Source organism: Chenopodium album, chromosome 9 (assembly GCF_948465745.1).
Source record: "Chenopodium album chromosome 9, dcCheAlbu1.1, whole genome shotgun sequence".
In the NCBI taxonomy this organism is placed as follows: Eukaryota; Viridiplantae; Streptophyta; class Magnoliopsida; order Caryophyllales; family Amaranthaceae; genus Chenopodium; species Chenopodium album.
In genome coordinates this window covers 71,206,307-71,347,983 of record NC_137842.1, presented here as the reverse complement: position 1 = coordinate 71,347,983, position 141,677 = coordinate 71,206,307, and the positions used below count along the sequence as shown (strand labels likewise).

Below are 141,677 nucleotides of genomic sequence, written 5' to 3'. Positions count from 1 at the left end.
AATGTTTTATAAAAAGTATATATTCTTGTCAATAAAGTTTCTTCCCACTATATTTTGACTTGCTTATCATACGGAAAAGAAACGACGCATGCATTCACATTTTTTCTATCTTATTATTGGTTGCAAACTTGCATTCACATTTTTTACGCAATCATTAATGCTTACATATTCGTACCATTGCTAAATCATTTTGATAAACCATATATTATAAGTTTATAGCTAAGGGTTGGGGGGGGGGGGGGATTTAGATAGATTATAACACTACCTATAGTTAAACGCATGATCATATCGTCTAGTAATACAATTTATACAAATGCTCTTAGTTCGGTGAAATCAAGGGTGCGTGTTTACATTTCCCTTTAAAAAATTTAAAAGTTTAGATAACATCTATTTAGAATTTTAGGTCTAATATCTTCCAATAAGTTTCAATTATGTAAATGTTTATTATCTTGCAATTTGGTAAATTTCAGTCATGGTCAATAATCAGGTTTAAGAATTTCAAAAGATTCACTGAAGATAGATAATGTGCCCCAATATCTCACTCTATGGTCGTTTGATATCATACACACCTGCTATGATAATAGATTAATAACTTGTGTATAGTTTAAAATAAAAAATAATAATAATAAAAAAAAAAGGTTAAGGTGTCCGTGGATTAAAATTTTATTACGTAGTAACTTTATAACTTGATAAGATTTCACAAATTTTAGTTTTAAAGAGGACTCGTAAATTATTCATTAATTTTAGACAATGTGAAGACGATGATAAGTAGACAACCATGAGACAGTAGTGCAAGTTAGGTGTTAGTGATTTCATTCGTTTGGTGCTTTCAATTCAAACATGACTTTGGTAAGAGTAGTCTTCAATCACTCAAATTACATGCAATTTGAACATCATGTCAAAGCACCGTACGTTTCAAAAATGAATTTGCATTGGTTTAATTAATGCGTTTTAGCGCTAAAGACCTCAAACATAGAGTTTCAAATAAAACATTATACTATAAATAAGGTACATATAAGGTTTGCTTACGAATTCATGCAATTTCATGTTCACCAATTTCAAGTTTCAACGTTAAGTTTGAAAGTGATTCTGCTCTTTAAATAATAAGGCTATTTTATTTCGCCTTGGTATATTTTACACTAGTCATAAACATATTTAGAAAATTAATACTACGTACATAGATAATGTTAAACTTTTTTATGAATCCGTATATAGATAATATTAGACATTACTATATTATCAAAGTGAGGAATAACTCAAGTGGATAGAACTTTCCTCCCAATTCAACCATTTCGACACGTTTACAGACCACATAGAAAAGAAAAACCACTAAAAACTAGTAGCTCTACTATACGTCTCTACCAACCCATGATATTCTCTGTCAAACGTTCCCATTTAACTTTGGGTAGTGGAGATAAAATGTTGGGACTCATTTCTTTTGCATGAAAGCATAGCACGACAAGTGGCATTCATTTTTACTCGTTGATTTTATATATATTTTCTTGGGTTAATTTTTAAATGTGGGTTGACCTTACCATATATTGATAGCACGCTTGCTATCCAAAAAACGATCATATCATTGGGACTTCTATCACTTCATGGACACACTACCTAGCTACCATACAATTCACTATCAAAATTAAATAATAAATAAATTATTTAATTAATTAATTGATAAATAAATAATGCCTCCAATAAAACACATGCGCAACATCTCAACATCTTAATTAATTTTTTGATCATAATGCTTTTCCTTCTCTCCTTAATGAGGGGATTGAACTATAACAATTACTATCCACTATAATTTTCCTAGCTATTTACACATGTCTAATGCGTGTATTAATTTATACGCGTAATACTCTTGAAATTATCCATTTTTTATTATTGATTTGAATTATTGTTTAGCACGTAAGTAAATTTTATAATCATTTATGTGTCATACGAGTACGTGCATATTTGATAGGTTTGTATATGCTGTGAGTGTATGAATATTCAGGTCATTTTATCTAACCCGTGGCTTGTGTGTAACGTTGTAGGTATGTAGCTATCATTTTTTTTTTTTTTGACCGGTAAACTACGGGGAAGGGGCCCCATCCTATCACAGGAATGGGGCTGTGAGGAGTCGAACCCCCATCACATGGGGGGGGGGGGGGGGGGAGAGATGGAGGGACTAACCATCCCTCCATCCCCTCACTCCTCCGTATGTAGCTATCAATTGGACATATCTTGAGATGCCCTAAATTCCAATTCTATTTGCTTTCAACAGAAAAACTATTGGGACCTCCTGATGGCCATGGCTAATTAGAAGAATTTACATATAAAATGTGTATGAAATTGGCCTGTTTTAGTACTAACAGTTAGACTTGTAGCTACTAGATTTAACAGCACGAAAAGTGTCAGGATTAAACTCTCAGACGTGCTGAGAGAAAGAGAGGTAACAAGGCTTAAATAAAGATGTTGAAACTCTTGAAAGTGCGGCTCTGTTTCAATAATACTGTAAATATGATACATACAAATTGTTGATTTTTGGAATTTACACTAGGAAAAGGAATCAGGGTTTGCCAATTTACACTAGGAAAAGAAGACCAAAGTCATATACAGTACATAAGAAGATGATAAAAATATTAATACAAGAACCAAAATTCGCTGTCCCACTCTTGTGCGGTAATCTGCATCACATTCAACTGCCGCTGGTTTGAATACAATATCAGTATAAATTTACAGCTTCACAGTGATCTTCTGGGGCAAAGAATGAGCTAGGTACCAGATTGAAACCTCATATTCTACAATTCGCAGCTGTCATAGGGGAAAAAAATGAGATGAAGATGTTTTAACAGCTTTTTATTTATAAAATGGAACATTTATCCAACAGATGTTACGCTAGCTTGCACTCTTCATTACTCCATATATTACTTGCAGGAAAACTGGAGGAATTGGAGGAGATAGATGATAGGGACTAGGGAGGTAATAAAGCATGCAATGGAAAGTACGGCAAAAATAATTTCCTCAATCAGGAAAGCCATACTCAGTCTAGAAAAATTCTCTCATGAAAAAACCAAACACAAAGTCACAAACTAAGAGAAGCTAGAGTGGCATAGTTTCTCAGTATGACCTAAGAAGAAATGGAAAGCATGTTTATTTGAGGAGTTCAAGAGGACAATAGGAAATTCCACAATTTAGAACCATGAAATTAGAGCATGAAATTATCCTGAAGATAAACTACTTCCGTGAATTGTTGATAGTTGTAATTTGAATATGATTTAAAAAAAAGAAAGAAAGAAAGAAAAGCGAGCATATGTTCACTGTATCATATCATAAGTTTTCAAACTCTCATGGTCCAATATTCCAGCGGTTTTTAGTCTCCCAGTTTTATGCTTAATCTCACAGTATGCAATAGGTTGATACAAAAGAAAATGGAACAACATAGAACCAAACAATATGAAAGGCAAAAGGATATAAAAAAAGAATACTCACTGCAGTAAATAAATTGGTTCATATCAAGAGTCACCCTGCCTTGCTTATTTGTATCAAAGGAGTTAAAAAGATTGCTGAAACACCAAATTAGAACCAGTTACTATATTGTTATAAGGAAAAAACAATTGCAATTCAATGAGCCACATGCCAATGCCAAGAAGCCACAAGTAGAAAAGCCTTGATGGTCAGCCTAGCTGAATCAAAGAGACTTGCATGCAATATCACTTACCGAGCGGATTGTAGAAATATACACAAAGATATAAAAGCATCCAGCAGGAATATCCCATTTTTCTTTTGATCAAAGCTCTGGAAAAGTTGGCAGAGAAACAGAACGTCAACAGAGAAGACACATATATCTATCTATCAATCTATTTAAACAACTATAAAGATTACATTTTTACATTTTACAAGAAATCACATGAAAAATTGCTCAGCTGATTACGCAAGTCTGATTATGAAATCTACAGGTACTTAGTGTCCGATCAGTTATTTGAGTACAAGTTAAGGAAGCCTAAGGGTACATAGTGAGCATTATTTTATTTGTATTTGAACCTATTCTTGAAAAGGGTGAAGTGGACATGATTTATGTTTACTCACATACAGAAAAGGATAAAGAGAAGGAAGCATGATAAGGATAAAAGGCAATGAATTAGAAGAATTACCTCACATGCAGTGTAAAAGGCAGGAGAATCAAGTGAGAACCCAAGCTTCACTAATGCCTGGAAAATAAAATAAAAAAATAAATTAAAATTAAATTAAATAAAAATCAAGCACCAAGGAACATAGTTACAAAACTTAATCCTCATTAGGACCAACAACCATTTGTAGTGATTGGAAGGCTACCTTATGAACCTCGTCATGGAGAAGAAATCCACGGCCCCTGTGATATATGATTTCATCAGAAGAAGGTTGCTAAGATAATTAATAGATAGAAGCCTGATATATGATAAGCAAGCAATGACCAAAGCAGCATATCATTCTAGTTCGATCTAAAATTTCACAACACTGGTTCACTAACAATTCCAGCATACAAGAAAAAGAAACATAGAAATGAGAGCAAATAAACTGCAGAAAGTTCTTCACAGAAGGTTTTTCTGATAAATATCCATGCTACGGTTTCATGCTCATATTCGAGATCCTAGCCCAAATGAAAATGGTCAATCCATAAAATTTACATGCTAGAAATCCTATTCAAACATATATAGATAGCCCATATACCAATATAGAAAAATAAAGAAGATAACCTTTTCAAAGAAAAGATGGGTGAATGCTTAAATTTGATAAGACAAGATGCCAGTTAACAAGAGCTACAAACTCTTAATGGTCCACATTTATCGTCAAAAAATAAAAGGAGAGGTAAGATGTAGCCAAGTAGAAATGCAATGGCTTGACAAAACATGAGAAATCTATTCAATATTCTTAAAAGTAGTAAAATATCATGGAAAACCTTGGGAGGATTCAAGGAACATACAAGCCAAACATCAAGTCAAATTTAAAGAAGAGAAAGCTAATTCATCTCTATTGTTCTAATCCTAGTTCCTTTTTTGACAAAGGAAGAACGCAGCATTAATAGCGCAAAAAGACCAAGCAAGCCAAACTATTGCACGCCATTTGAAAAATAATACTCCTAACATGGCCCTTGCAAATTTCGTAATGCAGCAATAAACACTCCTAGACACGGGCCGACTAGATACAAAATACAGTCAGAAAAGTATAACTGACTGACATCTACTCCAGCAATCAGATCATACATAATTTCACTTAGGCAATGACTATCAAGTATCAATATACAATCACAGAGAATAACAATGTAAGAATTTAACTACCTTTCTAAGTCTGAGAAAGCTTGTTGAACCTGCAGAGATTACATTAAAAGCAAGAACAAAACCAATTAATCCCCAGTACAAAAAGGTAAACATCAACAATCATGATTCAAAATACTCGATACTCAAATGCCTTCTTTACAGCAATTTTTATGGGCTAGAAGATCATTATTACACCATAACTAATGTACTAACACCGGAGGCGTTTATACATATTATCGTTGGTAAGGAGAAGGACCCTACTGAACCGAAACAGTGAAACCCGAAAAAATTGTCCATAGTTGAAGTCATCATATACAAAATTATATGCTAGGATTTAGGAACTTGAAAGCTATATACTAACCTTTAAAAGATATTGGTTAAGGGCAACAAATTCTGCAATTAGACAAACTTAATCATATCAATAAAAAAATATACGAGTAATAATCATCAAATTATACAATTATATGAATACAAAAAAAATTAAACTAAAGAATTATAATCAAAATACCTTCAAAACTCATAGTTCCATTTTTATCAAAATCATACATCCTGAAACGAATTCAACAAAGTATAATTCAAGTAATTGAAATTAGATAGTAGAGAATCATAATTGGGCAAATTACTGGAAAAATAGAAAAACCTGATCATTTGTTGAACAACAGAAAGTGGGAGATCGAGATTTCCGACAGCAAGTGCATTCTAAACATGAATTCAATCAAAAGAACAAAGGTATTAAATTTAAATTTAAAGTTGGAAAATTGAAAAATTAAAGGTTGAGAATTTAAAGAGGAAATGAAGAACCTTGAGTTGAGATGCTGTAATGTTACCGGTTTGAGACGAGTCAACTCGGTCGAACCACTCTCTGAGAATCGCCAAGTCCATTATTCCTTAATTTGGTAGGAAAAGAGAGAGAAAAAACAGCAACAAAACTAGGAAGAATAGAAAAGAGTTTTGTCAAGTTGGTCCAAAAAAAAAAAAAAAACCACATTTAAAAAAAAATATATCAGTACAATGACAAAATGACATGAAATTCGGGTTACTCCTCCGTTGATTTTTAGGAGTAATCGTGGTAAATAAATTTTTTATTTCTCACAAATAATAAATATACTAGCTCTGCTTCGCATTACTCGCAACAAACGAATATTTTCCTTTGGGCTTGAAATGTGGATGTAGCACAAGTCATCTCATACCCGGCGCGAATTAATTCCACTTTGAAGGAGGGGCGGATGAGATTCGAACCCGTGATCTTTGTGTCACGCTGGCTCTGATACCATGTTAGAGGACCAAGTCAACCAAAAGCTTAAACTGATGGTTGAGGCCCAGGAATATATTTTATACTCTATCAGTTTAATTGTGTCATGTGTAGTTTCAGGGCGGGTAAAATAAGGAATTTTTTGAGAATAAATGGTTTCGGGTAGATTTCATTTCGAGTTAGATCGAATTCAGATCTTCAATTATCGGGTTTTATTGTTTCAGATAAACAATGAGTTAATACCAAGTTGGGTATGAATCGTAAATTTCCAAGTAAAGTCAATTTTGAGATAACTTTAGATTGATTCTAGATCGGAATTGGATAAAAAAAAATTCTCAAGTCCAATCTGTTTAAAAATAGTTCTAAACTTTTTGAGTTGCGTAAATTTTTTACACCTTGTAAGTGTCAAAATGCAGCATTCTTAACATTATAAACCAAATGGATTGGATTAGTTATCCTGCGTTGTGTGAGAACGGTTTCATGCCCCTTTAATCTTTTATCCATTATAAAGTATTTTCATAAGTATTATTTTAGGTTGCGAATCGATTACATTTGGATACTAGATTTATAATACAATGTATATTTTGAACCATTATAGGAGTAAATATTTTGAAATTAATAATTCGATTTGTGTTTTATGAATTTGGATTATTCGTGTCATGTCAAAGTAGGAACAAGGTACTAATAAAATCTATTAGAAACTCGGAACAATTATGCAAAGCTCAAGAAGATTTTTTTTGGCAACGATTTAAAAAGGAGGCTAGATCCCAACTGACTCAATACTACAAACAGAATACTATGAAAATAGGTGAAGGCAAATGAAGGATTATCGTGCACATGTTGACATGTATGAATATTATGTCTCCTGTGAAAGCAATATCATACATCATTTGTTTCCAACCACAAACTGGAGGGGGTCAAAGGCGGGTTAGGGGTGGGTTTGGAGAAGAAGAGGGTATAGCTATAGCTTAATTCTTCAAAGTTATGGTAAAAATAAGTTTGATGAGAAACCTAACATTAAAAAAAAAAAAAAAAAAAATCAAATTAAGAAGAATATCCTATTAACATAGGATTCTACGTAGGTCAACCCTATCTATCGGGTTAGAAACTTTAAGGAAAAGAGGATTGGGAAGGAGTAAAGAGAATCCCACGCTCAAATTGGTATTCAAGATCTCCAAAATTGGGAGGTACAATCTTTATTATTAGACCAAACTTAGTTTGATATCTAGCATATAAAACACGTGAAACTAATAAATTACGGAGTAACATTCACACAAGATGTGACTGTTGTATGCCTATATTGTTTGGATTTGTTCCCAAGTTACCATTTTGTACCTTTAGGGGGAAAAATGAAATCGTTCCAGCTTGCAAGAACAAAACATGAAATTAAAGGCATATAATATAAACCAAAATAAATGATAAGAAAACTATAGCAAAACTTCATAAGATGGGCATTTCATCATGAAATGTGTATCTTAGTATAATGTTTTTACATTCACGTAAACCCACCCTTTGCCCGAATTTTTAGTGTAATGTTTTTATGTAAAATACATATAAGAAAACTATGGTAATATTACATACTCCAAAAAACTTACTAAAACATTCAAATAAATATTACATAGTACTATATGTAACCTAACGTCTTTCCATGCAGGGCTTTACGCTAGATAGCACATGCAACTTTCACCCCTTTTGTTTTTGGTTCTTCAGAGGAAAGGTAAGGGGGAATGTTTTGCCTAAGAAAAAAGTCCATGATCAGTAACAGGCACAAATCAACATAACCACCCTGCGCATCGGCCTGCCGGATTCGAACCGGCAACCAAAGGGATTTAAGCATGCCTGTGGCCAAGCTGCTTAAACCTCTCGCTCTTCCATTTGAGTTAAGGCCGGTTGATAAAGCAGAAGCATAGATTCGTTGATTTAGTGTTTCTTAAGCAAAAGATATTTTTCATAGCAGCGAATCATCAACCTAATTTTGTACCAAGAATCAGTAGACATGTTGCCTTTACATTATAGTCGCCCCATGTTATAAGAACCTCTAATTGTGGAATATATAGCCTGTAGCATATTTTTTACTTGCACATTAAGACTTCGAATTTCAATATACTACCTCTGGTCCAAATTACTCGCAACTTTGGAGTATTATTTGTGATATAAAATATTTCAAAGTTGCGAGTAATTTGGACCGGAGGTAGTAGGTTAAAATAATTTATTACATTACTCCGATCACTAAACCAAAAACATCTCCGGTACATTTCTATATAACAACCGATTGCACCTTGTGATACAGCCTACATGTGCTTGTACCTTGTAAGCATAGGAGCAAAAATAGGCTTGAATCCCTAGATACCCGAGTGCATGGTAAATATCATGACTCCTTTTATTCTAAATTATTCGTAGTTTAAGATGTGTAAGGTATCAGTGGTGTTAACTCACTACTAATATCAAGATTATTGTACATTTCTTATTAGTCACTAATAAAAAGATGTCTAATGGTAATATTGTAGGAGCAGGCAGTAATTGCCCACAATAGCTTACACTTTCTAAATAATTAGGACAAGATCAACCAAGATATTACTTCATCCCACTATTTATTTTTTGTTGAAAACCTCTAAATTACTAAACCCACTATTTATTTTTGTTGAAAACCTCTAAGTGTGCCTTTATCAGTTTATCTATAGACTTCAACAAAAAGAGAATACCATACCAAGCACAAAAACATGCTTGGGCATTGCAGCTTACACGATCCAACTTAGTTTAACTTTTAAACCAATTTGGTCATACAGCACAAAACTTCGTCAGCGGCACCATCTTCCTCTGAATTGTTTACAATAGGAAGATCTTGCACCACGCCACCACCTAAAAAATAGCTAGCGACTTATCTGTTGAATTTCCCCAGGGACAACTAAACTAGAGTTGTGGACTGTATTATATTCATCTCACCGCCTCACCGGTATGCCGGTAATATAAACTAAACACTAAATCAGAGACAACACCATTCACTATCCGAGATTGGTTGATAGTCTTTATTTATATTTTGGAATGAAAAGGATTGGTTGACAAGTATTGATACCTTCTTATCTATATATTGTGTTATCTTTGTAGAGATAATTTGAGTTTTTGAACTCCCATTAATTCTTAGCTTTGTGTCAAGACAAGCCACTTGTTAAGAGATAAAACTACTGAAAGCTAAACCCCATTGATCAGAAATCTTGGGACCAATTGCTGACCATTTTCGGTAGTTTTTCATAGCTTTTAAAATTAATAAACTACTAAAAAAACCGACCAGGGGGAAAAGAATGGATAGCAAGACGGCAGAAGCTTTGCAATATAAAGGTCCGCGCCCACTTTCTCCGACGGCGCAGATGACTTTGCTGCATCTTATTGATGGAGGCACACTAAAAGATTAAATTGGCAACGTAACTATGATTAAATTAGAAGGCTAAGAGATCACATACCACAAAGATATAACTGGCCCCCGGCAATAGTTAGGTCCATTGGAGATTCAAGTGCTCCTGCACAAGATATATTATATACCAATTATGAGAGAAACCTTGGGGGCCAAATACGTGCATACACAAATATGAGAGAAACCAAAACATTAAGTAGTAAAATTAGGACAGCTACTTTGAGCCAAGATTTTGGCATCAGAAATTAAACAAATTCTACAATTGTTAATTCTACCATAACGTTTCGACATGGATTTTGTTTGTCTGGGCCATTTATGAGTTTATGACTATAGACAAAGCATATTATCTTGCTCAACACGAACATCAAAACATTAGAGCTAAGAAAATCACCCCTGTTCTAAAAAAATAAAAAATAAATCAAAAATTAAGCATTTGAGGAATTTCAAGATCAGTCTCTACCCAAAGTTTATAATAATTAGAATACTGTCTCGAGTGACATTAGTCATTCACACCAACTTATTCCAGCGACAATCAATCAATAAAATCAGCCTCTCAGCACCTTCCATACATATTGACTTACAATATCATCCTGATAACTTTTAATATGCATGGAAATACAACTATACAACCCGAACAGCATACTTGCAAACATTATTTTCTAGGAAGCATGAAGCTGTAGATATTGTCCAAAGGGCAGGAAGATCAACATGTCACAAGGGTGTGAGACAAAAGGCTTTACAAAGCTATTGACAAACTATGATATCAATTGAACAATACAAAAGACCCCACTCGCAACACTTTAGGGTCATTTCCTTAAAATACAACCCAAAATAGAGAAAGATTGCATCCATACATTTCAAATAAGAAAAATATTTTTGGCTACCCTACAATGGATAATTGAAAAATTATTTGCTAAAATCTGTCAAAACTATGTACTCCGTAGGTAGCTTACAAAAACCCACAACACCTGGCCCTTAAGGTTTAAATGCCTGGTCACCCCATGAATATTGTCAAAACAAAATTCCTAGATTATCCCGACACCTGCAACAATATAAGCATAAACTAGCTAATTCCATATGGAAGTTTCCCCAATAAAGGCCAAATCTAGTATAACCTCCCATCTTCCAAACAACGCCAATTACTGACCATTACAAAACACAACCACTTTTTGCACGGTCTACAAACATATTACAAGAACGCAGCAGAACCCATTCTCCAGCTAGCAGGTAAAGTTTTAAAATTCTCAGAAACATAATGTTAGGCTCTGAAAAAAAAATGTATTGGTAAGTCATTGGTACACATGGCCACCACCTACGTTACCAAATGTAATATATGCGTCGTTCAGTTGCATGACACCCTCCCCTCCCCCCCCCCCCCCCTCCTCTCTCTCTCTCTCTCTCTCTCTCTCTCTCTCTCTCTCTCTCTCTCTACAGACTATGCAACATATTCAAGCCATGTCCTCCCCCTCTCTTTTCTCTCTTCTAAAGTATCATATAATTGTACAGAATGCGACATATTAAGCCACGTAATTAGAAATGAGAAAGACCAAAAATGCTATAAAGAAAAATTGGAATTAAACTGGGAGATAGGTATGAATTACTGTTTTTATTATTACCATTTACCGTTTGATATTGAAAGAATTAGGGAGGTATGTACTCTATACAAAAATGATTATAATTTTCCCGAGAATGTCATGTAACTATAAGTGAAGAAAACAATAAAGTGGATAAACTCATTACAGTTTCCAAGGGTAGAAACTCATCTGCAGTTGAGAGACTATCTACAAGAGTGCACATGACTCAGCTCTTAATGTTGGATAAAAATGATATATTAAGTCATATGGCTCTCAATAGGCATTGCAATTCAAATCCTGAAAGAAATATGAAATACGTGTTAACATGAAATTGTTATACAAGGAAGTCACCATATGTTAAATCACATCTCAAATAACAGCACAATATCACAAGGGAACAGGAAATAGAGATCAATCACCTCCAGTAACCCTACAGGTTACAGCCCATAATCCAAAATCCCCCAAACTTATTTTACATCTAAAATAATCCTGAACTTCCAAAAACACAGGTGATATTGTCTTGTAAATATCCCTCATAGCAGTCATGACTCATGAAACTTCATTATTGTTGAAAAAAAAAAAAAAGTCACTTTGAAAATAACCAACAGATGTTTCAAAAAAAAAAAAAAAAAAATAATTAACCAACAGAAATTTCCAGAATTTTATTGTTATCTCCAGCTTTGAGCAACTGTTCTACAAAAATTTTAAATAAGGTATAAGTATTATATGTCAGGAGAAAGAGACAAGCAAAATGCTTTGCAAGTGTTCACTAAATAACCAACTATAAGCACAGTACACAATGAAACAAGAAAGCAGGATGCGACTTTTGCAGAAGACATTTTCTAGCGGTAACTTTAACATCTTTTACCAAATTAGCGACACAATCAAGTGAATTAATAAGGTTAAACATATGCCTAGAACATGGGGTCACAGGACAGATGTGCAAGTAACTTCTATCTAGGCGATATCTTCAAATGATGCTCTATTTAAGTTTTACTGTTTGAAATCATGTTCAGGCTTTAAAAGATATAGGGTGCTTTTCTTTATATTGTAGTTGCTGCATTCCCCCATTATATTCCCTAATGTGCCCTTAATTTGTTTTCTTCATGTTAAGATTACAGATCCCTAATTCATGTCTAACTTTTTCACTAGTTTCTCAAATATTCGTGAAGTATGCAAAAGCTAAAAGGAAACAAAATTCTTACTAATAAATAAGAAAAACAAAGATAACAACCAACCCCAGGTCAGATTGGTCTTAAATTAGCAAACAACAGTATTTCATTGAGAATCATAAATATTGATAGAAGTAGAAGCTTCAAACAAAATAACACAAGAGGAGGATAATGACAACATGAGAGCAGTCATAAACTCACACGACTTTGCAAACACAAACAAGTTGCAATTTACAGTACCTGCAATGCAACATGAGCCTCCAATCCCTTTCTAGTTCATTGAACCACGACACCTGAAAATAGGAGGGAAAATAGGGATCTAGAAATTAGTGTGAGAACCAATGGAAAAGTCACATCTTAAATGTTCGGAATATCTTAAAAATGAGAAAGGAATTCATTTCTCTCATATTGTTGGATATAGAATATTTCAACAAATTAACATGTAATGCCTAATCTGAAAAAATATAGATTTCTCAAATATCAGGTAGGAAAGATATAAACACACCCAAAAGAATATGGAAGATGAACATGATTTTAAAAAGACTCAAAAAAATGTCAGATTACTAGCACCAGACAGATTACCAATATAGAAAATACAATACAAAAAGTAGGGGCTAAGAAAAAGTAGCAATTACCCAATGCAATGTCATGCATTATAAGTAGAATCAATCAACTCAAAAGATAAAAGATGATACATGTTCAAACACTTAAAAGCCCAAATGACAAAATTCAGCAGACTAATTTACACCAATTTTTGTCCACAACTCACCTTTTAGAACCACAATTACAGGGGATTTTTTTGTCCTCAAGAGGAAATTTGTAATTATACGTGATCTCTTCACCAGCAGATATATGTCGTTTTGCATATATAAATATCCTCTTTTGGCTCTCGACGCTTATAATTTTGGTGTAACAATTAGGCTGTAGAAATGAGTAGGTTTCACAATCAGTTAGTAAAAAAATAAAAATTAAATAAAACTTTGGAAAATTATCCAGTGAAGTTCAACTCATCAATGTCTACCTCACATGAATGGTTTATGAATCTAGCAACACCGCCACGTTTAGTAGCATCAACCTGCACACATTTCAGGGACAACAGATCAAGATAAGTGCCTTTGCTTTCCACCACACAACAAAAAATATGTTTAGTACAGAGAACATTCTGTCAAAATATCATTCAAACTTCAAAGTGGAACACCTAACACATAGCCAAAGAGCAAGAAAAGATAATCAGTTGATCATTTGAATTATAATAATAACACATAGTGCTGAATCCAACACTATCTCAAGAATGAACCATAGACATCATAGTTCTAGAATCTTGTTAGAACAACTCGTCTTAATGCCTCACGTCAAAAAGCACTAAGGTAAACAAAATCAAGAACGTCTACACCATAAGTAGTATGTACATACCATTCCATTTCATTAGTTTATTAGATTTCATTTGAAAACACGCATCATAAGCATAGTTCAGCACTCAAGGGTTTAAGAGAAGATGAAGTGGAGAGTGTAGACGTCAAGCTAGTTAGAAAAGAAAAACTTATATTTATACACCAAGCAGAAGGTAAAACAGAGAACACGCAGTCCTGAAAGCAACAAATACAGAGCACAAATTAGCCCAGTCCTGATCAATTTCTAAACTAACTATAAACAGTTCCTGCTGTCTTAGCCCACAAAGATATAAATAAATGGTTCTACCCCACAGCTAATCACTAGTTTAAACAGTGCTTGGGTTTCCTAAGACATAACGCTTCATTCAGAAGTATGCAAACATGAGCACAATTAAGCACCACAATTTTCTGAAACAAGCATAGGTATAAATGGCAAACTAGGCTAGCAAAGGATAATAATTTACAAAGATATGTATGGCAAGGGACTTAATGATCCATCAACAAGATTCATGATGATTGTAGTATTTTACTCTTGGATGCATGGCAAAGCATTGCATTCATAACCTCAATCAATTTTGAGTAATTTGATAAATCATACAAATCATATTAGATTGGCTACATAATGTAAGCACATGCTGGAAGATAAAGTCACAAAACTGTAACTCTAAAATATCAACTCAAGCATGAAAGACAGCAAGTTTGAGTATCAACTGCAATAATAGAAAGATCTAGATAAATGCGTTAAAGAAGCCTCCAACTGAGCCATACTGCATCAGTCAAAAACCAGAACAACATAAAATTCAGGGAGTCCAATGAGAAGGCATTCTATTTAAACATACATGTACATTCTCCATTTAATCTGTAACATCAGCAATTGAGGTCCATTTCTTGAAGTTGATAATAGATAAGCCTGCTTACCATTAAACTAGTGTCTAAAATGCAGCAAAAAGCTTCACATCATTTTTAAAAGCCTATGAAGTAACAGAATCATTCAACTTCAGTTACAAAAGATGAAGTCATCAAAATTTACTCACCACATAGCCATCATCCAATCTGAAAAGATAACTGCTGCCAATACCCATCTTCTCATATTGGCGTTCCCGGATATCAGATATCTGCACAAACAAAACACCAACGCTTAAAAAGGAAAATGACAACCCTGAAAATCAGAGAAGAAATTGCTTCCTACTCTTTCTGGCCAAGATCCGTATCAGCATTGGACAAAATAGAATGAAAAATACAATATCTCAAAGTGCAACAGTGTTATAAATTAAAAGGGAGGGGAGCAGAGCAGAGCAGAGATGGCACATACCCGAGGACGAATTAGTTCCCCAACATATTCAATGACAAAATCATCTGCTTCAATTGGTTCTAGAGCAACAAGACCCCAGTCGTGAATCTTACTCCGCTGGAAACGCAGACGCTTTTTCCTGGCCTGCAATAGGACCTTGCTTTAATAACAAAAGCTAGTAGAAGCAAAACACGGTGAAAATAAAATGCTTTGATGTTACCTTCAATTGAGAAGCCTTTAATAGCTCAGCACCCTCAACTGCTGCAAGTAGGTTCCGCATTTTTACTCTGTTGGTCCTAGCAGAGATCCCCTTTACGCGTGATGGCTTTGAACCACTAATATCAGAAGTACAACGTTGCATGGTGGTTATTTGAATTCCTCTGACACGAGCTCTTTCCGAAGGCCTTGCATGTAAGGACCATTTATGCCATTCCCAGCCATCAATTGAAGATCGAGCACATCCAATAGACACAGGACAGGAACTCAGCACCTTGGACTTGCTCAACTTGGTCTTTTTAGCCATTTTGACGGCCGCTTGCTTTGTGTCAGCATCCTGAACCTTCAGAGCTTTTGATGGAAGCGATGGTAATTCACCAACCACAATCTTTCTCTTCATCTTAGACGATGTTGAAGCTGCACACAAAGAACAGTTGAAAATGATTAAACATCAATTTCATAATAAAGTAATAACAAGATCACAACTTCACAAGACACCATTATACAGGAATATTGTAGTTTTTGCACAAATAACTCAAAGAGAAGGCAATGGTAATATTAAGCTAACTTTTCTATCATCCATTTTGCTAAAAAGGAGTTCAATAACTATGCATAGAGCAGTTGCTGTGACCAGAACTACCTTACACCATGAGCACAAAAAATGACCAATCAAGATGCGCTTTACAAAAATGAACAGGATTGGGGGTAGATATTAATTATCAATGAATTTGAAATGGCACCAAATACTATGAACCAGCTACCTGCTTAGCCATCACTTATCACTCCGAGATGAAATGACAAGAATTTTACCTTCATGTCTGACATTACTACTCATCCCACAAACCTTTGCAACACTTAATATTAACCGTCCAAATCCTCAGCCCACACTCCAACTCTGAGATCTACCTCCAATGAAATTGATGGTGAAATTGTGCTGCAAAATGCTAGGTCCAAGCACCCCCCCCCCCCCCCCAAACCAAATAAACCTTTCTAAAATGTTACAGAAATACCCTGTCCTTCACATATTTCTCCCCAAACTACTACATTTAGATGTCCCATATTGAACTTTATAATTTAATCCTTTGTAAGTTTTCCCCTACTACTCTTTTAATGGGCCTCCACACAAAACCAGCTCTTTGAACCAAAATTCAGCTTATATGTTAACATGTGACTGAATATTAAACAAGAAAATTGCACAATTATCCAACTGCAATATTTAACAAGGAAACTTTTATAAAGAAACCAAAACCTTTGCTTATAACAACACAAAAAAATTCAACAACATTTCACTCACAATTTTTTATCCTTTGGGAATGATCGGCAGATGTATCCTTTTTGGCACTGTCACTGATGCTGCTGCAGCCGCTAAGCTCTTCATTAACATCAAAATCTGCTTCAATGCTTGGAGCCCTTTGAACTTCAAATTTCAGATCATCCACAGCAATAGTGCCTATTGAGAGAATTGGTTAATAATAAACCAGCTGTGTGTGAGGATGTAACATAATACTATTCATAAAAACTGAAAACATACTCAGAGAAGGATCAGGAACACATTGCAGATTAGATAATCCTGTTTTTCTCCGGCCCACTCCTTTAGCCTTCTGCTTCACATTTCCAATGCCTAGAGCTTCTGAGCCAGAAACATTCTTTAAATTTACTGGTTTTCTAAACTTCCTTGGTGATCGATGACGGAGCTTAAAATCCCGTAAAGGTGGAGAGCCTGGCTCAGCTACTGATTTCGCCACTTTCTTTCTCCGTGAATAAGTAAACTCTTCAACAACTGAAACTTCAGATGGGCCTGAACTGTAACAACTCTTTGATCTTTCCATAAGAAGGTCAAGCTCAGGCTCTATGGAAGCAGGCTCGATAATGACTTCCTCCTGCAGCAAATACAAAATGAAAAATCCAGGCAATAAACCAAATCAAATCATTAAAAATATTACACACATGGCCTACAGCAAAAATCATATAAAAGAAACTTATCTTCCCAGCTCAGGGGCCAAGGGATAGCTCACTTAACCTGTGAGTACCTGGGAGCTGCAAAAAAAATTACCTGAACTATATCACGTTGCTTCAGCAGAAGATGCATATCATCGTGAAGAGAGGACATCCATCCTCTTAGCACTTCATCATGCAGCTTTTGCTGGCATAATGCCAAGGCCATGAATTTTTTCTGCATAAGAGTACCCTCACCTAAACCTAATAATTGGGAGTCGGAGATGCTTGATGAAACCACATCTTTGATTTCACACCCTGATCCAGGTAACAGGGGCACATTAGTTCTGTGATCAACCGTACTGCACATAGGCATACCCGATCTCTCAAAAACATTTCCTATAAATTCAGATGGACAAGATCTCATTGCCTCAATAGGAATCTCTGAATTATTGAGCAAGGATTCTTGCAAGTCCTGAACCCCTGACTCCATTTTCAAACCACATATTCCAGGGGCCAGCAGTTCTTCAGTTATACAATCATTGAGTGTAGTGCTAGCAGGTGCACATACACTACTGGAGCCAGTTCCAATAAAATCCGATGAAGAATCCATGTGCGGGTACAAAGCAGGCTGATCTAATGAACCAGTCCCTTGTGAAAGGATCGGAGATTCATCAAGGCAAATGTGTCTAGATTTCAGCCCTTCCATCTTTGAAGCAGCATCTCCAATATCAGTGTCTTTGCACAATTCTCCTGAATCTTCAACAGGAACCTAGAGGACAACAAATTTAAACTTGTCTTAAAAGAAAAGAATACATAATGAAACAAGGGGGTTTTATATTTTTCAGGGGGGGGGGGGGGGGGGGGGGGGGGGGGGAGGGGGGGAGCATGAACGGACATTTTCCATCCAGTTCAACATATCAGTACCTCGTATGTGCCATTATCCTTCAAACACTTATTAACTTTAAACACTTCCTCTTCAACAGTAATCTTCACGAAATCATCGGTGGATGTCTTGGCAAACATAAAAAGTTCCTCTTCTACCCTTGCAATTGTCCTTTCTCTGTCTTCATCCTGATGCTGGATGCTGGGATTGGACAACTTATCTTCTCTTAAACAAGACTGGGAGATGAAATTAGAATCAGGCTCATCTGAAGGTACATCCAAATCTCTCTGCACAGCACAGGTAGCAATAAAATCAATGCTTAACCTAGATTTTGAAAGAAGGAATTTGGACATCTTTGTTTGTCAAACTCAAACAAACTTACTATTTCAGTTTCCACTTCTGAAGTCTTCTGTAAACCAGTCAGTTCTCCGTCAACAGCAGCTGCTCCTTCAGTGCGGTTATGTGACCAGCGCTTGTTTTTTCTCCAAATGTGTGCATAATTTCCTACAGGTTCATAGAAAACAGCATTCCACAAAACCTGCATACTATAGTCAAAAAGCGCTTGGCTAATGGCTTTATTGGCACCTTTAAAATTTTCAATATAGCCAACAGATTTCATGCATTGAGCTTGGGAAGGCTCCTCAGGTATTTTTTTAGCTGAATCAAATGAAGTTGAAGAATCGCCATAACAGAAAGCTGATGGAGCATGTAAAGCAGATCTGTTCCTTTCCCCAACATTAATTTCATTCTGTCAAACCGAAGTCCCACAACAACATTATTAGCAAAAATAGATAAATAAAGAGATTACACAAATAAGACAAATAAATTTCAAAGGAAACTAATGAGGCATAATCATACCCTTTTAGTATCAAGCATGCCAATTTCCAAATCTTCTCTATTGTTCTCATCCTTAAACTGTTTGTGAGCCTTCTTGGTAGCAACATAATCCACAATGACATTGCCAATGATCTCGTCCAAAAAAAATCGACGAGCTGCCTTCATGATTCCATCATGCAATTTTGACCCAATTTTTTCGGATATTCCTGATATATGTTTTAATGAACTGATGGTTTCATTTTCAGATGCAGTCACTGTAGAACTCTTTATTCCCCATGTATTGATCAATGACAAAAGAGTGAAAGGACTACATTTATTATCGGTATGATGTATCTGTACATATGGGAAATGCACAAATTCAGATGATATGTAATGTTGGCAAACTACTAAAAAAATATACAGCGTTAAGCTAACAAGTTTGGGATGATAGTCCTCTTACCATGACAGAGCTGTGTAGATAGCCATATTGATGCCAAAAGTAAATTTCTGAAAGGGAATGTGGCCCGGAGCCTCTCCCATAACCATCCAGGAGTAGCCAACATTTTTCTTCCCAGGAAAGAGACTTTGAAAATAGAAATTAAAGACAATCATGAGATAAATAGTTCAAAGAAAGAAGTTTAAAAAAAATACTTAAAAGGACATCAGTAGGATGCCTACTGAATCACCACTATCCTCAAACTATAATTTGATAGCGAAGTTTTCCATCGAACAAACTTACAATTTTATTATCCATTTCTGCAGTCATCTGGAAACCAGTCAATTCTCTGTCCAAAGCAGCAGCTCCTTCAGCACTAGTATGTGACCAGCGTTTGTTTTTTCTCCAAGTATGTACATAATTTGCTACAGGTTCATAGAAAACAGCATTCCACAGAACCTGCATACAATAGTCTAAAAGCGCTTGGCTAATGGCTTTATTGGCTCCTTGAAAATTTTCAATGCTGCCAACAGATTTCACGCATTGGATGCTGCAAGGCTCCTCAATAATTTCCTTGGCTGAATTTAATGAAGTTGAAGCATCATCATAGCAAGAAGTTGATGCAGCATGTGAAGCAGAATTATTCCTTTCCCCAATATTAGTTTCACCCTATCAAAACAAAGTCCCACAACAAAAATAATTAGCAAAAAAAAAAAAAAAAAAAAAAAAAGCTTACACAAACAAGGCACGTAACTCTCTAAGGAAACTAATGAAGCATGATTTTACCTTATCAAAATCAGGCAAGCGAATTCTCAAATCCTCTCTACTATTCCCATTTTTAAACTGTTTCTGAGCCTTCTTAGTAGCAACGTAATCCACAATGACATTGCCAATGATCTCATCCAAAACAATTCGACGAGTTGCCTTCATAATTCCATCATGCAGTTGTGAACCAATTTCTTCTGATATTCCTGATATAAGCTCCAACGAACTAGTTTCATTTTCAGATGCAGTCACGGTAGAGCTATCTTTTCCCCATGCATTGATCAATGACAGGAGACTGAAAGGACTACATTTATTATCGATATGACGTATCTGTACAATAAAAGAAATGTAAAAAATCAGAAGATATGTCTTGTTGGCAGACTTAAAAAAAAAAAAAAGAGAGAGCATTATGCTCACAAGTTTGCAGTAGTAGTCATCTTACCATAACTGAGCTGTGTAGATAACCATATTGATGCCAATAGTAAAGCTCTGAAAGAGAATGCGGCCCCATATCTCTCCCATAACCGTCCAGGAATAGCCAACATTTTTCTTCCCAAGAAAGAGACTTCAAAACAACAACAAATTTTTTTTTAATAAAATCATTAGACAATCGAAAAAGATTACAGGTTAGAGGACAATGATAAGACACCTACTGAATCACCATCCTTAAACTACAACCCAAGGCCAGGATGGATATACCTGCTGCTGAACCAGCGCAATCCCTGGGGCTAATTTTGAGTCTGAAACTGAGACATCAGAGTTGTGATAGGTCTGTTGGACATGATTCTGGTGATCATAATTAAGCAAAGCTGAACCAGTACTTTTAGGGATATCTTGCCCAGTAGCAACATGGCAATTTGTGGTCATGGACGCATAGGGAGTAGCTCTGCCAAGAAAGGTAAATCCTGTGGCAACATGATCAGGATATAGCTTGAAGAATTTCAATTGCACAGGATTTAGTAATGCACCATTCAGGATTGGGTAAACAGGAAGCTCATCAGGCAAATAACCCGTTGTCAAGCCCTCAAACAATTGCTGCTGTATATAAGGCCCACACATCTGACCCTGCTCATTAAGATACATCCATCCAGACACGAAATTCCCACACCTATCAACGTTCTTGGCGAGGTACGGAATTTCAGCAGCTCCAGATGCAGGAGGGGCGGCATCCTGCTGAACCAATGCAACCCCTGCAGCTAATTTAGAGTCTGAACCTGTCACATCAAAGTCATGCTGCTGGACATGGCTCTGTTGATCATCAGCTGAAGGAGCATCTTGCCCAACAGCAACACGGCAATCTGTTGTCATGGACACATTAGACGTAGCTCTGCCAAGATACGTAAATCCTGTGGCAACATGATCAGGATACTGTTTAAAGAGCTTCAATTGCACAGGATTCAGTAATGTCCCATTCTGAATAGGGTAAATCGAAAGCTCTTCAGGCAAAAAACCCGTTGTCAAGCCCTCAAACAATTGCTGCTGAATATAAGGTCCACACATCTGACCCTGCTCATTAAGATACATCCATCCAGTCACAAATTCTGACAATCCACACATATCATCGTTCTTGGCGGGATACGAAACTCCCGCAGCACCTGATGCAGGAATAGCAGCATCTGTGTTGCCATTCACTTGGCAACTCCTCTCTAAGTTCGAGCTTGACGGAATTTGACCATCTAAATCACAAGAAGATGATAAACTGCAAAAAGATTGATGAATTGATTCAATTACAATAAACTACGGTAACGATTTTAACTGTTTAAAAATCATTAGCTTCATTAACAATACAACGAAAAACAACAAATTACACCAAATTCATACCGATCAGGTGATGCTGAAATTCCACAATTGATAAATTCGTCGTCATAATAATCCGACTCAAAATATGATAAAGAATCAACGCAATCAGAAGCTGAAACTTTTAGCCTCTTCGCAGATAACAAATCAAATTCCGGTTTACGACGATACTTTACTGGATCGAACAAATGCGTAGAAGATACCATTATCTTACCAAAAAAAATCCTCTGATAAACAAAATCAACAACAACAACAAAAAAGATAGAATTAGGTTAAATCGAGCTCAAAGATCCATCGCCTGAAGTTAAATCAACAAGAAAATTGCATAATTATATGCAAATCGACAATGAAGATAATAACCTAATTAACATAAAGTAAGAATTTTGACGAATCGCAGAAATCAGATTCAATTCAATAAGAGGAAACCCTAATTTTAGGAGAGAGAAAAAGAGGTTACCTTGTTGAAGATGAAAGAAGGAACGTGGAAGAAGAAGACTACGACGAAGAAGAGAATCCCTTGTTTTCTGCAGGTTAATGGTCTGAGAATTAGACGACAAAAAAATAAGGAAGATATTTCAGATAAAATGGAATTATTATGGAAATAATATCGATTCTCAGGCGTTGATTTTTGTACAGCTGGTGAAATGGACGGTTAGATTTGCATATCAATCATCTGATGGTGGGAGATTGGTTTTTGTATGTGCTTTTGATTTTATTATTTTTTTTTATTTGGTAATGATGTTATGAATTTTTATGATTATGAGGTATAAGGCCCCATTTACTAACTTAAATTATTTTTTCTGAATCTATAATTTATGTAATTAATTAATACCAAAATAACAATCGCTGACATTATTAAAAAATTTCCCTCCTAAAACCTTTTTTTTTTGTCATTTTTTTTCATAAGAAAATAAATAATAATTTTATCAAGATAATAACTAAGATAAAAAAATTAAAATTTTCACATACATAATCCTATTTCAAATTGATTGAATTTAACCAAAAAAAAAAAAGTTTGTTACATATTCATAATTCCAGTTTTTGACGACTAAGTAACTCAATATACAAATTTTATTTTTCATGTTATGCATAAAAATAATCCAACTATGTATTAATTGAAAAAACCCGAGTATAGCTCGAACATTAACTAGTTAGTTGTAATACGTGTCAAAAAAAAAAAAAAAAAAAAAAAAAAAAAAAAAAAAAAAGTTGTAATATAGGGCTATGAAGCAAGCACTTTCATGATTCATATAATTTTCATTTATGCCTATTATGTGCATATTTTTACTATATAATGTAGAGAATTTGCTAGTGATTAGTTTGGAGTTTATTGAGTTTGAAATTGTTTTTTTTTTTTTGTTTTATTATATTTTTTAACCTTCGGTTATTAATACTGTATCACAAAGTCTTATATGTGGCTGACCACATGGTGTGACCATCCATTATAAGGGTTGCTTCGTTAGTGTTATAAGGTTATTCATTCAGTTTTGCAGGGGTTACTTCGTCAGTGTTATAAGGGTTACTTGGTCAGTATTACAAGGGTTACTGAGTCAGTTTTATAGGGGTTACATTGTTATTTTACAAGTAGCTACATGGTGTGGTCAGCCGCACACAAGACACACTGATTTCCATTAAATATTATTTATAAATAAATAAATAAAAAGTTTCAAAGACAAATAAACATTTAATACTCATCTCCAATCTCCATACATATTTCACCTAAAAGAGTTAGACATTTAAGCTTTATTGAAATTTCGAAAAACGTGTGGAAATTGAAAGCAATAATCTAAGGACATGTATAATGTATTTGACATTAGCCTTGTTTTACATTTTTTTTTTATAGAACTTAATCCACCACATTTCTAGTTGACATAGATAGCCTTGTTCCACACTATTCAAGATAGATTTTATGCACTTATTTTATTTATTTATTTAATTTTTTTTTTTTAAAGAGTACATTTTTTTTTTGGTGAAATGGGATATTGTAAAAATTAGAATAAGGTACAATTAGGAAAGGGGGTGTTATATACCACCATCTAAAATGATCAAAACTGCCAACATTTAGTGTGAATTAACAACCACACCCTTAGTTCTTCACCACTATCTTCCCTCTTGCCACCAATCACTAACACCTTGACACCACCATCCCAATTGATGACTAACACCACCACCACACTGACCGGCGACGACGACCACCACAACAACCATCATGACCGGCGACCTACCACATCCCCCTCAAAGATGACCCACCACCTTCCCTCTTTGGCAGAAAGGTGGTGTTTTTTTTTTTTGACAACCGTACCAACCGGAGCTCAAAACCGGTTACCGAGCACGATAACCGGTTTTGGGCTCCGGTTACCATGGAATCGTTTAAGGTGCACGGTAACCGTAGCCCAAAATCGGTTACCGTGCGTGATAACCGGAACCCAAAACCGGCTACCGCGGTTAATAGTTGGTTCGTGGAGGCGGATGCACGATCCACATGGTGCATCCGCTCCAAAATACAAAAAGGCGGAATGAACATTCAGATATATACTGATGAACATGGTCATAAAAAAGAACATAGTAGTCATTTATAATGTACATGGACATATACATAAAAGAACATAGTGTTCATTTGTAATGTACATCAGTTTTTTATGCAACAATTTTGTATATATATTTTTTTTAAAAGAAATTTTGTATAATGAAATAGATAAATAGTACTATAATTAATTTTTTTTTACCATACATTAATTACAAATCATTTTAAATTTTTTTTACCAAAAGTTCACTTTCTCTCTCCAAACAAAACTTCAAACCCATTTAAATTCCTCAAACAAAATTTCAAGAAATTTGAAATTTTGAGCCCAAAATTGTTCAAGATGACAAATAAAAACGAAAAGTAAGACCAAATCCGACATTTATACTTGTTTATTTGACATTTATACTTGTTTATTTTGAGTTTGAGTGTTTGTTTTTTATATGATTGAAAATTGTAATATTTGATTTTATTGAAAATTAATTGCGATTTTGATATAATTGTGTTGTTGCATTGAGAAATAAAATGAAATTCTTGAAGAAGATCAACCGATTAATATATTTTGGAAGAAGAAAGCAAGCAAATAGACAAATTTAGAAAAAGTTGTAGATCCAAATAATACAATGTACATTAAAATACAGTAAAATGTTCTTTTTTCATATACTTATATGATGCAAATAATACAATGTACATAAAACATGTAACCAACATTATAACATATATGTTCATTAGAATATAATACAATGTACATTATAATACAGTAAAATGTACATTTTCATATACATACATGATCATTTATACCAAATGTACATTATAACAAATGTACATTTACTATATGAATAATGTTCTTTAATATTATCATGTTCTTTACTAATATTACAAATGTTCTTTAGATTTACAAAAAAAATATAAAACTGGATGTTCTTTATAAAATAGATATATGTTTTTTACAAAACAACTATATAATCTTTACTGAATAGCTAAATGTTCATTCCGCCTTTTTTTAAAGAACACTGGATGCACCAAGCATGGTGCATACGCCTCAACAGAAAAAATTTCATACCGCGGTTGCCTGAAATAAAAAAAAATATATATATATATTAAACCACCACCTTCCCGCCGGCGAAAAAAATATATATATATATTAAACCACCACCTTCCCGCCGGCGAGGGAAGGTGGTGGGTTGTCATAGAGGAGGGTATGGTGGGTCGCCGATCAGGGTGGTGGTGGTCATCGCCGATCAGAAGGAATTGTGGGTCGCCGGGAGGATAAGGGGTGGAAGTAATAAGGGTACGATTGTCCATTTATATCGAATGTTGGCGGTGATGATCATTTTTGTAGGCGGTGTTAAGCAATTCACTTGGGAAAAAAGTTTTCACAAAACTCTCCAAAAGTATGGTTCCAAGTCTTCCAACCTCTCTTCTCACCAACCAGTTGATGATGCATTAGCAATTTAGCATATTCAGCACATCCTTGAACTGGGTTTATTGGGGATAAACTTCAAAGCTATAAAACTAATTAAACCCCTTTAATTAATTTGTTTTGAGCATATTTTATTTATTCGCGCCATCATTATCTTTGAAGGACACTCTATCATCGATCCGGTCAACCGCAATCATCGATCTTCACTGTTATTTTCTATCATCTGAATTTCAATTTTCTTCGATTTGGGTAAGTTTATGTCTTACCCTTTTGCTGATTTTTAAACTTATTGCATTGATATTTAATTTTTGATTATTTATTTGTATATCATAGTTCTTTCTGTTCATATTTTACCCTTCAATGTTGTATTTGATTGAACTAATATGGGATGATTTTTTTGGGGTGGGGTTACTTGAAGAGGTTTGAATTTGGTTACTGGGTTGAGAAGATTATGCAGTTTATATGTAAAGATTGGTTCTTTATGGTAAAATCTTTATAGACAAGGTAATTTTCTTCTTTTTTTGTCTGGGGTTGTTTGACAAATTCAGGGTTTATGGTTTTCAATTGATCGTTTGACTGAAATATGCTAGGGAATCTTCCGTGTAATTGTTGACTAGGGGGTTTGGGAAATTGGAATTATGTTGTAGTTGACTGAGAGTTGTGGGAAAGTTTTGGTGCTTAAAGTTTTGATTAGGGTTTGGTAATGTGCTTGGGCAGGGGCGAATCTGTATGGAGTTACATTGATCATTATGCTAGTTTTGTCTGAAATTGCTGAAGTTCTTGCTGCAAGTAAAATATACTGATGAGGACAAATTTTCATACGATTCTACAATTCGATCCAGCATATACTGCTCCTCCATGGGCTGTTCTTATTGCGGGCGCCTTTGTGATTTTGACCCTATGTCTTTCATTATACCTTGTCTTCGAGCACCTTTCTACATATAAGAATCCAGAGGTTTGATCTCAATCTCTTCAATTTGTATCTCCTTATATATTTTACCTTCACATGTTGAAACTAATCCTTTTGTATGGTATTGCATTTAGGAGCAAAAATTTCTGATTGGAGTCATCTTAATGGTACCATGCTATTCTATTGAATCGGTAAGGTCCAACAATGGGTGAACTTTTGTGTGATAAAACTGTCAATGTCTTGATTAATGCTTATTACAAAAAAAAAAAAAAAAAAAAAAAAAACAGTAAACATATGAAACCCCTTTGGCTGATAAAAAAGAACTAATAATTCGAGCTCCAACAGGACCAATACCGATGAGTTCTCTAGTGTTTTTGCATAGGCAGACTGATAAATTTTAGCAGTCATTTGCCTCTTTTTTTTTTTCCTTATTGTGCTTGCCTTATGAGCTCCAACTGGTATGCAATTTTTGCCAGTGATTTATATTGATCATCTGGGTCCTTAGATTCCTATATGTACAAGCTTGGTACTTTACCCCTGAAAATAAAGAGAAAAAGAACAAAAATATATATGTGGCATACTTGGGGGCTGGGGTACCGAATGATATGGGGTGCTGGTTTACAGGTTTCAACTTTGAAGGGATTTTGCTGAGATTCATTATTGAAATTTATAATCTCTCCGAGTTTCTATTACCACTATTCTTCTGACTTGCTCTACATATATTCATGCAGTTTGTTTCATTGATGAAGCCATCAATAAGTGTTGACATTGAGATATTACGTGATTGTTATGAATCTTTTGCGATGTATTGCTTTGGAAGGTACCTCGTGGCATGTTTGGGTAAGTTTTGTTTTATGTGTTAAGTTTTAGAGTAAGTCTGCTGACTTCTTTGACCATTATAGTTTACTATTGCTTTTTCCTTTTGTGTGCTTTACCTTGGAGAAATGTATAACTGGAGGTTGTAGCCAACATCCACTGATTCCATCTGTTGCTGATGGTGGCTCATATATACTGTTTTTCATTTAAAAAACTTATTCAATGTTTTTATGCTGATATTTTTGCCTATTTTAATATGCTTTTCTGAATATACACGCGTGTGATTTCCCTTTGTGCGTATAAGTTAAGCTAGTCTAGTGATAAGTTGGTTACCAGAGATTATGAACGTCTCTAGTTAGAGCTGTTTCTCAGATTCTTGCTAAGCTGGTGTCAACATCTCAAATTTGTGTAGAATTTACTTGTCTGAGTATGTAGGAAGTAAGAAGTGCGAAAATTTTGAAATACATGCATAATTGTTCGTTAGCTCACTAAAGTACTATAATTTTCTGCAGGCGGTGAAGAGAGAACAATTGAATTCTTGGAAAGGGAAGGACGTGGAGCTTCGAAAGTGCCCTTGTTGGAGCATGGTTCCGAAAAGGGAATTGTTAAGCATCATTTTCCTATGAATCTTTTCTTTAAGCCATGGAAACTTGGTCAATGGTTGTACCAAGTGGTTAAGATCGGAATTGTTCAGTATGTATGTTTGAAAACCTCTATTTTCTGCTTGTCATTTGCTTGCTCTGTGTCATCAGGAGAGTGATAACCTTTCCTTTCTTTTTTTTTTTTTTTTTTCTTTGCAGATGATTATTAAATCATTGACTGCTATAATAGCGGTAATTCTTGAAGCCTACGGTGTATATTGTGATGGGGACTTCAAGTTGACTTGTGGGTAAGGAAGATAATAACATGTGTTAGAATGAAATATGTGTGTGTGTTTTTTTTAACCTGCCTTTCTATATCCATTAGGCTTTTGTATGAATGACGTTGTTATATTCTTTGCTTTACATGTTTTTGTAAACCTACATTGTTGCATTAAACTGTATCACCATAATACACTTATATTTTTTCATGTTAATTCATTTCTTTTTCAAGACTGTCTCTTAAATGTCATGTCATTGCTTTTCACTTTTCTTATGCAGCTACTTTGACTGGCTTTCACCTGTAGAAAAGTGCGTATTTGCTGTCTAATGTGATGAAACATGCTGGTACTGCAGCTTTTTTTAGCTTTAGATGAGGGCTGTTGATTCAGTTGTACTGAGGCTAATATTTACAAATATAAAGTTTGCAGCTGCTAATTTGTGTTTTCTCTCATGAAGGGAACCATATTTATTTACCAAAGTTAGCCATGAATTATGCTGATCCAAAGAGTTTGACCAATAAATTTTTGTTGCTAAGCTTTCTGACTTAATATGGTGAAAACTTTTTCTTAAGACAGCTTAAATGATTTTTGGTTAATGAGTGGAAGAGTGGGATCATGGAGAGGTTAAACGAGGTAGAGGGAGACCGAAAATGACTTGGTTGGAAGGAGTTAGGAAGGATATGAAGCATATGGATTTGCATGAGAATAAGGTATTTGATCGTAAGGGGTGGTGGAGGAATAATCACTTTTAATTCATGTAGCCGACCCCACTTATGGGATTAAGGCTTTGATTGATTGGTTGGCACTATAACAATGAGGTTCCCTCTCATGTGGTTATTAACTACTATAATTGCTTACAAGGCTGACAATCTGCTCCACAAATCAGCAAATCTTTATACTGCATGACTAGTTTCCACACTCACACATGCTCTAGGAAACTTCGCATGTGGCCATTTGTTATAAGAATACCCATTAATATGCTTGCTTGACTTTTGAATTTATTAGCACATTTACTTTGCTCTGGATTTTATGGAACCATGAAAAGCAGGATGAGTTGGAGTTTGCTCTTATTTGTTACACTGTCTCTATTCTGTATGCAATACTATGCATGCTCTTTTTTGTATTTTGGAACTGCTTTATATTCTCCCAGTTTTTAGGATCAATACTTTGCTCAAGCTTGCGGTTCTGTGTCTATGTAGGAGTATCTTGTAACAAGCTGCTTAGTGTTAGTTTGTATTAATATTGATTTAAGCAATAAAGGTCAGTTCTTGGGGAAAGTAGGCAGCTCTTTGATTAATTTGAAAGGAAAATAACAAGCATAAGGGTAGCTTTAGGCTACTAATCTCTGGGTTAGCACCTTTAGGGCACCACTCTCTAGTCCTAGGAATTACAATGATCTTGCCTACCTAGTACATCCTACCCTCCCTTTGTTATATACACATAAACTGCCAAAAAGAGAAAACAACAAAAGTTGTTGCAGCTGTCACTGCTCCTCACAAACTGGAGGCTGCCCTGCTGCTAGGTGATTGCCCTGCTGTCCTTGTACTGACATTCCATTTTGCTGACCTCTGCTCCTCCTTCTTGCATAAGTAATCAGCCCATTGCCCTTGATTAATGTATCCGTTACATTCCCTCCCCCTAGAAGACTCACCTTGTCCTCAAGGTGAAAGGAAGGAAAACGTTCCTTGATGAGAGAAGCCTCCTCCCAAGTGGCCTCAAGCCTTGGTAAGTTCTCCCACTTGATCAGCACTTCTGACTCCGTGGGGGAGCTGCTGGATTTCCTGACATCAAGCACCAGCTCAGGTTCTGCCTGGAGCTCTAGCTCTTCTGTCAACTGGGTGGGTATGGTGGGGTTCATCAGTTGGCTGCCAATTGCTCTCTTCAGCTGAGAAACGTGGAAGACAGGGTGCACTCGACATGAATCAGGCAGGTCCAACTTGTAGGCCACCTGTCCCACGCGTTGCACCACCAAAAATGGACCATAAAAACGCGGGGCTAGCTTCTCATTAGGCCTCTTAGTAAGAGATTTTTGCCTATAAGGTTGAAGCTTAAGATAGACATAATCCCCTAATTGGAACTCCTCCTCTCTTCTCCTTAAATCAGCGTTAGCTTTCATCCTTTGCTGAGCACGGAGCAAATTCATTTGCAAATCTTCGAGCACCCAACCTCTCTCTTGTAGCCACACTTCCAAACTGTCAACTGGAGTTTGCCCTTTACCCACCTTAATTAGTCTTGGTGGATCTCTCCCATAGACTACTCGAAAAGGGGTGAACCCGATGGACTCATGGTGAGCGGTGTTGTAAGCATATTCCGCCCAATGTAACCATTTACCCCATGATTTAGGCTGCCCATTCACAAAGCACCTAAGATACGCCTCCAAGGTTTTATTGACAATTTCGGTTTGTCCATCGGTTTGAGGGTGGTATGAGGTGCTTCTCTTCAACTCCGTGCCTTGTAGCTTGAATAACTCTCGCCAAAAAACGCTCATAAAAATGCGATCTCGATCCGATACTATAGAGCTAGGGAACCCGTGAAGTTTGACTACCTCCTTGACAAACGTGGCAGCCACAGTAGCTGCGCTATATGGGTGTTTAAGACCCACAAAATGTGCATATTTGGAGAGCCTATCCACCACAACCAAGATAGAGTCCATCCCTAATGAATTTGGAAGCCCTTCGACGAAGTCCATGGAGATATCCTCCCATATGGCTTCGGGGATCGGTAGGGGTTGTAGAAGACCCGCGGGTTGCAATTGTGAATGCTTTGCTCGTTGGCATATGGGGCAACGTCGCACATGATCTCCAATGTCTTTTCTCATCCCAATCCAATACCATTCTGAGGCGATCCTCAAGTATGTTTTAGTCTCTCCTTGATGCCCCCCAATTGGGCTATCGTGATACTCCCTCAAAAGTTTAGGAATCAATGTGGACGATTTAGGTATGGCCACTCTTCCCTTGAACAAAAGCCTCCCTTCTTCCCATGTATACCCCACATACTTCCCTTCTCCTTCCTTAAGGGCTGCTGCTATTTTTCCCAGCAGTGAATCCGCTTCAATTTCACCTTCCAACTCCTCCCACTTGATACCTTGAGTGAATGTCATGGCAGCCAACTCGTGTTCTATTGCACCTCTCCTAGAGAGTGCATCCGCCACTCTATTACTAGCCCCCGGTTTGAATTGAATTTCGAAGTCAAACCCCAACAACTTGCGCACCCATTTTTGATAGTCCCCTCCCACTTCGCGTTGCTCCATCAAGTACTTCAAACTTTGTTGATCCGTCCTTACCACAAAGTGACGACCCAACAAATAATGTCGCCACTTGACAATGGCAAGACAAATGCCATCAATTCTTTCTCATAGGTGGCTTTTGCTTGTGATTTGGGCCCTAACAACTTGCTGAAAAATGCTATGGGTTTCGAATCTTGCATCAACACCGCACCTAGGCCATAACCCGAGGCATCGGCCTCAACCACGAAGAGCTTGCTGAAATTGGGCATTACAGCTTGCTGAAATTGGGCATTACCAACACGGGGGCAGCCACCATGGCAGCCTTGAGCTGCTCCAAGGCTTTAGTAGCTTCGGGTGTCCACCCAAAACTATCCCTCTTCAATTGCTCGGTCAAGGGTCTTGCTATTTGGGCGTACCCTTTGATGAATTTGCGGTAGTAACCCGTTAGCCCCAAGAATCCTCGCAACTCCTTCAAATTTTTAGGCGTAGGCCATTCAACCATAGCCTTGACTTTCTCCATATCCATTGCTACCCCATTCTTGGACACCACGTGACCCAAGTAAGCTACTTGCGGCTGCCCGAACTCACACTTCTTGAAGTTGACCACCAAACTATGCTCCTTGAGCAAAGCCAAGACTATTCTCATGTGCTCTCGATGACTCTCCAAGTTGGGGCTATAAATCAAGATGTCATCGAAGAAGACTAGCACGAACTTCCGCAAATATGGCCTAAAAACCTCATTCATTAAGGCTTGGAAGGTGGCGGGGGCATTAGTGAGCCCAAAAGGCATCACTAAAAACTCGTAGTGACCCTCATGGGTTCGGAAAGCCGTCTTGTGGGTGTCCTCCTCCCTCACTAAGATTTGGTGATATCCGGATTTGAGGTCGAGTTTAGAGAAAATGGCCGCCCCATGGAGCTCATCTAAAAGCTCGTCTATGATAGGAATGGGATATTTATCGGGAATTGTCTCTCGGTTCAAGGCACGGTAATCAACACAAAAGCGCCACGAACCGTCCTTCTTCCTCACCAACAAGATCGGGCTAGAAAAAGGGCTAACCGATGGTTTAATTATTCCGGCTGCCAACATCTCCCTTATCATCTTCTAAATTTCATCTTTTTGGAATTGAGGGTAACGGTAGGGTCTTACGCTCACCGGATTACTCCCTTCCTTTAAGACGATCGCGTGCTCGTGGCCCCTCTTGGGTGGTAGTCCTTTGGGTTCGGTAAAGACTTCCAGAAACTGCCCTATTACCTCCTCTAACCAACCTGGCAGCAAGGTGGTGGAAGTGTTCTTGTCACTCACACTTGACTTAGCTTCGACTTGGTTGATTTCAACCCAAAGCCCTCCACCTTCATGCTGCAGCGCACGAATCATTGCTCGGAGGGACACCTTAGTGCGCTCCAAGGCGGGGTTACCCACCAATGTCACCTTCTGCCCCGCCACCGAAAAACTCATGACATGGGTTTTCCAGTTATGTGTGACTGTCCCAAGCTTCTCCAACCACTCTATGCCTAAAATCAAATCAGCACTTCCAAGCTTGAGAGGCAGAAAATTATCCACCACCACAAACCCACCCTTAAGGACCACCCTAACCCCCTTACACCGCCCTTTGCCCACGATTACATCACCGTTTCCCAAGGAAACCCCAAATTCCTGTTTACCCTCCACCGGAACCCCCACCTCCACCACTAGGACGTCGGAGATAAAATTATGGGTGGCTCCTGGGTCCACCAAAATCACCACCGGTTTCGGGCCCACCTTGCCCTCCAACTTCATGGTGTGTGGGCTTGATAGACCCACCAGCGAGCAGAAAGTGGCCTCAGCTGCCACCTCCTCGTTACTCGAGTCGAGCTCAGGTGGTTTGGACGGCCCAGCATCCGCGTCTTCGACTTCTCCGAGCAAGAGCACGCTCATCTCCTTGTTTCGGCAGCGGTGGCCGACGCTCCAGCGCTCGTCGCACCTGAAACAAAGCCCCTTGGCTTTGCGTTCTTGGTGTTCAAACTCCGTGAGCCGCCGTGGTTCGCCGAACTTGGCGGTTGAAGATGCGGCGGGTCTGGGAAAATTCACCGATGCCTGGGATCCGTTGGGAGCCTTGGGCCACCCTTTGAAGGTCGATGCTTGCTGAGAGGGTGTTCCATATGTTTGGGCCAAGCCCGTGCTTGTTGGGGGTTTGGATCCCGAGGATCCGGATCCGCTTGCGATTGATTTGCCCGCCCCGAAGTATGTGGGTGCCCGTTTGAGCGCTCCGACCCGATTTCTTTCTTCAACCCGACCCGCGACCTCCATAGCTTGTTCTAGGTTAAAGGGGTTCATTAACCTCACGTCAGCTTTAATCTCCTCCTTAAGCCCATTTATAAAATGAGCTATCATTATAGTTTCGGGTACATCCTCTAGTGGTGCTGAGAGATCGATGAACTTTTTGCGATAGTCCATCACGGTGGTTTCCTGTCGTGCCGCTAGCCATTGCTCGTGGAGGCTACCGGCGTGGGTTGGCCGAAACTGCCGCAAAACACGCGCCTTCATACTCTCCCAGCTGGGTATCGGCCGCCTCCTATTTTCCCACTGAAACCACCGCAGGGCATCCCCCTCTAAGGCTGACACCGCCGCCTGGAGCTTCTGATCTTCCGTGAGGTGGTAGTGAAGAAAATACTTCTCCCCCTTGAGGATCCAGCCGTCGGGGTCCGCTCCTTCAAATAGAGGCATATCCAGCTTGCGCGGCTTCCAATGGTGGTCTCCACCGCCGTTCCGGTCGTTCCAGTTGCGTGAGCCCAGAGTAAACCCCTGCCCCTGTTCCTGGTTCCTCTGATTTACCAAGTTCCTGAGCTCCTCGAAGAACTGGGCCTGCGTAGTCGTGTTCGCCGCCGTTTGGGTCTCTTGCTGCTGCCGGAGTAGCTCAAATTGGTTGTCCATCTTCTGAACGGCCTCCTCCAATGATTTCTTGAGGGTTTCTTCTTGCGTTTTCATAGTCGCTTCCAAGGTGGCTAACTGGTTTTGCACCCCTGCCATTTGTTCATCCAAGGTGTCGCACCTTTGTGATGCTGAGATAACCATTTCTTCTCTTTTTTTTTTTTTTTTTTTTTTTTTTTTTTTTTTTTTTTTTTTTTTGAAACACAGAGAGTGAGGTGGTGGTTTCCGGTACCTACAGGTGCAGGACCGCCGCTCTGATACCACTTGTAACAAGCTGCTTAGTGTTAGTTTGTATTAATATTGATTTAAGCAATAAAGGTCAGTTCTTGGGGAAAGTAGGCAGCTCTTTGATTAATTTGAAAGGAAAATAACAAGCATAAGGGTAGCTTTAGGCTACTAATCTCTGGGTTAGCACCTTTAGGGCACCACTCTCTAGTCCTAGGAATTACAATGATCTTGCCTACCTAGTACATCCTACCCTCCCTTTGTTATATACACATAAACTGCCAAAAAGAGAAAACAACAAAAGTTGTTGCAGCTGTCACTGCTCCTCACAAACTGGAGGCTGCCCTGCTGCTAGGTGATTGCCCTGCTGTCCTTGTACTGACATTCCATTTTGCTGACCTCTGCTCCTCCTTCTTGCATAAGTAATCAGCCCATTGCCCTTGATTAATGTATCCGTTACATATCTTTGCGTGTCTAAGTCAAAATTTGTTGTAAAAGTATAATTTGTAACCAGATAAGATATTGGGCAAGGGTAAATAGTGGATTAAGGCCTTTTAAAGTATTTTCTAGGATAGTTTAAGCTGAGATATTGGCAAGTAAAGAATTTAAGTACAAGCGCCATCTATCAAACATCATAATTCACCTGGATTAGGCTTTATGCATCAGTCTTCTAACTACTTTGTCTCTAGGAATGTCGAGGTAAAAGAATTCTTCATTTGAAGCACTAAACTTACTCAACTAGTACAAACATATAATCTCTCATTACATCGGAATATCTACATGCCACCCTATAAATGATAGAATTACAACCTGTACTGTGATTTGCTTAATTAGCTTCCTTCAGAAAGTTGCTTGTTCTCTGCATCCATATCTCATAGCTTCTGAGAAATACAGTGAAAATTTCCTACAATCTGCTTCTTCCCACTACAGAGTAGTATTTTTTTTGCTTCAACTTCAGGTCAAAAACTGCTACTCCCCTGCAAACTCTCAAAGTATCCAGAATACTGAATTACTGATCCACTCTTCAGGAAAATATGTACATTGAAAGAAAGATGTTCAATGCATACCACTTCAGCTCCACAAAAAAAACATAGATATTCTGCAGGAAACTTCTTAGAGCAAGTCTGTCTTAAGCTGCTTTTCTATGAAATATAGCCAACAAGAAGCTGTTGCTTTTAGGACTAGCTTTGTTGATATACTGCAGCCTCTTTCAAGCAGCAGCAACAATAGGGCTGAGAAAACCTTTTGTACGACTTCTTAACAATAAGCTGAGATGATTTTCAGGGATCAAGGATGATATAGCTTGTCAGGAATATGATCTTTCTATTTTCTTATATTTGTTTGTAAACTAATTCCTGAACGTTTTCTAATCCTATGTTATCGTGGAGGTGTGTGTGTACTTGTTCATTAATTTACTTAAGTTCTTTTACATTGCCGTAAACCTTTCTATCACTTCAGATTCTGCATTGTATTACTGAACTTTTCTTTCACCTTCTTCACTTTACAGTTCAGGTAATCTTCTGTTTTGTAGGTATCCTTACATGGCAGTAGTCCTGAATTTCAGTCAGACATGGGCCTTGTATTGCTTGGTGCAATTCTATACAGTTGCGAAGGATGAATTGGCGCAAATACAACCACTGGCCAAATTTCTGACATTCAAGTCTATTGTATTTCTGACATGGTGGCAAGGGATTGCCATTGCTATTCTCTATGATCTTGGCCTGTTTAAAAGCCCCATAGCTCAAGCATTGCAGTTTAAATCCAGTGTCCAGGACTTTATTATTTGCATAGAGGTACTTGTTGTATTCATTGGAAGTAGCTATTTTGGTTGCTGCATCGTGTTATCAATCCCCATTACAAGCACAATAACCATCTGCTCCTGACCATGTTGTCGCTTTAGTTTCTGATTCAAAATTTATATGGTCGGAGACTCGGAGTCGATTGAAGAATATATCATATCATATCATACCAAACCAATACTCAAATTTGCTCTATCTGAGATTCTGCCTTAGGCAGGGTAAAGTAGCTTGTATTGTGTAGATGTATGTATTAATGTATAAAATTGCAAAGGGGTGCTTTCATTAGACCTTTGATTCTAAAGTGCAAAAGGTTCATGACCAGCCTTGGAATTCATCAGGGATTCTTCTGTGTCACTTTATCGGAATCTAAAGTTCAAATATTGTCGAGACTCCTTAAACATCTTTGAAAGATTTTAAACTTGTGTCCATCTTGCATGATCATGCATTTATCGTGCTTTTAAACTTTGTCCATAAAGTTCATGCTGATAAGTATTTCTTTATATTCTGAAGTTTAATAATTTTAAATGTTCAACCAGTGCAGATGGGTATTGCCTCTGTGGTTCATCTGTATGTGTTTCCAGCAAAACCATATGAATTAATGGGAGACCTTTTTTCTGGGAATGTTGCTGTTCTTGGAGACTACGTCTCAGCTGACTGTCCTGTAGATCCTGATGAGGTTCGGGATAGCGAACGACCCACAAAAGTGCGTCTTCCACAAGCTGACCATTCTAATAAGAGTGGGATGACCCTTGGGCAAAGTGTCCGGGATGTCTTTCTCGGTGGTGGTGGATATGTAAGCATCCTTCATCATATCTTGTGGGATTATAAGTTTTACTGGCTAAACCTTTGAATCTCTGTTTTATACTTTTCGCCTTGTGCACACCAGCATCTAACTTATTGTTTGCTTTTTAGATTGTTAAAGATTTAAAGTTTACTGTTAATCATACCGTGGAACCTATGGAGAAGGGAATCACCAAGTTCAATGAGAAAATACATAAGATCTCTCAGAATATTAAAAAGCGTGACAAAGATAAGAGAAAAACAAAGGATGACAGCTGCATCACTTCTTCACCTCCAAGGAGAGAGATTCGTGGTATTGATGACCCACTTCTAAATGGTAGCATCAGTGACAGTGGAGCCTTAAAGGGAAGAAAGCAGAAGCACCGTAAAAAATCAGGTTATGCAAGTGAAAGTGGTGGTGAGAGCAGTAGTGATCAAAGCTACGGGGGATACATGATTCATGGTCGTAGATGGGTCGTTAAAGAGTAGTTAAGAAAACTTTTGAACTCTGAAGAATGCACAAAAGGATGTTGAGTATCATGTGTAAAACATCGCAAATTTGCACTGTGCTTGATGTCCGTGATTTATGCTCCATTTTGAAGCCTCATTATTTCCATCTTGTTAGCTTAGTCATGGACGAAAACTCAGCGTTGGAGATAAGTCTCTACATGATGGTTTATTCACTACATTCTTGTGTCAGAGCCCTTGGCTAATATATTGCAGTGGTATTACAAGACTGCATGTTATACTGGCTTCTCTTTTTGTTCCCTTCCTTTTGCTGTGTTATGGAGGGGTGTGAAAAGTATATGATGTATAGAGCTTCCATAAACCTTTTGGGTACCGAATCTGGCACTTCTGAGTTTTGAATCACAGTGCCTCAGATACCTGACATTTGACTGTGTATATGATAAATATATTGCCCAATTGTTTGAACTATCTTAGGCAATTTACAGCCAACATGCATGAACTTTTGCCTGTATATAAATTAGCCTTGCTGCGGCTTTTAATAAAAAAAAAAAACTAACCCATGCTGAATTGCTGGGTTTTAACTGATGATTACCGATTTTTGCAAAGTAAATATAATAGGCTTATTTGGATTGGGTTGGATTGCTAATTAACTTGTAATTTATTGGCTTTTAGGTTGGTTCAAGATCAAGCAACTTTATTTTGTTAAGAATTCAGATTTAGGTAACTCAGAGCAATTGATTGTGAGCAATTCTAAAGTCTGTTACGCATGCGCATGCTTTCTTATGACAGCTCTTTTAATAAGCTAATATGCTCAGCACATCACTTTTTTGTTCATAGAAATGAAAAGCCTTCAACGTGAATATATGGAAACGAGTTGCACAAATTGAGGTACACAAAAGTGGGACAGATGTTTCAAATTCCTTTATAAAGTAAACTACCCAAAAACCTTCATCTATGAACATTCAACTATTCAAGACAACATGAAAACACTTTCAGAATGTTGAGAACAAATAAGCTAGACAGTGCCATTCTGAAATCAGATCATTTTCTTACATCTCGGGTTCAGGTGTATACTCAGATACTAAACATAAACTGCAGCCTCAACACCAAAATCCTCATATAATAACACTGGGATGCAGCAATACTCTGAAAGCTCACTAGTTGGACCTGCAATCCGACAGTATTTTTTTACCTCCGCACTGGTGGCACAACTCCCCTGCCAGCGGTACCACGACCAGTAACCTGAGTCTACAAAAGAAAAGATGGGCAGACATGTTAGCCTACGGCCCTACGGAAACATAATCGTGAAAAATAAGAAATCAGCTCAGCTTAGAACATACAACATTACAACACACAGAATGTTTTTTTTTTTTTTTTTTTTTGGGGGGGGGGGGGGGGGTGGGAGGGCAGTAACATTAAAATCTAACCTTTGCCCGCATTGCTACAGCACGACCACGGCCAACACCAAGTGATGTGCTCTTTCCCTGAGAAATTTTACGGAAAATCAATGATGTGATATAATGTTGAAGATTTTTCAAAGAAAAAGGGAGAGTGGCAGACTAGAATTGGCTAAATACCTTGATTCTGGCATCTAGACGTTTAAACATTGGAGCATTCTTCAGCATATCTGGTATTATCATAAACCTGAAAGAATTTCCAGAAAACAATTAGCCTCACAATATAAATACACAACCTCCTGAGGGATAATTGTAAAGGTTAATCACCTGACTCTACTGCCTCGAATGAATACATGCTCAAGTTGGGAGACCTTTCCATCCTGCAGATCATACAAGAATATCAGCAACAGATTGAAGAAATCCCATATATAGCCTTTAGATCCTTCACATGAAATTATGTAAACAATTCAAACAGGACTAATCATACTAAAACAAATGGCATTAGAATGACGTATTTCAGCACCGTTTTTAGCTAAATTAGGCAACCGGAAATCATGAGTAGAGATTGTAACACTGTGTTAATTATTGTATGGGAACTAAATTTGGCAACCAGAACTCATGAGTAGAGATTGTAACACTGTTATTTCATCAAAACTTATGGAATTAATTAACGTATCATGAAACTAATTCCCATCCTTCTGCTATTAAATAATTACAGAACTCCTATTCATACCAGCGCACACATCTATAATTAGTCACCCATTAAATGGCTGTCATAAAAGTCCTAATCACCAAGCTCTCCTTGATAATTTTTAAAGCATCCAAAAATTGGGCATAATCGCATAGACACTTCAGATTTCAGAAACCTCCCCCCCCGGCCGGCTTCTTTAAGTAAGCATCACTCTCCTTTCATCTTTTTTCAAAATTACAAGAGATCCAGCCTAAAAATATACAAGTATTACTTACACGATTGATTGTGAGCCTCTGAAAAAGCCATCCTTCTAACCCTCCCATGGTCCCACCACCCCAAGAACAAGACTTGGAAATTGAACGACCAAAATGGACCAGACTCAACAACCTGAATGCAATCTTTACCAATAACTACTCTACAACTTCAAATGCCGTTTTTTGATCCTCTACTTACTTTGCTATTTAATCAAGCAAACATGTTACCTTTTGAAATTAAGGTTACCATTGGCAATAAGCAAAGCAACTTTCATTCTAAACCTCTAATTCTAGATATATTGACTACCAAAGGAATAATCAATAAAAGTAGTAAACATCAGACATACAGAACTCATATGAGCCATACTAGTAGGTAATTTCATCAGCAGCATCTAAATATCCAAGGTTTTGAAATATGCAACATGTCAACATAGCCTTTTGTGCCACATTTGAAATCTAAAATATAAGTTCATAAGAATCTAAGCCACGATAGGCCGTGGTTTACAAAATGACAAGAAAGTCCATAACCATTTTACATTGCCAATCTTTTCCAAAATCCTTTAACGTACTGGCTACAGCCTACAGCTCAATGTCCTTTGGTTCATCTATGCACCTAATTAAGATAAATTCTCCAAACCTTTTCCCTATCCCTATCTCAATGTCCTTTGACTGTTATGATCCTTCAAATGCCTGACTGTTAAGATCCGTGCATCAATTACAAAGGCCTATCAACCAGATCATGACATATTTTCTTAAACCTACGCATACAAAGTCCTCATCAATGACAGAGATAAAAGGGGGAGTCCTAAAGCAGTTCTTTAATGACCCAGTAACCAATTTCAATTATTAGCAAGTTGCCAAACGTTAGGATCATATTAGTTCCCATAGTATGCCCTCTCAGTTCTGAACAATTCCAAGTTTCCTATTAAGCGTCTTGAATATTAGACTCACAAGTTACAACCATTTCCGACCCATATTCTTTTTTTTTAAAAGAGCTGGTGACATTGACCACTGTCCACCGGATTGATCAATTAGCGAGCTCTTATCCTTAGCAGAGATTACCAGTGTAGAATTCGAGCCACAGTAGACCTCGTTCCACAGAACAATTGACACAGTCATGATTCAGTCTCCAAATTTATTTACTTACCTTTGCATCTGATTAACACCCGATACGGATAACTAGCATACAATACACAAATTTATCAATCAACTCACATTGAAACCATAATGTAAGTACAAAATCTAACCTAATTTCTACAAATTATCAATATTTCTTAAAACTTTAGTACAAACCCTCATCTCTCATGAAAATCAACCAAATTTGAATCATCATCAGGCATAACATTATAAGCAAATTCTAAAACAGTAAAAACATACCAAATTAAAACATCAACGAACCCTAATTTCAAAGACAAAAAAAATTAATGCCGCCAATTATACAAACCAAACCCCAGATTGCAAAAAACCCAGAAAAAGGAAAACCTAAGAGAGAGAAAATGAAGTACCTTGGCAGTAAAAGTAATGCTATCGAGTTGACAGTTCCAGTTATCTTCACACTCAATCATGGTACCTCGATAAAGCTCACCGCTTTTGAGCTCAACAGTAACCACATGACCAGTGGCTTCGTGCATCAACTTCACCGGAATTCCCAAGCTTCTACTCATCTTTCTTCTTCGTCTTCTTCCTCTTTAATCTGCAGAAATTTTCTGGGTTTTCTGACGTGAAAACCCTAAACCCTCTTTTTTCTCAGTCTCACTTGTATAGAACAATTTACAAAAACCCAAGGAAATTTTTTCAAATTTGGAAATTGGGTAGTAAAAGAACCCGGGTTTTAAAGGGTCGTCGTTTTACAGATATGTAAGCCCAGGCCCAAACTTATGTTTTTTTTTTTTTTGGGTTCTACCCGTTTCACCCTTAGGGCTAATCCGAATTCGCAGATCAATTTGGGCGGTTAGGTTTCAGTCCTCTTTCAATTGTTGTTATGGGGATCGAATACAAGTTCTTCCTACCATGTGTAGTCTCAATGTTGTTGAGTCGGGTTATTGTGGATGTCAACTTTTTTAGTTATTCAGGATTAGAATATTTTAAATTGGATAATTGAATATCATAATATTTGACCATGAATTCTCATATATATGCAAAAAGAAGGTATTGTGAGAGTCTGGACTCAAGGTGAAATAGATAAAAGCAACTTGGGTTAAACAATACGGACATAGTATAGGTAGGTAGATGACCTTTTAATATGAGATTTTTAGGTGTTTACATTAAGACTTTAAATGTACTCCGTATTAAATTTTGGAATATAGATATAAGTTTTTTTGAACATTTTACACAGTATATTATTTATTTTTAATAAATTTAATATACTCCTTTGTTCTTGAATATCTAACACCATTTGATTTTTAATACAACTTTCAAATATACTCTTTCCATTCTGGAATGTGTTGCCATGGAAGGAGAAAAAGGTGGTTGATGGAGGAATACAAAGCACCAACATGTTGATTTTGTGCTTTTGAAAATGTATGTATATTTCTGTCTAGGGTATACTCACCCAATACTTTGAGTATTGGTATTGTGTATGCGTATGCGTTTTTCGCATAAAATTCCTACAATTATAATTTATGCCTAGTGCATTTTAGATCTTAGAGTTTAATGTTTTTTTTTTTTTTTTTTTGCGTGTTTGTAAGTTTTAAGTGAATATTAAAATGGGAATAAGTTTGAAGTTAATTTTAAAGTTTGTTTGACATATATAATCAATTCTTTCATAATAATAATGAATTGGTAGATTCAGGTGTTAGTGATCAAAGATTTGGACTAGAAACTATGAATATTCGATAAAACTTGATAATGTAATAGAGACGGTAGCTAGAAAAGACGGAATATTAGTAAATCAATTGATAAACTATAAAAATGACATAACAAATATATAAAAAATTTAATTCACAAAGGCCATACATCAAGCATTGTACAAAAGGAAATAAAAGAAAACGTACATATATATAAGCAGCCATAACTATCTGGCCTAGAGCACACACAATATAATCATTAAAAAATGAGGTTTAATTCATAAACTATGATAAAGGAAATAATATAGTATACAAATGTTCATCCAATGCTAATTATAAGCAAAGATCTTGTATAGGCAGTTATTTAAGGCATTTTGGGCTTCTCTTGCTCTTTTGGAACCTCCGGCTTAGGTAGTTCGGGTACTGTATGTTTGGGAGGCTCTGGAATTGTAGGCTTTGGTACTTCGGGTATCTTTGGCACCTCTGGTTTCGGCACTTCAGGCACTATTGGTTTAGGCAACTCGGGTTTTGGCAATTCAGGCACAGCGGGTTTAGGTAACTCAGGCTTTGGTACTTCAGGCACTATAGGTTTAGGCAACTCGGGTTTTGGTAATTCAGGCACAGCGGGTTTAGGTAACTCAGGCTTTGGTACTTTAGGCACTATAGGTTTAGGCAACTCGGGTTTTGGCACTTCAGGTACAATGGGCTTTGGATGTTCTGGTACTGTAGGCTTAGGTATCTCAGGTGTTGTAAGTTTAGGCATTTCGGGTTTTTTAGGTACCTCAGGCTTTGGCACTTCAGGCACCGGAGGTTTTGGAATTTCAGGTATTGTGGGTTTAGGCAATTCAGGAATTTTTGGCACTTCAGGCACTGTGGGTTTTGGTACTACAGGTTTTGGGAGTTCAGGAACAACTGGTTTAGGTGATTCAGGCATCTTTGGAACCTCAGGCTCCTTCGGAAGCTCTGCAGGAGATGTTTCCAAAAGTCGACGACAAGCAACCAAATTTGCATTGCTACTCAATAAGATGCAAGTAGCAAGCAACAACATTGAAATGAACAAAGAGTGGTGCCGAATCATGGTGTAATATCTCACTAAGTACACCAAAATTTGTATGAATTATGTAGCACAAAAGGCAATACAATGAGACGAAAATGATAATCTTACAAGAGGATTGTTATGGACTTGAGATTTGTAGAGCATTTATATATATAGATGGCAATTTTGAGGAGACTTGTAAAATTCATAAGAGTACAACTAATACAAGTATAGGTTGGTGATATAGGTCGTGGACAGTTTAACACCTTCATCTACATTATTAGAAAAAAATGGCATAGACCATATAACTAAGCCTTGTAAATTAATCTTTTTATTTTGACACACGCCTTTTAAATTAATCAAAATACTATTATGTACGGTCTATATGTTTTCCACCTGTCCTATTAGGCACAAACTAAGAATAATTATATTAAATTTTATGTTAACATTAATATTTGTAAGGAGAAAATAAAGCTAAATTAAAGTTTTAAGTGCAACCACTACGATATTATACATCTTTAATTTGACAAAAAAAACTGAAAAAAAATTAAAAAATGAAATGTATGAATGTCTTTCATTCTACTACGCCACCTCCCTTTTAAAAAACTTACTCGTAAAATTTATGCAATTTTGAAAAATTAATTGCTACACGTTAGTTTTGAGGATGAAGTAGTTATGAAAAATATAGTAACAAGTTAAATGTACTTTTAAAGTACACTTATGAAAATGAACAACGTTATAAATGATGATCTCAAAATTACTTGCTTTGTTGAATGAGCATGCATGCTAATTTGGGTGATTCATTCATTGATAATTTTTCTGTGGTTGCTCAACTACTAGTAAAAAGAAAACAATAACACACTATTGACTACAAAGTACTCTGTATTATCATATTATGTAGTCCCACCGTCTCAGAATATTTAACACTTGTTTTTATTACAAGTGTTTTTTTAACGTATTTCAAAATACTAGTACTTGTATAACACAGTTTTCTACAAAATTCCTTTATCGAAGTTGCACCAAATTTCACGCTCTGATCACAACTATTGCAATTTTATGCAATAGTTTGACTGATCACTAAAGTAATATTGTAAGTTTAATTGCATGTATGTTAAACTATTATATGCATTAAAACGGAGGGAGTATTTAATTTTGACAAGGCTGTAATAGTAAAATCTATCACGAAAATGCTCATTTCGATCGTTTGTGTATGTCCCTTATAGAATCTTCCATGTGAAGAGGAAAACTTTGACAATGATTATTCATATATTGATACATATCGATAGATATAAAAGAAGTAACTATATTCATGGTGAATTTTGTTAGATCAATCTCGTAGTGTAATCTCAAAATACTTTTACTAACTTCTTATAAGTTGTCTTACAATTAAGTATTATACATACATAGACAAAGATTTGAGTAACGTGACAAATTATTTAGCATATACTAGTGAGTTGCTTTCCATTCCTTGGATAAGTAGAGTATATGATCTGAGTATATGCATGCTAACGTGACAAGTTATTCTTGCATGTTTTCCTGCTTAAAAATATGAATAAGTTGTTACTCCGTATTAATTTGTTGCTAGGGCACATGTATTGGATGTGAGCATAGACGAAACTAGAGAAGAAAAAAAAACATAGTATTACAAAGTATTATTATATACGTACTCGAAAGAGAACATAAAATGTAGAGTACAAAATATCGTACGTACCAAGCCAAATAGAAAAACAATGCTTAGTCGAAGTAGATTAAAAGGAAAATGAAAATTAAACACATAATGTTACAGTAGTACAAAATCATAAATATAACTCAAATGAAAAATAAAAATAAAAAATGCAATGCACCTATAATCTTAATCATTTAAATGTAACACATAGATTGTATCCGAGGAAATGGAGGTTGGACTTCAAGGATGGCCTGGGACAGTAGGCATGTGAACCTCTGGAATGGTTGGCTTAGGCAATTCAGGGAATGTGGGTTTTGGAAGTTCGGGCATCTTAGGGATGGGAAGCTCGGGCAAGGTGGGCTTAGGTAGTTCGGGTATTTCTGGTTTTGGCATCTCGTGCAAGGTGGGTTTTGGGAGTTCAGGGATGGTAGGTTTTGGAAGTTCATGTACTTCTGGCTTTGGTACCTCGGGTATGGTGGGTTTTGGAATTTCGTGCACTTCTGGCTTTGGTTGCTCATGTACGATAGGTTTTGGAATTTCATGCACCTCTGGCTTTGGTTGCTCGGGTATGGTGGGTTTTGGGATGTCATGCATTTCTGGTTTTGGTTGCTCGGGTATGGTGGGTTTTGGGATTTCATGCAATTTTGGCTTTGGTAGCTCGGGAATGGTTGGTTTTGGGATTTCATGAACTTCTGGCTTTGGTACTTCAGGTATGGTTGGTTTTGGGATTTCATGCAATTTTGGCTTTGGTAGTTCAGGAATGGTGGGTTTAGGAATTTCGTGCACTTCTGGCTTTGGTAGCTCTGGAATGGTGGTTTTAGGAATTTCGTGCACTTCTGGCTTTGGTAGCTCTGGAATGGTGGGTTTAGGAATTTCGTGCACTTCTGGCTTTGGTAGCTCTGGAATGGTGGGTTTAGGAATTTCGTGCACTTCTGGCTTTGGTAGCTCTGGAATAGTGGGTTTAGGAATTTCGTGCATTTCTGGCTTTGGTAGCTCTGGAATGGTGGGCTTAGGAATTTCGTGAACTTCTGGCTTTGGTAGTTCGGGTATGGTGGGTTTAGGAATTTCATGCACTTCTGGCTTTGGTAGTTCGGGTATGGTGGGTTTAGGAATTTCATGCACTTCTGGCTTTGGCAGCTCAGGAATGGTGGGTTTTGGAATTTCATGTAGTTTTGGTTTTGGTAACTCGGGGATGGTAGGTTTTGGAATTTCATGTACTTCTGGCTTTGGTAGCCCAGGCAATGTGGGTTTTGGGAGCTCGGGAATTGTGGGTTTTGGAAGTTCATGCACTTCCGGTTTTGGTAGCTCAGGCAAGGTAGGTTTTGGAAGTTCGGGTACCTCCAATTTTGGCACCTCTGGTTTAGGAATCTCAGGCACGGATGCTTCAAGAAGGCGGCGTGCTATAACTGGCTTTGTGCTTGTGCACATCATGCAAGCAACAACCATCATAACCAAAACTAACGAGCGAGTACCCATGGTTGAAGCCTAGTTGAAAGAAGCGATCGATTGAACAAGTATAGGAATATAAAAGGGAAAAGGACTTGTACTTGAAATGAAATGTTTTTGTTTTGCTCAAGATATGGTGTATTGATTCTTGCTTAGGGATATTTATAGGTAAGGTTAGGGGTAGAGAACGGTCCAACAACAAGGGTTAGGTACTTAGGTGTAAGAGGTTGAGCATATGTTGTTCAACTTCTCAACTGTTATTACACCAATTTATCAAGAAAAATGTGACTTAGCTGTCTTTTAATGGAATAGTTAGATAATCAGCAATTATTATTGGATAATATCAGATACATGGATTCAATTACTTTTCTAGCTAAACTAATAACAAGAAGGAAAAAAAATGGTGGAATTAAATTATAATTTCACAACCACCAAATCTAGTAAAAAATGGACATTAGAAGAAGTCAATTAATAACAAGATAACTTTTTGATTATAGAATGAATTATAATAATCTAATCGTCCTAATTAACAATATCTTGTGTAAATTTATTATAATCATGTTTGTTTCCTCAAAAAAAAAAAAAAAAAAAAAAAAAAACAGTTAATGGAGAAATATAACTGTGTTTGAAATGATGTCTAGTTGAGAACCCAAAATCTTAATTAAATGTTATGTCCAACTTTGGGGTATTATTTGTAAGATATAAAATATTTCAAAGCTTTTCAGGAAAAGGAGTAGGACTCAATCACTCATTATATTATTCTTTGTCAAAAAAAAAACAAAAAAAAAGCAACAAACTCATTATATTGCCTCTATAATATAAAATAAAAGGGAAATATTTTAATTAACATGAATTATATTCGGACCTATATATCGTGAAGCATATGAGTACTTCATTTAATTTGATCGTCGAACTCAATACTAAATATGAATAGACACTTGTCAAAAAAAAAAAATGAATAGACATGTTAAATACGAAGTATTTTATAATCGGACCCGTATTTTATGAACTTTAGATAAATTATTTTTTTGGAAAGCAACAATGTCATAATTAGCGCTCTAGTGCAACTTTGTCTATTTGTGAAAATTGTTGTGATAATAGAAGGGCCTGGTTTTAACTTGATGTGCATGCATGAGACAAACGGGATAAAAAAAATCCGCATTATTTATTCAAAATTACAACATAAAAAATCAATTTAAGATAACAAAAGTACAAGGTTTAAAATGATAAATTGCAAAGAAAAATTACATTCTTTGAAACCAAAAATAAAAAAAATTAAAGCAACAAATAGATATTAGAGTCCAAATAATATTATACTATTAGGGATACATCATTACGTTAGATACATTCATGGAAACAGTTTGTATCCTTCAACGTTTTCTTGAGATGATGCCGGCCGGCATTGGCAACCTTATTTATGGGATATGAGGAATTGTGGGATTAGGAAGTTCTGTGGGCAAAGGAAGCTTGGGTACTAAGGGGAGTGTAGGCACGAGCGTCGTGGGATTTGGAAGATTGGGCAACGTAGGATTACCAACATTAGGCAAGGGGACTGTAGGCACTCCCAACTTAGGAAGATCTAAGAGTCCGCGACCTGGTATGACTGTTGTGGGATTTGAAAGTTTGGGTAGTGTGGGGTTAGCAAGATCGGGCAAGGTAACTATAGGCACTTCAACCTTAGGAAGATCTAAGAGTCCGCGACCTGGTAAAACTGTTGTGGGAATTATTGGAAGTTTGGGCAAGGTGGGGTTACCAAGATTTGGCAAGGTGACTACAGGCACTTCCAACTTGGGAAGATCTAGGAGGCCGCGACCTGGTAGGAGAGTTGTGGGATTTGGAAGTTTGGGCACAGTGGGATTACCAACATCGGGCAAGGTAACTATAGGCACTTCCAACTTGGGAAGATCTAGGAGGCCGCGTCCTGGTAGGAGAGTTGTGGGATTTGGAAGTTTGGGCACAGTGGGATTACCAACATCGGGCAAGGTAACTATTGGCACTTCCAACTTGGGAAGATCTGAAGGGATTGGAACTTTGGCCACGGTGGGGTTTGAAAGATCGGGCAAGCCAACTTTAGGTACCTCCAACTTAGGAATATCTAGGAGGGCGCGAGCTGATGCCATTATGGCAACATTCATCAACATGCAACTTATGAGCATGAGACATAACGAAATCAAGCGAGAACTCATGGTTCAATCTTTAAAGTGTAAACAAAATAGTTTAGAAATGAGCTAGGAATATAATGATCCTACCTTGTACAAACAAGGAACAATAGAATATAATGAACAAGTAATTTTTACTTGTTGATTTTCTATTATCGGCTAAGGATATGGTGTATTTCTTCCATGTTTGTAGGTGGTTATATATAGCATGATAAGGTAAGAATAAGAACAACATTCGAGGAATGGATTTATTAGGTGGTGGAAGTTGTCCATATAATATAATTCATCTGTATTATCACTGTCATTAAGAATAATATGGGTATTTCATTCACATGGTTATATTTGTATTTTTCCTGATGTGATGCAATTGGGGTATGATCAATTACCGAGAGAGACATAACTAGTACAATAATTTAGGAACTTGTATAATCATTGATCTTTGTACAGTAAATGAAAATGGATTCATGCAGACAAAGCATATGAAAGGAAATCCAAAACAACAGACCCTTATATGATTTGATTCTAGTAGATAATGTTACCTAGACAAACGGACACATAACATCTTGCATATACCCGGGTTTGTACTAAGTAAACTGAATATTTAACCACTTGAATATGACCTATAGTGAATTAAGTTGAATAACTTTAATCCGTGGAACAAATTTTGGATACGTGTAGATGCCAACTAATTTGGTTAAAGTTTTGAGGGTGATATCCAAAACTTGAAATCGAATCTTGTCTACATTATTATCCTTACGTGTTACATCTCTCTTTTTACACCAAAACCAAATCTCTCTTTTTACACCAAAACCAACATTCAAACATTCTTAGCTACCTGGAGATTCTTTGTGCATGGGTTTATTAAATTTAAAGAAGTTTAGGTAAACTAAAAGTTTCACTTAAGAGCTGATGGAGTTATGGAGTTACAGTCCTTGCATCTAGAAATTTGTTCAAGTTCATCGCATTTTATCTTTCATAGCTAATGTAGCAGTAAGATAATAAGAGAGATTTGAAATGCTGCCTCTAGATATGCTCGAATCGAGTTAGCATTGATCGTATACAAGTAATACAACTACTGATTTGATTTCCTTTGATGCTTAGTCCATAAATATAAAAGATTTAACCAAAGTGATCAATGTGCTGCTATAACTTGAATTTCAATGTTGAGCAGTTCACATGTGTTTCTTAAGGTGCTAGCTTAATTTTCAAAAGCATGTAAGCATCAACTTGGTGCATTTGTGAAAGAAAAATTGTTTAGTTCATCTAAATAACGACGTAAAGATTACAAATTACAAAGATCAAACCAAACCAAGAACATAAATCAAAAGGATGTAAATATATATTTCGTAATTTGTTACAGAAAAGAAGGACAAAATGCATTAACATAATAAATTCAATAAACCCCTCACACCACAATACAATACAACACATACACTGATGATACACACACCACAACAATAAAAAAGGGGTGTCAAAATATCAAATGAAAGTATACAAACATCTACTAGTTATATCATTATTATATGCATTCAAGCAGTCCCAAGAAACGAAAACTGATGTATCATTCAAGGTTTGCCAGGGATGGCAGGCTTAGGGATCTCGGGTAATGTCGGCTTGGGCAGTTCAGGGATAGTCAGCTTGGGTATCTCGGGCATTGTGAGTTTGGGCATTTCAGGCATCTTGGGTTTTGGCAACTCAGGCACAACAGGCTTAGTGTTAGAATCCGCCTCTTTAACTATGTATCCCCTTCCCTTTTTATTGTATTTTCCCTTATGTAATGTCTCTTAAGTCTTTCTTTTTACTTTCTAGGCTCTAGGGAGAATTATTGTGTTACTGTCATTCCAACGTTCACTTGTATTTCTCTAGTAATACTATATAAAGCTCTTTAGGGAGCGAATGGTTATTGAATCTAAGCTCCCTACCCCTTTGCCTTGCTTTAAGACTTGTGTTGTTGTTTAAGTCTTTATAGATATTGTGCTTGCCTTGTCTTGAAGCATCCCCCACCAAACTAAGAAACCTTCAAGAGACGCCTTTCCTCGTCGGTTCCGCTTGTGCCCGCTTTGAAGTATCGGCCGTCACAAGCCCCGACTCCGCACCTGTGGTTAACGAGTGCTCCTTGAGATACACTTGGTCCGTGTTGCTGTGTGCTCACGAACCTCTTCCGTTCTAGGCTTGCGTCTTTGTCCTCAATTGACGAGGGCGCGCCGCACGACCCGGTGTCAAAACATCCGGACCGTGACAGTTGGTATCAGAGCCAGGTTGCTCGAAAAATGGCTGACAACGAGACGCGAGAATATTCGTTGGAAGAACGACTTGCATGGCTTGAAGGCAAGTCGGAAGAGTGGGATATGTTGGGAGAAAGATTGCCCAAGCTCGAGGATATTGTGATAAAACAAGCCGAGCAAATAGAGAGGCTTGCTTCGACGGTAGATGGGTTGACGGAGCAGCTTAATTTTGTGCAAAGCCTTGCTGATGAGGCACAAGACAAATGTGCAACCTTGATGCATGCTCAACGAGGACTTGGGGGAGGCGGAAGTGCTAGAATAAAACCTCCCAAACCTCGGACCTTCAATGGCACGAGAGATTCGAAGGAAGTGGATAACTTCATCTTTGACATGGAACAATACTTCCGCATATGCCAGTTAGAGGACGGACTAAAAGTGGATACTGCCACGATGTATTTAGTGGATGACGCCAAACTCTGGTGGCGCACAAAGTACGCCGATATCCAAGCTAAAAGGACGTCGGTAGACACTTGGGAAGATCTAAAGAAAGAATTGATGGCTCAATTCTACCCAGAGAACACTGAGTTCGTGGCTCGCACCAAGCTTGCAACCTTGCAACACAAGACCTCCATTCGAGAATATGTAAAAGAGTATTCGGCGTGCATGTTGGAGATCCATGACATGACGGAGAAAGACCGGTTGTTCAACTTTGTGCGAGGCCTGAAAGATTGGGCCCAAAGGGAGATATGGCGCCAGAAAATTGATACCCTGTCAGGTGCTATAGCGGCAGCTGAAAGGTTGATGGATTACTCATCAGAAAGGGTGCCTACCCAGAAGAAGGGAAACATGGGGTCAGCTTCAAGTACTCCGAAGAGCACTAGTGGGAACTCTCAGGCTAGCTCGAACAGCGTAGGGAACAGATATAGGAGTGGGGGAGAGGACTCACGGAAGAGCGGAGTTGCGGCGTCCACAAACAGAGGTGGGTCCTCCGGCTCATCATCATGGAATAAACCCCTCACTTGCATACTCTGTCGCGGACCACATAAGTGGTTCGAGTGCCAACACAAGGCGGAAATAGACAACCTCCAGAAGAAGCTCTCCTCAATGTCCTCAGAACATACCAAGGGGGATGACAAAGAGGAGGAGGTGGTCAGTGAAGAAGAGCCCTCTAAGTTGGGGGCAGTATACTATATGTGTGCAATGGGAAAAGAAACATCCGAGAACAAGAGCCGAACCACCAGCTTGATGTACGTGGATGTCTTGATAAACGGGAAGAAAGCCCGGGCAATGGTTGATACGGGAGCCACTCACAATTTTGTTACAAAGCAGGAGGCAAACAGATTAGGTCTGAAGGCCGTGTATAGTGGAGGTCGAATGAAGACCGTTAACTCTGAAGCTCAACCAACTTGCGGGGTGGCAAGGAACGTGAACACGAAGATTGGAGAGTGGAGTGGGACTCTAGATTTCACAGTGGCAACAATGGATGATTTTGAGCTGGTTCTAGGGATGGACTTCCTACACACCAGTAAGGCTGTCCCGATGCCCCACCTAGGGTCCTTACTTGTGACAAGCCACCAGCCATGCCTCTTGCGGACACACACTAAAGCTGAAGAAGGAAAAGAGCTTAAAGGTCCCCTCCTCTCTGCGATGCAACTCAAGAAGGGGATTAGGAGGAATGAGCCTACGTTCCTCGCTACTCTCTCAATGAAGGATGTAGAGGAAGAGGGGGACGTCCCCGAGGTCGTGAGAGAGTTACTTGGGGAATACTCCGATATCCTCCCTAAGGAGCTCCCGAAATCTCTCCCCCCTCGAAGGGCCATAGATCACAACATTGAACTGGCGCCTGGTGCCAGACCACCCGCGAGAAGTCCCTATAGGATGGCCCCTCCAGAGCTCGCAGAGTTACGCAGACAATTGGATGGGTTGTTAGAAGCCGGATTTATCAGACCTTCCAAGGCTCCCTATGGTGCGCCGGTCCTTTTCCAGAAGAAGCAGGATGGTAGTTTGAGATTGTGCATCGACTACAGAGCTTTGAACAAGTTGACAGTGAGGAATCACTATCCGATCCCATTGGTGGCAGATTTGTTCGACCAGCTAGGAGACGCTGTGTACTTCACCAAGCTTGATCTAAGGTCTGGCTACCATCAAGTTCGAATTGCTCAAGGGGATGAGCCGAAGACGGCCTGCGTCACCAGGTACGGGGCGTTTGAGTGGTTGGTCATGCCATTCGGGCTAACAAATGCCCCTGCAACCTTCTGTACATTGATGAATCAAGTCTTTCACGACTATCTAGACAAGTTTGTGGTGGTCTACTTAGACGACATTGTCATCTTCAGCAACACCCTCGAAGATCATTTGGAACACTTGAGGAAGGTGTTCGAAAAATTGAGACAGCATCACTTGTTCGTGAAGCGAGAGAAATGTGCTTTTGCAAAGAAGGAAGTAAGCTTTCTTGGACATTTTGTAGGAGGAGGCCGCATAAGGATGGATCCTAAGAAAATCCAAGCCATTAGTGATTGGCAAGCTCCAAAGAACGTTTCTGAGTTAAGGTCGTTCTTGGGGTTAGCTAATTACTACCGCCGATTCATTCAAGGATACTCTGAGATAGCAAGCCCTCTAACGGAGTTGTTGAAGAAAGATAAAAAGTGGGATTGGTTAGAGAAACAACAAGGAGCTTTCATCAAGCTCAAAGAAGCAGTAATGAAGGAGCCGGTTCTAGCGCTCCCTAACATCAACAAGCCGTTTGAAGTTGAGACGGATGCGTCCGATTATGCCTTGGGCGGGGTCCTACTCCAAGATGGACACCCAATTGCGTATGAGAGTCGGAAGTTGAGTGATGCAGAAAGGAGATATGCAGCACAAGAAAAAGAGCTCTTAGCCATCGTTCACTGCTTGAAGGGATGGAGACACTACTTGTTGGGTTCGAAGTTTATTGTTCGCACCGATAACACGGCGGCTAGCTACTTCCTCACCCAACCAAAGTTAACGGGCAAGCAAGCTCGTTGGCAGGAAGCCCTTGCCGACTTTGATGTGGAGTTCACATATAGACCGGGAGCAAGCAACAGAGTCGCTGATGCCTTGAGTAGGCGTGCTGATCTTGCCGCAACTTACAAACTGGCCCCCATGACTGCAAGCAGTATTGCCACGTCGATTAGGGATCAAGTACGAGCTTACCTTCTAGATGATCCGATGACAACAACAATAATGAAGATGATTGAAGAGGGAAAGACCAGGCGTTTTTGGATGGAAGATGGGCTCCTCTTCACCAAAGGTACAAAACTTTTCATCCCGAAAGCCGGCGGGTTAAGGAAGATGTTGTTGAGAGAATGTCACGACACTTTGTGGGCGGGACATCCAGGTTGGCAGCGGACTCTAAGCTTACTCTCCATGGGGTATTATTGGCCTGGGATGAAGGACGATGTCATGAACTACACTCGGACCTGCTTGGTTTGTCAGCAAGACAAGGTGGAACGTCAGAAACCCGGAGGCCTCCTTGATCCCCTCCCAGTGCCGTCTCGTCCGTGGGAAAGCATATCGATGGACTTCATCAGTGGTCTCCCCAAAGTAGATCAATACTCAGCTGTAATGGTGGTGATCGACCGATTCTCAAAATACGCCACCTTTGTTCCCTTGCAGAAGGCCTGTGGTGCTGAAGAGACGGCATCATTGTTCTTCAAACACATTGTGAAGTATTGGGGGCTACCACAAAGCATCGTCAGCGACCGAGACACAAGATTCACGAGCATATTCTGGACTGAATTGTTTAAGCTAATGGGATCAGACCTAAACATGTCTTCGAGCCACCATCCACAATCTGATGGGCAAACAGAGAGATTCAACGGTCTTTTGGAGGAATACTTGAGACATTTTGTCAGCGCCAACCAGAAGGATTGGGTGAAACTCCTTGATGTTGCACAACTTTGCTTCAACGCCCAGAAGAGTACGACATCCAACAGAAGCCCTTTTGAGCTGGTAATGGGCCAACAACCTCTCCTGCCACACACCATAGCAACGTCCGAAGAGGGGAGGAGCCGCGAAGCACGAGAGTTCCAGCGAGAATGGCAACAAAATATGGAAGTTGCTCGTGCCTACTTAGAGCGAGCATCGAAAAGAATGAAGAAGTGGGCCGACCAGAACAGAAGGCCATTGGAATTTAGTGTAGGGGACATGGTGATGGTGAAAATTCTGCCAGAACAACTCAAGTTTCTTCGAGGAAGAGATCGTCGACTGATCAGGAAATATGAGGGTCCCATCCGCATCACCAAACAGATTGGGAACAGTGCTTACAAGGTTGAACCACCTACGTGGATGAGGATACACCCAGTCTTCCACGTTAGTCGTCTCAAACCATATCACCCAGATGCAGAAGATGACAGCCGCAACAACAGCAGTCGCGCCAACATCAGAACCAGGACGAGAACCTCCTCAGCAACCGAAGATTGAAGCTACTATTTCTTTTTCTTTTTGTGTAAGTTTGTTTGTAAGTCGACGAGGTCGTCGACGGCTTAAGTGGGGGAGGATGTTAGAATCCGCCTCTTTAACTATGTATCCCCTTCCCTTTTTATTGTATTTTCCCTTATGTAATGTCTCTTAAGTCTTTCTTTTTACTTTCTAGGCTCTAGGGAGAATTATTGTGTTACTGTCATTCCAACGTTCACTTGTATTTCTCTAGTAATACTATATAAAGCTCTTTAGGGAGCGAATGGTTATTGAATCTAAGCTCCCTACCCCTTTGCCTTGCTTTAAGACTTGTGTTGTTGTTTAAGCCTTTATAGATATTGTGCTTGCCTTGTCTTGAAGCATCCCCCACCAAACTAAGAAACCTTCAAGAGACGTCTTTCCTCGTCGGTTCCGCTTGTGCCCGCTTTGAAGTATCGGCCGTCACAAGCCCCGACTCCGCACCCGTGGTTAACGAGTGCTCCTTGAGATACACTTGGTCCGTGTTGCTGTGTGCTCACGAACCTCTTCCGTTCTAGGCTTGCGTCTTTGTCCTCAATTGACGAGGGCGCGCCGCACGACCCGGTGTCAAAACATCCGGACCGTGACACTTAGGTAGTTCAGGGATAGTTGGCTTGGGTATCTCGGGCACTTCATGTTCGGTGGGCTTAGGAACTTCATCTTCGATGGGCTTGGGAGCTTCATGTTCAGTAGGCTTGGGCACTTCAACCGATTTGTGCTTTGGTTGTTCGGGTAGTGTTGGCTTGGGAACGTCGTGTTCAGTGGGTTTAGGGAGCTCTGGCAAGGTAGGTTTTGGCATTTCAGGCAATGTGGGTTTAGGCATTTCAGGTACAACAGGTTTGGGCATCTCTGGCAATGTAGGCTTGGGCAATTCATGTTCAATGGGCTTGGGCATCTCAGACTTTTTGGGCTTTGGTATTTCAGGCACAATGGGCTTAGGCTCCTCGTGCACAGTGGGCTTAGGGAGCTCTGGCAAGGTGGGCTTTGGAAGCTCAGGCAATGTGGGCTTAGGCAACTCGGGCACCTTTGGGAGTTCAGGCACTGTGGGCTTAGGAAGCTCAGGCACTTCCTCCTTTGGATGCTCCGGCACGGAAGCTTCTAGGAGACGGCGAGCTGAAACTTGCATTGTTCCGGTACTCATTACACAAGCAACGAGCACCATGCCAACTAAAAACAACCGGCAATTCATGGTTTGATGACAGGGGAGAAAACAATGATTCAAAAACAGAATGAAAGGTGAGAAGTTGTACAAAGGAGGGTTTTGTGTTTGTTTAGGATATGATATACTTTTGTGGGATCATGGGTATTTATAGGTTTAATGAATCGTCGAGCTGGATGGATTTAGGTAGGAAAGGTTGTGCATAGTTCAACTTCTCAGCTATATTATCACCTGCACTTAGAAAAATATGATAGGAGATGCATGGGAAATCTATCTGATGTAATACAGTTAAGTAATGATCTAATTCTGAATATGCTGGCATATAAAACATTATAAATTTGATTAAACCTCCTAGATAATCCAACAATATTAGAATTAGGATATCAGATTCAGGGCCCACAATTACCAAAGAAACTAAACAGCATAAATCAAGAGGTCTGAAAGATGCAAAATTAATGGTCAGAAACTAGTTTTTTAGGTACCTACCTCAGAACAACTACATTGACCTATTGAAAGAATTTTTTTTTTTCCCCCTTATATTTTTGTTCTTCTTATTCCGGTTTACAGTACTTTTGTTCCGAAATGGAACATGATCACCTTATTAATGGACAAAACTTGTACTTCACCTTAATTTTTAGAAATTTACTAGGAAATTTCAGTTAAAACCAGAAAGATAAAATGTTTCAGCTTACTCAAGATAACCAGTTTTCGTTTGGCCACAGACTATATTATACCTACACTAGGCCACCATACCATTAACTCATTCATATTTCAAGTGAAAGGTAAAACTCCTGATGAATGACTGAATGGAGCCATTAGTGTAAATTTTGGGCTCATATTATATTGCGATGAGATTCTCCTTGATGCCTCTGATGGTAATTTTCAGAGTAATATTAGCAAATTGTACAAAAACCTCAGTTATGTTCAATAGTCAATTTAGCTTTCATTTTTTATGATAACAGATATCATGCAGTATTGCAGTAGGCTGACTCTTTTATAGAATTTAGATTGAAGAGCAACAAGTAAAAACATTCTTAGGCACAACTACAAGCACAGCACTAATTAAAAAAAATGCTCTAAGTGAATTATTCTAGATACATGAGATGGTGATTTTACGGATTTACCTACATTAAAGATAATCACCCACTCGCCCATGTTTAACCACGTTCAGCTCTACGTTTAGATCATGTTCCATCCACGTTTCTCATGCTGCTACTTGTAACCTGAATGAACTCAAGTTTTTAGTTTTTTTTAGATATATTGATAAATTTTTTAGATGATTGCAGCACTTCAAAATAACTGTAATTCATTTTACGAAAAATAGCTGATATATTTCATTAAAACAAATGGCAGAGACAATATATATAACATTTCAACTGATTGAAATGAGTAATAAAAGAGTACAACTTCTGAAACCAATACAAGAGACTGAAGAGAGACAAAAAGATATCAGACTCAAAGTCCAAAAGATACAATAAATATAACAAAATCAATGTATTCCCAAGAAATGGAAACAGATTTATCCTCCAGATCAATGATTGTTAGATGATGATGGACTCAAGGTCTTGTTGTTTGCAGGTCATCTAAATAACTAATGACTTCTTCATAATCGATGATGAAAAGAGTGCGACTCTAATTTATCATCACTCATCAGCATCCGCAACTGCCACTTTGGGTACCAGGATTGTGGCACACTGGCACTACTCAGCATGCAAGCGATTAGCATCATATAGATTAAAAATACGCGAGTTTGGCCTGGTAACCCATGGTATATAGTGTGGGAGCAAAGACTTACCAGAACTAAAATGACGTGGGGATATAATGATGCTTTGATTACAGATTTGAGGGCTTTGTTTTTGTTAATTATTTGTGCAATCAGAGAATGATACAGCATTTTTTTTTTCGTGTTTAATTAGGAGCACTTATTATAGTATAGCTGTAGTAGAAGATGAACAATCTTGCTGGATGAATTAGATGGAAGAGATTGTCCGATAATCTGATCCAACACACTAACAACAGTCAGACTGTGCTGTACATACAGATTTTGCATTTGTGTGTGCTATATGGAACTCGTATGAGAAAGAATAGAAGTAAAGTTAATCCAAATGAAAATATATAAATTACGAAATATTTAGGACCAAAGAGATGAAATGTTACAAAGTACAATGTTCAAAAAGAACGAAAAGTACAAACATATACTACGTATAAGATATCAAAGGAATCAAATTCCTTCGCCCCCTAAAAAGGGGAAGAAACAAAAACTATCAATAAATAAAACATTTATTTATCATTATCCAATAAATTCACGTAGTCCGAAGATATGCAAGCTACTATATAGTTCAAGGATTGCCTGAGATGGCAGACTTAGGGTGTTCAGGCACAGTGGATTTGGGTAGCTCAGGCACTACAGGCTTGGGTAGCTCAGGCATTGCGGGCTTTGGCAGCTCAGGCATTGTAGGTTTAGGCATCTCAGGCATGGTGGGTTTTGGCATTTCCGGCATCTTGGGTTTTGGCAGCTCATCCAAATGGGGCTTAGGCATTTCAGGTACAACAGGTTTAGGTTGATGTGGCAGTGTAGGCTTGGGTGATTCATGCTCGGTGGGTTTTGGCACCTCAACTGACTTGGGTTTTGGTAGTTCTGGTACTGATGGCTTGGGTAACTCATGCTCAGTGGGTTTAGGGAGCTCAGGTAAGGTGGGTTTTGGCATTTCAGGAACAGAAGGTTTAGGCAACTCTGGCAATGTAGGCTTGGGCAATTCGTGATCGATAGGCTTTGGTGCCTCATCCAATTTGGGCTTTGGAATTTCTGGTAGTTTTGGCTTGGGTGCTTCGTGCACATTGGGTTTAGGGAGCTCTGGTAAGGTAGGTTTTGGAAGTTCAGGCAGAGTAGGCTTAGGAAGCTCGGGCAAGACAGGCTTTGGGAGTTCAGGTACCGTGGGTTTAGGAAGCTCAGGCAAGGTAGGCTTTGGAAGTTCAGGAACTTCTGGCCAGTGGCGGATCTAGCGGGGGTTCAGGGGGTTCAGTTGAACCCCGTTAGATCCGGAAAAAAAATTAAAAGTTATTAAAAAAAAAAAAAAAAAAACAGAAAACCTATAAATAAAATATCTTAAACAAATGTTTAGTACGTTAGGCGCTAGCTCAGTTGGTTTAGTGACTTTCACTTGTACCACCAATCACGGGTTCGAAACCCAGGACATGCAATTTTTATTTTTTTTTTCTTTTTTCTTTTCTCCCTTTTTTCCCCTGTAACTTTCGACTTTTGTTTTTTTTTTACTTCTTTGTTCTATTCACTGCTGCTTGCTAAACCCTAACTTTCTTCTCCATTTTTTCTCACTTCTCAAATCTCAAGACTCAAGAGTCAAGCCGTCGGCCGCCGCACACCACGCCTATCGCTGCTGCTCACCGACGAGGCCACGAGGGTCGAGGGCGACACCGACGATCTACTCGAGGTAACATTCTCTCACTTACTCCCTGTTTTTTCTTTTCAATTTCTGTTTTGAGTTTTTATTTTGAGTTTTGAGTTTCTTAATTGTTAATATCATAATATTTGATTAATTTGCTGTAGTACTAATTAATTTGCAGTAGATGTAGTACTAATTAATTTGTAGTAGATGTAGTACTAATTAATTTGTAGTAGATGTAGTACTAAATTACTAATTAATTTTGAGTTTTGAGTTTTGATCTATGAATTATGAATTAATTTGCAGTAGACGTAGTACTAATTAATTGTTTTAAAATTATTGTAGTGTGACCATGAAAAGTATGAAAACTCGAAGAATGCTTTTGTAATTTGCATTTTTTTTTTATTTAGGTATTTTGACATTTAATTGATGTTATGTATTGTTGTATCGGATCATTTTATTTTGCAATTTTATTGAAATTTGGACTAATTTTGTTGTTTACTTATGTATTGATATTTATTTGAACATTCTATTTTATACTTGTACACCCGATTTATATCCGTGCATTTGGATATCGGGTGTTTGATAAAGTTCGAACCCCCTAGGTCCAATTCCTGGATCCGCCACTGCTTCTGGCTTTGGCACTTCCAGCTTTGGAACTTCTGGCTTTGGCACTTCCGCCTTAGGATGCTCTGGCAAGGAATCTTCAAGAAGGCGACGAGCTACAACTGGCATTGTCCCAGTACTCATCACACAAGCAACGAGCAGCATACCATATATAAACAAGCGAGAACCCATGGTTTCAAGAAGCAAGCGTAAACAAGTGTAGAAATCACTAAATCAGGAGTGAAATAACTTCTTCAAGAGGGATTTTTGTGTTTGTTTAGGATATGATATACTTTGTGGGTTCATGGGTATTTATACGTTATATGAATTGCGTAGCTGGATGGAATTAGCTGAAAAAGGTTGTTCATAGTTCAACTCCTCAGCTAAATTATCAGCTAATTTTAGACAGAGGAAAAAAAAAAAATAAAAAATAAAACTTCTGACATACGATGTAATACAGTTTAATTATGATCTAATACTAAAATTTAGTTCATTTTTTTATTCCTTCTTCCTGTAATAATTATCAAGTCATTACAGAATAAGCTAATTTTATTTTAAACTAGTCCGCATTAATAATTATAGCGCCTACACAAAAATGTTTTAGAGGTTGACGTATACAATTACCTAAATTATGGGAAGCCAAAAGGGTCCGAGGCAACTCTCAGGCTTTCAGCTAAGCCAAAAATAACATCAACTGTTTGAACTTTGCTCTAGGAAAACAGTCAAGGCTGGTTCAAGGACAGAGTTTAGCTATGTCGTAATTCCACACTTTTAAGTGAAAGATTTAGATACCGGTGAACGGTACTCGAAGCATTTATCGGAAAATTTGGGTCATATTAAGTTGCAACAAGAACCTACCCAATACCCATGCTTTCACTTTGTATTACAAAATAATCTGAGTTCAAAAATTTTCTATTCATGTTCAATACTCAGTTTGACTTCATATATTATGGTATTGAAATCATACAGAAAGCTGACTTCCATACAAAAACTGGATAAACAGCTAAAATAGCACATATCAAGTCACCATATACAACTTATTAGAAAGACTAAATCATGATGTTTCCCTTTTCCAATAGGGTATTCAAAGGGAAAATGATAGCCAGATAAATATTGCAAGAAATACACCAAGAGGTTCTGCAGCAAGAATACGAATGGTCCAAAGTATATCAACATACCCCTACATGATTGAGGAGATGTAGTTTCAAACCACGGATCGCAGCTCACCGGTTTCCAGGGCAAATTTCCGATGCTGTGACAAGACAGATGGAACTTTAACAGCTTCTAATCTTGCCAAATAACTACTGCAGCTGGATTCTTTATATTCCTTAGCAGCATTGAGTATTGTCTGCAACATTTGGAGGGGATCACCATGGCTGACTATCAATATTGCACACCTGTAAAAATTCTGAGACTATTAGTTTCATATATTTGTAAAACCCTGAAGTATACAGAGTGACTAATTATATCATATACGAAGTATAAGAAATTGAGTTCAGCACTCTAAGATACTATATTCAAGCAGATAATACTCAATTAGATGAAGACCAGAGATTAATGTCAGTAATAAAAGAACATTTAAAAAAATTTATATTTAGTAAATAGGAAGTACTCAAACAAAGAGAAGATAACACAGATGATTTGGTGAAATTACCCTTCAAACATAGCCTCCATTTCTCCAATGGCCTTCAATAGACGTGATACAACATCAGCAGCACATTCTCCACCTTCTGGACGCTGGAATGGATCTTTCTCATCAAGCGCCCATATCTCTGGATACTAGTAGGAATATAAATTTAAGAATCAGGAATCCAGAAATTTAAAAAAAGAAGACCTAGAAAATTTTAAATCACACTCTTAAGAACTGAAACCAGACTTGTTCACTGATTAATGTATACCAGCGTTAACCCCATTTGGTGCATGTGATAGAAATTGTAAAGGCAGAAACCCTATGAGGTACACAATCGAGGGTAGCCATACCAGATTCCTTAAGCCCCATCATGATTTAATTCTCCAGAAGTCTTAATACAACTTTAGATATTTATTTATGGTGTAAAAATTAGAAAGGTTTTACATCAGCAGCATTTTTATCATCCCTGGTGTGAACGTTAGAAAGGTTTACATCAGCAGCATTTTTATCATCCCTGGTAATCAAAAGGATATTTATGGTGTAAGCTTCTCTTTTGCAACAAAAATCTCTTTCTCATATATAGTTAATGTATAGAATTCCCATATAGGTTATTAGGTTACTTTGTCTTAGACAAAATTAGTTGATAAGGAAGTTTTAAAAAAAAAAATGGGAAATTCTCTCTAGTAATCACAAATTTTTTTTAGCCTGAAACTTTTTATTATCAATGGTAATCACGAATTAATAAAACTAAGCTAATGGTAACATTAATAATATTAAAACATCATTAAACAATTAACCAGGGTTAATCTTAGGTTAAGTAACAATAGATTTACATTAATATCCTTCAATTTTTTTATTTTTTTTTAAATAAAAACAAATAATACAAACCCCTCCCCAACCACCAGCCCTCCTTTCCTTGCCGGAGCTCAGCTTGGTGCGGCGGACGACGTCTCAACCCTCTACCCCGCCGGAGACCCTCACCACCAACACCCCAATACCAAAACGAGCACCCCTCCCTTGTTCCCGACCCACCCTCTCTCTTCTTTCATAACCACCAAATTAAAACCGCTTGTCGGAACGCCGAAATCAGCCATCCTCCCTAGCCGGAATCAACCACCCTCCTCCCTTCCCCGATTTCTTCTCATCTCCCAAATTTGGGTTGAAATTTCTAGGAGTTTTGGTGATTTTGGGGTCAAATTTGTAGACTTTAGGGGGTCGAATTTATCGAAAATGCTAATTTTTGGGGTCGAATTTGTTGGTTTTGGGTTCGAATTTGTTGGTTTTGGGGGTAGAATTGCTACTTTAAGGGTCGAATTTGTTAATTTTTGGAGTCAAATTGGTTAAATATGTTGATGTGGGGTCGAATTAGTGGTCGGAGCTAGGTTTCACAGGTTTGATACGTGTGGAGGTGGTGGTTAGGGTGGTTTTCGAGGAGGGGGAAATGGGTAGGATCGGGTTGGTGTCGATGCGCGAGGTGGTTATGCGCTGGGGTGTTATTGGGGAGAGGGAAGAGGGAGAGGTGGTGGTGCCGCCGCTTTTGGTGCTGCCGTTGCACTTCCTTTCCGACCTTAACAGCAGTTTAACAATGGTGGTGGTGGCTCTAATGGAAGAAGATGGAGGAGGAAAGAGTAAGGAAGAAGATGGAGGAGGAAAGACATAAGGGTATTTATGTCTTTTTACTGTCTAATAGCTAAACCATGTTAAAGATTTTAACAAATTATTTAACTTAAGTTACCATTAGCTTAATAATATTAATATGTGATTACCATTGATAATCAAAAGTTTTAGGCTTTACCACTGAGAAAAAAAAAAGTTTGTGATTACCAGAGAGAATTTCCCAAAAAAAATTGACAATTTATCTCCAACCATACACAGTAGTAGTGTGCAAAAAAAAAATAAAAAAATAAAAAAATAAAAAATAAAAAACTGTATGGCTGTATGAAGAACCAGAGATGCAAAACTTACCCGGTCATGTGATGAAAGCTCATATGAAGGGCCAAAGTAACGTTCCCGAAGATCTTCAAACACCTATTAAAATATTGTAAAGTTAACAGCTAGAAAAAGGAAGGGCAGCAGAAGTGCAAAGTTAAAACAGAGATCTGCAACTCAAAAAGTGAAATTAACCAGAAAAAATACATAATCAGCCTCAGATATAAATGTGCACCATATCAGTTATTATTCAGGTATTTTTTGTTTGGATAAATTATTTTACACAACAGCATACAGAATTTACAAATTTATTTGTTTGCCAAGTTTTAAAATCCTTCGATGTAAATGAGTGTCACATTAAACTTCCACAATCTTGAATGAAGCAGTATTTTATTTGTTGAAGTTACAAAGGGTGTACCTTGCATTGACTACCTTCAAATGGAAGATTCAAGACAGATGCAACCACTTTAGCAGTATGAGCTGTTCTAGCAAACGGAGAGTAACAAATGCGAACGTTTTCCAATGGAATATTAGCATCCTTCAAGTCCTGCACTTATGGACCAGTTTATTTGAGATTAATGCATAATGGTTAAGGAAGTACATAAATTCCATAAAATATCAAAGCAAAAAAATCACCTTAAGGAATCATGTTTCCAATAGAGATCCACAAACAATTAAAGTGAAGGCTCCCAGACAGAAATTTTGCACAGCATGAGGTTCAATTTGCGGTATCTTAATTTCTTAATTAATTACAGTACATGATTATGTCATTATGTGTGGGACACGAGTCAGCAATCTCGACTCAATAAGCTTTGAAGTAAACCTAAAAATACAGCACAAACAGAAATGACTAAGATATACTTGTATTATGGTTATAAGGTGGAATTGCAGTATTACTGTGTAAGATATTAATAATCCACCAATAAATCGGAGCAAATTAGTTGCGTTCCAACTAAAATATCCACCGATGTTGATCACAATGTCTTCATTGCTTACTGCCTCACTCTAGTCTCTACTCTTTAGAACTTTTCATCATCCTCTAAACTAACACAAATGCAGAGCAATCATGCTTATTTTCGACAGAAAGTTGCAATCAGATTTCTCTAAAAACAAACGCATGAATCCCATAAGTGAATTAATAGCTTCTCAGAGAACCTCTTCGGTAAATGTGAAGCATTTGCTATCCTAATGGAATATATTTCCCATAAGTTGGTGAATTCTTTATCTATCTGTTTGGATTAAAAGTTGGAATTACAACGACTACAAATTCAAATGATACAACAATGATTAACGAGACGATACGCACTCCTATTGATTACACAGCAATGAAATTGGAGTAAAACTACCTTTTGGAATTGCTCCCCAGCCAATTGGGCTTGTTTAACACCCAACTCTGCTAACTGATACTCTGGAAGTACCCCATTTTCCTGTGTGTTAATCAATCATCAGCCAAATCATAAATAAGCCATTAACAGTTTAATGCTACCATAACAAGCAGAATTAAAGCAAAAATCAAGAATTTTTTTTCGAGAATCCATGAAATAGATGATAAACTTTATAACCCTAAATCCCTAATATCAAAACATGATTAACCAATCAACAGTCAAATTAAATAAATTAAGAAGAACCCATCTACAATTACATCTCAATGTATAAGTTTAATAAATAACGGAGAATACTAAAAGAAATAATAACAAATGAATCGAATTGAGTAACATAAATATGATAAATAAATTAAATAAAATGTGGGTATTGAAGAAGGAAGAGAAAGGTACCAAAGAGGAAACAATGAGGCCTTTCTGATTAGGGATGCTTTTGCCATGTCTAAGAATCCAGTATTTGTTCTTCAACAATGAAGAAGCTGCCATGTCCCCAGTTCCCTTCGTTTTGTTTGCTGCTTTGTTTTGCTATCGCTCTCTCTGATCAAACTTATGATCGGGCTATAGGTGGCCATGGGCCGCCCGGGTGTTTGGGGTAAGGACTAGGTAGTTATAAGTAACTCTCATTAAAATACCAATTAGTATCATATGTATCGTGGTGCACCTAGAAATAGGTAGATCACGACTATACTTTTGAACATTTAGTAAAAAAAATTGAACATTTGAACATTTTACAAAAAAATGAACATCTAGTAAAAAAACATGAACACGTCACAAAAATTTAACATAAACATGCAATTTTTATGTTCATATTTTATCAAGAAATGTTCATTTTATACGCATTAAATTTTCAGTTTATATTACAAAACTATTGAATTATTACGACTAAGTTCAAAATTTGTTTGACTCGTAATAATTCAAAAGTTGCGATTGTTCAAATTTTTTTACTAAATGTTCAAAATTTGTTATTGTTCATATTTTTTACTAAAAGTTCAAAAATCATAGGCGTGGTGCATTCGATTGTTCAGATTTTTTTACTAAATGTTCAAAATTTGCGATGTTCAGATTTTTTAACTAAATGTTCAAAATTCTCGATTGTTCAGATTTTTTTTACTAAATGTTCTCGATTGTTCAGATTTTTTTACTAAATGTTCAAAATTTGCGATGTTCATATTTATTAACTTAATGTTCAAAATTCTCGATTGTTCAGATTTTTTTTACTAAATGTTCAAAAGTATAGGCATGATGCATTGCAATTGTTCAGATTTTTTAACTAAACGTTCAAAATTTGCGATATTTAGATGTTTTTACTATATGTTCAAAATTTGCAATTGTTCAGATTTTCTTACTAAATGTTCAAAAGTATAGGCGTGGTGCACCTATTTCTAGCTGAACCATGGTGCATCTTAAAATTTGTGTTAAAATACGATTAAGTTACTCCGTATTAGAGTATACCCGTGTTAACGCATGGGTATATACATAGCATGTATATTTAGAAAGAAATATTTCGTAAAACAAATAGGAGAGGTGGACATACTTGTATATTATTTGATTTTATACTACTATACTGCATTGTGATGTGACTATTTATGGTGTTATTATTATTACAACTTCCATTCTTCTTTTATTATCATTCTCCACTCAATAAAGAAAAGGTCATCATTTTTAAGAATAACGACATTAATACCAAAATCAAATCGAAAAGTTGAGGGTTCGTTTGGCATCGCTGTGGTTTTTCTGTTTTTTGGTTTTTTATTATTTAATAGTATATTATATACCTCACGTAATGAATCAAAAAATATTTAGACTTATTGAAAGCATGATAATTTTGAAAACTGACAACTGAAAAGTGGAAACACCTTTTTCTTGTTTCCTATTTTTGGTTTTTAGTTTTCAAAAAAACAGGAAACTGAAAACCAAAAATGATGCCAAACAAGCCCTGAATTTGTTTTGTGTAAGTTTAGGATTTGTGTAAATGGAGTAAAATTGAAAGCATGAATTCCCAAACAACAGGTTCAAATAATGGAGATAATAGAACAATTGGTTCTAATTATCTCTTTTTTCTTTTCCTATTAATTATTTCATGTATACTACTCTATCTGCAATTCCACATGTAATTAAATAACACTGTTGATGTAACAATCAAAACCTTCACCAATTCAAATATGTATGAAAAATTCAATGTATAATTTACAAGTTCAACAAATATACCAAAATATACCAATTCACGGAAATCTAGATTTTACCATAATTTAAAGTTCAACAAATATACCAAAATATACATAACAAAAAGAATATCAACAGTAAAGTAGTTCCTTTAACACATTCTTCATTAATTATCCCGATTCCCCTTACATTTTTCACAACACTCGATATATTTTTTATCGCAAACCTTACCAGAGTTTAATGTCGCTACTGTCAATTTCTTCATTAAGTTTCTCTTCAATGCTTTTCTTGGTCAATTCCCATTCCCTTCAAACTTCAAATTGTCTAACGGAGAACCTTATAAGGTCGTACATGTCGAACATAGTTCTATTCTTATATTGCTTAAGTCATTCTTTTAATCCCATTATTTTACCCAAAAATCAAGAATCAATAATAAATAAACCGCGAAAAGAGATGAATTTCGAAAGTAGGACAAGAAAGAAAATAATTAAGAATGAAGAAATAAGGAGCCACTTATTAGAATGAGATTGATATTTAAAAAATGATTTATAATAATTCAGTTAGTTCATTATTGGATTTTTTTTTGTTTTTTGTTTTTATTTGTTTTTGTCGCAAGTTCGTTATTTGAGTCAAATAAAAGAAACAATTTAATTTCTTGAGTTATCTGGTTAGTCATATGAGCTATTAGTATTTTTAACAACTAGTTGTGGCCCCACGCGCTACGCACGCGATCCCCCAATGGCGGTAACAATTATTTGTAATTATATATATATATATATACGGTGGTATCGTTACATGTTAATTATGTTTGCGTAGTGTCTAGATTTTGTATGCATTTAAATTAGTAACTCAATGTGAAAAGGAAAATATTGAAATATAAATCATCATATTAGAAATATGTAACTTAAATCATCATATTAGAAAGAGTAACTTTAATCATCATAAAATGAACTTACGATTTTATGTAACGACGAGCACTTTTATTCCACTATTTGAAAAATAGGAGAGTACAAGTATCATTTAAGGTTTATAATACAATATAACTCTCTCTATATTACTCTCTAAAAAGTATTACAATGTACAAGGAGTTGTAGTATGTAGGAAGGCTTATGTATGGTATGGCTTCTTGTGTTGTTTGTTTTCAATTATTGAATCCCTATTTATAAGTGTAGATAGAGCTTGAAAGAAATGGCCGGAATATTTTAGAAATTCCTCCATCATCATTCTTGTATAATTCTAGAAAATTTACGAACCATGTATTATATTCTAGCTAATAGTTTCCAATATCAATAATGAACTACAACATTCAAGTAGGATACTTTTCTAGAGATTCCGAAAGCATCTAGAATATGCACAATACTCCACCAAAATAATGGGCTTATAAAATTTGGGCCATACCCAACAAAGAAGAAAAACTTTACAAATTAATAGAGTAATAAACTCCGCAATCCACGATCATGCATTTTACAAATACTTATAACAAATTAACAATTACATATCAGTTTTTGTTTAAGATAATTATCTTACTCAGCCCAATTGCAATGGATAATGACTTTATCAATTTATTATATTGACTTGCAATAATGTAATATTTTTTGATAAGTTGTCTACTCGTCTATACCATAGACTGTAGACCTTCACCAAATACGTACGCACGCAAAATTCTATATGACAAATTAAATTTGAGAAGCAACATATACTATCTATTATAAATTTGTTTTTCAATTCTCTTTTCTAATCTAATGTTTTAAATTAAAAGAGCCAAATACCCTTTTTGTGAAGTCTATAAAACACACGCATACTCCGTTTATAATTGTCCATCAACAAATTAAAAAAACATCACATTGATAAATCAAGTTCAAGTCTTTTGCGTTGTCAAGGTAATTTTTTTATACGAGTATAATTTTTTTCATTTTGTTCATCCTTTCTTTTTTTTGTTGTTGTTGTACTATATATTGTTTCATCCATTCTTTTCCTAAGGAAAAATGTCGGAGTCAAGTGATAATTTAAATGAGATGAACGAGGAGTCATCAAAAGCGATTTTAAACGAGTTGAAGGTGCTAGGAGAGAAGTGGTGTGTTTCTCAGGATATCGCGAATCAATCCATTGCCAAAGATAATGATGGCCAAAACATTATTGCAACTACGCTTTTAACAGGTACCTTGAAGAATCTGACAGAGGAACCCTTGCAATTATTTGATCACAAATTATGGGCAGGACACATTATCAGACTCTATCCAAATCCTCTTACGCATAGTATTGTTGGTCATTTTGCACACTCAAACGCCATGTTAAAGGAAATCGAAGCAGCAGTGGTGTATACGGGCAAGAATTGCCACGGTGATCTTTGCGGCTGGCTCCTTGCTTGGTCAGATTGCAACGGTAAATTGAAGGTATGTAGGATTTTTTTTTGGGTGAAGTGGTAGGTAGATTTTGAAGTACATTTTTTTTTTGTTTTGGAAACCATATACTACGTATCTAAGTACATGGATGATTATAAGCTTCCCTTCAATAAAAAAACATTGATTATAAGCTAATATATATACTTCATTTCTTTTTTGCCTTGTTGCAATGCTTTGACTTTTAATAGATGAATCCTTTTTTTTGGTAACTAAAGCTATATTTAGTTCACCTTATTGTATTTAGGAATTGGAAATTTTGATAATTACCACCATTTATTGTTGCCAAAATTGAAAATACCACCTTAAGGTTTTTTTTTTTTTTTGAATTTTACCACCTACTTTTTTCCAAAAGTTTTGAAAATCCCACCACTTTGTGAGATGAGTCATTGTAGGACCCACAATTTCGTTTTCCCTCGATTTCCCCTGTTCTTCTACTCTCCTCTTTCAATTTCATCTCTGAAATTTGATATTACAAAAATTTTGGAAATTAGGTTATAATTTCTACAATCTAACCTAAAACAAAGTGAATTGATTAAATTAATTAGGATTTAGGTAATTAATTTGGGATTTTTGCTAAATTGGACAAATTTGGGAGTTATAATTTCTACAATCTTAGTTTTATTTTTATTTTATTTTTTTTATTCTTGTTTTTTATTTCTCGAGGCCTAGCCTCTCGTTGGCACACAAAAAAAAAAAAAAAATCTATAAGAAAAAAATTACGAAGTATTTATATTAAATCTTATTGTATTTTTTTTTTTTAACACAACTAGAAGATATATTAGATTAAAAGGCTAAAGCCTTGGTATTTACATAATACATCCCAAACTTTGTACACTGAAAATTGATGTACTTACAAAAGTTGCCAGTATAAATGGCTAACCATAGCACCGAAATAACTCTCCTAATGAGAGAAATATATACATCATATGGTAACTCAAAAGCTATCAACAATCCATGCTGTGAAACCAAAAGCTGCTAAAAAAATCTTATTGTATTAATGTGTATTAATGTTATAACTTTTTTTAATGGTAATAAGTTATAACCCGGGGCAGGTTTATGCGGAATGTGGGCGTGAAACCAAATTCAAGAACATCGACTGGGAACAGATCAAAATGAAGTTGCATGACAGTGACTCGAAGACAGCCAATATCCATGATAAGGAGACTGGAACCACACTGGTTGCTAAATTAAATGGCTTCGGTGGCACCGATTATCTTTCTGCTTTCTTTTTCTTTCATTATTAAACTTGTATAATAAATGGAGTTCTGTTTAAAATGTCTTGTATCATTATATGTGAGTGTTCTTGATATATATTTCAATATTTTATGGGAGGGTTACTCAATGGTATACTATTGTTTTTTTTTTTTTTTTTCATTTCAAATCTTCATTTGAGCAAATTTGTCAAATCAATAAAAAGTTTACCTTTGGGTGCTTGCGCTTACCCTTTTGTGCACTTGGATGCATGTAAGAATATTTACACTTCTTTCGTTTTTTTGTTACTAATTACAATATGACTTTATTAGACTTGAAATATTTAGTAAGTGAAATAAGTTGGAACAAAATAAATCCTTATTTTACACCGACCAATAAATTCAAATAAAATAAATATATAGTCAACTGCATCTTTGTAATAAGTTTTAATAAGTTGAAATAATTATTTTAAAAAACACACCTTTAGACTAGACTTGATCAAAGTTGACCCTGTTCTCCCTTAAAGAAAGCTAGTATTTGAGCAACTTTTTTTGGCCTGAATTCTAGGCCCGACCCAATATTTTAAGAAAATTGGAGTACGGAGTATATTTTTTAGTTAAAATTTAAGCCGGTACCAATTTTAGTCCGATATAGCGGGTTTGGACGCAAATTCTTGGATGAGCTTAATTCTGGGCCTCTGGCTGGTTTCCTTCCTTCTTTACCTTCCTGCATATTTCCATCAATTTCCTTCATTCTTTTGTCTTTTATTAATTTTTTTTCCAATCCTAAGGAATCCTAACTTTAATAAATACCTCCAATTATTGATCTTAAAAATATTCTATGGATTTTAAATTTTTGTTGAAATCCACTGTACCCCACTTGTGAGTGTCCCACATTGAAAAAAAAAGGGGAGATGGTTACACTTTATAAGGTAGAGGAGTAACGTAACTCTTATTATTGCCAATAAGTTTTTGTATGGAAGCTCTTAAACATTGTTTGTGGGCCGAACTCTCCTCCTCCTTATTGTCTCGAAATTTAACAATTTCATTCGTGATTTTATTGTATTGTATTGTATCTATCTATTTATCTGTTTAGTTATTTGAATTGTGTTATTACATTGAACATATATAATAACTTAGTGGAATGAACATAAATAAAAACCATCAAAAGGTTTTAATTTTGAAAGTTAGATGCTTTCATAATCAATTTGCCTACAACTTGAAAATATCTATTTTTTTGGTCCATATATATATATATAGGTAAACCACCTTTTTTGTCAACTTTTTTGAAAACAACCACCTTTTATGTTTTTTTATTTACTAAACCACCTTTTAATTACCTAAAACTTTGATTGCATCACCCCTATTTCAAATCTAACAGTTTGCATCTCAACCATTCACTTCATTCCAAATCATCAACCATAGCAAAACCTTCCCTTCCATCTCAACCATCACTTCAATTACCTCAATTTAGGGTTTGAGAATAAACAAATACTACAATTTAATTTTTGTAGCAAAATTAGGTTTGATTTTTTTAGAGCTTTACTCAATTTAGTCATGCATTTATATAGAGGGAAGGGTCAAATGTTTTTTGTAGTGAAAAAAAAAATTACATGATTTAGAAGCAAAAGGCACAAGTAGTGGGCCCCTTTGACATCTCAGTTAAATTTTTCGTCAAAATTTGAAATAAATAGGGGTGGTGCAATCAAGAATTTTGGTACTTAAAAGGTGGTTTAGTAAATAAAAAAACATAAAAGGTGGTTTTTTTTTTTAAAAAAAGGATGGTTTGTACCAATTTTTCCATATATATATATATAAAGATTTTTTGTTTTAAGTCTCATCTACAAGTACTCTGTAATATTTATTGACTTTATATTTTTGAAGTCATAAACATTACACAACAAGCAATGACGTGAAATATAGGTAGTTTTACTTAGAAAGCAAATACTTGAATGATTTGTTTCGACTTAAAAACGTTGAAATCGTTTTAAATTACTATGGCGTAGAATTTTCATTAGCCTAGTGGGACTTATTATTCATTTTAAAATCCTCTTATATAGTTATTTGTGGTTCGGATTGATTAGGATCTAAATGGCTAAGTTTGACCTTGTATTCTGAAAATCCACTAAAAAGTCAAAATGGCATCGTCTTATTTTATATGAACGGATGAATGTACTACGGATAATAAATACAGAGTATACATTAATATAGGGCATGTTCACATTTACTTAATTTCAGTTCACTTCATTTCAGCTCTAATTAGTTCGATCAGCTTAATTCAGTTCAACTCCAATCAGTTCTGTTCAGCTTCTAATTTTCCTCTCTCATAAAATATTCATTTCAGCTTAGTTTAGTTCGGTACAGCTCCAATCAGTTCAGTTCAGTTCAGTTAATGTGAACAGACTCATAGTATATTGCAATTTGATTTTACAAAAAGAAAAATACTACTCCATACTAGATACATTTATAATCATTTTAAAGTAATCAAACCACCGCCCCCACCCCTCTTTTTTATTGTAAGATAATGATATTGAATTGACTATTGTCATAACAATGACTTTATTATTTAATTAGCTGCAATGTATACGTTAGTTGTAATAAAAAAAAAATTCAAATTAATAAACTAATACGTCTGTAAAACCTTCGTGAAATACGTATGCAAATGTTATGAACAAAGTCTATAAATACCTACATAATAGGGTATTGTAAATGTACATCAACATCATTTTATTACTTTAACTTGCAATAATCCTTGAGGAGCATACACGATTACACTCTATCAAGGTACTTTCTTCCTTTTGTCTTTCTATTGTTTGTTCTTTTATACGTAATACAAGATTTATATTTCTTCATTTATATTTCTATGGTTTGTCTTTCTATGGTTTGTCCTAATGGTTATTGAATGTTTTTCGATAAAAAGATGTATGTTTACCTCTATAACTAACTTGGTAAATATGAACGTATGCATAAGAAAAAAAAAATGGCATCAACAACAACCCAATCTGAGGAGGAAGTGAGTGTCGAATTGAGCAGCCAAGAGAACGCGGTTATAGGTGAGATGATCAAGGACGCGAAGAACTCGTGTCTCTCGGAGGAAATAGTAAACAAGTGTCGTGCCATGATTGCTGAAAATGGAGAACAAAACACGACCGTGGTTGGTGGCATATCTCCAGTGATCGCGTTAGGAGGCACCTTAAAGAATCAGACAAGAGGAGCCTTAACCGTTCTTGATTCGAAGCTATGGGCAGGGATCATTGTGAAAAAATATCCAGATCCTCTAGATAGAATTGGCCTATTTGCGCAAGGTTGCGCATGGTATACGGGAATTAAGGCGGCAGTGGTGTATACCGGCGAAAATAGTGCTGGTGTTGAATGTGGATGGCTTCTTGCTTGGGCTGACTCTAAGACCAAGGGAAGGAAGGTAAGTTCACAATAATTATCATTATTACAAAATTTTAAATCATCAATTCTTGTTTTATTAATGTATGTATGACAGAAACCAAAACCGGCCTTGATTTTTTAAAGTTACTGATAACCAATCTTTGAAGCTTCAAACATCAGCTTAATCTTTTGATTGAGATGGTCACCATTTAACAATTACCATTGTTTTTTTTTTCGTCGAGATTAGTGTACTGTACAAATTAAATAAAGTAAAAGTTTAGTTAAATCAATAAATTAGATTGATGACCAGATTGCAAAAATTTAAATCAAAATTGATGAGGTGAATTGAACATAGCCTAACATGCACGTATGTATCTGTTTGTATAAATGGGACAGATTTACGCCAAGTGTGGCCGTAAAAGCGAATTCGAGTGTATCGATTGGGAACATATTAAAGAAAAATTGAAGAAAGCTTTTCCAGTAGTTAGGGCTCATGACAGCTCCACTGGAACCTCAGTGTATGGTACAATAATTGGCGTGGAGTCAGCAGTATCAACTGAAGATGCAGTTCTTGGAGTTTTCACTGGTTAAATTCACAAGTTCTTTGCTATGAACAACATAATATGCCGTTGATCCGGACATTAATGCTTATTACCCTGTTATTTCACTCTTTATGTTATTATTTATTTTATGTGTCGAGTTATGAGGGGTATTATTATGTTACGTTCCTTGTAAGAAAATGTAAGCGTCGTCTATCGTATCTACCTTGTATTTGTTGGTTTCTATACTCTTAATCAAATAAAAAATGCCCCCCTTGAGTTTTTCCTACATGATGCTCTTTGTAGTGTTTATTCATAATTATGAGTTACTCGATCTAATCCGTATGTCGCTAAAATAAGGTTATAAATAGATAAAAAATTGATTTGATCTGATTTTCAAAATAGAGCTTCTTATTTCATAATTATACCAATCATATTATCCCCCAAAAAAGATGATCTATAGACAAATTATGGAACAAAAAATAATAACTGAACACTAAGTGGAGTCGGGTTTAAAAAAAAAAAAAGTAGAGTCGAACCTACAGGAGCTATTGTAAGCCCAATTACCACTAAGCCACCAAAATTATAACAACAAATATATGAAATTATTTAGATATATATACATACTAAAAAAAACTACAGGGGCTAGTTAATAGAATTGAGGGCCCAACGGGCTATAGGGGCCGGGCCTCTGCCAGCCCCCCATAGCTCCTTGTAATTAACTACTTTTGATCCCAACTGTTTAAATATTAATGATTAATCTTGTACATTCATATCTTCGACCCTTTATTATTATTATTTTTTTTTCACAAAAATTACTCTACTTTTTCCAAAAAAAAAAAATGAAATTAAAAAAAAAAAAAAAAATGATTGTCGCTGCCATTGATCGATGCAGTTCCAAGTATTCAAACTTAGCTCCAACCTAAGCTAAATCTCTATTAAATAGGTATGGGGAACAATTTACATGGATAGGGTTAACGTAACATAGCCAAACAATCAATGGAAAACTGCCGAGTAACCCTTACAAAAATACGATTTTATACATTGGAAAGTTTTATACGAACTACATGGATAACTGGATAGGATAATTATAAAATTCATAATTATATAATTATTGCTCTACATAACTCTCCCTCTGTTCATTCTTGCATGCACTAATAATTGATGGATTTCATATGTGTAGAGGATTTTAATTAAGAAAAATTTTGGGTATTTTTATGGTCAATTTAAATCAACGGTCTTAATTTACGTGATACTAATCAAGGATGTAGATTTCGATTTTTTTAATTGCTACAATTTTATTGTAGCAATTGCAAAACTATCCTAGATAATATATGGAGTATTTTATCTTTATTGACTTTGAAAGTTTAAAGTCATCCTATTTTAATTTGTGGAACATTTCATCATATCGAACGATTCCTTCACGTTGTGTGACGTTAAATTACAAGATAATGGGTGGCTGACACAATCGTGCAACGTTATGCTCCATAGTAAGCTTCTAAAATACACCTACACCATTAAAAAGTCTACGAGTATAATCTATGAACAAGTTGAACAAAGTGTTATTACACCTGATAAGAGACTAATCCTTGATTTTATTTTATTTTTTTTCAAATCTTGGAAATTGATTCTTTATTTTGACAGCATCTATTAGAATGATTTGTTAAGGTTGAAGTCTTTTAAAATTAATTGTTCTTAATCTGTATAGAAAAATGAATAGTCTAATGGATCCGGCTGGCACAAATACAATCGTGAACATATGATCAAATATTTCATGGGTATATTAATCATATAAGACTCAGCAAAATGGCCAATCTAGGGTTTTATTTATATTTGGTCGGTCATTTTTTCAAGTCATTTCTGTCCAATTAAATCTGTTTCGATTATAAGCTAATAACTATTAAAAATCATCTTAATTTGTATTAGACAGAGACTTGTTTTATTTTATTTGTTTGTCAACTTTTTTTTAATGTTTCATGAGGCCTATAAATACCATTAGTTAGGGTCTTGGTATCTGCATCAACAACAATTACAACATCTTGTTAGTTTGCAATCTTTTACGCATTATAATACTCTTTTGAGGTAATTTCTTCCTTTAATTTTTTTATTGTGTTCTTTTATACGAAGTATATTGGTTAGTAGTCTAGCTAAGTAGCTAGTAGATCGAATTCACTCGAATGATTGCCATATCAAAAGGGTGTATTAAAGCCGTAGTTTAGCTTTTACCATAACTTCAACAAATTATTTTTTTTCTCCAAATTCTCCCTCATATTTTTTTTTTCATTTTGTCGATAAGTTTTTGACAAAGATTTTTATGATTGAATACGATACAAATTAAACACTAGAATTAAACTAAGAATGAAGATTGATCTACAATCTACATGTCTTAATATTCTTAATTGTATTTTAATGTTTTAGGGATCGTTACTTATTATATTTGCATATTGATCATGGTTATAAGTCTTTACTATTTCAAAGTCTAGCTTAAAATGTTAGTGTGAGTATTGAACATTTCATATAAGTTTTTGAAGATTTTGACTTTTGAAATTAATTAAAGGAAATTTTGACAATTACCACCTTCTGTTATGTCCATTTTAGCAATTAAAAAAAAAAAGTTTTTCGCCTAGACATTTTATACAAGTTTTTGTAAAAATAATCATACAAATACAAGTTTTTGGATATGTATATCAAATTTTGGGTTGATGGTTTCACGGTGAAACAGATCGACTCACCTAATTCTGTGTGCAATGGAAGTATATATGTTAATTAAAAGTTTATCCTTGCTTGCTGTGATTGATATTAACTTCCGGACTATATAAATGCATGATATACACATTGAAGGTACATAAGAAAAAATAAATGGCATCAAGCACGACCCATGTCGAGTTGAGCAGCCTACAGAAAGCGGAGTTGGATGAGATGATCAAGGAAGCCGAGCCCATATTAGCTGAGTATAAAGTTCAACATGTGACCGAGGTTGGTGGCGCAGTATTGCCTCTGATCGTGTTAGAAGGCTACTTAAGGGCCGTAACACTAAGACCCTTGACCCTTTTTGATTCCAAGCTATGGGCTGGAAAAATTGTCAAAGACTATCCAAATCCTCTTGATGGTTCAATTAGTACCTTTGCACAAATTTCCGTAAAGGATGATGGGATTATGTCAGCGGTTGTTTATACCGGCAAGAACATTGCTGGCGTTGAATGTGGATGGCTTCTAGCTTGGGCCGACTCTAAGGCTAATGGAAAGAAGGTAAGTACATACACAAACATTCAGTTTTTGATTTAGACTATATACCTATTTCAATTTATAACTTATTTCAAATCAGATCACATCATATAAGAAAATAAACTAAAGAAAAATTTGTCTAGAATTACCCTAAAGATAGGGTCATTTGTAAACAACTACCCATTTTTTTTTTATTTGTTTAGAACTACCCACAAGTTAAAAAAACATTTGGGTATCACTACCCATTAACATGTTGCGTCCAATTAAATGGAGATAAATCAAATGTTTTTTTTTTTTTTTTGGTATGTAAATGGGGCAGCTTTACGCGGAGTGTGGTGTCATAAGCAAATTCAATTGCATCGACTGGGAACGTATTGAAGAAAAACTGATTAACTCAGGGCTATTGGCAATTATTGTTATTGACGGCGAAACTGGAACTTCGGTGTATGCTAAACTGACTGGCGTGGACTTTCCGATGCAGACTCAAGACCAGCTTGCTGCAATCTTCAGTGGCTAAACAAGTTCCCTACAATGATCATCATAATATGCAGTTGATCCGGACTGTGGATCACTCTACTTGTTACTTTGTTACATTCTAATATATTTATTCGTATGATTTTATTCACTAATGTGCTACTGTCTAGTTATGAGGGGCATTTTTATTGTTCTTATCTCATGTCCTTCTTGTAAGAAAATGCAAGCGTCTGCCGTCTATCTACATTGTGTCATTTCTTGGTTTCTATAACCTTGCTAAAATGCTAAATAAAAAAGCCCCCTCTCTTTGTTTCTTTGTTTTTTGGTTATGTAGTGTGGTGTGGTGTGGTGTTTTGTTTTTCCTTCTCTTTTCTCTTTGTTCTTGGCTTTGCCTCATATTCTCCTCGTTTTAGAATACTTGCTCTATTTATTCATGCGTTGAGTTTTAGGATAAATTGGAGAAACAAATAAAATAGGGAGGTAGTGGGGTAAGTTGTCAAAACTTTCGGTCTGAGATATAAAGCTGTTTACTAAAACAGTTCCAGCCTTAACCGAGGAAAGTTCGAAAAGCTAAGGAACATTGATATTTGATATTGTAGCAATTGCAAAACTATCCTAGATAATGTATGGAGTATTTTATATTTATTGACTTAGAAAGTTTGAAGTCATCTTATTTTGTGGAACATTTCATCATATCGAACGTGACGTTGCAAGATAATGGGTGGCTGACACAATCCTTCAACGTTATGCTCTGTAGTAAGCTTCTAAAATACACCTACAACATTAGAAAGTCTACAAGTATAACCTACGAACAAGTTGAATAAAGTGTTATGATGATGTGTCAAGTTATAATTGGTCAATTTTTTATTTATTTTTAAAAGGCTAAATGTACTATACATGTATATGTGCTTGTAAATACATGTATTTTGTTAAAGAATACATCATTATAATTTTTTTTTTTAAGAAAATCATTTCAAAAAATTAAAATATAATTAAAATTTTGAAATCAAACTTTTTTTTTTTTAAAAAAAAAAAAAAAATAGTTTGCAGGCCAAATATTCAGTGTTCTTCATCATCGTTAATGGCCTAATGGGCATTTTTTTTTTTTATCATTCTGCTGGGCAATTAAGGTGCATCAATTAGGTTGCGGGTTCCGGCGACTCTTCCATCGCACGTAGATCCGGCGAAGGTTCAAGGCGGCGGCTCAAGGTTCTGACGAATTTGCAAGCGGTTTTAGGCGTATTTGGGTGCCTTTTTGGTGCTTTTTTAAGGGTCTTTCTGGGTGGATTTCTTGATTAGTTTTGGGGTTTGATTCTGGTGCGATTTTCAGGCGACAAACATAGGCATTCTAGCATGGCAGTTCTTGGACTTTTTGGCACCGATTTTAAGATAGGTTTTGGTCAATTTCAAGGAGGTTTCAGGCGACTTTCTTGGGAAGGAAATGGTCAGTTTTCCGGCGATATTCAGGCAATACTTCCGACAGTCATTCTTATTCTCCGGCAGCATATCCATGATCCTGATTTTTAATTATAAGTATATTTTCGAAAATTTATTAATGTTATGATATAGAATCTCATAATTTATGAAATGATTGATGAACGATGATGAATGATGAACGATGAACGATATTAGAACAATGATGAACGATGATGAACAATTTTGACGTATATGAAGGAATTTAATTTTATGATTTCTAAATTATAATTATAATTTCGATTATTAATTTTTATTATAAAACTAGATTTTCAAAATTTATAATTATGTAATTCTAAAAAAAAAATTACAAGTATAAAAAAGAATACAAAAAAATAATAATACAACTTTAATACATTATAGACATTAAAAATAATTCAAAATGAAAATAAAAATACAAAATACAAAATATAGGCCAATCAGATTTTTCCACATCATCAAGTTGTGGTGTCATTTTTAAAGAATGACATTGTAGAATTTTTACATTATATATAAGAGACTTATCCTTGATTTTCTTTTTTTTTTTTCAAATCTTGGAAATTGTTTCTTTATTTGAAGTCTTTTAAAAATAGTCTTTCTTAATCTGCATAGAAATATTAATAGCCTAATAGATCCGGCTGGCACAAATACAATCGCGCGTGAACGTTTTTTTTTTTTTTTTTTTTTTTTTTTTTTGAAGAAATACAATCGTGAACGTACGTAATGACTTAGTGATTTTATTGATCTAAAGATACATTTACATGAAATAGACAATTTTACATACTACCTCCGTTAATTGTTATCTGCAACTTTGGGGGTATTATTTGAGAGATATAAAATATTCCAAAGTTGCAGATAACAATTAACGGAGGTATTCTTCTGTATGTAGGAAATTTGAGGATACCAAATACGAGTGTTTTCAAATACTGGAGATAGTAATTCTATTCTCACAATTAATTGTAAGGTAATTTATGCTCTCAATTCTATAACTACCCTTAACTAGGAGGTTGTAGCTAGGATCATTCTTCACTAGACTAGTAGGAGTAACTTAGCTTGGCGGTGGGGGATCCCCATACCCTTATACCAACTTTCAACAGATATTACTCAGTAACCCAAATCGAGTTGACATGTGAGAGGTTCTAATCTAATATACTACCTTCTCATTAACTTTACAAGCTAAGAAACACTAATAATGTGCTTCTGTATTTTGGAAACTCTATTGGATAGACAATTTTCATCTCAATGTTTTTAGGAAACTCTACTGGATAGAGAATTGTGGAGGAATCTATAATTGGTGAATGGTCATGAATATTATAGATTTATGTAGTAATTTAAAGAGCATTCTACCTCCATACATCACCTATATAAATAGTGGTGTTGGGCATCAATTGAGAACATGTATCCACTTACATATCTCTATGAGTGTCTTCCATTCATATGATGATCGAAGTTTCTATATGAGGGTTTCTATAATGAGAGTTCCCTTGTACAACTTGTGTGTCCATTTTTTTACTACTTATTTTGCCCGTATCTTTCTCCTAATAATTTTCATAATTCTCTACATCTTTATAATTTGCTATCGCGGTGCGAACTCACATGTTGCTTTTCTATTAAATTTTTTCCCGCTTAAAAGCTTTGATGATGTCAATTTTTTTTTTGTGATTTTTCATAAGAATCTAAGTATAATCTTTCAACACTTTTATTCTACAAATTTGGAATACAACTCTTCAATTTGATTTTCAACTATCTATTTTTAATTTTCTAATTTGTCTTTGCATTAGCTCTATTTTGAGTTTGGGATTATGCATTGTGATATTGAATGATAATATTCAAATATAATTTATTTTTAGTGATACGTAATTTATTATGTTACTTTAGCTTTGTACAATTTCCAGTAGGTGTTGATATTAATTATTCCTTCAAAATAAAAGTTAGGAATTAATGGATATTAGGTTGTTAGTACTTTAGTGCCTTATTAATCTCTTTTTTAAGAGTATTATTAGAAATCAATTTATTTGGTGGAGTAAATCATGGCTCATGTTTATCCACTAAGTATTAGCATTATTTATTTTTTTAGTTTAAATTTGTTATTGTAGCAGGGCAAGAGGCATCTATGTATCTCATGATTAAATGAAGTATGCAAGTATCTATTTTGATTTTGCATAGTATTTACGGCTCCTACATCAAAGGGTTTTGGTTATTCATCAATTTGGATGTTGTGTTAATTAATTTAAAGTTGGCTACATAGAAAGTATTATTGAATGTATTATTAGGATATCATTAACTACATAGGCTTATGATTTTATCTATCAATTTATTATAGATGTTTGATCATTTAACAAGAAATTAAAGCTATTTATTTATACATACTTATGAAATACGAGTATAAAAATATTGTGTTAGGATTTTCACCTTCATGAATTTATACAGTAACAAATTTGAAAATATTATTTGTATTTGTAGTTCTATACTGATTTTTTTTTTTGTTAAAACCGTGCATCACACGGGCGCACGGGACTAATCTAGTAATATAGTATGATTAAGTTTTTACGTTTAAGTTATATTTGTAACATATTTGAATCTATAGGTTTTCAATTTCTTCTTGAACTGTTTGGTCGAAACAATACAAATAAAGTGAAATCCCTAATCTTTAAATAAATTAAATTGATAAAACCCCTCTGTTCAATTATAATCATAAACAATTCGATATTAAAAAATCAACAAATTGATTAATTGATACTAATAAAATCTAAGGTAAACTTTAATTAGACGTGCGAACAAACATAATGTTCTTCTGGCATGGTGTCTCTTCCTATATACTGTCATTCTCCTTATCTTTTCCGTCGGGAGACTTGCGATTCGAGACCGGGAGACCATCATCCAAAGCATTGCCAACACCATAATGTCCATCACCAAATTTCTTTTCAACACTCAATTCTTATTGTTTATTAATCTTCCTTAACATGAATTCACTATCTTGGAAAAATCCATAATCGCCCTTCGGAAACCTCTCAGAAAATTACAGTTCTTGCATTAATTTTTCATCAATGGATAGCGTTACTCTCTCTCTTTCTCTCACGGGTTGATTCATCATTCAAGATTCTCAGAAAGTCGAAGTATGGCTTGATTTTGTCTCTATTATTGTATAATTTGTTTATAAAACGGTTGACCCTCCCCAGTGTTTGAAGAAGATATAAGAAACTTAGAAATGGATGACAAAGTAGAAACTCCTATTACAGAGGAGAGATTTCGACAATGATTCTTGTAAAGATGGAAATAAATGATTGTATTAGAGTATAAGGGAGAGAATTGATTTTATATGAAGTACAAATGAGAGAATTGATTTGTATTGGAATTAAAGGATGTCTGAAATAGAGAAATTTTGAAAGATGCTATGTTTTTGAAAGATGCTCTGTTTTTGAAAGAGTTTATATACCTATTTGTTTTTTTTATTTGTAATTTTTGTCATTTCATGCTTGTCCACACAACAATAATAATCATAATTACAAAAATTTTAGGAAACCTAGCTAGTAAGATTAATATAACAACATACAAGAAAATATTGATTAATACATAGTATAAGTATAAAACGAAAGATTTCTCAAGACATTTTAAAGCACCACATAAGAAAATGGTAGATTGTAGTCAATGGAAAAAGAGATTTGAGAATTTTTTTAGAATTAAAAATCAGCGAAATAAAAGAATTAAATTTCACAATTTATTCTATTCAATTTGTTATACTGTGCAGCAGGGGTTATTCGAGTTTCTCGGTTAGGGGTTACTCGAGTTGCCGGAGTTGTTTGAGTTCCTCGGTCAGGGGTTACTCGAGTTGTCGGGGTTACTTTAGTTTCTCATTCAGGGGTCACTCGAGTTGCCGAGGTTACTAAGAGATAATGTTACTTAAAAAAAAAAAGATAAAGGATCCGACTAGATCTTAACCCTTGAGAAAAGTTACGAAGTATAAGGGTATGAGACTAAGAGCATGTTCACATTTATTGAACTGAGATGAACTAAACTGATTGGAGATGAACTGAACTGAATTGAGCTGAAAGAATTATGAGAGAAGAAAATTAAGAACTGAACTGAACTGATTGGAGCTGAATTAAACTGAACTGAATTGAAATGAACTGAAATTAAGCTGAAATGAACAGGCCCTAAGAGATCCATCCTTAATTAAATTATTGTACATAACCATCTTAAAGTAAGAACTTGGAAATTTTGTGTAGAACTACCCTAGAGATAGGGTCATTTGTAAACAACTACCAATTTTTGTAAAAAAATTTGTTCAGAACTACACGCATGTTTGGAAACGTTTTGATAGCACTACCCACTAACATTTTTCATCCAATTAAAATGTTATTTTGGCCAAATTTTTCACTTTTATCAATTACAATGGTCAATTAATGCTAAAATTAGCAAAAAACCCAATTCAATTAAAACCCCAAACTTTAGAAATCAAAATCTCTAAATAATACTAAACTCATGAACCTTAAAATGAATTCTAATTAAAAATAATAATTAGGTTAATTAAGGTAAATTAAAACCTTTAGACAAATTGGGAGAGTTAATTGGGTGACAAAGGTGAAAAAGCGGGCTCCGATAATGTCTTAATTGGACGGAAAATGTTAATGGGTAATGCTATTCAAATGTTTTCAAACTTATGGTCTTATGGATAGTTCTAAACAAATAAAAAAAATAGATAGTTGTTCATAAATGATCCTATATTTAGAGTAATTCTACACAAAATTTCCTTAAAACTTAAAAAGGTTTTTTTTAACTAGAAAATGAACACTAATTTGGTCGATAATTCATTTCCATGGTTAAATCAAACGCCTTGCAAGTATAGGGGTATAACCGTATAAGGAGTTTTGGCGGTGACATTCCTGTGTAGTATCTGAAATAAAATCTTCTTTACCTCTCTAATCTCATCAACCAACCAAACACACCTTCATCATCTTAATCCGCCATTTCTGCAACCTTCAAATCTCCATCTTCCCCAAATCGCAACAATGTCTCTCAATCTTCGCCAGAAACAAACAGGTCTATAAATCCCCCTTCTTACAAATCAAAACCCTAAAAACTCATCTTCCAACTTCAATTTCATTTCAATTCAATCTAATTTCTACTAACCATCTTCAAATCTTAATCGAATTTTGTGTTTATTTTGCAGAATGTATAATCAGAATGTTGAATCTGAATCAACCAGTGAATTCATCAACAGGAATGGCAAACGAAGAAGTTTACAAGATCTTGATCTACGACAAATCTTCTCAAGATATTCTCTCTCCTCTAATCCATGTCAAAGACTTACGTAAGCATGGCGTCACTCTCTTCTTCCTCATCGACAAACCTCGGAAACCTATTCCCGATGTTCCCGCCGTTTACTTCATCCGCCCAACTCCGGCCAACATTCAACGCGTCGTTTCGGATGCTGCTGTACCTCTATACGATACGTTTCATCTCAACTTCTCGTCTTCGATTCCTCGGCCTTTGTTGGAGGATCTAGCTTCTGGGCTTCTCAAATCAAACGACGCCGTTTCTAGGGTTTCTAAGGTACATGATCAGTATTTGGATTTTGTTACTTTAGAGGATAACTTGTTTTCGCTTGCTTATAGTAATTGTTATGTGCAATTGAATGATCCTAAAGCTGAACAAAGAGAAATTGAGGAAATTATTGAGAAAGTTGTTGATGGGTTGTTCTGTGTTTTGGCTACATTGTCTGTGGTGCCGATTATTCGGTGCCCGCAAGGCGGGGCTGCTGAAATGGTGGCCTCTGCCTTAGATCAGAGGCTTAGGGACCATTTGTTGGCTAAGAATAATTTGTTTAGTGAAGGTGGGAATTTTGCCTCGTCGTTTCAGAGGCCGGTTTTGTGTTTGTTTGACAGGAATTTCGAGTTGGCTATGGGGATTCAGCATGATTTTAGGTATAAACCGCTTGTTCATGATGTGCTTGGATTGAGGCTTAATAGGGTGAGTGTGCAAGGAGAGAAGGGAGGGACTAAGTCGTTTGAGCTAGATGGGGCGGATCCGTTTTGGGTGGCAAATGGAGGGTTGGAGTTTCCGGAGGTGGCAGTTGAGATTGAGAATCAGTTGACAAAGTATAAGAAGGATGTGGATGATGTGAATAGGAGGACTGGTGGCACTAGTGGGGCGGAGTTTGATGGGACGGATTTGATTGGGAACACAAAGCATTTGATGAGTGCTGTTAACTCGCTGCCTGAGTTGACAGAGAGGAAGCAAGTGATTGATAAGCACACTAATATTGCAACCGTGTTGTTGGGTGAGATTAAGGAGAGGTCCCTCGATTCTTATGCCAAAAAAGAGTATGATATGATGGTTAGGGGTAGTATTGATATGAATGAGTTGATGGGTGTGTTTAAAGGGAAGGGTTCCAAGATGGATAAGCTCCGTTTTGCTATCATGTATCTTATTTCTTTGGAGACTGTTCCACAATCTGAAGCAGAAATGGTGGAAACGGCACTCAGAGAAGCTGAGGTTGATACTAGTGCATTTCAGTATGTAAAAAAGATAAAGTCATTGAATGTCCCTTTGACTTCTGCTAGTGCGGCAAGCAAAGGTAACATAGTAGACTGGGCTGGAAATCTTTTGGCTGCTGGTATGAAGAATCTTTTGGCAGGTGATCGGCAGCTGGCATTGGCAAGGATAGTTGAAGCTTTGATGGAAGGGAGACCTAACCCAGAGGTTGACTCCTATGTGATGTTTGATCCTCGAGCTCCTAAGTCTAGTTCTGGTAGCCATCTTAGAGGACCATTTAAGGAGGCTATTGTGTTTATGATTGGGGGAGGGAATTACGTGGAACATGCAAGCCTACAAGAGCTTGTGTCCCGTCAGCAGCCAGCCAAGCATATTATATACGGAACTACAGAAATTCTCACTGGGGCAGAGTTTGTTGATCAACTTGCCTTACTTGGAAAGAAGATGGGATTGGGAGTTAATCCTGTGCCTTCAGCTCATTGATAAGTGTGAGGAGTTCATTTGCTCTTCTGGAAATTGGCGGACTTGTTTGGCATCTATTATATATAGAACAACAGAAATTCTCACTGGGGCAGAGTTTGTTGATCAACTTGCCTTACTTGGAAAGAAGATGGGATTGGGAGCTAATCCTGTGCCTTCAGCTCATTGATAAGTGTGAGGATTTGCTCTTCTGAAAATTGGCGGACTTGGTTGGCATCTATTCCCATCCTTTGTGCAGGGAAGTCAAACTAAGCTAGAATACTTTTGATTTCTGAAGCATCAGTCATAATTGAATACAGTGATATTTTGAAGATGTATCGAAATAGTTATATAGTTTGCAAAAGTGAGTAAATTTTTGCTCCTGAATACTTTTCAAGTTTTCATAATTAATCTCTTTTGATGTATATGTGTGCTGAACATGTCATTGTTTTTTCTTCTAGCATCTTTTTATAATATTCATGTATTCTTTACATTTGGAATTCGTCTTGATTCAAGTAATCTTCAGTAAACGACTTCTAGCTTTTAAGGTGATTGTTATTTTATTTTTGAACTTGTTAATATTTGCAACTTTATGAAGTTCTGTTGGGATATTCTGCATGTTTTTGTTTTCATGTTATATCTTATATGGTGTTACAGCTGCATTCTTGCAAACTTTGTTGTGATGTTTTTGTGTGTACATCTACAAAAGAGTGTTTTCGTGGTCTTGCTGCCAGTAATGTTGCATCTGTTATTTTTCTTTTTAGATTGTAGATCTGAATGTACATCAGTCCATGCTTCTTTGACCGAGCATCTTACTTAGTAGAGGCTTCTTATGACTTTGGACCCCTTTTGGCTGTAATTTTGGTGACAACTTCGATTCAGGTTTTAGAGTTCTATGATAATTGTTGAAGGCTTTACTTAGGTTAGTATCCATCATTTCTGCTGTCAATAATTTGAGTGTTGCAGCAGAAACAAATTAGCAGGAAAATGTGAGTTTGAGGCTTAATTGAAAGGTAAAGCCTTTTCATATAGGTATGTAGTAGTTTGATTTTCTGCAGGAGACGTAGTTTTCTCATCTCTGTATGTTCTGTTATAATGCTGATGCTTATTTAAATGTATGCACTTGCAAAGTTGCAAGCATGTTATTACTGTTGATCAGGGTTATGCTGTTGTTTACCTGTTGGTGAGGGTAGTCAGGGCTTTCTCCTATCTAATAAGCTCCGAAAGATTAAGGCGGTTTTCCTCCCAAAATATACAACTGCTTCTAGGTGGTAACAGGTAGATAGGCAGAGCTACTATCTGCTTAACATCTCTCCGCAGTGAAGTGATAGGATAGATGCCTCTAAAACTGGTACTGCACAAGAAGCTATGTAGATAACAGTTCGTGAAGCAAGCCGGGCTCTCACAGAGCAAGAAGTAAGACAAATTCTTGCAGTCCTTGAAAATGCTGCTAGAAGAAATTGTGAAAAGTCAGTGTTCTTTCACTTTTTAAACAATGTATTTATAGAAAGGCAGACGTGATTTTTAAGTTTTAGTTTTTCTGTTGCATAGATCTCCTTGTCATGATATCTTTGATTTGTGCAGAAATACGATATTTTATTTGAGGGGAATGCTAAGCAAGCTAAGGGAGCTTTTACCTTTAATCAAAGGTTCATAGAGCAAAGGAACAGCTGGAGATTCTACGTTTATATTTTCAATTTTAGCTTGAGCTTGAATCAAGTTACGGAGTATGAATTAATGGTTTGAGTCAAGCTTTCATTTCCAACTAGAACAAGGCTCGAGGTCGAGTTTTAATTGGAATTGAAGTGAACTTAGCTTAGAATTTAAATCATTGCTTATATTAATCCCTTTTGGAAATTGTTATGTGAATATGAAAGTTAAATCTTGTTCCTTATACATGAATTATTGATATTGTAGATTTTACACTTGGAGTAAGTACCATTTTCCCTTCTTGTAAAAAAAAAAGGGTACCATTTTCCTTTTGTTATGAAGTATCTATTGTACTATGCAATTTCTTGAGATACCTAGCTGGCATGGAAAGTTTTGATATTGAATTGGATGAGGAACAACGATGATTCTTCGATTAGCCCATCATCTAAGGATTGGTTGCTAATTAAGACTCTACAAAGAACTGGAAAAACAAGGGATCAGCTTACCAGAAGGACATAGGAAGTACAAAGAAAGGAAGGGAAAAAAAAAAAACGCAAAGGAAAAGGGGAAGGACTGGTAAAGATTGTTATAGAATGTACGAGCTCAACTTTGTGAAGGATCGGATTACGATTGATAATCAATTTATTTATGATTTGGAAGAGATGTATGATGTATGACGTTTGAGAATAATTGCTGAATTGTTAATCCTCTAAATTTAGTTTCATTATTTTCAAATTAAAAGAAATTTTGATTTAAAGACACCGAAAATTCCCCCAAATGCTAGAAAACCTTCTCCTCCTTTGGCCCTCTCTTTACTTTGGTACACTTTGTTTCCTTTGAACAAAATTAAACACAAACCTTTGTCCCTTTAATTTGTTAAACATTTTTTCCTTCAAACAAAATAAAACATAAAATCTTTGAATAAAAATGACGCAAAATATAAAAACCTAAGTTTTGCCAACTCTTATTTCATCAACAAATAATCTATAGACTATAATTCCCAACCAAAAGAATACAATTTTACCAATCATATTTTTAATTGAGTCAAGTTACACTTTTGGTCAGCTCTTTTAACATTCACACCCAAAAAAAAAAAAAAAGAAAAAAAAGAAAAAGAAAAAACAAACTGAATATGAATTGGACCGGTCCGGGTCGGGCCGGGTTTGGTAAGACCCAACCCTTGACCAAGAGCCCTCATTTCATTTGAATATGACCTCATTTCATTTCAGAATAAATAAAATTCTGTGACCTCTTTCTCTCTCCTTTTCCAGCTCTTTACACATACATGTTCTCCTTTCTCTCTCTAATTCTCTAACAAAAACTCCATTAAAATTCAATCAAAAAAACTCAAACCCAGAAAAGATGTCTCGAAGACAATCCCTCCAAATCCTTAAAAAATTCATACCCTCCAGTACCCGATCCGTAACCTACATGCCCCGACCCGGCGACGGTTCAACCCGAAAAGTGACCCTAATTCCGGGTGACGGAATCGGACCTTTGGTTACGGGCGCAGTCGAACAAGTTATGGATGCAATGCACGCGCCAATCGTGTTCGACAAGTACGAGGTTCATGGTGATATGAAGAAGATTCCAGAAGGTGTTCTTGAATCAATTCGAGAGAATAAGGTTTGTATCAAAGGTGGGTTGATGACACCTGTCGGTGGTGGGGTTAGTTCGTTGAATGTTCATCTGAGAAAGGAGCTTGATCTTTACGCTTCATTGGTTCATTGTTTTAATGTCAAAGGTATTCAAACTAGACATGATAATGTTGATATTGTTGTTATTAGAGAGAATTCTGAAGGGGAGTATGCTGGTTTAGAGCATGAGGTTGTTCCTGGTGTTGTTGAGAGTCTCAAGGTAAAATTGGATTATTTTTGTTTAATTACTGCTATTATTATTATTATTATTATTATTATTTTAATTTAATGTGTGGAATTATTGTTAGTTTGTCAGATTAATATTCTTTTATGCATAATTTTATGATAAGTGTATTATAAATTTATAATGCTTTGTACTTTCACATAGATTGATAGTTTACAATTATCATGCTTAATGAATTACTGTATTATTTATGATTAATGTATTATAATGGTTTGTACTTGTACATAGATTGAGGATTTATAATTGTTATGCTTTATGCATTATTTATAATTGTATTGATAAAGTATAAAACTCTTGCTACTACATTGTCCTTGTAAATCTATGTTTATTTTTGTTTGGTGATTTACTTTCATATATCTCATTTTCATTGTAACAATTCATGTATTAGTAACAGCAATTAATGATTTGTTGTGTTTGTAAAAATAGTGTCTCTTAAGGTTGTTAATTAAGAATTACAGAGAAGGTAATTGAGGGAGATATATGATCATGGATGATGGATTAAACCTATTGTGGAGGATTGATTATACATTTATACTGGATTCATCATACCATTAATTTTACTAATACGGTTACACAAGTGCCACTTGGCTCGAGGAATGCCTTTAGTTGGGAAAGTGGGGGTGGGTTAGGGGGTTAAGAGTTTAGCGTAACTTCTGTATATGCATTAAGCCATTGGGAATTTGGGATGACATGATAATATTAAGAAAGAAGGATGAGTTGGAAGCGAGACTATTGATTTTCCCCTGTGAATTTTGGAGAATGGCATGATGGTTATGTGCCTGATTCGAGGTGTGCAAGACTGGAATTCAGTTACTGTTAAAAGATATGTTGGTTTCTGTAGTGACTAATGGTATCTTGGAAATGATATGTATGCCCATCAGTGACTTATGGTCTGACTTTTGACTATTTTTGAAGGTATGCTATGGATATATAGATGCTAATATGTCTATTAGGAGGAAGAAGGATCATATTCTTTTTATTACTCCTTTTTTAGGGATGTTAGACCAAATTTCTTTTGTTTTCTTTATTTTCTTTGTAACATTTCTATGTCCTACTGTGGCTTTGAGGTTTTGAAACTAGTTTCTGTTTTGTTGGTAAACCAACAACATGGTGCAATGATAACCATCTTGTGTTGTCAGTGTAAGTTAGCTAGTATGTACTATCAACCATAAAACCCCCCCTGCCCCCAATTCATACTGTATTTTTTGAAAGAAACCGTCCAACTGAAAGCACTTGAAATCTAATAGGTGTTGACTGTTAAATGAGGGGAGTGCCGGACGGTTAATGTGGTTTTCTTCTGGTATTCTTTGCAAATCTCCTTGTTCTGTTCCATCATTGGAGCTATACCACACTCAAGTGTACCTTAATACTTCTACAGTGTCATTACTTGAGCCATTTGTTATGTTACGAGTACAGCATGGCTCTTATTCGACCCATTACTGACAATGCAATGAGTATGCTACTGTTGTTTAATTTTTCCTTGATGCTAACTAGGGCTTGTATATATGTCTAGATTTAATGATTATGAGATTTCTGTGTGGTTTTTAATGACATAAAAGCTAAAGCCAAAAGCTTTACCCGAATGAATGTATTCACCTATCTAAGTCTGGAGTATGTGGCCATTGTGGTAGCTAAGGAGCAATGCTCTTATAACTGGTAAAGATGGTCTCCAATACCAGTCGACATATTTCTTTGCTAGGCCATGGGGGTAGTAATGCGTGTTTTGGGTATATCTGGGGCTTAGTTTGGGACTTTGGGTCCTTTGGATGTGGATTCTAGTAATGCCTAGCGAAGAGAGAGGATAGTTCCAAGAGAGACTTTGGAGCTTGAGGTGGGCTCTTGAGTTTGCTGAGATCAAGTTTAGAGTTGGTTGATGTGGTGTGGGAAAGGTTGGTATTTGAAGAATTCTTTTTCAAATTTTGGGTCATTAGTTGTCTCTCTGTAGCCTTACAATACAGTTGTTGAAAGAATTCAAAAGGCCTTAAAGTAAAACTTCAAAGGAAACACAAAGGAACATACATGAATGCTCGGTGTCTTGTATCTGTACATCAAACTATTCTTCTAGAGCTCTATATCAATTTGGTTTATGTTGGCCTCTTTTTATATTAACTCTTGCTATCTTTGTATGTGCTTCTAAATGTCTGCAGATCTATCTCATCTTTGCAATGTGAAGTCATTTGTATTGCCCTGTTAGGGCTGTCAGGAAAAAAAAAAAAAAAGAACTCATTTCTTTTGCAATTGACATTATGCTACTAGTTCTGTTTGAAACGCATAGTCATTGTGTTGCTGATAGTTGGCTTTTTTTTTTTCCCTCTACTGTCTAGAAGATTGAGTTTAATGTCTGTTTTTAAAATCTCTGTATAGTTATTGCCTTTATCTTATTGTCTAAAAGTTTAAAGCTAATTCTATTGTACTAGGTGATAACAAAGTTCTGCTCTGAACGCATTGCAAAGTATGCATTTGAATATGCTTACTTGAACAACAGAAAGAAAGTGACTGCTGTGCATAAAGCCAACATCATGAAACTTGCAGACGGGCTTTTCTTAGAATCTTGCAGGGAGATTGCAGCACAGTACCCTACCATTGAGTATAATGAGATCATTGTGGACAACTGCTGCATGCAGCTTGTGTCGAGGCCTGAGCAATTTGATGTGATGGTATATATCCTAATTCCTATTTCTTCTCTTCCTCGTGACTATATCCTTTAATATCATGTAATATACCCTGACTACTCATATAGTCATATTCTCATATGCTTTTGTGAAAATAGACAGTGGCAATCTGATAATACATTTTCTGATGAGGTCTGTTGTGTTTTACATTTGACAGGTTACGCCAAACTTATATGGTAATCTCGTGTCTAATGTTGCTGCTGGTATTGCTGGAGGAACTGGGGTCATGCCAGGAGGTATTGTCCTTTAACCTTTGCAACCTCACTCTTTTTCAGTTTCCTTTTGTTCATTAAATTTGCGTGTCATAAGAACTCTTAACTTTATATTGGTCTGTGCCATATCCGAAGTATATGCTTTTGGTCCTGTTTTATTTAACTTAAAAACACCTCACTAAAAATAAGTTTGAATCTTAATTATATTGAAATCAGCTTTAACGAGTGAGGCTAATTGCTCATGACAAAACATGAATGGATCAGCCCCAAAAATAAAAATAAAAATAAAAATGTAGAAACCAGTATAATAGAGGGCAGGGCTTTTGTTACAGTTGCTGCATATGATCATATCCCACATTGGGTATCTATCCTTTGTATGTTGGAACTTTGAACATTTAACATAGTTACTGTAGTGTAAACCTTTATTTGAGTGGAATTATTGATCTTAGATTAAAGCATACTCATTGATATAGAAGCCTTTCCAAAATTTTGAGCATCTAATAAGCTGGATGAACTTTAGGTAACGTCGGTCCTGAGCTTGCTGTATTCGAGCAAGGTGCTTCAGCTGGAAATGTAGGGAAGATAGAATTGGTGGAGCAAAAGAAGGCAAATCCTGTTGCTCTGCTTCTCTCTTCAGCCATGATGTTGAGGCACCTTCAGTTCCCTTCATTTGCAGATCGATTAGAGACTGCCGTGCAGCATGTAATTGAAGAGGGAAAGTACAGAACCAAGGATCTTGGTGGTAATAGTACTACTCAACAAGTTGTTGATGCCGTTTTAGCCAATCTGGATTGATGATATCTACTGACATGTCCTTACCATACTGCACATTGTTTCGGTCGTTTCTTTGCAACATAACAAGTGATTCTTTTGGGGGAGATAATTCTCTCCTTGGCAGAGTTTCCCTTTTTGAAACTTTTTTGGGTATGGGAAATTTTTTTTTCAACTTTCCTTTATCAGCTACTAGTTTTGCATTCTTTTAGAATTGAGGATTCATTATACCAAATCTTTGTTATGATTACACTGAAACTACTTCAGTAATAAATTTTAATTCAGTGTTTATTTTAAAGATCAATAGCAAAAACTAAAGGGTATCAGGCTAGAACTCTTTTTCCTCAATAGATATGACATTGGTTATGAATCTTATGTTGAATTAATTAATATGTTGTCATCATATATCATCAATATTTTGGGATTGTAACGTGATGAATCGACCTTTTAAATGATATACAGTATTATCAACCCGTTATCGTAAACCTTAACAAACCAGGCAATATTACAAATTTACAATGTGGCATGCTACGAGTACAAAATACAAATTAAGAATAACAACTAAGAACGTTTAATGACCAGAATAATTTGAGAGTAAAAAGGAGTCTACTACTTCTGGTCCAAATTACTCGTAACTTTGGGGTATTATTTGTTCAAAGTTGTAAGTAATTTGGACTGGGGATAGTAAAAGAAATGATGTTAAAAAAAATAAAATTGTGTAAAATAATGTTGCTGCCCAGGATCGAACTGGGGACCTTTAGTGTGTAAGACTAACGTGATAACCACTACACCACAGCAACCCTTTTGTTAAATTTGTGCAAACAATTTTCATGACCTCAAAATGTTAATATGCATTTAATTTATAATTAGAATCTCCAAGTCAATAATCTACCGTCAACTCCTTGATTTTATTTTATTTTGTGTTGTATATTTTATAATTGGAAACCTTTCTGCTATACTTGAGCATGACAATCCAAGCTAGCACAATGTTGACTATTCTTGATCACATAATAAATCTGATCTTATTACATAATGTCATAAAATCTATAGCTCTTACATTAACCAAGATCTGTCTGATCATCTTAATATGTTTCATATTCATGTGTCATTTGATTTTGATAAATCGTATTTTGCTACAAATCTTCCAAGAATCCACTAATTTATCTTGGGTAATGATCATGTTCTTGTTCAAATCTCTAAAAACTATATAAGGGGCGGTTCTCTTATGATCATATAATTCATCAAAAAAACTAATTACATACATTAAGCTGCTAATAGCCTAATAATTCAAGCATTTTCTAGGAAAAGTGTTACAATAAAAATGTGGCCAACTATGAGTTTATATGTTGCAACAATAGTAGCAATATGTTTTATTTTCTTGGTATTAAAAAGGAGGAATTCAAGAGAAAAACAATTTGTTCTACCTCCAGGGTCTAAAGGCTTCCCTCTTATAGGAGAAACCCTTCAACTCCTTGTCCCTACTTACTCCCTAGACCTTCCCTCGTTCATTCGAACCAGAATTCTAAGGTATGGGCCTATATTCCAAACGCGACTTGTTGGAAGGCCGGTTGTGATGTCTGCTGATCCAGGCTTCAACCGGTACATTGTGCAACAAGAAGGGAAGTCAGTTGAAATGTGGTACTTAGACACATTCTCTAAGTTATTTGCACAAGATGGCGAAGCTAGGACTACTGCTGCTGGCCTAGTGCATAAATACCTTAGAAACCTTACTTTGAGCCATTTTGGCTCTGAAAGCCTTAGGGTAAATTTGCTCCCTCACCTTGAAAGTTTGGTTCGAAACACTTTACTTGGATGGTCGTCTAAGGATACCATTGATGTCAAAGAATCCGCGTTAACTGTACAATTCTTCCCTTTTTTTTTAATCTTTTGTGTGCTAACTTACATGAGCATATTTGATTTACTTTGGACTGATTAAATTGTTTTGGTTTATCTTTTATGCGAATGAAGATGAGTATAGAGTTTGTAGCAAAACAATTATTTGGGTATGATTCTGACAAGAGCAAGGAGAAAATAGGGGAGAAATTTGGTAACATTTCACAAGGCCTTTTCTCTTTACCATTGAACATTCCTGGCACTACTTACCATAGCTGCTTAAAGGTATCCCAATCACGCGATTTTGCTACTTAGGCCATGTTCTCTTCACCTAATTTTTACTGAACTAACATTTTTACTGTTGTTCTGAAATGTTGTATGTACATAATCTGATCAGAGCCAAAGAGAAGTAATGGATATGATGAGGACCGCTCTAAAGGAGAGGCTCGCTGCACCTGAGTCATATCGAGGGGATTTCCTAGATCATGCTCTGAAAGACCTCAGCACCGAGAAGTTCTTGAGCGAGGAATTTATACTACAGATTATGTTTGGACTCCTCTTTGCTAGCTCTGAATCTACCTCCATGACATTAACTTTAGTCCTCAAATTCTTGTCAGAAAATCCTCATGTCCTGAAAGAATTAGAGGTTTGTTTAGTTCAGATGTTATCTATAAAGTTCGAATTCTTTTCTTATGCTTTCCTAATTACGAGTAATTTTCCTTAAACAGGCTGAGCATGAGAGGATCATCATGAACAGAGAAAGCCCTGATTCTCCCCTGACTTGGGCTGAAGTGAAATCAATGACTTTCACTCTTCAAGTAAATTATACTATACTCTTATATATGCATAATTAGTCCTCTTAAAAGACCATAAAATAAAGGGTGTTATAAAATGTCATGTTTAATTTATTGTATACTTCGGATGCAGGTGATTAATGAATCTTTGAGACTTGGAAATGTTTCTCTTGGAGTACTCAGGAGAACATTGAAAGATATCGAAATAAATGGTACACATATTAGCATTTCATATTATATATTTGCGTTACTTCCTTCACAATTTTAGAGTTGATCATGAGTCAAGTCGCGGGGATCATAAAGTGGCAGCTCAAATGCTCAATTCATTATAAACTTATGATCACAATATGTACATTAATTACTTTGCAGGATATACTATTCCAGCAGGATGGACTGTTATGTTGGTGACTTCTGCATGTCAATATAATTCTGACATATACAAAGATCCACTTACCTTTAATCCTTGGCGCTGGAAGGTTAGTTGCCTATAAATTTACTAATTTTATTTCTAAGTACATAATAATTATCATAAGCTGATCAAACATTAATTACTCGAGTTTATCTTGTAATCATGTGTTAATAACAGGAAATGCAGCCTGATGTTATAGCAAAAAACTTTATGCCATTCGGAGGAGGAACAAGGCAATGTGCAGGAGCAGAATTTGCTAAAGTCTTAATGACTATTTTTCTTCATAACCTCGTCACTAATTACAGGTAATTTGATCTTTAATAGATTGTTTTTTCTTCTTTTCGTTTTTGGTGGACTTATCTTCTGATGATTTTTTGGGGGCTTTGTATGAACAGATGGGAGAGGATCAAAGGTGGAGAAATCGTTCGAACTCCCATTTTAGGATTCCAAAATGCTCTTCATGTTAAGTTAACTAAGAAGAATTAAGCTTAAGAAGATCAAAGCCTTAGTTATTTTGTTCCGAATACTCTGTAACTGATACAAGAAATGTTGTTTTCTTTGTTGGAGATTGTTTTGATATAGTTGTTAATTTGTACTTCTACTTCAATGCAAAAATTGTTTTCCTCCTATTCATCTTACTCTCAAGTCTCAACAAAGTACTCTTGTTGACTATTAAATGAGGGCTGCCCAGTTTATCTCTTTTGATTGACGGAGTTTGTAAATCTTGTGTGACAAGTCAGCATTTGAGATTAGTCAGCTCAGGAAAAGTACACATAGGCCAACGGAAACGACCACGTTGGCTAGCAACATGTTAACTTCCCCAAATAGTGTAATGTAGACGGCGTTATGTGCGTTATGTGTTTCAACATGTTAACGTGGTCGTTTCCGTTGGCCTACGTGTACTTTTCCTGAGCTGACTAATCTCAAATGCTGACTTGTCGCACAAGATTTACAAACTCCGTCAATCAAAGAGATAAACTGGGCAGCCCTCTAATTCATTGGACCCCATTTTCGCGGTGTCACAGTTTTTAAGCATCACACATCAATCAATATAAAAGAAAAAATAAAGGGTGTTTCATTTGAGAACTTGCTCATTCAAGTTAAGCCTAGTTACAAAGTTCTCATATTTCATAATTTGTATTACATACACAAAAACAATGGAAAGAAAAGTGTGCATAGTAGGAGCAGGCATTAGTGGCTTATTAGCATGCAAGTATGCCCTTTCTAAGGGCTTCCACCCCATTGTTTTCGAGTCTCGTAGCGCCATTGGTGGTGTTTGGACTCAAACTGTGGAGACTACTAAGCTTCAAACTCCTAAACCATTGTTCCAATTCTCTGATTACCCTTGGCCTTCTTCTTTGGAAAAACTTCATCCTGACAAAAGTCAAGTTATTGATTACATAAGATCGTATGCTAAGCATTTTGATTTGCTTAAACATGTTAGATTTAATACAAAGGTTGTTAGTATTAAGTATGACGGTCCATCTCATGAAGAAATTCAATCTTGGGCTCTTTGGGGTGGTAATGGTGATCCCTTTGGTAATAAGGGCAAATGGACTGTTAACACCCACCATCTCCTTAATCAGTCCACCGAGGTAAATTTTTTAACATTATTGTTTCCAATATTTGTTTTTATGTACTCGCTTTTGTTAAAATATTATGATAGTCATATTTTAAACGATCACTATAGAATTTTCAACTTGCTCTATCTTTAGTTTAATAGAAAATGAGGAATACCCAGTTAATTTCCCAGATTTTGTTTATCTGGGGGTATAGTTGTCTTTTCAAGTACCAGTGGAGGGCATATGTATTTTTTCATGTACTATTTGAGGGGTATATGTGTAATTTCCTACCCAAACAGTAAAAGCAAAAAGCAAACCGTAATTGGACAGCTCACCAAAAGTATTGAATAAATGATCCTGCTTTTTCAATATATTTACAAAAATGTCATCAGATTAACAAAAATTCGTTTATCTGGCAGATTAGCTTGTATTTTCCCATAGAAAATGCGAAAAACTTGTCTTGATTTAGTTGAGTCATTTCTTTTGTAAAGATTAAAAGACAAACATTGAACATTATTAAGACTTTATAATTACTTATAAATCTTTTACCATCTCTATTTCGTATTATTTGCAACAAATGAGTATTTTATGTTTAACAAACAACACCCCTTTTGTGTAAATAGTATAAAATAGTGACAGTATGTTTTTTGAATAATCTAATTAAAATAAATTTAACAAGGTCTATTATAATTATATTTGTCTTGTAAAATTATGTTAGTACACATCAGAAAGTGATAAGATGTACTTTCGACATATAATTTGCAATCTTCATTCGATATTTTGAATTATATCACGTTGTGTACCATAAAAAAGGACAAGTTGATACTATATGATTTATGATTTATGATTGATGAGTTGATGACTGGCTTTGGAAAGGGTCATTTTAGTGAGTCATGCCATAAATTATCAACCAACGGAAAATGACGAGTAGACATAGTTCTTGGTAATAATGGCCAAATGAGGGGCCATATGATTTTCTCGTTTGTTTCGCGGGTGCCATGTGATTTAATTCTGTATCACAGTACAATGGAGAATTAATAACCAACAGGAAAAATAAAAATTTGTGTGGTTGGAATTAGAATTTATAAATACAAAAACTATTAAGAAACGTTAATAATACGTATATCAAATAGTTGTACGTCTGTAGTTAGAGTTGGCAAACAATTATGTCGGTTTTGTTTTATACTACCTCCGTTAAATGTTTTGTGCAACTTTGGGATATTGTGGTTGGAATTAGAATTTGTAAATACAAAAACTATTAAGAAACGTTAATAATACGTATATCAAATAGTTGTACGTCTGTAGTTAGAGTTGGCAAACAATTATGTCGGTTTTGTTTTACACTACCTCTGTTAAATGTTATGTGCAACTTTGAAATATTTTAATACCCCAAAGTTGCACAAAACATTTAACGGAGGTAGTATGTCATATTCATTTGGTGTATGGCGCAAAATATATCAAAAAATATGTCAAATGTAGGATAATTTTATAATTTGACCAATATATCAAATCAGCTCGTGTTCAGGTAGAAATCGTATATTATATTATGTTACTTTGTATATTAGAGATGGTTAACTCTATCCTTATTGACAAATAAATATGATGTAAAAGTAACTAATGAATGTGTTTTTATCACATACAAGAAAATGATAATTGATTGGTTTAATTTGATATATAAAAATCTATAATAAGAAGTGATGTTACAAATTGTATGGTTTAATTTATATTAATGACGCAGGTGATTGAAGTAGATTTTGTGATATTGTGTGTGGGACGATTCAGCGATCTACCGAACATACCAGAGTTTCCTTCAGGCAAAGGGCCAGAGGTATTTCAAGGGAAGGTGATGCATTCAATGGATTATTCTGCCTTGGACTATCAATCTGCTAGAAATTTAGTCACCGGAAAACGAGTTACCGTGGTTGGCTTCCAAAAATCTGCTCTTGACATTGCTATGGAGTGTTCAATTGCCAATGGTAAGTAATTGCATACAAAATACAAGTTGGTCATATGTACGTGTTTCTAACTAGTAACGTGACAACTAAATATAGAAATATTACGAAGATTATTATATGGTGATGTTGAGCGCAGGAGTAGAACATCCGTGCACGGTAATATGCAGGACTCCGCATTGGAATGTACCAGACCTCTTTCCTTGGGGAATTCCTATCACAAGATTGTATATGAATCGTTTTTCGGAATTCTTGCTTCATAAGCCAGGAGAAGGCCCTCTACGTAGTCTCTTAGCGACACTACTTTCACCTCTAGTACGTATTAGGCTATTTCTTCGATCTTGACTCGCATATACGTACATATGTTCATAATCTTTAGTAGTGTAACAATGTACATTCATTATTTTCTTGCAGAGATGGGGAATTAGCAAATTTGTTGAAAGTGATATAAAGTATAGACATCCTTTGAAGAAATTCGATATGGTACCGGACCATAGCTTCTTACAAGAAGTTAACTCTTGTAAGTTGTCAATAGTCCCACTAGGATTTTATGACAATGTTGAGAAAGGAAGTATTATTTTGAAGAGATCCCCTGCCTTTAGCTTCTTTGAAAAGGGTGTTAAACTCGACGATAGTATTAAATCGACGGAGCCTATTAAGAGTGACTTGATTATTTTTGCTACGGGATACAAGGGTGATCAAAAACTCAAAGACATTTTTGCTTCTTCCGAATTTAAGGATTACATGTTTGGCTGCTCCAATAAAACGCTTTCATTATACAGGTTCGTTATCTTAAGCTACGTACATTAGCTTATTGAGCTTATAATGTACTTGGTACTTATTTACGTTGTGAACTTGTGAACTTGTAGGGAATGTATCCATCCACGGATTCCACAACTTGGAGTGATTGGATTTTCGGAGAGCTTAGCAAACTTGTACACTTCAGAAATAAGATGTCGTTGGTTATTCGAGCTACTCGATGGAAAATTCAAATTGCCAAGTATTGAAGAAATGGAGAAAGATGTTATAGAATGGGAGAAATTTATGAAGAGGTACTCAGGCAAGTATTATAGAGGATCTTGCCTTGCAGCTTTGCATATTTATTACAATGATCAGCTTTGCATTGACATGGGCTTCAACCCAAAGAGAAAGGACGGATATTGGGCTGAGTTGTTCGAGCCATACGGCCCAATGGACTATGCTTAAATTATTTTACCGTGTTAATTAAAGGCATATATATATATATATATATATATATATATATATATATATATATATATATATATATATATATATATATATATATATATATATATATATATATTGTATTCTATGTATTATAGTAAGCTAATGTAATGTATTTGCTTATTTAAAGTCCATCCATATGCATGTACGTATTCATGTACGTATTTTATATTTTCAAAATTTTTTCCCCTCGTGAGGAGGGTTTCCTAATGTTTTCTTTTTTTCTTACCTTTGTAAAAAAAAAAAAAAAATAAAAAATAAAAAAAAAAAATGCATGTACGTATTTTATTCTTATATACGTAATTATGATGATTGTGAACAAGAAGGCGCGTTTCTTTGTTCTTATTTCAAGGGAGATACATATATATGGTATCTGGGAAAATACAAAGGGGAAAATTATGATATGATGGACATAAGGAACTTATGATGAATTGAAGAGATTCTTACACATAAGTTCAACAGGATCTTAATAAGAACTAATTCATATAAATATTTTGTTGCAACCTCATTAGAAGTGTTTTTTTAAAAAAAATAAAATAAGATAAAAGGTACGGAGTAGTAATGAATTTTTATTAAACAAAGAATAATATAAAGTACAAATGTACAAAACAAACACCCTAAGGAGGGATTTACCTTCTAGGAAGGGCCTTCCCAATGCCTGGGGTTTAGAAAAAGCATTTCATGTTTAACAAACCATAACAATTAGTTTAAAGCTAATAAAATCAAATTGCAATCTACTGAATATATCTTCTAAACCTAATTTTAGGAATTCTTGAATCAAATTATGGAATTAGGTCTTCGCAACAAAATTATTCATCCTTTTGAAACTTAAAAGTATCCCCGATAAAATATTAAGACTAACAGAACAATAATAACTCCGATCGACATAACGGACATGTTCCGTTCACTGCAATTTTCTTGATGATAGTTGAGGCGTATATAGTAAAATGTGGTTGAACCCATTGTATAAGGGGTTTCAATCTGTTTTGGTGAGCTGCGCAACCGAGGTATTAGGAGGGGATGAAGGGTGGAGGATGGAGTGAATATATGACCTTATGGAAGATGACCTTGATGAGTTATCTGCTAGAAGAATAGAGGACCTAGAACTCACGTTTTTAAGCCAAATATGAAAAAACCCTCTGCTTCTCCTATTGATTTAAGCATGAATATATATAGTACAATAGTGGAAGCAATAATATCCTAAACTAACTAGGAGACCTAGTTTGCAGGCTTAACATCTGACTCCTAACCCAAATTAAACTAGGAAATACAACTTTATCACACGCATAAACTGCAGGTGAATTAGACTACTTTGACACTTATTCGGACCTACTTAAGCTTACACTCATGGACTCCAAACTACGCTTATAACTAAATTACATCGCAAATAATCGTTCTAAACTAAAATAACATAACTACAACTTGAATTAGAGTATTAGACCACTCGATTGTGGCCGGAAACTGGGCAGCAAGCATGTCTACTCAAACTAATCCTCATCACATACCATTTCACATATACATGAACAGAATAGAATGAGATAAAATGAAAAATTTTAAGTGATTCATATAAATATGCATAGATGTACACTCATCATTCACAATTGAAATGGACATAAGCATTTTCACATAGATCTTAACCTTATAGTCACAGAATTTATCCTCGAAAAATCTAGCTCTTTCTTTGCAGTCTTCTGCAGTGATACCAGTTCTATCAATTTTCGAGCAAAAGAGCACATCAAAGTCCCTCCAAAGTGGATTCTTGAAAGATCTGCCAATCGATCTCTCACGCTTTAGATGAAGAGAGAGAAAGTGTACTGACAGAAGAACCCTAAGAACAATTGATCCATGTGTACCAACCAACTATTGGAAGCAATCCCTATATCGAAGATTAAAGAACTCCTGGGTTGGCAATATGAACAACCCTCCATACTTTTCTTTTTATTTTCCTTTTTCTATAATTTGCATGACTTACATCAATAACAAAAATGAGAAAGAAGAAATCCAAATTCTTCCAACCTTGCTACACACATACATACACACACACACACACACTCACACACACACACACACATACAATATACATCCATACATACACACACACACACATTCATACATACATACAAAACAATGATTTTTATGATCTTCTTCTAGCAAGAATTTTAATAAGAAGAAAACATAGGGCCTGTTCTTTTCAGCTTAAAATAAGTTCAGTTCAGTTCAGCTCCAATAAGTTCAGTTCAGCTCCAATAAGTTCAGTCCAGTTCAGCTCTTAATATCTCTCTTATAAACAATTCCTTTTAGGCTTTCAGCTTAAAATAATTTCAGTTCAGTTCAGCTCTAAAAAGTTCAGTTCAGTTCAGTTCAGTTCAGCTCAATTCAGTAAATAAGTACGGGCCCATAGTAATCCAAAATTCTTATTCACCTTGTGCCATTATTACCTAGCTGACCTAATTCGTATTTTCCCAATATCTTTGACTCTTCTCTCTCATTTTCCCTCCTCTGTCGAAAAAGGTGTTCAACTGCATGCATTAACTCAAGTTTTCTCCCCCCCCCAGGAGTTCTGCTGAAAAGGTAGATTCTTTGTTGGATTTCTGAATTGATTGGAAAAGACTTCATTTGGTTGAGACTTAATGGTACATGATATATATAAATTGGAGACATGGGTCTCAAGAGAAAAAATCAAGAAGGAAGCTGCAACTCTGTCGATTCTGCCGATTCAATTGTGGGTATTTTTTTTCTTTCTGTTTTATGCGAATTATTATAAGTTTTATTATTATTTATAATTTATGTTTTTGGTTGTTGATGTAGATTGTAGCAATGAATCACTTTGTCTCCAAAGTGCCTAGGCCCCCTGCAGACTTTGGGGCAAGTGGTGAAGCCAGTGCTAGTAGGTCCCGTAGTAGGGCACAGTCCAGACCCCGCTCCATAGCAGGTAGTGGCCCAACACCTGAAGATCAGCGGAGGGCAGCTTTACATGGGGCCGTCAGCGAATTAGTGCGACACCACGGGCTGGATTATAATAGTTTGGTTCAAATAGTACAAGAGTTTGATTGTCCAGTGATGGCCGGTGTTTTTCTGGACAATACTCCAACTGAGCAGATCAATTTGATCGTTGAAAAGTTTGGCGCTGGTAGCATTTGATCGTTTTAAGGAAAATTGGATGGTTCCACCCACCCAATTGGACTCCTGGAGGGTATTAGGGACCATTATAAACATCTCGGCAATTTTTATTTCCGGGCGAAAAAAGGTCAAAAAAATTCCAAAATTAAAGGCTATTATCCATGCTTTTTGAGGAATTTTTGAGGTTACGGGGCCCGATGGCAAAAAGTGTTGAGACCCAAGGGGATACATCTTAGGGTCATATAATGCCGTTTGAAACCATATATGATCATTAAATGATGTCATAAATGTTTGTGGTAGGCTTGAGCTCACAAAATCGGTGCAAGTTGCGGATTGGTAAATTGATCGTTTTAAGGCAAATTGGATGGTTCCACACACCTAATTGGACTCCCGGAGGGTTTTAGGGACCATGGTAAACATCTTGGCAATTTTTATTTCGGGCGAAAAAAGTCAAAAAATTCTAAAATTGAAGGCTATTATCCACGCTTTTTGAGGAATTTTTGAGGTTAAGGGGCCCGGTGGTGAAAAGTGTCAAGACCCTAGGGGATATATCTTAAGGTCATATAATGCCGTTTGGAACCATATATGACCATTATATGATGTCTTAAATGTCCGTGATAGGCATGAGTTCACAAAATCGGTGAGAGTTGTGAATTGGTAAATTGATCGTTTTAAGGCAAATTGCATGGTTCCACCCATTCAATTGGACTCCCGGAGGATATTAGGGACCATAGTAAACATCTCATCAATTTTTATTCCGGGCGAACAAAGTCAAAAAATTCCAAAATTGAAGGTTATTATCCACGTTTTTTGTGGAATTTTTGACGTTACGGGCCCGGTGGCGAAAAGTTTTGAGGCCCAATGGGATACATCATTGGGTCATTTAATGTCGTTTGGAACCATATATGACCATTAATTGATGTCATAAATTTCCGTGGTAGGCTTGGATTCACAAAATCGGTGCAAGTTGCGAATTGGTAAATTGATTGTTTTAAGACAAATTGGATGGTTCCACCCTCCCAATTGGACTTTTGGAGGGTAGGAGGGACCATGTTAAACATCTCGGCAATTTTTATTTCCGGGCAAAAAAAGTCAAAAAATACCAAAATTGAAGGCTACCTACCATTTTTGAGGAATTTTTGAGGTTACGGGGCCCGATGGCGAAAGGTGTTTAGACCCTAAGGGATACATTTTAGGTCATTTAATGGTCATATATGCTGTTTGGAACCATATACTACCATTAAATGATCTCATAAATATCCGTGGTGGGCTTGAGTTCACAAAATCGGTGCAAGTTGCGAATTGGTAAATTGACCGTTTCAAGGCAAATTGGATGATTCCACCCACCCAATTGTACTCCTCGAGGGTATTAGGGAACATGGTAAACATCTCGGCAATTTTTATTTCCAAAAGAAAAAAGTCAAAAAAATTCCAAAATTGAAGGCTATTATCCATGCTTTTTGAGGAATTTTTGAAGTTACGGCGCCCGGTGGCGAAAAGTGTTGAGACCCTAGGGATATATCTTAGGGTCATATATTGCCGTTTGGAACCATATATGACCATTAAATGAAGTCAAAAATGTCCGTGGTAGGCTTAAATTCACAAAATCGGTGCAAATTGCGAATTGGTAAATTGACCGTTTTAAGGCAAATTGGATGGTTCCACCCACCCAATTGGACTCCAGGTGGATAATAGGGACCATGGTAAACAATTCGGGCATTTTCGGGCGAAAAAAGTCAAAAAATTCCAAAATTGAAGGCTATTATCCAAGCTTTTTGTGGAATTTTTGAGGTTACGGGGCTCGGTGGCGAAAAGTGTTGAGACCCTAGCAGATACATCTTAGGGTCATATAATGCCGTTTGGAACCATATATGACCATTAAAAGATGTCATAAATATCCGTGGTAGGCTTGAGTTCACAAATTCGATGTAGGTTGCGAATTGGTAAATTGACGTTTTAAGGAAAATTGGATGGTTCCACCCACCCAATTGGACTCTTGGTGGGTATTAGGGACCATGGTAAACATCTTGGTAATTTTTATTTCCGGGCGAAAAAAAGTCAAAATTTTTTTAAATTTAAGGCTATTATCCACGCTTTTTGAGGAATTTTTGAGGTTATTGGGGTTGATGGTGAAAAGTATTGAGACCCTATGGGATTTAGCTTAGGGTCATATAATGCCGTTTGGAACCATATATGACCATTAAATGATGTCATAAATGTCCGTGGTAGGCTTGAGTTCACAAAATCGGTGCAAGTTGCGAATTGGTAAATTGACCGTTTCAAGGCAAATTGGATGATTCCACCCACCCAATTATACTCCCTGAGGGTATTAGGGACCATGGTAAACATCTCGACAATTTTTATTTTCGAAAAAAAAAATTAAAAAAATTCCAAAATTGAAGGCTATTATCCAAGCTTTTTGAGGAATTTTTAAGCTTACGAGTCCGGTGGCGAAAAGTGTTGAGACCCTATCATATACATCTTAGGGTCATATAATGCCGTTTGGAACCATATATGACCATTAAATGACGTCATAAATGTCTGTGGTAGGCTTAAGTTCACAAATTCGGTGTAGGTTGCGAATTGGTAAATTGACCGTTTTAAGGCAAATTGGATGGTTCCACCCACCCAATTGGACTCCCGGTGGGTATTAGGGACCATGGTAAACATCTTGGAAATTTTTATTTCCGGACGAAAAAAAGTCAAAAAATTTTAAAATTGAAGGCTATTATCCACGCTTTTTGAGGAATTTTTGAGGTTTTAGGGCCCGGTAGCGAAAAGTGTTGAGACCCTAGGGTATACATCTTAGGGTCATATAATTTCGTTTGAAACCATATATGACCATTATATGATGTCTTAAATGTCCATGGTAGGCTTGAGTTCACAAAATCGGTGCAGGTTGCGAATTGCTAAATTGATCGTTTTAAGGCCAATTAGGTGGTTCCACCCACCTAATTGGACTCCCTAAGGGTATTAGGAGTATTATGATTTTTATTTAGATTATAGGTTAGAAATCATCATTAGGGTCCTCGTTAGGGTCAATATTGATTTTTGTTTATGATTCTTATGTCTGATTTTTTGTGAAATATGTGATGTTTTATGTGTTAGAAATTACAAAATGTTGATGGTCATGTTTGATTAATGAAAACTAAGTGAGACTTCAGGAACCAAAATCACTCAAACACATGTTTAGAAAAGAATCACAAGCTGCATAATTGCTTCCACCATAACTTAACATCAAAACAAGCGTCACATCAAGCATGACAGTAAACCGGAGCTCAACTACAGATCTGAAATTCAAAAGAAATCCCACAAGGCTCTGAAAAGCCGAACCTTTCAAAAACCCACAGCTAATTGAACCTGGATAAAAAGCCAAATCCAAGTTGCTATAGTCTAACTCACCTCCACCAAGCTGACCACAACATGTGTAGCACCTGCCAACACAACCACTGCAGCTCAACCACTAATGCCATTAGCATGATGCCTACCGCTGCTGCTGCTACACCACCCAGCAGCAGAAAACAACAACCCCATCTGCAGATTTAAACCCCAGTCTACAGACCCCCCCCCCCCCACCCAAAAAAAAAAACCCCACCTGTTGCAGGTCATTAGACAACAACCAAAACCACAGGTATCAGTTGAATCCTCTGACTTGACCAGCAGCCCCCTGCATAGAGAAACCAACCCCCTTTGATCTGTTTGCCCAGCAGTACACCTCTGAAACAGAAGGAGCAAGCAAGGTCCAAACAAAGTATGGACCCAACTCTCTACATTTCATGATTCTTTTGAGCACCCAACTGTAATTGCCAGGTGCCTTATTGTTCCACCAATCTTCTCCATGGCACTTTAGGGGATTGAGGTCTCATGTGATTATACAGGGCTTTGATACTCCATTTGCAGATCCATTTGTTACATTTCATTCACACACCAGATTAACTTATTGAAGTTTATAATGTATGTCATGAACCTGTAGGGAATGTATCCATCCACGGATTCCACAACTCGGAGTGATTGGATTTTCAGAGAGCTTAACAAACTTGCCCACTTCAGACATAAGATGTCGTTGGTTATTTGAACTACTTGATGGAAAATTCAAATTGCCAAGTATTGAAGAAATGGAGAAAGATGTTATAGAATGGGAGAAATTTATGAAGAGGTACTCAGGCAAGTATTATAGAGGATCTTGCCTTGCAGCTTTGCATATTTATTACAATGATCAGCTTTGCATTGACATGGGCTTCAACCCAAAGAGAAAGGACGAATATTGGGCTGAGTTGTTCGAGCCATACGGCCCAATGGATTATGCTTAATACTAAAAATATGTCAAATGTAGGATAATTTTATAATTTGACCATTGTATCAAATCAGCTCGTGTTCAGGTTGATCTCGTATATTGTATTATGTTACAACATATGTATATGTATAAAATTTGGCATGTGAAATAAGTGTGAATAGGAAAAGTACAACATATGTATAAAATTTGGCAGGTATAATACTTGTGCAAGCACACAGTCACTAATCTACTTTTTGGTACTTATAATCTACGTAGTATGTTACAGGTGTCAAGATTATAAAGATAAAACAAATTCAAATCAATTTAATAGTAATAAACAATAAGTTTTGTGTAAATGTGTGATATAGTGTTAAGTATATTAAGTTAAACTTTTGGTTAAAATATTTTGCACTACAAGCACTCGAAGGGGAAATATCAAATCCAGGTAAAAAGTGAATAACTACGTGTGATAGAGCAAGTTAATCATCAAGGGATAAAATAGATTATAGTATCATATCAATTATCGTATGAAATCCAAATCAAACAAAGTTCTTTGGACTTGCATGTTTTTTTTTTATATAAACTAGATCAATTTTTTTTTTGAAATGTGTGTCTTTCTTATCAAATCAAACAACGTTTTGTGCTCTATTTGATTCGCATCTCACTGACTTTAGTATAAAAAATGCAATAATTTTCCAAGCACATTAGCTCTGAATCAATAAGTGTGGCGAATTGGTGATTTTGAGGTATACAAGATATATTAAAGAAATACAAAATTAACTAACACTTGATATAAAAATTAATTTTGAACTTCAATCATATGTTTAAATTTTTAGCTGATTTGATACTTGAAAAAAATATATATTATACTACGTATCATGTTACAAGTGTCATCATTTCCGACAAGGTAATACTAAGCTAGTTCAGAATTAATTGGCTAGCGAACTATATATTGCCTTGTTTATTATGCATACATAACATATTGAGTACAATTTAGAAATAAAGCCACCCCAAATGGAAAGGAAAGTAGTGGGTATAGTAGGAGCAGGAATAAGTGGGATATTAGCATGCAAATATGCCCTTTCTAAGGGTTACAATCCCATAGTTTTTGAGTCTCGTAGCACCATTGGTGGTGTTTGGATTAAAACTCAAGAGACTACAAAACTCCAAACTCCTAAATCGTTTTATCAATTTTCTGATTTTCCTTGGCCTTCTTCTATTGAAACACTTTACCCTAGCCAAATCCAAGTTTGTGATTACATTCAATCTTATGCTAAGCATTTCGATTTGCTTAAACACATTAGATTCAATACAAAGGTGGTGAGTATCGAGTATGATAATAAAGGTCCATCCCATGAAGAAAATCATTTTTGGGGTGGTGATAACAATGGTGATCCTTTTGGTAAGGGAAAATGGATTATTAACACGCAACAACTCATCACCCAAACAACTGAGGTAATTTTATTTTTATTTCTTGGCATAATTTGTTACGCGCAATATTTTTATTACATGTTAACCCTTATGTTGATTGATTATATTGATTGCGTATATAGGTAATGGAAGTAGATTTTGTGATCTTGTGTGTGGGAAGATTCAGTGACCTACCATATATACCGGAGTTCCCTTCGGGGGAAGGGCCAGAGGTATTTGAAGGGAAGATTATGCATTCCATGGATTATTCATCTATGGATAATGAAAGTGCAAAAAAATTGGTCAAAGGCAAGCGTGTTACAGTGGTTGGCTACAAAAAATCTGCACTTGACATTGCCACGGAGTGCTCGATTGTCAATGGTAACATGCTAAGATCAACTACGTGCATGATTTTGTGTTCTGAATTTTTATTATCTGATTTAGTCTGATTTGATTTAATAATTTAACTAAACTTTGACCGTAATTTAATACTAATACTCGTATCTAAAGAAAAAATATTATCAAAATAGATCTTGTTAGATTCATCTCATTAATTATAAAGTTTTCAAATATGTAATTTTCATAAGTTTTAGTAATACGCAATTAACGATATTTTGCAAAATATAAATAATAATTCACGACCTGTTTTTTGTAATACACTGTACTTTACTTTGTTCCACTACTTGGGCATAACCCACCATTTGTTATACTTACAAATTTAAACTCCAATTTTTTCTTTTTCTTCATTTTTAATTAATTTATTCTTTTTAATATTATGTTGGAGGAATTACATTTAAAAAATCACTTTTCATAAGAAAAAATCTTCAAAATCTGCCTTCAGTGTAAGGTCATAATTAAGGAAATCAATTTATGAAGAGAACATTTTTGTTGAGAAATTAACTTATAGTAATGTAAAAATATTAAGATCTTTAAATCTTTTTATGATGTGAAATTTTAACACAGTAAAATGTTGATTGCAGGAATTGAAAAACCATGCACAATTATATGTAGGACTCCACATTGGAATGTATCACAGTCCATTCCTTGGGCAAACATGTATTTGACCCGTTTTTCTGAACTCTTGATTCATAAACCTGGCCAAAGCTCTCTACTCAACTTCATAGCCTCATTATTTTCTCCTTTGGTACTTTTTTTCCAACATTTTGGACGACTTTATTTAGTTAAAAAGATGTTGAAACAATGTGATAGCTAATTTAAGTTGTAGCGAGTACTGATTATTTGAATGTGACTTTTATTTGTACGTACAAACAGAGATGGGGGATAAGCAAATTCGTGGAGAATGATATAAAGAAAAAGCAACCTATCAAGAAATATGACATGGTACCCGATCATAGCTTCTTACAAGCGATGAATTCTTGTTCAGTTGTTACAACCCCAGAAGGATTTTATGACAATGTTGAGAAAGGAAGCATTATTTTGAAAAGATCTCCAACTTTTACATTTCACAAAGAAGGTGTTTTACTTTGTGATGGTAGTGTTAAACCTACCAAATCTATTAAGAGTGACTTGGTTATTTTTGCTACTGGATTTAAAGGGGATCAAAAGCTTAGAGATATCTTTGCATCTATCAAATTTCAGAAATACCTTACCAACCCTATTAATGAGACAGTTGTCCCATTATATCGGTTAGTAATCATTTTACTAGTTTCTTAAATTTATTTGTAATGAGTCATACTTCTTCCGTTTCTTTTTAAGAATCAGATGTGACATATTGGTTTATGTTGTCATGCTCGTGTAGGGAATGCATCCATCCCCAAATTCCACAACTTGCGGTGCTAGGATTTTCGGAGAGCTTTGCAAACTTGTACACTTCAGAAATAAGCTGTCGTTGGTTATTTGAACTACTTGATGGAAAATTTAAATTGCCAAATATTCAAGAAATGGAGAAAGAACTTTCAATATTTAACAAGTCCATGAAATTGTACTCTTCCAAGTACTACGGAAGGCCATGCATTGGAGCGTTACATATTTGGTACAATGATCTGCTTTGCAAGGACATGGGCTTAAACCCAAACCGAAAGAAAGGGTTTTGGGCCGAGTTATTTGAGCCATATGGCCCAATGGACTATGCTTAACTTTTATGACGTTTTCCAATGATTCATAAGATGTATGCCTTACTTTTATAAGTTTTCTTCTTATGAATTTTTCCCCTTTCTTGCGTTGAAGTGAGAATAATGTAATGGTTGATATCCTAATTGCAATTTTTATGTGAATTTTAATGATGTAGCCACCACGTGTATAACATGCACTGATAAGTATGGTACATGTAAACATATTAGTCCATTCACACCTTCATACATGGACAACATGGTGCATATGCCAATTGTTGGTTGCTTGTGCACTATAATGTAGGGTGCAAAAGGCCTAACGTAGGTACAATCATGTATACTTGCACCTTCCATGAATGCTGTACCCAACATACAAAATCAACAATGAGAATCCGCACACATCGCATGCTTCTTATTATAACTTTAAATGTCCCCTTTTGGAAATTCATCATATCATATTCTCTAGCTAAAGACGCGGATTGTTGATTGGCTCCAAATTATAAAATAAATAGATAAGACAATCTACATATAATATAATCAATAAATCATCTTCTATATTCTATATAGCCGACTAATTACTATAAATCGTAATATATAAAAATATGAGACAATCTTTAAATAATAAAGGGAGTAACGATTTAGAGATTAGAGAAAGACGTGCATTTGTGTTCTTTATAAACAATTGTATAATTAAAATTAATGGAAGCATGTGAGACGTGGACTTTCTTATTTTATCGGCATCGTTGTGCGGCAGTACTGGCAACAGCTTCCAATTTTGTTTTATTATATCAATCAAAGCTTCCAATTTCCAATAACTAACTTAACAATGATATCATAATTGGGATCAGAATTATGTGCCTCATCATAACATAACAGATCATATATATAATTCAACTTTAAGGCATGGAAAAAGGAGACTAGTAATACAATAAATATATGTATTTGTCAAACATACCTGAAAAATAGGTACCAGTAATACAATGAAAGCTTTGATGATAAACTATTAAAGTAGTCTTGCTCAATTTGATCATACATTATCTTAATTACATACGAAAAAGTACATATAAGTAAGCAAGGAGTAATTAATTATGTTTGGTTGTGTAAATCTTCTTAGTTTGGAGACATCTCAGCCACTCATTCATATTTGTGAGAATGAAATCATGATGAGAAAAAGAAAAAATGTTAAAACTTGACCTATAAATCCTGTAACAAAGGGAATACGCACACCTAAAAAAATTAGGTAGCAAAAGTACAATTCAGTTATCACTGCATTTGAAAATTATTTTCATTTCATAAGATAAAACTAAGGGTAGTTATATGTACTATACTACTATGTAGACAATTAGTTAAAGGGATGTATGTATATAAACATTCTATTCCGTAATAATACACTTTCTATTAAATTCATAGCGAACATAATTACATGTCGATCTGTGTAATCAGTAATTAATTAAACTCCATAATTTCAATGTAACTTCTTATACATAGCATTGAACTGAGACCTACTATGTCGGGTCATTTAATTTGCTCATTCAATTAACAAATGAGTAAAATTATTACATACTCATTTGTTGATTAAGTAAACAAATGACTTTGGGTGTATGGTACACTCGGGTGTATACAACAATTTCTACATGAACAAGGTTGCACATCCACAAGTCGACAAGTGCATAATCAGGTAGACATATACCGATAAGAAACAACCCGGTCCGCAATATATTAATTCTGGTAATAGAGGATATAGGTAATACTAATTAATACAGAGTAGTACGTATCAATTTCCTTTTTAAAAAAACACAAATCTGTTTTGGACTTTTGGAGATATTTCGCGCAACATTTGACGAGAATCCCTATAAATAAGGGGTAAGAAATTGAGAAAAAATAAACTACTAAACAATGGAAAGGAAAGTAGGCATAATAGGAGCAGGCATAAGTGGGCTTTTAGCATGCAAATATGCACTTGCTAAAGGTTACCACCCCTTAGTTTTTGAGTCAAGAAACACAATTGGTGGTGTTTGGACTCAAACTGTAGAAACTACTAAACTTCAAACTCCTAAACCACTTTATCAGTTCACTGATTTTGCTTGGCCTTCTTCAGTTGAAACTGTGTTTCCTGATCAAAATCAAGTTTTTGATTATCTTCAATCTTATGCTAATCACTTTGATTTGCTTAAGCACATCAAATTTAATACAAAAGTTGTGAGTATTAAGTATGAAGGTCCATCTGATGAAGAGATCCAATCTTGGGCTCTTTGGGGTGGTAATAATGATCCATTTGGTAATTTGGGTAAATGGGTTGTCACCACCCAACATCTTCTCAATCAAACTATTGAGGTATTATTTACTTTCTTCTTTTAGGTTTTTTTATTTTTTTTTATTTATACTTGTATATATATATATATTTTTTTTTTCTATTTTCAAAGTAATGGCACTTTTTTCTCCTTTTTATCATATTTTTTGTCTCCCACTTTCAACATTAGTAGCATTTTTTTTTATTTAGGCAATCAACATTGAGACAATACAAGTTCATCTACTTTATAAACAAAATATATTTATCAAATAGCAAAATTGTAAATAAATTAACATTTTTTTTTTTGTTATATATAGGTCCACAACTGTTAATTTATCTACAAAAATATTATGCCGACTGGACAAAATTATAGATTTAGTTACGATTTTGACAACTGAATAGGTATACATATATAGAGAAATGATGATAATAGAAGGAATTTTCTTTGTCACAAAAAAAATGAATGAGATAACAAGTAATAATTGATAAGAAGTTTAAGGATGAACATCAAGGGTAGGGTGGAAGACTAAGGACTAACGACAAAGTATGTTACACTATTAACAAATTAAAAGAAAGGACACAAGGACAGAGACAATTACGGAGTGTTTTTTCTTTTCGGTGCAACAAAATGATGTTATTAATTAGTCGGTATCTTTTATAAGTTTTTGATAATGTTGTTGCTGAATGCATCAACAACATAATGGTATTGCCGTATAGGTATGGTAAGTAATAAACGAGTCAAGAGTGTGGATATAATTGATAACCTAATGAAGGATTTCCAATGTCGTTGTCTCATTACGATCTAGCGGTGTTAAATCAATTATTAAATTTGGAACTATCTTCGCATTTCATTACTATTGAAGTATTGAGTACCAAAGCAACATAATTTTGAAATAACCGTATAATTGTGTCAAGTACTCGTATATTCCTTCTCGCGATTTTATCAACAACCAAAAGAATTTAATTACCTCTTTGTCAAAAATAAAGTAAAAAAAAAAAAATCTATGTGAATGACAATTGAAAATTTATGTGCTAATGCTCACTAATTAGAATTAATGATATGGCACAGGTGATGCAAGTAGATTTTGTGATATTGTGTTTAGGACGATTTAGTGATTTACCAAACATACCAGAGTTTCCTTCAGACAAAGGTCCTGAGGTATTTGATGGCAAGGTTATGCATTCTATGGATTACTCTGCTTTGGACTACCAATCTGCTAGAAATTTGATCAAAGGAAAGCAAGTTACTGTGGTTGGCTTCCAAAAATCAGCACTTGACATTGCTATGGAATGTTCAGTTGCCAATGGTAAGAGCTACACCACGTATAATGATATAATTAGCATTATTGGTTGTTATAGGGTGGCAAAAATTATGTAACGCTTTGTACGTTTCATATTTGTACCAATATTTCGAGCACACTAGCTACTGAGCTAGTTGGATCATTCATCTTACCTACTAATTAATTTAATCATGTGACGTAAATTTTTATATGTTTGTATGATGTTGAATTCAGGAGTGGAGAAACCGTGTACGGTGATTTGTAGAACTCCGCATTGGAATGTGCCGGACTACTTCCCATGGGGATTTCCTCTTGCGTATTTGTATTTGAATCGCTTTTCTGAACTCTTGGTTCATAAGCCTGGTGAAGGCCTTCTACTTAGCCTCCTAGCCTCTCTACTTCTACCATTGGTACTATATTTCCCCTTTTATATCGACTATTGGTCAAGTTTATTGCACGTTCAGCATCTATTCTCTTCATCTTATTTTAACAAAATTATGTACTTTTTGTCAAGCATTTTCTGTTTTTTAGGGATTGAAACTGATTATACGTAAGTTTATTATATGTTATAGAGAACATAGCTTAAGAGGGCATGATTAAGCTACTTTGAAAATTAATTTATGAATTATTACTCCATACTTCATACTAACATTTATAATTGTTCAAAAATAACAGAGATGGTCTATTAGCAAATTTGTGGAGAGTGACATAAAAAAGAAGCATCGACTCAAGAAATTCGACATGGTACCGGATCATAGCTTCTTACAAGAGATGAACTCGTGTTTGATTTCGACTGTCCCAGAAGGATTTTATGATAATGCTGAGGAAGGAAGCATTGTATTGAAAAGATCTCAAACTTTTAGCTTTTGCAAAGATGGTGTTTTACTTGATAATAATGCTAAAACAAAGGAACCTATTAAATGTGACTTGGTTATTCTTGCTACTGGATATAAGGGTGATCAAAAACTCAAAGACATTTTTTCGTCCCCTAAATTCCAGGATTATATTATTGGTTCTTCCAATAAAACTGTTCCATTATACAGGTTCGCATCTTATTATTTTTTGGCTCCTAATGACATTCCATATTACGTCGCTAACCTGTATAAACGTGTTATTTTATGTTTTTTTTTTTTAAAAGTACATCTATTTAAATATCATTAACTTATACATGTTTATTATACGATTTATATGTAGGGAATGTATCCATCCACGGATTCCACAACTTGCAGTGATTGGCTTTTCGGAGAGCATTGCAAACTTGTACACTTCAGAGTTGAGATGTAAATGGCTATTTGAACTACTTGATAGCAAATTCAAACTACCAAACATTCAAAAGATGGAAAAAGATGTGTTGGAATGGGACAAGTTCAAGAAGAGGTCCTCAGGCAAATACTATAGAAGATCATGCATTGGAGCATTGCATATTTGGTACAATGATCAACTTTGCAAGGATATGGGCTTGAACCCAAAGAGGAAGAAGGGGGCTTGGGCCGAAATGTTTGAGCCTTATGGCCCAAATGACTATGCTTAATTGCTTAACATCTTTGCTGCTTCGTTTTTTGCTTTCTTTCTCTTGTGTGACAACAATAATGTAATACGGAGTAATGTAATTTCATTTGCGTTCACATATTCCATTAAGTTCATTTCTGTAATATTTATCGCATATGTATACTTAAATGTACTTGTGAAAACATAAACTCAAAAAGTTTTGTATTATAGGGCATATACGTTTGCAAATAACGACTAACTAGTTTTTCGAATTGATTCTCACGCATTAAGAAACTTTACAAAATTTAACTCGTATTATTGTTCACATGCTCTGGTTTAATCGAATTGATTTGCATGGTAAGTACGAAGTTTTTTTTTTCTTATTCTTTCATTCATATATACAAATATACATGTTATACCAAAATCTTTCAAAGTGCCAAATAACAACATTCACAACAACACTACTATTTATTTATTTTTTAATTATGGGATTTTGAAAAAGGAAATTAGAAATTTAGAAGGTAAGTTTCCATGCATTTCCTGAATTGAAGTGAAATCTCTTAAGCCTTCCAAAAAGCATGACAAAAATTAGAAGAAACTTTCCCTTCCAACTCCAACGCCCTACAAAACCATAATAACTGTCCTTGCAATTGCTAAAATTATCAAGTCTTCGTTTACAACTATAGCCCATTGAGAATCCCACGTTTCCATATGCACTGCAAAATAAATTTCAATTATTAATATTTTACCAAGTATACATTTTTTTTTTTTGGTGTTAGAGCCATGAGAAACGATCCTGAGATCTTAATATGATTATATGTTGGATACAAAAACAAATACGGAGTACAAGATCTTTGTCGTTTAACCACAATGGTTAATTATTACTACTTCGTACTAAACACTTCATCAACTACTCATATATTAATTGACACAAACAAATGGTCAAAAAAATAGCTAACTACTGATTTTATCAAACATCCTAGCTTAGTAAACAATTGGCGATGACAATCATAACTTACTTAAACTATCATTGTATATACAATAGAAACAACTAATAAACAATAGATGAGAATAAAAATAATGTAAATATGAAGTACTCGTACTATATTCATGTTCGATGATTGGTGATGGAAGAATATTTGATGCTACTTGGTAGATTAAATTAGAAGAGAAAAGAATAATAAAATGATAAAATTAAAATAAGAATAAGAACAAAATGAAATTGTAATACCTTACAACTTCGACAATAATGTTGAAGACGGTGAAATTAAGAGGATCTTGCTTCAAACTTGATTGTTCAGTGATGCAAATAAGCATGACAAAGATAGCAAGATAAGAGAGTGGTGAGAATGTGAGATTCTTAAGGATGTTACTCTCTTGCTTTTGCTTTTTGCTACTCTTGGACTGCCTATTCTCAGCCAATAATGTTGATTCTTTGTCGTAGCCAATCGGTACGAATATGGTGGTCGATGGAAGGTACCTGCGAATTTATGCATCATGTAACCTTGTCATAAATTAACTCGCGCATATATAATTTCGTATTACTTTCATTTCTAATCGTGGTACATATACACATAATGTAAAAAAATTACAATCATAAATTATATGGAGTATGTAGATATCACACGGTCACATGTTCTCAAGTTTTACGTACACAACTTTACTTATTAGTATCTCATACTCATAGCCCGTGAAATAAACAAGGCCATGCCTAGATTACTTCTTTTAGCGCACGTTAAACTTTACAGCTTTACTACATCTATGTATGTTACGTACTATATTAGCTTAGCCAAATTTATCCGGTTTTTTTTCCCTAAGATGCATCAATGATTGGCATTTTGGCAAGGCATATATGCAATAATTGGTCGGTAAACAGTACACTATCTTTGAAGAAGATACGATATGAATGGTCCTCCTAATTGACAGATAGTGTGAAAGATTGAAAGTGTATATATATGTATAGTATGTTGGTTCATTATAGGTTATTGAGTGGCTGTTTCTAATCAATTTATGAACTAACTTGTCTTGTATAACCACTTATTCCACTAGAACATGCAATCATGTGCCAATCAACATCCAATATATATAACATACGGAGTACATGTACTTATATCCTATACTTTATTTTGATTTACACGACCAATAACATAACAATCGTTTCTCACAATCATAGTAACATAACAAATCGTATACGTACAAGCATATATGATTTTTTTACGAGTTATTATTTTTGTTTTTAAAAGAGAAATTTGAATTTCAAATTCCTTTTATGTACAATCTTAGTAACATAACAATCCTTTCTTAACGAGGAATGAGGAGTCCCTCCATCTTGCTCCCCCCACCCCATGTGATGGGAATTCGATTCCTCATAGCCCCTCCATTTCTGTAATAGGGTGAGGGGCCCTCCCCGTAGTTTACCGTTTTAAAAAATTAAAAAAAAAAAAAAAAATCCTTTCTTAGCATAGCAATCACAAGATTGGACCACAGTACAAACAAAGATACATGAGAAAGAAATAAAGAAAGAACTTACATCATAACCACACAGAGAGCCAGAGTAGCTGGTTGAAGAAGAGATATATCAACAATTGACTCTCCACTATGTCTTGAATTAACAGTTTGAAAGAGTGAACCAACAATTTTTGTATACCAATTTTGCCCTTGAAAAACCAAAGAATTCCACTCCAATGTTGTAAACACCAAAAATTGTATCATAACAAGACCAAATGCAGTAAAACTCAAAAGAAAAGCTTTGAAGCTTGAAATCAAATTCCCATAACCTAAATCATCATGATTTCTTAACATGTAATTGTATTCTTCTTTTCCTGTAAATTTCTCAAGAACCCAAATTACTACCCTTAAACAAGAAGGGTATAATTTATTCCCCATCAAAATTTGTGGTATTAGGATTAGAAGTAAACCCGAGTTTTTGTTAAAGGGCATCATGTTTTCGTTTATAGGGATGAATCCACAATTTGCAAATGTGGATACTATAACGAATATAGAAAATAGGTGAGAATCGATTTTTTTTATTACATGGACATTATTTGCACTTGAGATAATGTTCATATACAAGGATACAGAAATGTACCCTAGTATATGTGACACTAAAATGTACCCTAAAACTACATGATTAAGTACCCTTAGAGTTTTGGACTTGATACCTTCACCTTCAGAGGTAGGGTTAGGGTTTAAGGCATGGTTTCGCGCTCTTCTCTTATGCTTTAGCCTTCGTATTTGAAGGCCAAGGAGGGATAGGAAGACCTCACCCCCGGAAAACATTAATATTACAAGTACCATTAGTTGTGTACTTGTAAAATCTTCCATTTCAACCGTAGACATACTAGAAATCGTCGTTGCCGACACCGAGGTGAAGATGAGGTCGAGGTCATGGTGAGGGTTTGAAGCTAATGAAGAGCTCTGTTTCGTGCCCTTTAAGGAAATATAGCCAAGCAAAGAGAAGGTGATGTAGTAAAATAAATGGTGCCAATATGGGTTTATTTGAAAGAGTAAGTACTCAAAACCATGACTTATATAAGGTTTAATCTTTTTGTGGAAAAAACTAATTATTTGATCTAGTATTTCATGCTGGATAACTAAATATTTTTCCATCATTTCTTGGAGATGGTGATGAAGTTGCATACTTAATTGGATTATTTTAATTTGTGAGATATATGATATGATTATTTAATGAAGTATGTATATATGAGCTAATAGGTTGAAATATACAAAATCCACATACTTTATATTGTAGTATGTTGTAGTCAAGGAATTATTCATGTCCACATAATTAAATTAAGAAGCATAAAGCTAAATAGCTTGTAAAAGGGTGCTGGGACAGGATATATATGTATTATTTGGTGTATATTAGCGCGTGGGAAATATATGATCGCATGATCGAATCTATATATCTATAGATGGATATCAAGTAGTAATTGGGATACTTTGACTTTGAGTAAAAAATGTGTCACATATAGAGCCGTTAAAAGTTGACCCGATTCGAAATACCGACTTAAATCCGATTATTAACCGACTCATCTCAACCCGGAAAAATGAAGACCTGACCCGACCTGAAACCAACCCTAGACCTGAGTTGACCCGAGTATGTGAGACCCGAACCCGAACATGAACTGACTTGGAGATGACCCGACCCGAATGTAACCCGTAAATTATTGACCTGAACCGAACCCAACTTGAACCGAAATTAACCCAAACCCATTTTAACCCGTCAAAACCCGAATTTAACTCGACTTGTTAGGAACCCGTTCCTAACCCAACCCGAATTTAACCCAAATTGTTACAAACCCGACCTGAAATCAACCCGACTTGTTATTGACCTGACCCAAATTCAACCCGACTTGTTATTAACCCAACCCGAATTTTACCAGACCTATTACTAACCCGACCCAAAAATTCAACCCGATCTGTTACTAACTCGACTCAAAATCAACACGACTTGTTATTGACTCCACCCAAAAATTCAACCCGATCTGTTACTAACTCGACTCAAAATCAACATGACTTGTTATTGACTCCACCCAAAAAATCAACCCGATCTGTTATTAACTCGACTCAAAATCAACATGACTTGTTATTGACTCCACCCAAAAATTCAACCCGATCTGTTACTAACTCGACTCGAAATCAACACGACTTGTTATTGACCCGACCTAAATTCAACCCAAATTGTTCCTGACCCGATTTCAAATCACCTTAAATGCAATTTAGACCACCTTATTATTGTTGATCAAAGCATTTTGTCTAGGGAGACCAAGTCGGTCTTGGCCAACAAAAGAAAGGAGCATCATCGTCAAATTTAAGAGTTAAATATAATATATATTTGGCGTATGGTCAAAGAAGATAATTATCTTCCTAAATTATAAACTATAGTTCCCTAGTATATTGACATATATATTGAAAAAATTAACTTGATAAAAATGATAATTATCTATTTAAAGTTAGTTGAACCCGAATATGACCTGACTTGAAAATTACCCGACCTGATTGTAACCTGCAAATTATTGACTTGAACATAACCCGACTTAACTCCGAGAATGACCCGACTTAGAAATGACTCAACTTGATTATAACCCGCAAATTATTGAATTAAACCGAACCCGACTTGAAAATGACCCGACCTGATTATAACCCACAAATTATTGACTTGAACCGAATTGAATTTGACTCAAACCTGAGAATGACCCGACCTAATTCTAACCCGCAAAATATTGACTTGAACAGAACCCGACTCGAACCCGAGAATTACTGTAGACACCCATTTGTGTCTCCCCAAAACCAAACCCAGTGATGAGTACCTTTCACGTCGAATCATAATCGAATGAAACGAAAGTGTGGAAAGGTCTAGTGTTACGGAAAGTTTTTGTTTCTTTTCTCTTCTTTCTGTTTTTGAAAACTTTATTTTAAGAAAACAGCCAATCCAATTTGGTTGTTCCATGATATGGGTCCAATAGTAGTGTAGTTGGATGGGGCTTGCAAAGACCTTTCCAACGATATATTATAAGCCCAATTCCGATGAATATTGAGGAAGTTATGGCCAATTTACCAAACTAGGCCCGGTTTGAGCTTTATGTACGGCCCAATGATCTAGGGGAGGGCCTAATATGATTTATCATTCCTAATGTAATTAGGAATGGTTTTAGTCTTCTAGAAGGTTCTTTTCATTCCTAATTCAATTAGCATTGATAAGTTGACTTTGTTGACTTTTCAGAGTTTTAATCAAAATCAAATAGCATTTTCGAAGAAATTATATTATTTTATCCTCCAGTACGGTAAACTTATCGGATTTTCGAAAACGCGTTAAAATCAAGACTAGCATCCAACCCCAGGCCTTGGCGCCTGGAACCAGGCTTGGCGCCAGACGCTAGCCATTAGCGCCTGGCGCCAGCTAGCCAGGGTTGGCGCCAACCTCGTTTTGCGTGCGTCAGACTCTGTTTTGTTAAATTATCTTTTTTGGCTGATTTTCTCTATAAATATCGTATCAAAAATTCCGTTTTGATTCACCTACAATCATTCATCATCTACATCTATCATTCACCAATTCTCCTCATTCACAAGTATTAGCATTCTTTAAAACATTCATCAATTCTTTCTTACTTTGTTTTCATACAAAATTCCGCATTCACAAGATCAGGAAACACCTATCCATATTCGAAGTTGCCTTCGCTCTAGACGTGAAAGGTTTAATTTATGAGGGTTTGGTCCCAAATCTCTCTTTCAATTATTTAATTTAATTGTTTGTTTATTGTTTTCCTTGAAGTTACTAACGTGTGTATTTTGTTATTAGAAAGAGGTACGAAGCATCAAAGTAAGTACTTTAATGGTTTTAATTGATGTTATGATGTAGAAATCATGTTTACATTGTTATTATGATATTCCTAGTATCATGTCTAGGGTATTTTTAATATTAAATATGATTGTTATGATGCTTCCTATGTTCTTCCTAATATTTATTCATGTTAGTATCATGTTAGGGTTAAAGATTTGATTTTTAATGTTTAGTGACATGCTAGGGTTTGTTATTAATCTTGTTAGTATCATGCCTAGGATCTTGCTATTATTATGCTTTAACATTAACATGAACATGATTATGATTATAATTGTTATAATTTATGATGATTATGAATATTATTATTATTATTTTTATGATGATTATGATTTTTATTATCATGATATTATTATTATGTTGCTTGATTATATTTATATTTATTGCTTGATCACGCCTTTTATTGCATGTTTAAAGGAAATTGGTACTTGTAATCACGCTTAATAAGATATTTAATAATCTTGTTAGGGTTAATTTGATTATAATTCAAGTGATCGCCAATAATAGATTTATTTGTGCATTAAATTCAACCAACATAGATAAACAGGTTTAGGGTTAATCCTACTGATTGTATGTTAATCAGAAAGCGCACATGAATACGATCAGAATAAAGTAGAGGCCTATTATTAGGGCAGGTTCAATATCTTTTAGGTTGGATTTGTACCTTCATCCCCGAACCCTTATTTGGTTCAAGACCTTATGGAGTTGACGATCTCTTGGATCGTTAAGGGGTGTAACCTTCACCTCGTGAACGGTTTATAAGTTCCTTAAAAACTTGTTGGCGACTCTTTTGCTCTATCTTCTTCCCTTTTGGACGCCACCGTACTTTAGTGTATGATCACAGTGGGGTTCAAGCTAGTGGGATTAAGGCTTGAAATTATTCCCTACAATTACCCTAGCCCGTTTTAACCCGTGAAAAACCGAATTAAACCCGACTTATTGTTCACCCGACCCGAATCTAACCCGACTTAAACCTGATCCAAACCCGATAAGAAGGATGACCCGACTTAAGCATGACCCAACCCAAACCCAACCTGCATAGGTTATGGAATTAATCCGAATTGACCCGATTCGAGTTGAACCGACCCACTCTTATCGATCCAAACCCGACTCGTTTATCCGAATTAACAACTCTACTCGAAACCTCCAAAATTTCTCAAAAAGCGTGGATAATAGCCTTCATTTTTGGAATTTTTTGACTTTTTTTCACCTGGAAATTAAAATTGCCGAAATGTTTACCATGGTCCCTAATACCCTCCGGGAGTCCAATTAGCTGGGTGGAACTATCCAATTTGCCTATAAATGACCAATTCACCGGTTTACAACTTGCACCGATTTCATTAACTCAAGCTTACCACGAACATTTATGACAATATATAATGATAATATATGGATCCAAACTGCATTATATGACCCAGAGATGTATCCCCTAAAATCTCAATGCTTTTCGATACCGAACCCTGAAACATTCAAAAAAATTTAAAAAGCGTGGATATTAGCCTTCAATTTTGAAATTTTTGACTTTTTTTCGTCCAAAAATAAAAATTGCCGAAATGTTTACCATGATCCCTAATACCCTTTGGGAGTCCCATTGGGTGGGTGGAAGCATCCAATTTGCCTTTAAACAACCAATTTACCATTTTACAACTTGCACCGATTTCATTTACAAACCTACCACGAACAATTCTGACAACAAATAATGATCATATATGGTTCCAAACAGCATTATATGACCTCGAGATGTATCCCCTAAATTTTCAAAACTTTTTGACGTCGGGCCACGAAACCTCCAAAATTTCTCAAAAAACGTGGATATTAGTCTTCAATTTTGGAATTTTTTGACTTTTTTTCGCCCGGAAATAAAAATTGCCGAAATGTTTACCATGGTTCCTAATACCCTCCGGAAGTCCAATTGGGTTGGTGGAACCATCCAATTTGCCTTTAAACAACCAATTTATAACTACCGGTTTACAACTTGCACGGATTTCATTAACTCAAGCCTACTACGAACATTTATGACAACATATAATGATAATATATGGTTCAAAACGGCATTATATGACCCCGAGATGTATCTCCTAATATATTAATACTTTTCTACACCGGGTCCCGAAACTTCCAAAATTTCTCAAAAAGCGTGGATATTAGCCTTCAATTTTGAAGTTTTTTGATTTTTTTTCGCCCGAAAATAAAAATTTCTGAAATGTTTACCATGGTCCCTAATACCTTCTGGGAGTCCAGTTGGGTGGGTGGAACCATCCAATTTGCCTTTAAATAACCGATTTACCGGTTTACAACTTGCACCGATTTCATTAATTCAAGCCTACCACGAACTTTTATGACAACAAATAATGATCATATATGGTTCCAAACGACATTATATGAACCCGAGATGTATCCCATAGAATTTCAAGACTTTTCGACAACGAACCCCGAAACCTCCAAAATTTCTCTAAAGCGTGGATATTAGTCTTCAATTTTGGAATTTTTGACCTTTTTTAGCCCAGAAATAAAAGTTGCCAAAATTTTTACCATGGTCCCTAATACCCTCCGGGAATCCAATTGGGTGTGTGGAACCATTCAATTTGCTTATAAACGACCAATTTACCGGTTTACAACTTGCACTGATTTACCGGTTTACAATGGCCACTTTAATTAACTTGACAGAACCCGACTTGAATCGAAATTGACCCAAACCTGTTTTAACCCGTCAAAACCCAAATTTAACCCGACTTGTTACTAACCCGACCTGAATTCAACCCGACTTGTTCTTAACTCGACCCGAATTTAACCCAACCTGTTATAAACCCGACCCGAAATCAACCCGACTTGTTATTGACCTGACCTAAATTCAACCCCACTTGTTATTGACCCGACCCGAATTTTACCATACCTATTACTTATCCAACACTGCACAAAAATTCAACCCGATCTGTTACTAACCCGACTCGAAATTAACACGACTTGTTATTGACCCGACCTAAATTCAACTCAAATTGTTCCTGACCCGATTTCAAGTCACCTTAAATGCAATTTAGACCACTTTATTATTGTTGATCAAAGCATTTTGTCTTGGGAGACCAAATCGGTCCACGCCAGCAAAAGAAAGGAGCATCATCCTCAAATTTAAGAGTTATATATAGTATATATTTGTTGTATGGTCAAAGGAGATAATTATCTTCCTAAATTATAGACTATAGTTCCCTAGTATATTGCCATATATATTATAGTCAAAGGAAATAATTAGCTTGATAAAAATGATAATTATCTATTTATAGTTAGTTGAACCCAAATATGACCTGTCTTGGAAATGACCCGACCTGATTGTAACCTGTAAAATGTTGGCTTGACATAACCCGAATTGAATCCGAGAATGACCCGACTTGGAAATGTCACAAATTGATTATAACTCGCAAATTATTCACTTGAACCGAACCCGACTTGAACCCGAGAATGACCTGACCTGATTATAATCCGCAAATTATTGACTTGAACTGAATCCAAATCAAACCCGAGAATGACCCGACCTGATTCTAAACCGCAAATTATTGACTTGAACCGAACCCGAGAATTACCCTAACCCGTTTTAACCCGAATAAAACCCAACCTATTGTTCACATGACCCGAATGTAACCCGACCTGTTATTAACCCGACCTAAACTCGACTCAAACCCGATAAGAAGTATGACCCGACGTGACCCGACTCAAGCATGACCGTACCCAACCCAAATCGACCCGCATAGGTTATGGAATTAAGCTTAATTGACCCGACCCGTTTACCTGAATTGACAGCTATAGTCACATATTTAGAAATAGGAGTATTTTTCTTATACTATGCAACTAATGCAAGACATGCATTTTTTATTGTTAAGTTGTTTAGTGTAATTTTCCATGGTCATAAAGCCTATAGACGACTATAGTCTATTGAAGTCCAATTTGATAATTAAGCAATACGTGGTACTCCATATACTAGTTATATATATTTGTATATAGATAATTTATTATGAGTCGTATATGAAAATCAAAGCATTTTCCAAGCTTTTCCACCATGCATGTTAAATTTCTTGAGTCGTCCAAAAAACATGACAATGATAAGAACACATTTTCCAGCATTACTCCATCGCCCTGAAAATCCATACAATTTGTCCTCGCAAGTTTGGTCAGTGGTTAACCGCCGTTTACAACTGTAGCCCATTGAGAAACCCACATTTCCATAGGCACTGCAATAAATAAATATTTAGCATGTTTTAGAAGTATAAAATAGAAGTATGTGTTACATATATACTTGTATACATTTCACTTGGATTTTATTAAACTGAAACTATTTACTATTTTAAAGTTTAAACTACATATCACAAACATCCTTTGATTTACTAATTGAAACATATTACTATAGATATGTAATTTTATACAGTAATTTAAATAATAGTGAATTGGTGCAAGAAGGATAATGTCAAGTGTACATATTAAAAGATGGGTACGCTTAAGAAAAAAAAAATGAATTTTTTAAAAAAAAAAAAAAACTTTTGGTGCAACAAAAATTGAATAAAATATAGCAAGAGATAATGTTTGGAAAAGGAGTAATTATCTAGGGCAAAAGATGTGTCTAAAGTAAGATAAACAAAATTAATTAAAAGGGTTTTAAATAAATTAAAAAAAAAAAAATTACGCAGTACATACGTCAAAGTGATGCACTAATTGAAAAACTAGGAAAAACTATATATACGTACTCTTACTTTGTAAACCGTACTTCTTGTATTTGAAGTTGGGTAATTGATTTAGCCACACCAAAAATTAATTTTGACACACTTATTGGTCATTATAATATCACGATTTTCAGTGATATTTTTACATAGGGGTTGTCAAAATCAATATTTAATGTGCTTAAATCATTTTCCTTAAAGATATTGTCCTTATTGCAATTAAAAGAAAGTTTAGAATAAACAATAGAAGTACGGAATAATATATTTGGTCTCCAAGCTTCCATGACCCCATTTAGATTTATGTGGCCATATTTGGATCAAAAAGCTTCATCATAATGCATGGCTACTAAAGTAAGATTGATGTAGAGTGTTCCTTCGAATATTATATTCCGTACTTGAAATGTTTTGCTTAGGAACATTTTATATCTTAAGAATTAAACAAATTATTGTAATGAAAATTATAGAAAATGAAAATGAAACAATATAATAATCTGATTAATTACCTTATGATTTCGAAGACAATGTTAAGAACACTGAAGTTGAGAGGGTCTTCCTTCATACTTTTCCTTTCAGTTATGCATACTAACATTATAAAGATGGACAAATACGATATTTGGGATAATAGCATATTCTCTATTATCCTCTTCTTTTCATTCTGTTTTTTCATAATTATATTATTTTCTGGTACTTCTTCTTGATGCTCATTGCTGATTGGAAGAAATGATGTGTATGCTGGAAGATACCTTTAAATTTCAAGCAAAACATTGGACATGCACGCGTTATATAAACATAAAATTAAACTTTATATAAATAAGCAATTAAAGAGTTTATTATAAGAACAAATCTCTAATTATTTTTTTGATTTTACTCTTTAACATACATGAAAGTAAACCTAATAGTAAAATTAATAGCTAGACAACAACTTAGTACGTACTCAAATACTCAATTACTTAATTTAAACCTAAATTTTGTAGGTAAACCATGATCAATTGAATCAACATAAAAATTTATGAGGCTAATATTCATTAAGTAAATGAGTTAACAAACTTTAATTGGTTCGAAAATGATTAATTAGTTTATTCCTAATATAAGCAAATTCCAACCATAATTAATTAATTAACATGATTCATTAAAAGAAAGTGTAACAAGAAGAGAGAAAGGACTCACATCATGATGATGAATAAAACCAAGACAGCAGAAGAAATTAGGGAGAGATCAACAATATATTCTCCACTATGTCTTGAACTGGCCGTTTGAAATATGGTTCCAACAAACTTCTCGTACGAGCTCATTCCCTCCATAACTCCTGAGTTCCATTCCATACCAGAAAATACCGCGATTTGTAACACCCAAAACCCTATAGTAGTGGCACCAAGAAACCATGTCTTTTTACTAGACATTAGATGGTCATAACCCATCTCTTTATAATTGTTTAACATGTAATAAAACTCTTTTCTCTTTGTAAACCTCTCTAAAACCCATATTACAAGCCTTAAGAACACGTACGGGGTACAACGAGTTTCCTAGGAAAAGATAAGGGATGATAATCCAAAGGAGGCCGGGATTTTGCCTAAAGACCATCACATTCTCATTTGTAGGAACAAAACCACAACTCGAAAAAGTTGAAACAATGACAAAGAAGGAGAAAGTATGTAGGATAAGTCCTTTGTTCTTAAGAACATCATTTGCACTAGGAGTTAGGATCATGTACATGGTAACTAAAGTTGATCCAATTGTAAGTAAACTACTCATGTATCCTAAGACCACATAACTTAATAACTTAATAGAGTAGTTATAATTAAAGCTTGAATAGCTCTTATTATTATCATTACTAGTACTCGAAAATTGGTTGATTATGCCTAATTCTATTGATTCTATTCCTTTTGAATTATCTATCTTTGTGCTTTCGTAAGAAGAAAATTTGAACCTTCTTAATTGGATACTAAGCATAGAGGTGAATACTTCACCTCCTAGGAGCATCAAAATGGTCATGACTACGAGCTGATAGTTAGAGAATACTTCCATCTCAACTGCTGACATACTAGAAACTGTTGATGCTGAAACCGCGGTGTAAAATAGATCAAGGCTAGTAAGCTTATCAACATCAGTCCTCGGCTTTGAGACCTTCAAAGCCATGAAACCGATCAATGAAACAACGAGGAAATAACAAAGATGAAGCCAAAATGGTTTGGCATGAGATACGATGTAGTTAAACATGAACATTTTCATGCTAGATAGTAGGGAATTGAAGGATATTTTTTTTATGATAGTATTCTATACAAAGTTGCTTAAATTTATTGCCTAAGGAAGAAAAGTAATTCATTAAGAAACGACTACTCTTAATTTATTTATTTATTTTTTTTTTTTTTCACTCTTTTGCTCTCTAAATGAAGCACAAGAAGATGGTACGGGCGTAGATAAGAGGGGCAAATGCGCGTCTATATAGCGCGCACGAAAAAGTGCTAAGCTCAAGCAATAGCACAGAATTGAAATTTATTCCATTAATTACAAGTGCAATTGGCTGATAATCAAATACTTGTGATTGCTAACATTTGATTACGTAAAAAGTAAAGATTGAGACTTCCATTATTTCCAAGCTACTTGCATTTCCTAGGGTACACTAGGACTAGTAATGGCCTAGCTAACTAAGCACTAAACTAACCAACAACATAAAGCAATACATGAACTTTAATTTAACTTAACAAGACACACCGGCCAGTAGGCCATGCTACGTATCTACCTGTTGAAGTGTAACATCCTCAAACAACACATGTAGTAGTGAACTAAACACTTTATACAGTTTTGAAGCTGCTACTCCTACTACCATATGATTTTAATGGATCGAAGTCTCTTTAGTCTTGTAAAGTGAATCTCTCTCGATATGTCTGTGGCTCAAATTTGTATTTAACATGGTATCAAAGTCAATTGATTTTGGAGTGGAGCTCTCTTTGACTTGTGAAGTGGACTCCCTTTTAATGTGTTCGGCCAAGGCATGTATTTAACACTACAGTCTACGGGTGGTCAGCTATATGGATATTTAACCAATATCATTTTATATAATCGGTAATGACTTAAATAACCAGCGAAAGCATTTCAAGACAACCATACAACCAAATACAAAGTAATTAACACCAAGTAAAACTTCACATTTTTACACGCATCATTACATTTCACAAAACAAGAAACAAGAAAAAATAACCTAAAATACAGAGAAAACGATAACATAAAAAATTAAAAAAAAATAATAAAAAAAAATTAAAAAAAAAAAACTCACCTAATTAATTAGCAGTCAACTTACCCAATAGAGTAGAATCTACTCCATATTAAGAGTACTATATTTTTGTAGGAAGGAAGAATGGAACATTAATAAATAATTAAATAGCCCAATAAATATAAGTAGATATTACATTAATATAATACAGATTAATTAATTAATATCTATTTAAGGTAAGGTGCATAATATTGTCCTCATTTCACAGTGCGTGGATGTCCATGTTGATCCCTAAGACTACCACCTACCAATTCAATTAGAACTACCCTAGCCACTAAAAGAGAGAGATTACATGTAATTACATTAATTAAGTCCTAACTTTAATATCAACTTATAAAAGAAAGCAATATTATGTAATTATGCGCAAATTAAACAACTTAAATCTTGGTTTAGTTGGTTACAAATAAAGAACCCTAGCCACTAAGTTGTGCATACTAGTACATTTGCCACTTATTTATTGGTCATGTTCTTGTGTAAGTGTTAGTTGTTGAAATGGGACAGAGAAGGGTCTGCTGAATGTGGGAAATGGCGTTCAACTTTTAGTACCACTCATCTCGTTGTGTTTCGATATTTTTATTAATTTTTTCCATACTCTAAAGATGAAGTTTATTTTCTTTAAATGACACGTATTGTAAGAAGTATCGAGAGGATGTTAAAAATGAAATGAGGATTGCGACGTCTATACTAAATTAGCTTTATATGCGCACGGTTAGGGGACCAACTCAACCAAAAGGTTAAGCTGATGCCTAGGAATATGTTTTATTCGAACCCGTGACCTTTATGTCACGCTGGCTCCGATACCATGTTAAAGGACCAACTCAACCAAAAGCTTAAGCTGATGGTTGATGCCCAAGAATATGTTTTATACTCCATCACACACAACACACATGGGTGATTATATATCTATAGAATTTTATTACGTAATGATGTCAAATACTAAAATAAAAGGAACAATGAACAATAAGTGATATTAATAAAGAGAGACTAATGTGTATGTTACTCCATATAAATCAAATTTACATAATGATTTTAAAGAGATAACTAGTGATATGTAAGTTTTCATGTCTTATAATCTTATCATCACAAACTAGTCATAGAAGCTATTATTACTATTTTAAGGTTTGAAGGGATAATCACATGAAATATCATATCAAAAATGGCATCCTATATCACTCAATTAGGAATAATCATCAAAATTATTCAAACTTCTACTGATTTTAGATATTGGTGTCCCACTGTCACGTGAATTTGACAAATAATTGCAGGAAAATAGAAATAGTACTCGCACCAATTTAATTGTAGTTTTATCTATCTAATTAATGTTAATCAATCCTCTATTCTATTAAAAAATAATGATATATTGTTAGTCAATCCTTTATTTATAATATTTTATATAAAGAAAAGTGTGTACTCATTGTTAAAGTTGTAACAAAGTAGACCCGACCCGAAATACCGACTCAAACCCGATTATTAACCGACCCATCATCTGAACCTGAAAAAATGGTGACCAAAAGCTGACCTGATCCGACCTGAAATCAACCCTAGAACCGAGTTAACCCAAGTATGTGAGACTCGAACCCAAATATGAACTGACCTGGAGATGACCCGACCCTAATTTAAACCGTAAATTATTGACCTGAACCAAACCCTACTTGAACCGAAATTAACCCAAACCTGTTTTAACACATCAAAACTCGAATTTAATACGACTTGTTGCTAACCTGACCTGAATTCAACCTGACCCGTTCCTAACCCGACCCGAATTTAACCCAACCTGTTACAAACCCGACTCGAAATCAACCCGAATTGTTATTGACCTGACACAAATTCAACCCGACTTGTTATAGACCCGACCCGAATTTTGCCATACTTATTACTTACCCAACCCAAAAATTCAACCCGATCTGTTACTAACCCGAATCAAAATTAACACGACTTGTTATTGACCCAACCTAAATTCAACCCAAATTGTTCCTGACCTGATTTCAAATCACCTTAAATGCAATTTAGACCACCTTATTATTGTTGATCAAAACATTTTGTCTAGGGAGACCAATTCAAGTCAGTCCAGGCCAGCAAAAGAAAGGGGCATCATCCTCAAATTTAAGAGTTAAATATAATATATATCTGTTGTATGGTCAAAGGAAATACTTATCTTCCTAAATTATAGACTATAGTTCCCTAGTATATTGTCATATATATTATAGTCAAAGGAAATAATTAGCTTGATAAAAATGATAATTATCTATTTATAGTTAATTGAACCCAAATATGACCTAAATTGGAAATGACCCGACTTGATTGTAACCTGCAAATAATAGACTTGAACATAACCCGACTTGAATCCGAGAATGACCCGACTTGGAAATGACCTAACCTGATTATAACCCGTAAATTATTGACTTGAAACCGAACCCGACTTGAACACGAGAATGACCCGACTTGAAAATGACCTGACTATAACCTGCAAATTATTGACTTGAACCGAACCCAACTCAAACCCGATAATGACCCGACCTGATTCTAACCCGCAAATTATTGACTTGAACCGAACCCGACTCGAACCTGAGAATTACCCTAACCCGTTTTAACCCGTGAAAACCCGAATTAAACCCAACCTATTGTTCACCCGACCCAAATGTAACCCGACCTGTAATTAACCCGACCTAAACCCGACCCAAACCCGATAAGAAGTATGACCCAACTCAAGCATGACAAAACCCAAACCCACCCACATAGGTTATGGAATAAATCCGAATTGACCCGACCCGAGTTGACCCGACCCACTCTTACCGACCCAAACCCGATTCGTTTACCCGAATTGACAGCTCTACCCGAAACCTACAAAGTTTCTCAAAAAGCGTGTATAATAGCCTTCAATTTTGGAATATTTCGACTTTTTTTCACCCGAACATAAAAATTGCCGAAAAGTTTACCATGGTCCCAAATAACCTTCGGGAGTCCAATTGGCTAGGTGGAACCATCCAATTTGTCTTTAAACGACCAATTTACCGGTTTACAACTTGCACCGATTTCATTAACTCAAACCTACCACGAACATTTATGACAACATATAATGATCATATATGGTTCTAAACGGCATTATATGACCCCGGGATGCATGTATCCCTTAAAATCTCAATGTTTTTCGACACCGGGCCCTGAAACATTCGAAATTTCTCAAAAAGCGTGGATATTAGCCTTCAATTTTGGAATTTTTTAACTTATTTTCGTCCGGATATAAAAATTGCCGAAATGTTTACCATGGTCCCTAATACCCACCGGGAGTCCAATTGGCTGGGTGGAACTATCCAATTTGCCTTTAAACGACAAATTTACAAGTTTACAACTTGCGTCGATTTCATTAACTCAAGACTACCACGAACATTTATGACAACATATAATGATCATATATGGCTCCAAACGGCATAATTTGACCCTGAGATGTATACCCTAAAATCTCAATGCTTTTCGACACTGGGCCCTGAAACATTCGAAATTTCTCAAAAATGCGTGGATAATAGCCTTCAATTTTGGAATTTTTTGACTTATTTTCGCCCTGAAATAAAAATTTACGAAATGTTCACCATGGTCCCTAATACCATTCGGGCGTCCAATTGGCTGGGTGGAACCATCCAATTTGCCTTTAAATGACAAATTTATCGATTTAGAACTTGCACCGATTTCTTTAACTCAAGCCTACCACAAACATTTATGACCACATATAATGATCATATATGGTTCCAAATGTCATTATATGACCCCGAGATATATTCCCTAAAATCTCAAGGATTTTCAACAACGTGCCCTAAAACCTCCAAAATTTCTCAAAAAGCATGGATATAATCTTCAATTTTGAAATTTTTTGACTTTTTCGCCCGGAAATAAAAATTGCCGAATTTTTTACCATGGTCCCTAATACCCTCTGGAAGGCCGATTGGGTGGGTGTATCCTCAAATTTTCCTTTAAACGACCAATTTACCGGTTCAAACCTTTCACTGATTTCATTAAATCAAGCCTACCACGAACATTTATGTCAACATATAATAATTATAAATGGTTCCAAACGACATTATATGTCCCCAAGATGTATTCCTTAAAATTTCAAGGGTTTTTGAAATCGGCCTTGAAACCTCCAAAATTTCTTAAAAAGCGTGGATCTTAGCTTTCAATTTTGGAATTTTTTTCACTTTTTTCACCTGAAAATAAAAATTGCCGAAATATTTACATGGTCCTTATTACCCTTCGTTAGTCCAATTGGGTAGGTGGAACAATCCAATTTGCCTTTAAACGGCTAATTTAATTTACCAGTTTACAACTTGCAGCGATTTCAAAAAATCATTCCTTAAAATCTTAAGACTTTGTGACACCAGGCCCCGAAACTTCCAAAATTTCTCAAAAAGCGTGGATATTAGCCTTCAATTTTGGAAATTTTTGACTTTTTTTTTGCTCGAAACCAAAAATTGCAGAATGTTTACAAGGTCTGGTAGTCCAATTGGGTGGGTGGAACCATCCGATTTGCCTTTAAATAGTCGATTCACCGGAAACTTGCACCGATTTTATTTACTCAAGCCTACCACGAACATTTATGACAACAAATAATGATCATATATGGTTCCAAACGACATTATATGACCCTGAGATGTATTCCCTAGAATCTCAAGACTTTTCAATACCGGGCCCCGAAACCTCCAAAATTTATCAAAAAGCGTGGATATTAGCCTTTATTTTTGGAATTTTTAGACTATTTTCGCCCGGAATAATGATTTTCGATATGTTTACTATGGTTTTTAATGCCCTTTGAGAGTCCAATTGGGTGGGTGAAACCGTGAAACCATCCAATTTGCCTTAAAACGACCTATTTCCTGATTCATAACTTGCACCGATTTCATCAAATCAAGCCTACCATGAACATTTATGACAACAAATAATGATCATATATGGTTCCAAACGGAATTATATGACTCCGAGATGTACCCCAAAGAATTTCAAGACTTTTCAGCAACAGGCCGCGAAACCTCCAAAATTTCTCAAAAAGTGTGGACATTAGCCTTTAATTTTTGAATTTTTTGACTTTTTTTTTGCCCGGAAAAAAAAATTGTTGAAGTGTTTACCATGGTCCGTAATACCCTTTGGGAGTCCAATTGGTTGGATGGAACCATTCAATTTGTCTCTAAACGACCAATTTGTCAATTTACAACTTGCACCGATTTCAATAATTCAACCCTACCAATAACATTTATGAAAACATATATTGATCAGATATGGTTCCAAATAGCATTATATGACCCCCGAGATGTATCTCCTAAAATCTAAAGCTTTTTCGACACCGGGTTCCGAAACCTCAAAAATTTCTCAAAAAACGTGGATATTAGCCTTCAATTTTAAGATTTTTTGACTTTTTTCGCACGGAAATAAAAATTGCCGAAATGTTTAACATGGTCTCTAATACCCTCTGGGAGTCCAATTGGAAGGGTGAAACCATCCAATTCGCTTTTAAACTACCAATTTACCAGTTTATAACTTGCATCGATTTCATTAATTCAAGCCTATGACGAACATCTATGACAACAAATAATGATCATATATGGTTCCAAACGAAATTATATGACTCCGAGATGTATCCCAAATAATTTCAAGACTTTTCGGCAACGGGCCGCGAAACCTTCAAATTTTCTCAAAAAGCGTGGATATTAGCCTTTAATTTTTGAATTTTGTGACTTTTTTTTCGCCCGGAAATAAAAATTGTTGAAATGTTTACCATGGTCCGTAATACCCACTGGGAGTCCAATTGGTTGGATGTGACCATTCAATTTGTCTCTAAACGACCAATTTGTCGATTTACAACTTGCACCGATTTCAATAATTCAACCCTACCAATAAGATTTATGACAACATATATTGATCAGATATGGTTCCAAACGGCATTATATGACCCCCGAGATGTATCTCCTAAAATCTAAACCTTTTTCGACACCGGGTCCCGAAACCTCCAAAATTTCTCAAAAAGCGTGGATATTAGCCTTCAATTTTGGGATTTTTTTACTTTTTTCCGCACGGAAATAAAAATTGCCGAAATGTTTAACATGGTCTCTAATACCCTCTGGGAGTCCAATTGGAAGGGTGAAACCATCCAATTCGCTTTTAAACGACCACTTTACCAGTTTATAACTTGCATCGATTTCATTAATTCAAGCCTATGACGAACATCTATGACAACAAATAATGATCATATATGGTTTCAAACGAAATTATATGACTCCGAGATGTATCCCAAATAATTTCAAGACTTTTCGGCAACGGGCCGCGAAACCTTTAAAATTTCTCAAAAAGCGTGGATATTAGCTTTTAATTTTTGAATTTTGTGACTTTTTTACGCCCGGAAATAAAAATTGTTGAAATGTTTACCATGGTCCGTAATGCCCACTGGGAGTCCAATTGGTTGGATGTAACCATTTAATTTGTCTTTAAACGACCAATTTGTCGATTTACAACTTGCATCGATTTCAATAATTCAAGCCTGCCAATAACATTTCTGACAATATATAATGATCAGATATGTTTCCAAACGGCATTATATGACCCCCGAGATGTATCTCCTAAAATCTCAAGCTTTTTCGACATCGGGTCCCAAAACCTCCAAAATTTCTCAAAAAGCGTGGATATTAGCCTTCAATTTTGGGATTTTTTGACTTTTTTTCGCACGGAATAAAAATTGCCGAAAGGTTTAACATGGTCCCTAATACCCTCTGGGAGTCCAATTGGAAGGGTGAAACCATCCAATTCGCTTTTAAACGACCAATTTACCAGTTTATAACTTGCATCGATTTCATTAATTCAAGCCTATGACGAACATTTATGACAACAAATAATGATCATATATGGTTCCAAACGAAATTATATGACTCCGAGATGTATCCCAAATAATTTCAAGACTTTTCGGCAACGGGCCGCGAAACCTTTAAAATTTCTCAAAAAGCGTGGATATTAGCTTTTAATTTTTGAATTTTGTGACTTTTTTACGCCCGGAAATAAAAATTGTTGAAATGTTTACCATGGTCCGTAATGCCCACTGGGAGTCCAATTGGTTGGATGTAACCATTTAATTTGTCTTTAAACGACCAATTTGTCGATTTACAACTTGCATCGATTTCAATAATTCAAGCCTGCCAATAACATTTCTGACAATATATAATGATCAGATATGTTTCCAAACGGCATTATATGACCCCCGAGATGTATCTCCTAAAATCTAAAGCTTTTTCGACACCGGGTCCCGAAACCTCCAAAATTTCTCAAAAAGCGTGGATATTAACCTTCAATTTTGGGATTTTTTGACTTTTTTTCGCACGGAAATAAAAATTGCCGAAATGTTTAACATGGTCTCTAATACCCTCTGGGAGTCCAATTGGAAGGGTGAAACCATCCAATTCGCTTTTAAACGACCAATTTACCAGTTTATAACTTGCATCGATTTCATTAATTCAAGCCTATGACGAACATCTATGACAACAAATAATGATCATATATGGTTCCAAACGAAATTATATGACTCCGAGATGTATCCCAAAGAATTTCAAGACTTTTCGGCAACGGGCCGCGAAACCTCCAAAATTTCTCAAAAAGCGTGGAAATTAGCCTTTAATTTTTGAATTTTTTTACTTTATTTTTGCCCGGATATAAAAATTGTTGAAGTGTTTACCATGGTCCGTAATACCCTCTGGGAGTCCAATTGGTTGGATGGAACCATTCAATTTGTCTTTAAACGACCAATTTGTCGATTTACAACTTGCACCGATTTCAATAATTCAAGCCTACCAATAACATTTATGACAACATATGATGATCAGATATGGTTCCAAACGGCATTATATGACCCCCGAGATGTATCTCCTAAAATCTCAAGCTTTTTCGACACCGGGTCCCGAAACCTCCAAAATTTCTCAAAAAGCGTGGATATTAGCCTTCAATTTTGGGATTTTTTGACTTTTTTTCGCACGGAATAAAAATTGCCGAAATTTTTAACATGGTCCCTAATACCCTCTGGGAGTCCAATTGGAAGGGTGAAACCATCCAATTCGCTTTTAAACGACCAATTTACCAGTTTATAACTTGCATCGATTTCATTAATTCAAGCCTATGACGAACATTTATGACAACAAATAATGATCATATATGGCTCCAAACGAAATTATATGACTTCGAGATGTATCCCAAAGAATTTCAAGACTTTTCGGCAACGGGCCGCGAAACCTCCAAAATTTCTAAAAAAGCGTGGATATTAGCCTTTAAT

General features: G+C 35.6%; 16 protein-coding genes, 1 long non-coding RNA gene, 1 other non-coding gene and 1 pseudogene across 19 annotated transcripts; 11 read left to right on the top strand and 8 right to left on the bottom strand.

Annotated features, from left to right (window-relative positions):
* Positions 1-2,457: 2,457 nt before the first annotated feature.
* Positions 2,458-6,229, bottom strand: LOC145560458 (uncharacterized). The gene is made up of 10 exons (XM_081621710.1): positions 6,081-6,229; positions 5,920-5,978; positions 5,788-5,828; positions 5,641-5,672; positions 5,301-5,329; positions 4,318-4,354; positions 4,137-4,193; positions 3,704-3,780; positions 3,475-3,548; positions 2,458-2,796 (listed from the first exon to the last, which is right to left on the bottom strand). The coding sequence occupies exons 1-10, from the start codon at positions 6,159-6,161 to the stop codon at positions 2,777-2,779; spliced, it is 507 nt and encodes a 168-aa protein (XP_081477836.1). The 5' UTR covers positions 6,162-6,229; the 3' UTR covers positions 2,458-2,776.
* Positions 6,230-11,527: 5,298 nt separating this feature from the next.
* On the bottom strand, positions 11,528-22,749 carry LOC145559151 (histone-lysine N-methyltransferase ATXR7-like). The gene is made up of 20 exons (XM_081620578.1): positions 22,677-22,749; positions 22,244-22,446; positions 21,122-22,121; positions 20,865-20,987; positions 20,444-20,752; positions 19,961-20,326; positions 19,682-19,804; positions 19,264-19,575; positions 18,788-19,153; positions 18,447-18,692; positions 17,638-18,291; positions 17,116-17,464; positions 16,879-17,034; positions 15,589-16,001; positions 15,390-15,512; positions 15,112-15,192; positions 13,708-13,761; positions 13,456-13,607; positions 12,927-12,979; positions 11,528-11,811 (listed from the first exon to the last, which is right to left on the bottom strand). The coding sequence occupies exons 2-19, from the start codon at positions 22,423-22,425 to the stop codon at positions 12,958-12,960; spliced, it is 5,031 nt and encodes a 1,676-aa protein (XP_081476704.1). The 5' UTR covers positions 22,426-22,446; positions 22,677-22,749; the 3' UTR covers positions 11,528-11,811; positions 12,927-12,957.
* A 3,327-nt stretch (positions 22,750-26,076) lies between these two features.
* LOC145559150 (protein LAZ1-like) lies at positions 26,077-38,622 on the top strand. The gene is made up of 9 exons (XM_081620577.1): positions 26,077-26,412; positions 26,881-27,118; positions 27,208-27,264; positions 27,805-27,913; positions 28,402-28,586; positions 28,690-28,778; positions 36,639-36,900; positions 37,448-37,699; positions 37,819-38,622. Exons 2-9 carry the CDS (start codon positions 26,966-26,968, stop codon positions 38,173-38,175), a joined length of 1,464 nt encoding a protein of 487 aa, XP_081476703.1. The 5' UTR covers positions 26,077-26,412; positions 26,881-26,965; the 3' UTR covers positions 38,176-38,622.
* A 431-nt stretch (positions 38,623-39,053) lies between these two features.
* On the bottom strand, positions 39,054-42,299 carry LOC145560457 (small nuclear ribonucleoprotein SmD3b-like). The gene is made up of 5 exons (XM_081621709.1): positions 42,002-42,299; positions 39,879-39,931; positions 39,732-39,798; positions 39,582-39,638; positions 39,054-39,402 (listed from the first exon to the last, which is right to left on the bottom strand). Exons 1-5 carry the CDS (start codon positions 42,158-42,160, stop codon positions 39,343-39,345), a joined length of 396 nt encoding a protein of 131 aa, XP_081477835.1. The 5' UTR covers positions 42,161-42,299; the 3' UTR covers positions 39,054-39,342.
* Positions 42,300-43,394: 1,095 nt separating this feature from the next.
* Positions 43,395-44,441, bottom strand: LOC145560456 (uncharacterized). Its single transcript, XM_081621708.1, has one exon. The coding sequence runs from the start codon at positions 44,358-44,360 to the stop codon at positions 43,647-43,649; it is 714 nt and encodes a 237-aa protein (XP_081477834.1). The 5' UTR covers positions 44,361-44,441; the 3' UTR covers positions 43,395-43,646.
* Positions 44,442-60,604: 16,163 nt separating this feature from the next.
* LOC145560455 (uncharacterized) lies at positions 60,605-61,997 on the top strand. The gene is made up of 2 exons (XR_014093149.1): positions 60,605-60,880; positions 61,178-61,997. It is a non-coding gene; the product is annotated as an uncharacterized LOC145560455 (long non-coding RNA).
* A 360-nt stretch (positions 61,998-62,357) lies between these two features.
* On the bottom strand, positions 62,358-66,965 carry LOC145559149 (metal-independent phosphoserine phosphatase-like). Its single transcript, XM_081620576.1, has 6 exons — positions 66,773-66,965; positions 66,344-66,424; positions 65,416-65,544; positions 65,034-65,096; positions 63,093-63,217; positions 62,358-62,835 (listed from the first exon to the last, which is right to left on the bottom strand). Exons 1-6 carry the CDS (start codon positions 66,863-66,865, stop codon positions 62,643-62,645), a joined length of 684 nt encoding a protein of 227 aa, XP_081476702.1. The 5' UTR covers positions 66,866-66,965; the 3' UTR covers positions 62,358-62,642.
* A 3,512-nt stretch (positions 66,966-70,477) lies between these two features.
* On the top strand, positions 70,478-72,281 carry LOC145560453 (jasmonate-induced protein homolog). The gene is made up of 2 exons (XM_081621707.1): positions 70,478-70,935; positions 71,997-72,281. The coding sequence occupies exons 1-2, from the start codon at positions 70,528-70,530 to the stop codon at positions 72,186-72,188; spliced, it is 600 nt and encodes a 199-aa protein (XP_081477833.1). The 5' UTR covers positions 70,478-70,527; the 3' UTR covers positions 72,189-72,281.
* Positions 72,282-74,855: 2,574 nt separating this feature from the next.
* On the top strand, positions 74,856-76,448 carry LOC145560452 (jasmonate-induced protein homolog). The gene is made up of 3 exons (XM_081621706.1): positions 74,856-74,918; positions 75,109-75,555; positions 75,912-76,448. Exons 2-3 carry the CDS (start codon positions 75,115-75,117, stop codon positions 76,104-76,106), a joined length of 636 nt encoding a protein of 211 aa, XP_081477832.1. The 5' UTR covers positions 74,856-74,918; positions 75,109-75,114; the 3' UTR covers positions 76,107-76,448.
* Positions 76,449-78,913: 2,465 nt separating this feature from the next.
* On the top strand, positions 78,914-79,796 carry LOC145558124 (jasmonate-induced protein homolog). The gene is made up of 2 exons (XM_081619259.1): positions 78,914-79,303; positions 79,599-79,796. Exons 1-2 carry the CDS (start codon positions 78,914-78,916, stop codon positions 79,794-79,796), a joined length of 588 nt encoding a protein of 195 aa, XP_081475385.1.
* A 6,280-nt stretch (positions 79,797-86,076) lies between these two features.
* On the top strand, positions 86,077-88,659 carry LOC145559147 (SEC1 family transport protein SLY1-like). Its single transcript, XM_081620574.1, has 2 exons — positions 86,077-86,245; positions 86,376-88,659. Exons 1-2 carry the CDS (start codon positions 86,215-86,217, stop codon positions 88,181-88,183), a joined length of 1,839 nt encoding a protein of 612 aa, XP_081476700.1. The 5' UTR covers positions 86,077-86,214; the 3' UTR covers positions 88,184-88,659.
* Positions 88,660-91,064: 2,405 nt separating this feature from the next.
* LOC145559148 (isocitrate dehydrogenase [NAD] regulatory subunit 2, mitochondrial-like) lies at positions 91,065-95,735 on the top strand. The gene is made up of 4 exons (XM_081620575.1): positions 91,065-91,666; positions 94,108-94,347; positions 94,520-94,598; positions 95,095-95,735. The coding sequence occupies exons 1-4, from the start codon at positions 91,172-91,174 to the stop codon at positions 95,367-95,369; spliced, it is 1,089 nt and encodes a 362-aa protein (XP_081476701.1). The 5' UTR covers positions 91,065-91,171; the 3' UTR covers positions 95,370-95,735.
* A 337-nt stretch (positions 95,736-96,072) lies between these two features.
* On the bottom strand, positions 96,073-96,145 carry TRNAV-UAC (transfer RNA valine (anticodon UAC)). Its single transcript has one exon. It is a non-coding gene; the product is annotated as a tRNA-Val (tRNA).
* Positions 96,146-96,666: 521 nt separating this feature from the next.
* On the top strand, positions 96,667-98,970 carry LOC145558123 (beta-amyrin 16-alpha-hydroxylase CYP87D16-like). The gene is made up of 8 exons (XM_081619258.1): positions 96,667-97,203; positions 97,314-97,463; positions 97,576-97,824; positions 97,907-97,996; positions 98,106-98,184; positions 98,342-98,448; positions 98,559-98,686; positions 98,777-98,970. Exons 1-8 carry the CDS (start codon positions 96,667-96,669, stop codon positions 98,865-98,867), a joined length of 1,431 nt encoding a protein of 476 aa, XP_081475384.1. The 3' UTR covers positions 98,868-98,970.
* Positions 98,971-99,499: 529 nt separating this feature from the next.
* On the top strand, positions 99,500-103,101 carry LOC145560451 (putative flavin-containing monooxygenase 1). Its single transcript, XM_081621705.1, has 5 exons — positions 99,500-99,976; positions 101,682-101,919; positions 102,035-102,210; positions 102,310-102,677; positions 102,765-103,101. Exons 1-5 carry the CDS (start codon positions 99,539-99,541, stop codon positions 103,099-103,101), a joined length of 1,557 nt encoding a protein of 518 aa, XP_081477831.1. The 5' UTR covers positions 99,500-99,538.
* An 8,344-nt stretch (positions 103,102-111,445) lies between these two features.
* Positions 111,446-114,140, top strand: LOC145560450 (putative flavin-containing monooxygenase 1). Its single transcript, XM_081621704.1, has 4 exons — positions 111,446-111,988; positions 112,087-112,324; positions 112,924-113,087; positions 113,703-114,140. The coding sequence occupies exons 1-4, from the start codon at positions 111,548-111,550 to the stop codon at positions 113,802-113,804; spliced, it is 945 nt and encodes a 314-aa protein (XP_081477830.1). The 5' UTR covers positions 111,446-111,547; the 3' UTR covers positions 113,805-114,140.
* Positions 114,141-115,779: 1,639 nt separating this feature from the next.
* LOC145559146 (putative flavin-containing monooxygenase 1) lies at positions 115,780-119,338 on the top strand. Its single transcript, XM_081620573.1, has 5 exons — positions 115,780-116,346; positions 117,372-117,609; positions 117,817-117,992; positions 118,258-118,625; positions 118,777-119,338. Exons 1-5 carry the CDS (start codon positions 115,909-115,911, stop codon positions 119,111-119,113), a joined length of 1,557 nt encoding a protein of 518 aa, XP_081476699.1. The 5' UTR covers positions 115,780-115,908; the 3' UTR covers positions 119,114-119,338.
* A 105-nt stretch (positions 119,339-119,443) lies between these two features.
* On the bottom strand, positions 119,444-122,767 carry LOC145559145 (cation transporter HKT1;3-like). Of its 2 annotated transcripts, XM_081620572.1 has the most exons (4): positions 122,232-122,767; positions 121,601-121,727; positions 120,302-120,550; positions 119,444-119,786 (listed from the first exon to the last, which is right to left on the bottom strand). In XM_081620572.1, the coding sequence occupies exons 1-4, from the start codon at positions 122,707-122,709 to the stop codon at positions 119,585-119,587; spliced, it is 1,056 nt and encodes a 351-aa protein (XP_081476698.1). In that variant the 5' UTR covers positions 122,710-122,767; the 3' UTR covers positions 119,444-119,584. The 2 variants fall into 2 exon arrangements, with proteins under 2 accessions (XP_081476698.1, XP_081476697.1); XM_081620571.1 differs by having other exon boundaries at positions 121,601-122,767.
* Positions 122,768-129,431: 6,664 nt separating this feature from the next.
* LOC145558122 (cation transporter HKT1;3-like) lies at positions 129,432-132,342 on the bottom strand (annotated as a pseudogene).
* Between the last annotated feature and the right edge of the window lie 9,335 nt (positions 132,343-141,677).

What these genes read in the sequence shown, in the direction of transcription:
- LOC145560458 (XM_081621710.1), bottom strand. Translation starts at nt 6,161, where the DNA reads ATGGACTTGGCGATTCTCAGAGAGTGGTTCGACCGAGTTGACTCGTCT. An exon ending in TTAACCAATATCTTTTAAAG is followed by an intron (nt 5,330 to 5,640) that starts GTTAGTATATAG and finishes TAATCTCTGCAG; the next exon opens with GTTCAACAAGCTTTCTCAGA. An exon ending in GAACCAATTTATTTACTGCA is followed by an intron (nt 2,797 to 3,474) that starts GTGAGTATTCTT and finishes CCCCTATGACAG; the next exon opens with CTGCGAATTGTAGAATATGA.
- LOC145559151 (XM_081620578.1), bottom strand. Translation starts at nt 22,425, where the DNA reads ATGGTATCTTCTACGCATTTGTTCGATCCAGTAAAGTATCGTCGTAAA. An exon ending in GCATGCTTGATACTAAAAGG is followed by an intron (nt 19,154 to 19,263) that starts GTATGATTATGC and finishes TCGGTTTGACAG; the next exon opens with AATGAAATTAATGTTGGGGA. An exon ending in AGGATAATGGCACATACGAG is followed by an intron (nt 18,292 to 18,446) that starts GTACTGATATGT and finishes GTTGTCCTCTAG; the next exon opens with GTTCCTGTTGAAGATTCAGG.
- LOC145559150 (XM_081620577.1), top strand. Translation starts at nt 26,966, where the DNA reads ATGAGGACAAATTTTCATACGATTCTACAATTCGATCCAGCATATACT. An exon ending in AGATCGGAATTGTTCAGTAT is followed by an intron (nt 28,587 to 28,689) that starts GTATGTTTGAAA and finishes TTTTCTTTGCAG; the next exon opens with ATGATTATTAAATCATTGAC. An exon ending in GACTTCAAGTTGACTTGTGG is followed by an intron (nt 28,779 to 36,638) that starts GTAAGGAAGATA and finishes TCTGTTTTGTAG; the next exon opens with GTATCCTTACATGGCAGTAG.
- LOC145560457 (XM_081621709.1), bottom strand. Translation starts at nt 42,160, where the DNA reads ATGAGTAGAAGCTTGGGAATTCCGGTGAAGTTGATGCACGAAGCCACT. An exon ending in GCATTACTTTTACTGCCAAG is followed by an intron (nt 39,932 to 42,001) that starts GTACTTCATTTT and finishes TATGATCTGCAG; the next exon opens with GATGGAAAGGTCTCCCAACT. An exon ending in ATTCGAGGCAGTAGAGTCAG is followed by an intron (nt 39,799 to 39,878) that starts GTGATTAACCTT and finishes AAATTCTTTCAG; the next exon opens with GTTTATGATAATACCAGATA.
- LOC145560456 (XM_081621708.1), bottom strand. Translation starts at nt 44,360, where the DNA reads ATGATTCGGCACCACTCTTTGTTCATTTCAATGTTGTTGCTTGCTACT.
- LOC145559149 (XM_081620576.1), bottom strand. Translation starts at nt 66,865, where the DNA reads ATGGCAGCTTCTTCATTGTTGAAGAACAAATACTGGATTCTTAGACAT. An exon ending in CTGGGGAGCAATTCCAAAAG is followed by an intron (nt 65,545 to 66,343) that starts GTAGTTTTACTC and finishes CCATAAGTGCAG; the next exon opens with GACTTGAAGGATGCTAATAT. An exon ending in AGCTTTCATCACATGACCGG is followed by an intron (nt 63,218 to 65,033) that starts GTAAGTTTTGCA and finishes TATTCCTACTAG; the next exon opens with TATCCAGAGATATGGGCGCT.
- LOC145560453 (XM_081621707.1), top strand. Translation starts at nt 70,528, where the DNA reads ATGTCGGAGTCAAGTGATAATTTAAATGAGATGAACGAGGAGTCATCA. An exon ending in ATTGCAACGGTAAATTGAAG is followed by an intron (nt 70,936 to 71,996) that starts GTATGTAGGATT and finishes AACCCGGGGCAG; the next exon opens with GTTTATGCGGAATGTGGGCG.
- LOC145560452 (XM_081621706.1), top strand. Translation starts at nt 75,115, where the DNA reads ATGGCATCAACAACAACCCAATCTGAGGAGGAAGTGAGTGTCGAATTG. An exon ending in CTAAGACCAAGGGAAGGAAG is followed by an intron (nt 75,556 to 75,911) that starts GTAAGTTCACAA and finishes TAAATGGGACAG; the next exon opens with ATTTACGCCAAGTGTGGCCG.
- LOC145558124 (XM_081619259.1), top strand. Translation starts at nt 78,914, where the DNA reads ATGGCATCAAGCACGACCCATGTCGAGTTGAGCAGCCTACAGAAAGCG. An exon ending in CTAAGGCTAATGGAAAGAAG is followed by an intron (nt 79,304 to 79,598) that starts GTAAGTACATAC and finishes TAAATGGGGCAG; the next exon opens with CTTTACGCGGAGTGTGGTGT.
- LOC145559147 (XM_081620574.1), top strand. Translation starts at nt 86,215, where the DNA reads ATGTCTCTCAATCTTCGCCAGAAACAAACAG. An exon ending in TCTTCGCCAGAAACAAACAG is followed by an intron (nt 86,246 to 86,375) that starts GTCTATAAATCC and finishes TTTATTTTGCAG; the next exon opens with AATGTATAATCAGAATGTTG.
- LOC145559148 (XM_081620575.1), top strand. Translation starts at nt 91,172, where the DNA reads ATGTCTCGAAGACAATCCCTCCAAATCCTTAAAAAATTCATACCCTCC. An exon ending in CTGAGCAATTTGATGTGATG is followed by an intron (nt 94,348 to 94,519) that starts GTATATATCCTA and finishes TACATTTGACAG; the next exon opens with GTTACGCCAAACTTATATGG. An exon ending in AACTGGGGTCATGCCAGGAG is followed by an intron (nt 94,599 to 95,094) that starts GTATTGTCCTTT and finishes GATGAACTTTAG; the next exon opens with GTAACGTCGGTCCTGAGCTT.
- LOC145558123 (XM_081619258.1), top strand. Translation starts at nt 96,667, where the DNA reads ATGTGGCCAACTATGAGTTTATATGTTGCAACAATAGTAGCAATATGT. An exon ending in GAAAGATATCGAAATAAATG is followed by an intron (nt 98,185 to 98,341) that starts GTACACATATTA and finishes ATTACTTTGCAG; the next exon opens with GATATACTATTCCAGCAGGA. An exon ending in AACCTCGTCACTAATTACAG is followed by an intron (nt 98,687 to 98,776) that starts GTAATTTGATCT and finishes TTGTATGAACAG; the next exon opens with ATGGGAGAGGATCAAAGGTG.
- LOC145560451 (XM_081621705.1), top strand. Translation starts at nt 99,539, where the DNA reads ATGGAAAGAAAAGTGTGCATAGTAGGAGCAGGCATTAGTGGCTTATTA. An exon ending in TCCTTAATCAGTCCACCGAG is followed by an intron (nt 99,977 to 101,681) that starts GTAAATTTTTTA and finishes TTAATGACGCAG; the next exon opens with GTGATTGAAGTAGATTTTGT. An exon ending in AAAACGCTTTCATTATACAG is followed by an intron (nt 102,678 to 102,764) that starts GTTCGTTATCTT and finishes GTGAACTTGTAG; the next exon opens with GGAATGTATCCATCCACGGA.
- LOC145560450 (XM_081621704.1), top strand. Translation starts at nt 111,548, where the DNA reads ATGGAAAGGAAAGTAGTGGGTATAGTAGGAGCAGGAATAAGTGGGATA. An exon ending in TCATCACCCAAACAACTGAG is followed by an intron (nt 111,989 to 112,086) that starts GTAATTTTATTT and finishes TTGCGTATATAG; the next exon opens with GTAATGGAAGTAGATTTTGT. An exon ending in GGAGTGCTCGATTGTCAATG is followed by an intron (nt 112,325 to 112,923) that starts GTAACATGCTAA and finishes TGTTGATTGCAG; the next exon opens with GAATTGAAAAACCATGCACA.
- LOC145559146 (XM_081620573.1), top strand. Translation starts at nt 115,909, where the DNA reads ATGGAAAGGAAAGTAGGCATAATAGGAGCAGGCATAAGTGGGCTTTTA. An exon ending in GGAATGTTCAGTTGCCAATG is followed by an intron (nt 117,610 to 117,816) that starts GTAAGAGCTACA and finishes TGTTGAATTCAG; the next exon opens with GAGTGGAGAAACCGTGTACG. An exon ending in CCTCTCTACTTCTACCATTG is followed by an intron (nt 117,993 to 118,257) that starts GTACTATATTTC and finishes CAAAAATAACAG; the next exon opens with AGATGGTCTATTAGCAAATT.
- LOC145559145 (XM_081620571.1), bottom strand. Translation starts at nt 122,709, where the DNA reads ATGCAACTTCATCACCATCTCCAAGAAATGATGGAAAAATATTTAGTT. An exon ending in GCTCTCTGTGTGGTTATGAT is followed by an intron (nt 120,551 to 121,600) that starts GTAAGTTCTTTC and finishes ATAAATTCGCAG; the next exon opens with GTACCTTCCATCGACCACCA. An exon ending in ATTATTGTCGAAGTTGTAAG is followed by an intron (nt 119,787 to 120,301) that starts GTATTACAATTT and finishes TTTATTTTGCAG; the next exon opens with TGCATATGGAAACGTGGGAT.